Source organism: Gossypium raimondii, chromosome 9, assembly GCF_025698545.1.
Source record: "Gossypium raimondii isolate GPD5lz chromosome 9, ASM2569854v1, whole genome shotgun sequence".
Taxonomy (NCBI): domain Eukaryota; kingdom Viridiplantae; phylum Streptophyta; class Magnoliopsida; order Malvales; family Malvaceae; genus Gossypium; species Gossypium raimondii.
In genome coordinates, this window is record NC_068573.1 from 40,972,581 (window position 1) to 41,089,598 (window position 117,018).

The 117,018-nt window shown below is 33.0% G+C and overlaps 14 protein-coding genes, 1 long non-coding RNA gene and 1 pseudogene across 23 annotated transcripts; 7 read left to right on the forward strand and 9 right to left on the reverse strand.

Moving 5' to 3' along the window:
• The first annotated feature begins 1,271 nt into the window (after positions 1-1,271).
• On the forward strand, positions 1,272-3,685 carry LOC105797712 (protein CANDIDATE G-PROTEIN COUPLED RECEPTOR 2-like). The gene is made up of 6 exons (XM_052621266.1): positions 1,272-1,498; positions 1,727-1,786; positions 1,949-1,993; positions 2,664-2,810; positions 2,879-3,079; positions 3,188-3,685. The coding sequence occupies exons 3-6, from the start codon at positions 1,949-1,951 to the stop codon at positions 3,263-3,265; spliced, it is 471 nt and encodes a 156-aa protein (XP_052477226.1). The 5' UTR covers positions 1,272-1,498; positions 1,727-1,786; the 3' UTR covers positions 3,266-3,685.
• Positions 3,686-4,763: 1,078 nt separating this feature from the next.
• Positions 4,764-10,018, reverse strand: LOC128032487 (uncharacterized). Of its 3 annotated transcripts, XR_008188709.1 has the most exons (5): positions 9,773-10,018; positions 9,336-9,532; positions 9,145-9,207; positions 8,701-9,062; positions 4,764-5,124 (listed from the first exon to the last, which is right to left on the reverse strand). It is a non-coding gene; the product is annotated as an uncharacterized LOC128032487 (long non-coding RNA). The 3 variants fall into 3 exon arrangements; XR_008188708.1 differs by having other exon boundaries at positions 9,336-10,018; XR_008188710.1 differs by having other exon boundaries at positions 8,701-9,065; positions 9,336-10,018.
• Positions 10,019-13,389: 3,371 nt separating this feature from the next.
• LOC105799740 (serine/threonine protein phosphatase 2A 57 kDa regulatory subunit B' beta isoform) lies at positions 13,390-18,519 on the reverse strand. Its single transcript, XM_012630436.2, has 2 exons — positions 16,919-18,519; positions 13,390-14,033 (listed from the first exon to the last, which is right to left on the reverse strand). The coding sequence occupies exons 1-2, from the start codon at positions 18,074-18,076 to the stop codon at positions 13,713-13,715; spliced, it is 1,479 nt and encodes a 492-aa protein (XP_012485890.1). The 5' UTR covers positions 18,077-18,519; the 3' UTR covers positions 13,390-13,712.
• Positions 18,520-25,883: 7,364 nt separating this feature from the next.
• LOC105799741 (protein NUCLEAR FUSION DEFECTIVE 4) lies at positions 25,884-28,037 on the reverse strand. The gene has a single exon (XM_012630440.2). It carries the CDS (start codon positions 27,894-27,896, stop codon positions 26,073-26,075), a length of 1,824 nt encoding a protein of 607 aa, XP_012485894.1. The 5' UTR covers positions 27,897-28,037; the 3' UTR covers positions 25,884-26,072.
• A 6,526-nt stretch (positions 28,038-34,563) lies between these two features.
• On the reverse strand, positions 34,564-36,560 carry LOC105797957 (uncharacterized). The gene has a single exon (XM_012627821.2). It carries the CDS (start codon positions 36,501-36,503, stop codon positions 34,734-34,736), a length of 1,770 nt encoding a protein of 589 aa, XP_012483275.1. The 5' UTR covers positions 36,504-36,560; the 3' UTR covers positions 34,564-34,733.
• Positions 36,561-40,552: 3,992 nt separating this feature from the next.
• Positions 40,553-44,450, forward strand: LOC105797713 (uncharacterized). The gene is made up of 13 exons (XM_012627644.2): positions 40,553-40,798; positions 40,893-41,030; positions 41,149-41,230; positions 41,303-41,388; positions 42,590-42,705; positions 42,791-42,893; positions 42,973-43,089; positions 43,166-43,257; positions 43,353-43,419; positions 43,504-43,585; positions 43,690-43,781; positions 43,893-44,036; positions 44,117-44,450. Exons 1-13 carry the CDS (start codon positions 40,553-40,555, stop codon positions 44,261-44,263), a joined length of 1,512 nt encoding a protein of 503 aa, XP_012483098.1. The 3' UTR covers positions 44,264-44,450.
• Positions 44,451-44,783: 333 nt separating this feature from the next.
• LOC105799742 (ACT domain-containing protein ACR10-like) lies at positions 44,784-48,990 on the reverse strand (annotated as a pseudogene).
• Positions 48,991-49,831: 841 nt separating this feature from the next.
• On the forward strand, positions 49,832-50,524 carry LOC105797714 (uncharacterized). Its single transcript, XM_012627645.1, has 2 exons — positions 49,832-49,894; positions 49,988-50,524. The coding sequence occupies exons 1-2, from the start codon at positions 49,832-49,834 to the stop codon at positions 50,522-50,524; spliced, it is 600 nt and encodes a 199-aa protein (XP_012483099.1).
• Positions 50,525-50,972: 448 nt separating this feature from the next.
• LOC128032606 (uncharacterized) lies at positions 50,973-55,800 on the forward strand. The gene is made up of 2 exons (XM_052621268.1): positions 50,973-52,087; positions 55,527-55,800. The coding sequence occupies exon 1, from the start codon at positions 50,973-50,975 to the stop codon at positions 51,762-51,764; it is 792 nt and encodes a 263-aa protein (XP_052477228.1). The 3' UTR covers positions 51,765-52,087; positions 55,527-55,800.
• A 474-nt stretch (positions 55,801-56,274) lies between these two features.
• LOC105799743 (uncharacterized) lies at positions 56,275-58,570 on the reverse strand. Its single transcript, XM_012630441.2, has 4 exons — positions 58,448-58,570; positions 58,283-58,360; positions 58,085-58,186; positions 56,275-56,548 (listed from the first exon to the last, which is right to left on the reverse strand). Exons 1-4 carry the CDS (start codon positions 58,448-58,450, stop codon positions 56,471-56,473), a joined length of 261 nt encoding a protein of 86 aa, XP_012485895.1. The 5' UTR covers positions 58,451-58,570; the 3' UTR covers positions 56,275-56,470.
• Positions 58,571-59,702: 1,132 nt separating this feature from the next.
• Positions 59,703-61,668, reverse strand: LOC105799744 (dual specificity phosphatase Cdc25). Its single transcript, XM_012630442.2, has 3 exons — positions 61,461-61,668; positions 61,187-61,325; positions 59,703-60,133 (listed from the first exon to the last, which is right to left on the reverse strand). The coding sequence occupies exons 1-3, from the start codon at positions 61,541-61,543 to the stop codon at positions 59,963-59,965; spliced, it is 393 nt and encodes a 130-aa protein (XP_012485896.1). The 5' UTR covers positions 61,544-61,668; the 3' UTR covers positions 59,703-59,962.
• A 5,669-nt stretch (positions 61,669-67,337) lies between these two features.
• Positions 67,338-72,178, forward strand: LOC105799745 (uncharacterized). Of its 3 annotated transcripts, XM_052621485.1 has the most exons (14): positions 67,338-67,748; positions 68,073-68,148; positions 68,247-68,336; positions 68,425-68,469; positions 68,588-68,689; positions 69,273-69,363; positions 69,599-69,636; positions 70,147-70,257; positions 70,356-70,495; positions 70,579-70,618; positions 70,735-70,797; positions 70,872-71,062; positions 71,245-71,564; positions 71,889-72,178. In XM_052621485.1, the coding sequence occupies exons 1-14, from the start codon at positions 67,444-67,446 to the stop codon at positions 71,894-71,896; spliced, it is 1,620 nt and encodes a 539-aa protein (XP_052477445.1). In that variant the 5' UTR covers positions 67,338-67,443; the 3' UTR covers positions 71,897-72,178. The 3 variants fall into 3 exon arrangements, with proteins under 3 accessions (XP_052477445.1, XP_012485897.1, XP_052477446.1); XM_012630443.2 differs by having other exon boundaries at positions 67,339-67,748; positions 71,245-72,178; XM_052621486.1 differs by having other exon boundaries at positions 67,466-67,748; positions 68,264-68,336; positions 71,245-72,178.
• Positions 72,179-75,622: 3,444 nt separating this feature from the next.
• Positions 75,623-77,452, reverse strand: LOC105799746 (probable xyloglucan endotransglucosylase/hydrolase protein 32). Its single transcript, XM_012630444.2, is given in 5 exon segments — positions 75,623-76,122; positions 76,125-76,306; positions 76,624-76,841; positions 76,941-77,041; positions 77,128-77,452. Coding segments are annotated over 5 exon segments (882 nt in total). The 5' UTR covers positions 77,324-77,452; the 3' UTR covers positions 75,623-75,937.
• Positions 77,453-86,964: 9,512 nt separating this feature from the next.
• LOC105799747 (uncharacterized) lies at positions 86,965-90,277 on the forward strand. Of its 5 annotated transcripts, XM_052621072.1 has the most exons (6): positions 86,965-87,353; positions 87,930-87,982; positions 88,192-88,364; positions 89,109-89,196; positions 89,862-89,928; positions 90,006-90,277. In XM_052621072.1, exons 3-6 carry the CDS (start codon positions 88,256-88,258, stop codon positions 90,057-90,059), a joined length of 318 nt encoding a protein of 105 aa, XP_052477032.1. In that variant the 5' UTR covers positions 86,965-87,353; positions 87,930-87,982; positions 88,192-88,255; the 3' UTR covers positions 90,060-90,277. The 5 variants fall into 5 exon arrangements, with proteins under 5 accessions (XP_052477032.1, XP_012485901.1, XP_012485903.1 ...); XM_012630447.2 differs by lacking the exon at positions 87,930-87,982 and having other exon boundaries at positions 86,966-87,353; positions 88,156-88,364; XM_012630449.2 differs by lacking the exon at positions 87,930-87,982 and having other exon boundaries at positions 86,966-87,353; positions 88,179-88,364.
• A 138-nt stretch (positions 90,278-90,415) lies between these two features.
• On the forward strand, positions 90,416-91,667 carry LOC105797715 (thioredoxin-like 3-3). Its single transcript, XM_052621073.1, has 2 exons — positions 90,416-91,104; positions 91,199-91,667. Exon 2 carries the CDS (start codon positions 91,222-91,224, stop codon positions 91,483-91,485), a length of 264 nt encoding a protein of 87 aa, XP_052477033.1. The 5' UTR covers positions 90,416-91,104; positions 91,199-91,221; the 3' UTR covers positions 91,486-91,667.
• A 92-nt stretch (positions 91,668-91,759) lies between these two features.
• LOC105799748 (S-adenosylmethionine synthase 1) lies at positions 91,760-94,364 on the reverse strand. The gene is made up of 2 exons (XM_012630452.2): positions 94,165-94,364; positions 91,760-93,119 (listed from the first exon to the last, which is right to left on the reverse strand). The coding sequence occupies exon 2, from the start codon at positions 93,115-93,117 to the stop codon at positions 91,945-91,947; it is 1,173 nt and encodes a 390-aa protein (XP_012485906.1). The 5' UTR covers positions 93,118-93,119; positions 94,165-94,364; the 3' UTR covers positions 91,760-91,944.
• Between the last annotated feature and the right edge of the window lie 22,654 nt (positions 94,365-117,018).

The window sequence follows — 117,018 nt, forward strand, 5'->3', positions numbered from 1 at the left end:
AAATTTAGAAATCAAATTGTTAATATATAAAAATATTATAATAATTTGAACACAAAAAATAATGTGATCATATATATATGGATTAGATTTTAAGTTAGGTTTCTAAACTTGGAAGTATCAATATGGTGTCAAATATGTCATTCTCTTAATCTGTCTATTTGCTTGAGTATTAAATGTTAGTTCAAATTTGATGTGAAAATATTTAAAATGTGAATCAAATTGTAAATATGTGTATAACTATCGTATGAATGACTTGGATTTGATGTTTTAAAATTAAAAAAAATGGCCCTCCTAAATTTTATTGATATTGGTTGTTTTTCATCTCCAACATATTTATGTGATATATACACATATTTACAAGTTGTTCCACAAATTTTAAATATGCTCTATGTCAAATTCAAACTGGCATTCAACGTCTAACATAATAGCATGATTGAAATAATGATGATGCTTTAAGGATTCAATCCCAACAACCTCTATGTTATAGGCATGAAAACTTGGGATTAATCTCATTCCCCACTCGCAATTATTAAAAAATGTATATATATTTAAATATATCGTTTCTAGTATAAAAAATTATTAAGCTCAAACCTAATCCATCCCTAGAGAAAAACCATAAAATGTTATGAAATTTTGTTCGAACTCGCTCAACATTGCCTTATCACTCAACATTATATGGAGATGTTTTCATCATTTTAAATCATATAAAATCAAGAAAAACACATTTGATGAGATTCAAACTGAATACTCCATATTTTCAATATTTTTACTATTTGAATTGGCAAATCAATTTTTATAAATATATCATATAAAAATAACTTAAACTAAAGAATGCGATGGTGGTGTAAGCTGCTACCTCAGTCCAAATATTTGATGGGGTTAACCCATTACGGGAGATATGGGCTTTTTCTCCAAAGACTGAATTAGTTTTGGACAAACTATGTCCCTCCTAAGCCTTATAGCAGTCGTCTTGGACTGTTTTAGGCCCCGGCTTGATTTGGTCGAAAGAGGTGGAATTAGTTGTGAATTTCATCGCTACGATTCATGAAATTACGAGTTAGTCCTTCTGCTTTTAATTTATTAAAATTGAGTCCTTATATTTTACAAAATTTGACAAGTTAATTCAGTTGTTAGTAAACACGAATTGTTAATTTATTTTTCTGATTTGTTGCATATAAGTAGCTGAACTACTACTTTTTACTAATTCCATGCATATAAATTGTTGAACTAATGATTTAACAGTAACGGGGCATTTGATTGGGGGGAATAGGCATGCATTCCCCCTATTCTGCGGGCCCACCACCAAACGAGCGTTTGGTTGCCCGTAATGCTATTACGGCCCGATTCAGTTACGGGGATATTACCTCCATTGGCTGTAATAGCCATTCCCTGCCTCAAACTCTGATTAGGGATTCCTTCCCTATTCTTTTTTTCTATTCCATTCTCTACCCTCATCAAGCTTTCATTCCATCGATTCTCCCAGGTTTCCCTTCCAGAGGTAATTTACCTTTCCCTTCCATCGATTCCTGCTTATTCTTCTCGTTTTATGGAATTGGTTTAGATGAGGGTGTAATACGTCTGAAGCATCTTCTTCTTTTTTCCATTCTTCTACCCATTTCCTTCCAACCTTCTCCCTTTTTTTTCATGCCCAGGTCTCTCCCTCACTGGAAGTGCTATTGCTCTCACATTAATATTGGTTTCTTAGGGTTTTTGTTTGTTTTTGAAGGATAAATCAGTGAAGTTAATCTCATGTTGAAGATCTTCAAGAAGAAAACATCTCCCAAAGGTATTTTAGATTTGATTCCATCGTTGCTTTCTTGCTCTCTTTTTTCTTTTTCCTGCATTTTGCGGTCATTCTCTAATTGCTCACTTCCTCTGTTAGTTATGTTTCACTGTGTTTTTTCAATTATTTTTAAATTTTTTATTTCATTTTTTTTTGTAATTCCAGATGCTTTGCGGACGAGCAAGTGAGAAATGGTGGTTGCAACACGAGGTATGTGTTTATTTTTAAATTATATATCTACTTCACATAAAATCTTTGTTGCTGGAGCTTTTTCATTTCTCATAAATTATACGAATCTGACATCTGTGTTCTGAAACATATTTGATTTGAATGAGTGACTATGATTCTCGAAATGTAAGGAAAAATGCTTACCTGAAAGTTGAATTCTTAGATTCTAGATTGAAGTTTGTTCATTCTTCCGTTGGAGTTGAAGTTTTATGTGGAATCATAATATGCTTTGTACCCTTTTACTTCTACTTCTTGTTTTAACCCTTTTCTTGCATGTGATCTTTGCTGAAACAGTTGATTTAGAAAAGAAAAAAAAAGAAGTGCAAGGAATTTGGCCATTTGTGTTTTGGAATTAAGCTTAATTGACTCAGCTTGCGATTTTGAACAACCACTTCCTTTCGTGATATATACTATGTGCTGGAATTTTCTTACGTCTTCTTCTTCTCTTGTAGACTTCTCTGTCATTCGTGTAATTAAATGTTATTCATGGAGAACTTGCAACTCGTTTTTAGCACATTAGCTCTACTCTGATTTGTTCAGTTGCTATAGTAGTCTGCGAGTGATTATGCTCAGGCCATGTTGCTTTGGCTTTTAATTTTCCAATAGCATGTAATCTTTATTGCTTTTATTGCCTTTCCTGAAAGTGAATTAGAGATTTGGATTCGGTGTGCCCTTGTTCATTGACAACTCCAAACATCTACGTCAGATAAAATGGGGTCTGTGGGTTGTTCACAGGCTAGTGCTGATTGCTATTTATGGCTCCGTACTGTTTATGTATCATTCCAAGTGGAGAGAAAGGTAACCTGGTATGTTCATCTTGAATGCACTATAACTGTTTGCTTGTGCACTAACTGGAAATGGAGCTAGCTTTGGGTTTTGGTAAATACAAGCTTGTTGTCAATTTATAATCCAAATATTATTTATATTAGTATATTATGTTCCTTTTCAAACGTTTTTCTAAAGAGGTGTACAAAACACATTTACAAGTTGTACATCGCCACAATCGTTTGCTACCATGCCTTTTACCTTCCTTTTCTGTATATTACTTTTCTAGCAGATTTTTTTGAGGTAATAATTTATTTTCATATTCATAGTAAAAAATGCATCTGTTTAATTGATATTTAGCACAGATTTATAACATGTAAGCGTGGCCAAAATATCTTTTAATGAATGCAGGAGGAAGACGTGCATTTAGAGAATGTGTACTACTCAGAGATGAAAGATGATGGTTTCTTTGATGCTGACTGGGAGTAAGCATCGAATGAACTTTGAATTAGTAGCTTCTCTATACAGAAAGCTTTGTAAATATAAAGTGCAGTTCAGATTGTAAAATATCTGCTCAAACGGATGATGGATCTATGTCTCAATATACCGATATTGCTGTGGGAACAAATCTAATAATGTAGAATGTGCTTTACCTAGAGCTTCTTCCTAAAGATCAGTTAGTCCTTGATTTTTTTTTTCAGTATGTACTATGTGTTATCAAGTAGATTTGGAGTTTGAATATCTACATCTAAATTATTTTCATTTCCAAGCAGAGATCTTTTCTGTTCAATTTTCTTGTAACAAAATAAATAGTATCATTGTGTTTGTTATTGTAGAATTCCAAGAGTCTTGTACTGATAGAATTTGATGGAGTTTGAATGGCTCACAGGTTTGATGGAGTTTATTTTTAATTCTTGTTTTATTTTTAATTCTGCTCAATTATAATTAACACTACAAAATTATCTTAACAAATGAAACAAAAAAAAAGTAAAATGCTACAAACAAATCATTTTTTTTAAAAAAGGAAGATATTTAACATACTATATTAATAAATGGGTTTTTAATAATAATTATTAAGTCATCAATTAATCAAATCCACAAAAACACATTCTTTTCTTTTTGGGTGATTGATAAAGAAATGAATTTCAAGTTTTTATAGTATTATACATTATAAAGTAGATTATATATTATTTTTATAGTATTATATATTATGATTTTAGTAAATTCATATAAGAACAATTATATTAAGAATTTTATTAAATTATATATTTTATTAAATTATATTTAATAATTATTATTTTAGATTATATTTTATAGTATTATATATTATGATTTTATTAAATTCATATAAGAATATTTAATATTGAGAATTTTATTAAATTATATATTTTATTAAATTATATTTAATAATAATTATTTTAGATTATATTTTATAGTATTATATATTATGATTTTAGTAAATTCAGATAAGAATAATTATATTAAGAATTTTATTAAATTATATATTTTTATTAAATTATATTTAAAAATTATTATTTTAGATTCTATTTTATAGTATTATATATTATGATTTTAGTAAATTCAGATAAAAATAATTATATTAAGAATTTTATTAAATTAGACTTCTCTCTGCTCCCAAGAGTGCTTGGCTGAGAAACCCTAGAGATAACAGTAACTACTGTGGCTGGGGATGGAAGCAAGCGGTGGCGACGATAGAGAGGAAGGGGATGAGATCGGTCTTCTTGCTGAAGAATTAGTTCAACTATCAGTCAAAGGATCGTTGGTGGTACCAAGTTCCAAACCTACATTGATTTGTACGGTTTGGACGGGGAAATTATATAACCCAGATAGTTTTAGGGCTCATATGAAAAGTTTATGGAAGACAAGAAAAAAGTTTGAAATCAGACTGGTGGGACAAAACTTATTTCTAATAATTTTTGAGATTGTAGAAGATCTGGAGTTGATTTTGGAGGGGAGACCTTGGCTCTTTCGTAAAAATTTAATTTTATTTGACAGGTTACACCAAGCGGTGGAAAGTGATCAGATAAAGTTAACTTCATCCCCGTTTTGGATAAAAATTGAATCGTGTTTCCCAGAGTTCGACAAGAAAGATTTATTGCATGCCATTAGTTCTACGTTTGGTGGGGTCCTCAGATCTGAAATTAGTGAAGATTTCTGCCGACTCAGAGTTAATTTGGATGTTCAAAGACCACTTAGAAGAGGTATTTTTGTTTCTAATGTTTATGTTAGTAAAGTTTGGATACCCTTCAAGTATGAAAATTTGCCAATATTCTGTTTTGAATGCGGAAGAATGGGGCATGGGATGAGTAATTGCACCCAGCTATTACCTGCAAGGAAAAATAAAATCAGTGAAAATCCTCCTTATTCTGTGGCCTTAAAAGCAGAATCAAGATTAATTGGAAAAAAAAAGTGTGAAGTTTAATAGTTTGAAGAAACAGACTGGGGTTCAGAGTTCTTATATCGAAGAAGAGAGAATTTCACACAATAGTATTAAATGTGCTGAGAAAGGAAACAATGAAGAGGGGGCCCGCAGGAGAATTTGGAATTAAAAGAAGGGGAGGAAATGCCAGAACAGGAAGGTATTTTGCAGGTAGAGGAAGCTGAGAAGGTGAATTTAAAGGAAAGAGGGAAGATGCTAAAAGAATATGCAAGTGAGAAGGTGAGTAATTGTAATAGAGAGAAGAGCCAAAATCCAAATCAAGAGAAACAAGAAAAATGGATAAGCATTCAATATGGCACAACAACGACAAAAGCTAGAAATAATACGAGGAAGAGGAAGCCCACTGATGCAGATTTTATCAGCGATCATACAGGAAAAGGAGACAGAGAAGAAATTAAAAGGTTGAAACAGGATACTTCAGACTACTACAAAGGCCCTGTGGAAATGGTGACAGACACTAATGAGCAAATTGAAGTTCAAGATTTATTGATATCGGCGGCTGCCAATAGGCAAGCCGACCGAACTCAATGAAAACCATCAGCTGGAATGTTCGTGGATTGGGGAGTCCACGAGCTGGAAGAAGGCTGCGTTACTTCCTCAAGCAGCACAATCCCCAAATGGTCTTCTTAATGGAGACCAAAGTTGATAGACAGAGGATGGAAAAAATCAGACGGAGATGCTGTTTTATGAATGGTATTGATATAGAAGCACAAGGTTCGAAAGGAGGATTATGCTTAGCATGGAAAGGAGACACCAAAGTAAGTTTACGAAGTTTTTCTAGGAATCATATTGATGTTCTGGTTGAAGAGGAACAGGGTAACAAAAAGTGGAGATTTACAGGTTTCTATGGCTCTCCATATGTCCACAATAAGAGTGATTCGTGGGATTTACTGATAAAGCTGGGGCAAGATAAGAGCCATCCATGGTTGGTAAGTGGTGACTTCAATGAGATCATGTATTCTTTTGAGAAATGTGGGGGTGCCCCAAGGGAAGAGAACAGAATGAAGGCATTTCGAGAGGTCTTAGAGAATTGCCATTTAGAAGATTTGGGTTTTTCGGGAGTATGGTTTACATGGGAAATGGGAAATTTACCAGAGACAAATATTAGAGAAAGACTTGATAGGGGGTGGTAAATGATAAATGGAGGCTCCTATTCGGCGGTAGAGTTAACCATCTACCCCACACAATGTCGATCATTGTCCACTTCTAATTAACACAGATAACGAAAGTATTCATAATGGCAATTTAAAATTTAAATTTGAAGCGTGGTGGTTGATAGAGGAGACTTGTGAAAAAATAATTAAAGAATCTTGGGAGTCAAGAACAGGCCCAGTAGCTGAGAAACTTGGAAAGTTGCAAGCAGATTTATTAGACTGGGCGAGAAGGATTAAGAAAGGACGGGAGGGGCTAAAGAAAAAGTTAACAAAGCAGCTGGAAGTGTTAATGGGGAAAGAAAGGAATGACAACACAATGGCAGACATTATAGACACTAAGATCCACCTAAATATGGAAATTGATAAGGATGAAATATATTGGGAACAAAGAGCAAGGGCAAATTGGCTGAAAGTGGGTGATAAAAATACAGCTTTTTTTCACAGGTTTGCTACTTCTAGAAGACATATAAATTCAATATCCAAATTGGAGAAATCTGTGGGCGGAGAAGCAACTGAGGAGAGTGAGATTAATGATGAGGCCACCTCCTATTTTCAGGAACTTTTTACGACAAAAGGAAGGGCGGAATGTTCATATCTCCTATCGGGAATAAAGGAAAATATTTCATCTGATATCAATAGAGAGCTAATGTTAACCTTTGTTGAGAAGAATTGTATGCGGCATTAAAGGAAATGGGACCAACAAAAGCTCCAGGATATGATGGTTTTCCAGCCATTTTCTTTCAGAAATTCTGGCATATCGTAGGTAAGGAAATAACCAATCTTTGCTTGGAAATTTTAAATAACGGTGCAAGTTTTGGTAATTTAAATCACACCGACATTGTGCTGAGTCCAAAAATTCCAAATCCCACTAGCATAGTTAATTTCAGACCTATCAGTTTATGTTCAGTAATCTACAAAATGGTGGCAAAAACAATTGCAAATCGACTACAAGCAGTTATTGGAAGATGCATTGATGCTGCTCAAAGTGCGTTCGTCCCGGGAAGGCTAATAACAGATAATGTGATACTAGCTTATGAGATCTTACATACTTTTCGGCAAAAGCGCACAGGAAAAAAAGGATACATGGCAGTTAAACTTGACATGAGCAAAGCCTATGATAGGGTTGAGTTGGGATTCTTGAAGGAAGGGATGTTACGAATGGGCTTCACATCAGAGTGGGTTAAGCTGATTATGACTTGTGTTTCCACAACATCCTATGCAGTTAATACAAATGGTAGAAGTGGAAGAGTTTTTTCACCATCTCGAGGCTTACGTCAAGGAGATCCGCTGAGCCCCTTTCTTTTTCTGATTTGTAGTGAGGGGTTATCATCTTTAATTAGATTGGCTTCAGAAAAGGGACTGATAAAGAGTGCAAAAGCAAGCAGAAGAGGACCAGAAATTTCACATCTACTCTTTGCAGATGATTGTATGTTGTTTGGGGAAGCATTTGATAGAGGTGCCAGTATACTAAAGGAAATTTTGAAGGAATATGAAAAGTGTTCTGGACAGTGCGTTAATTTCAACAAGTCTACCATATTTTTCAGCACCAATACGTCAGAAGGAAAAATGAATGAAGTTTCGACAAAATTGGGGGTTAGGATCTCAACAAACTTAGAACGATATCTAGGGCTTCCAAACATGGTTGGTCGACGAAAGAAAGAATCCTTTCAGCATTTAAAAGAAAAGATTGCTACCAGGATTGATGGGTGGAGTACTAGAATGTTATCTCAAGGAGGTAAAGAAGTCTTCATTAAATCGGTGTTACAGGCCATTCCAACGTACGCTATGTCATGCTTCTTATTACCAAAGACTCTTTGTGGAGAATTTGAAAATATTTTTTCTAAATTTTGGTGGCAAAAAACGCATGGTAGGAGAGGTATTCATTGGTGTCAGTGGAAGTACTTATGCCGCCCTAAAGAAGAGGGTGGATTGGGCTTTAGAAATATGGCTCAATTTAATGTTTCACTTTTAGCTAAGCAATGATAGCGTATTATAAACAATCCAAATTCTTTATTAGCGCAAGTATTAAAAGCGAAATATTTTCCAAGTGCTGATTTTTTAAACTCACAGTTGGGGAACAATATATCGTATACATGGAAAAGTATTTGGGCTGCTAAGGGCATTCTAGCAGAGGGCTTATGTTGGAAGGTGGGTCGAGGTACAAAAATTTCAATCAGTCGTGATTATTGGATTCCAGTTTTACTGCGTGATAGATTACCAGTTTTAAGTTCAAATTTGAATGATAGTAAAGTTGCAGAGCTAATTGATTCAAGTAGCAGAACATGGAAACAAGAGTTGGTAGAGCATACCTTTCCGGAGGATGTAGCAGAGAAGATCCTCAGTATCCCACTAGCTGAAACACCGCACGAAGATTTCCAAGTTTGGAGCGTTGAAGTGACGGGTGAGTTCAGAACACGGAGCGCCTATAAACTATTACAAAGCATTGAAAATAACCCTGAAGCTTATGCTTTACAAAATGACTACAAGGACTTCTACAGAAAACTATGGCTACTTGATCTTCCTTCAAAAATTAAAATTACAGTTTGGAAGATATCTTAGAATTTTCTAGCTACGCGAGCTAATATGCTACTTAGAAGACTGAAGAACACGGCAGTATGTCCTCGTTGTAGTTTAGGAACTGAAACTATGGACCATCTTTTCCGGGAATGTCCTGCTACAATAACAGTATGGAGAGAGTTATCTTTTCATAGGTTTTTGCAAGACAATCAAATGGGGTTTCTACAGTGGCTAACCTGGGTTTTCTCACGAAGCTCGACTTCTCAGCAACGAATCTTTTGTGTTGCGGTATGGGCCATCTGGGGAGACAGGAACAATAGATTGCATAAAAAAGATGGTAAATCTGGAAAAGAAGTAGGGAGATTTGTTCATAGCTATATTTCAGATCTTGATGCAGTTGGTAAAAATAGGTTGCAATCTTCCATACCTGTAATAATATGGACAAAGCCAGTGGACAAGGTAGTCAAAATCAATTTCAATGCAGAGTACGACGGTAGACAAAGTAAAGCGACTATTGGGGTTGTGGCCCGCGATAAGGAGGGTTCAGTTCTTCTATCATGTACGGAGGTTCATCAAAGAGTTCCCTCAGCCTTTGGGGCGGAAGCAATAGCGTGTCGGAAAACCCTCCAGATCGGCGTTAACATGCAGTGGGAAAGAGTTATTATTGAAGGGGATTCTTTATCAATAATAAGAAAATGTAAAACAAAAAGCCCCGATAAATCATTGATTAGTGCGTATTTACATGATATTCATCAACTTCTGATTAAATTCAAGGAGTGTAGGTTTGAGCATATCCCAAGATTAGCAAACAACCTTGCGCATATATTAGCAAATGAAGCGCTGAAGAGTAGTAGAGGAGCCTACCTGGTCGGACGAGTCCCTGAAGCGGCAGAAATCCAAGCAGAAACTGAGAGGGCAAAAGAACCAGATTGAAGGAAGAAAGCGATAAATGAAGGGATGAGAGTATAGAGAAGGGCAGACATCAAAGTTATTTCAGCAGCCCTAGAGTAATCTCAAGCGTCTTGGAAAAGTAAATAAAATTGAAGAGATAAGACGTTTGTAGTCTTTTAAGACTGATTGGGCAGGTAAAATAGTAAACATTTATTAGAATCAGATTTTGTTTCCTTTTTCATTTCTTTAGGAGATTTGGTTTTTCAATTTTTGTCTTTTAGTTTCTTTTGTTGGGCTCAATTTTTTAATTGGGCTCGTTGGTTGTTTTTTCTAGGATATTATGTGTAACATTTATTTATTTTAAAATAAAGCCCAATCTGAAACTTATTTCAAAAAAAAAAGAATTTTATTAAATTATATATTTTATTAAATTATATTTAATAATTATTATTTTAGATTCTATTTTATAGTATTATATATTATGATTTTAGTAAATTCATATAAGAATATTTAATATTAAGAATTTTATTAAATTATATATTTTATTAAATTATATTTAATAATAATTATTTTAAATTATATTTTATACTATTATATATTATGATTTTAGTAAATTCATATAAGAATATTTAATATTAAAAGTTTTATTAAATTATATATTTTATTAAATTATATTTAATAATAATTATGTTAAAATATGATTAAATTATTTATTATTTATATTAATAATCTTATTAAAATTTAATAACAATAACAATAATCATCTACCAAAAAAATCTGCTAAGGGTATTCTAGTCATTTTAGTTTTTTTCTTTATGCTATTACAACATCATTCCATTCAACCAAACACAAGAATACTATTACAGTTCTATTCCAATCCATTCAACCAAACAATTGAATTACTATTACGCCTCTATTCCATTACAGCGAACCAAACGTGCTCTAAGATTTAATAGTGTTACCCAATGAAATTAACTTGTTAGTTTTAATAAAGTACAAATTAGACAAATAAATTTTTTTTTTGTGAAATAAAGGGATAAATTTACAATTGGACCTAAAAATGTACATGCTACAGTGGTAACTAGGCGAAATTCTAGGTATTATTTGGACAAAGACCCATCTCTCACTTGTTCTTCCTTGATAGGTAAGTTTGATTAATGGAAAACTTCTGACTTTATAATTTGAAATAACATCAATTTAGATTGGTACATGATTTGTGATAGCATTAAATAAACCTTGTCTATAACCAGGTCAGCATAAGATAGGAGGACATAGGAGCCCTCCTAATCCTAATCATGGAAAATGCCCCTTTATTCCAAAAGGCCCCCCCTTGGGTGGCTATCTTAGCCGCCTATCTTAGTGATAATGTATTAAACGGAGATTGACTGATGAGGCGGTTCTATGGATGAAGCCAACAATATTGGCCGACCAATAAATACTTGAACACATTCACCACATTAATTATATGTTGAAAATAGAGGGTGGCAGCATCTTAGTCACCATAGCCATAGGCCTCTCACACAAACCCCTTTAGGACGGTGGCCAACCTTCTACCTCCACTCACTTCATATTTGTTCAAACTGATCATGCAATGTCATACACATTACTCTCTGGGTATCTAAAACTATGGTTTTTCACCTTTCCAAGCAGCTTTACTTATTTATTGACTGGTTCCAAATATTTCATGTTAACCTCAATCGGCAAACCTGCCAGAAACATAAAGAGTAACAAATCAACAAGCCATAAGAAAAATGTGATCTTTTTTGTATAGCAGAGACAATGCCTTTGAGCAGATAAAGAGAAGTAAGAGTTTTCTGAGTTTCAGATTGAAGCTGAACCAGTAAAGCACACTTTTCGAGTTTATGTTGTCATCTTGAAAATGCATAATATCCAGAATATTACTTCGAATGGCATTAATGCTTAGACCAAACTTTGGAATTAGACTTTGTTAAACCCTTCTAATATATGAACTTGTAATGTTCAAAGTAAGAATTTAATGCAATGGGTTGCATTTAAAAATAGATATATCTAGAGAGAGTGGCAGCTGAATGAAGATAAAGGACGATCCAACCAAGGTTGCAAACAGGACACAAGTGTTCCGTGCAAAAGTTAAATGCAACAGGCAACGTTCTAGAAATGTCTTCCACCCTCAACTAGATGACTACTACTTATGAAGTAAATAAGCTAAACTTTGCAACTACTCCATAATTCACTATGATCCTACGTAAGCTACTTGTTAAGAATTGTGGTAATAATTTAGAAACTTGAGAAAAAAGCAACTAAAAACACATCATTTGCATTCATGAAGTCATACCATATTTTCTATTAAATTAATGAAACCAATTAAACTGAAAATTCAAGGGAAAAAAAAATCATATTTTCCCAAAAGAGTGAAATACCTTGAGACCAAGTAATCTAATAGGTGTAATCAGGGCTGGCGCAATGCGTTCGGGTCCTGCCGCTTCCACAATGGCCTCTATGGATTTTAGGATTTGTTTTTCCAGCTGAGGTTCTCCATGGACCTTTCTTCAACATGCCTGCCTCTGTTAACAAAACTTTGGGTTTTGGGTTATAATCATGAAGACAAGATCTAGCAAACCAAATGACTTCTTTGAAAATAGAGAAGCTACGGAAAATGTGAATAGCTTTTTCTCCACCTTTTTAAGCTGACGCTTTTCGAAGCTGTTTTTCTTTGGTGGATATGATTATATTTTTGTTTTTCCTTTTATTTTAGATCTCCCACTATTCCTTTCACTAGACCTGTTTTTTTTTTCTTTGTTTTTCCCTTCGGAAAGACTTATTATTTCTTTCTCAAATATAATAAGGAAAAAAAAATGACAATGGCATTTTGAATAGTTTTTGCAATACTGTTTCGTTTTTTACAAAATTGCAAATGCATGTAATTGCACGAAATACAAAATATAGTAAAAATAAAATACCTATACACAACTTGTCAACTTTAGATATACCGGTATTCTAGTTTTAGTAATTACAATGCCCAATACGAACAAAAAGAAAAACAATATCCAATATGAAACTAGTATATATCAATTAAGTGGGGGAAATATAAAAATAAAATAAAAAAAGATGGACAATCTATAAGAAGACATAACAGAGAGTGTGGAACACGTGAAATTTTCAGTTCCATAATTGGTTTCTTATTGGACGCCTTGATGACAGCTACCTCAACGTTATTATTTTCAGAAAATGAAGAAAACCTATATAACCTGAATATCTGATGCACAAAAAAAATCAAGTACGACATCTCAGCTTCTACCCAACCTGTCTCCCAAATGCTTAACTGTGTACAAATTATTGCACTCTTCATCTTCCAAGAAGCATCCATAACCACATACTTTTATGTCTGGATAAAGATATGATCCTCCAAACACTTTAAAAATATGTAAAAGGATCTTTAAAAATAAACATATCAAAATCAAACACACATCCATACATAACACATCTAAATCCGAGTAGCATAAGTTACAAACTTGCACACTTGCAACGGGAATGTCTGTCTGTCACATTTTAGCAACAGTAATGAATAAACCAACCAAAACAAAGCATGTTGAGATATCCAGCCACATGAGTTTCAATAATTTGATCCTAATTTTATCTCAAAGAATGAAATTTCATGTAATACTATGAATACAAACTAAAAGTCTGATACTTCTTTTGTAGGAAGAACAAAGAGTGACAAGGAAAAAAAATACAAGTCGTTCCTCACAGATGGTTCTTAATCTTCAGCATGAACTAACAAACTCCATGCATTTTAAATGTCTTCATTGATCAGATTGACAACAAAAATAAAATAGAAATGAAGTTAGGGGGCAAAAGAAAAAGAATACCACCAAAATGGAGAAGGGAACTGCAGCAGAGCCACTATCCCAAAACGAATTACTTCATTAATCAGTTACACTGTTACCATATTGTCTCCTCTCTCCGCTGCCAAATCTGCCAGTTTTTTCCATGTCATTTCTCTTTGCTCTTCCACCTCTTGAGCTCTGGCTTCTTTCTCAGCAAACTCTCTCTGACACTCATCAAACAAATCAGCATCCATTTCCATGAACATCTTCCGCACATTCATGGTCAACCCATGAACTGCCTGATTCCAATGACCATGGATATTCCTCTCCAATGCCTCAAATATGATTGGTAATATCACCTGCCGATTCATGGCAATTAAGTTCACAATGTGTTCATTATTCCACAAGAAGAGGGCTCTTTCTGCAACCTGCAATACAATAGGGTCTTAGCAAGAATCCTGGAGAAACTTCTATCTTACTACTAAGATCAAAAGCAAGTTATAAAGAAACCAAAAACAATTGTAAGAACCGTCTCCCTCCACCATTTCTAAACTGTAAGCAGTGCAGTAGAAAGCTTACTAATAAAGTAAACACCTAACGACTTAGCTCAACAAGACCAGTTTAGAACCATCCAAGGATACAGATAGAGTACATTGTATCTTATCCTCCTTTAAAAAAGCTGGTCCATCATGGGTGAAATTTAGCTCAACAAGCCCAGTTAAGAACCATCCAACCATATGGAACTTGAGGTAAAATGCCATCTAAAAGACTGAACACTATGTTTGGTAGGAAGGAAGACGGAGAGAGGGAAGGGAAATAGACGAGGAAAGAAAAAAATGGAGATGAAGGAAAGTTATCTTTTCTATCAATCTTCGGAATCAAGGACAGAAAATAAAAGGAAAGAAAGAGGCAAGGGGCAAAATTTCAAATAACATTGTTGATTTAAATGTGTATTTTCCTCCCACATTTGGAAGGATGGGATTTGGAGAGAAAGAAAGGTATATGTCTACCCATTTCCCTTCTCTTTCTTTACCCTCCTACAAAACAAAGAAAAGGATGGAAGAAGGTATTTTTTCCTTCCTTCCTTTTCCCCTCCAACCAAAACAATGCAAAGGAAAATTGAACAAGTAAAAAGATATGGGACAATAAATCAATAAAGGAGCACAAGACTGAAGATTTATAATAGACGGAGTCATGATGAAATGCAAAGCAATCTATGGAACTAAGCAATTACTATGCTATCTGGAAACCAACATATATACTTAAAATGAAAATTTGTTGAGAAGAAATTGAATTCCAATTTTAGTGAAATTATATCATTATGAGCAGCTATCCAAGAAATCTAAAGAATGCACCTAAAATGAAACAACAGAAAGAACTTCCTAAGCAACCACAAGTTGAAGTTTGGATCATTGGATATCCATTCATACGCTCTAAAATAGCAATACAAACAAAGAGGACAACTATAGAAAATCAATGGTGCAAGACATTACACAAAGCAGCAATTGATGCTTGCCTGAATCTCAGCCATACCCAGGACAGAATAGCTCACTCCAACAAGCACAGATAAACTACACCATGGGAGAAAGCTGAGACTAGTAGGTTAGTGAATAGGGCAATGAGCTACTATACATACCTTTTTGCGACTTTTCTGCTTGATGCAGAAAGATTGAAGGTGGCGTTTGGTATGACGGAAAGTAGCCACTTTCCTAGGAATTTAATAAGTTAGAAAGTGATTCCAAAGTTTGGTATGTCAAATTTTATTTACTTTCCTTGGAATCTAACTTTCCCTTGGGAGTTACTTTCCCATGAACATGGTAATGTGATTCCCATGATAAAAGGTGGGAAGTTACTTTCCCATATAGGTTGAAAGTTTTAAAAAATATCAAGAAAATTTAACCTTATTTTATATTAGTTTAGGACAACAGTCTATTAATAAATGTAAAAAATAAAAAAGCTAGTGCCTCCTTCCTCCTTTCTACTACTTGATTTTCTCTACTACTTTGACGTAATCTTCGTAAGTTTTTTTTTCCCTGATTTTATTTTTTATATGAATATTTAATCATCTACATATTATATCATTTACTTATTATATTTATATTCTATTGTTTGTTCTCTTTCTTTTCGGTATAGTAATTGAAAATTCAATTTTATTATAGTATTATGAATTTTTACGAGCAAAAGAAAAAAAATTAAAGTTTATGCTCAACTCTAAGACTGATTTCATCATAACCTTTTTCCATGATTTACCTTTGAATTATGGTTTGTTGTATGTGATTGAGAATTCTACTAGAATGATTTTCAAGAATGAGTAAATGATTGACAGCCCATTTAGAAGTAAAATAGATAAGTCAAACGATCAATCAAATTTCAAAGCAGTTATGTATTATATTCGAGTAAATTATGTTTTTTTTCCATATTCAAAGTAAATTAGGTAACATTGTGGTTGTGAAAAATAATATAAAATTATCAATTAAATTTTAATATTAAATATTTAATCCGAATATTTGTTAAGAATAAATTTTATGATAAAATTAAATACATGAATATTATATTTTATTTAATAAGGGTAAATCATAAAATTATCATTACATTCCTGGGAAAGTACTTAGTAAACCAAACCTAGTCATGTAACTTTCCTGGGATTTTAATCAATAGCTTCCCATGTATACCAAACATTGTAAAGTAACTTTCTTAGCAATCACATTCCATTAGAATGATAACATGGGAAAGCACCAAATGCTACCAAAGTGAAACAAACACAAATATAATGCTAAAAACAAGAAAACACTTGGCACAACTTCCCAAAAACAAATCAGAAATGAGAAAAGAGGTGTATCCCACAAATTGCAGCAGTTTCCTAAAGAGCCGAATGTTATTCTTCATGAATCAGTATCAGTTCAACACTCAGAATCACAAGAAATTATGAAGTACCATAAATTTATAAATGATAAACATCATAAGCTAACAACAACTGGCAGCATTGCATCAAAATTAATTATTATCATATGGTTTAATTTCACATCCTAGTAACAATTCAACATTGGTGATTTACTACTCAAGCAATTAAAATTAGCAGAGTCATAGTGACATATTCAAAAGACAAAAGCCCTTGAAAGTTATCTGAAAAGTAATCATATGATTTATTCTAAGTTCTTAACATCCTAGCAACAGTTCAACATTCCACAATTCACAATTCACAATTCACAATTAACAATACTATTGGTTCCCAGAGGTGATTGACTACTCATGCTACTGGAATTTGCATACTCTCAGTCAAATATTCAAAAGAAAGAAGGCCTTTAAAAGTTACCTGGAAATGTAAGCTATTGAGGCAACGTGCAATCTGTCTGAAAAGCGGAACCATACATCGTTGGAACTCTGCAGACTGTGTTGCTTCAAGTACTTCCTCAAGTTCCCCGAGGAAGAGAACTTCCTTCTGACAATTAGTCAAAGGCCAATACTTCAACAACCCTCTAATAACCGTATCAGCTAGCTTATAATCCTTCTCAACAAACTGTATAATACAATAAGACAACTGCTGATGATACATGGCAATAGGTTTCGGCTTATGCAAAGGAATCAACGCTCTCACAAGGAACAACTTGTGTTCCTCTTTCATAGGCAATGCGAACCCATTAATGATGCTCCCTAGAATCTCCAGAAGCTCCCCGGTCCCACTATGCCTCTCTGTTTCATATATAAACCTATAAAAGATATTATTTATCGCCTTCCTAATGAATGGTCGATGCACCATGAATTTACCATAAATCCTATGAAGAATCGTTTTCAAAAACTCCCTTTCCCTGGGATCCTCCGAATCAAACAAATCAAGCAACTTCAAAATGAAGGAATGATCAATATATTTCTTTGCAACTTTAGTATCGGTATCCGAGGACACAACATATCTCAAGAGAAGCTCGTATACTATCTGTAAATGTGGCCACGTGGGATCCAAATAGGGTTCCTCTTCTTCAGGATCCGAGGCACCTTGCCCAGTATTTTCGTGAGACGCCGGAGGTAGGGACCGAAAAATGTTGATTCCGACCATTTTAATCATCTCTTCCTGGCAAATCTCCGTGATTTTGCCAGACCCGGACTGAATATAATCGACGAGTTCCAGCAACGTTTGCCGCTTGATTTCTTTTTCTCGGGCCGATTTCAAGACATCGGTGAAATCAAATAGGAAGCAACAAATCTGTAATTTTCGCATGAATAGGTTTTGTCTCTCCGAAACGGGGGTGTCTCGTAATAACGGCAAGGGTTCGACGGCGCTCATCGGTGGTGGGACCACAGGGCTGCTGGAATTTGTGCTTGTTGGTGCCCCCTGCCCGGGCCGGGAAGCGTGGTTGACGACCAAATTAGGGTTTAGATCCAACCCGGTATTGCCGGAACGTGGTGGACGGGAACTAGCATCCGTTGAGTCCGATTTAGAATGCTTCCGGCTTCCTTTGATAATTTTCTTGAACATTCTGACCCCAAAAATTTTAAAAAAATTTAAAACCTAACAAGGATTAGGTTGACTACTCGAGCTAGGGATTAGGAACTCGACGGCTGTGATTTTGAGGTTTCAATGGATCGGAATGCATGGAATAATTGCCCCTACGAAACAAATTCAAAAAATATATATGGATATGGAATGAGGTACAAAATTTAGATTAGAGAAGGGGAACGGGGATTTCTAAAATGATTTTTTTGAAATTTTTTTCCGGAAATGATTGGATTCTTGTCACCATTAATTGATCAAAAATTCGGAATCAACCGTCAGAAAAAGCAGATAGCCGGAATGTTGGCAGCTGCTCTAACGGCGGTGGATTTCCGGCGATCAACCGGACGGACCAATCTAATGGGAAAAAGATAAAAATAGAAAGAGAGAGAGAGAGAGAGAGAGACGAGGAAACTTTTTGAATTAAAGGAATGATTGCAATAAACGCCTTTATAAACAGTATCTTTATATAAATTTAATTAAATTTGTAGATTATTTTCAAAAAAAAATGTAGTTTTTTTAAAAAAATTTGAACATTCTTTTGACGTCGTTTTTTATGTACGTGGAGGAATCCCCAAAATCTGGACCCCACGACGGACAATCTACGTGGAAAATTAAAATTTCTACTTTTTTACTACAAATAATAAAAATTCTTCTGTTTCTATTTTGGGTAATCCGAAATTTAAGCATCAGCAAGAATTTTGGATCCTATTAAATAATTTCTTTTCTTCTCTAATAAAAGTTATGAATAAAAAAGACAAATTAAAAAATAAAATGGTAATCTTTTGGTTAGTTTGGGAAATTAGGCGAAGTTGAGGTTATCCTTGTAATCACGAATCAAGCAATTATTGTGAATAATTTGAGATTATTGAAGAAAAAGAGAGAGGTTGATGGGGTCAACCCTGTCTCCTTGACCAGATTGAATTGGTTAAGTAAACTGGGTCATTTGACAACTTAGTCAAACTTTCAAAGTTGGACTAGTCTCACTTTGGTTACACTTCATTTAAATTTATATTCAAAGTGTTTATCCCCTTCATTGGCTTAATATGTGAATCCGTCTCTAAGTTTTATATATAAAGAATTTGGACAACATTCATAATAACAATTTTAATCTTCATTTTTAATTTTTTCAAATTAACCCCAATTATATATAAAAATATAAAAAACTCAAAATTATTTTTAACAAATTAGAAATTTCTATATAAAATTTCAGGTTATTGCAACAACAAATCTTTAGCACTAGTCATAAAATCATGAAAATGAATAAAAATAGATCAATTTCAATCTCTTAACATAATATTTTGTAAAGTTTAAATATGATTAAAACTAACATTCGTACAAAAACTCAACATTTTATTGCAATAAAGTTTAAAATTGTCCAATATTGAGATATAAGAACAAAAATATTATTCAATAGACTCCGATAATAAATTAAATAGAACAAAATAAAAAGTAATAATATTTTCAAGTTGAGTTCCATGACTTTTAGTATGGATATTACAAAGATTTATGAAATTTACTATGATATAATTTTCTTTTTCAAACTTACGCCCAAAATTCAATGCATTTAAATTATTTTTCAAAACTCAAATCGTAACAACAAATTATATAAAAATTATATTCTGAATCTTTTTTTCCTTTTCTTTTCTTACAATGAAAAATAATTTTACTTCATTTTCTCCAACATGATCTATTTTGAATCTTTTATCTATTTTATTTAAAATTTTAGTCTTTAATGTTCTTTTAGAATTTTTATATGGAATGTTCTACATTTTAAAAAGAATTCCAATCTTTAACTATTTTCAATAGAATTAAGGTTAGATTAATAGAAAGAATAAAAATTAAGGACTAAAATTATTATACCAGTTAAAAAGTGCCACCATCATAAACTTAACTCGTTGAGTGACAAAAATTTTAAAATATTAATGACCGTATTATAATATTTTTAATTAAATAACCAAAATAAAAATTTAACCATAATTATATAACTATGTAGCTATTTATGTAGTTTATAAAATAAAAAAAACTCTTCACAAACTTTCATTAGGCTGACATTGCTATGTTAAGAAATTTTCAAATATAGATAAATGCAAAATATCTAAAATATAAAAAATTATAAAATATTTTTAAATTAAGAAAATGTTTAACTTTTGAAATTTGAATGGTGAAAAAAATGTAAAAGATTTTTCTAAATTAATTGAAGTATAAGAAAATTCTATAAAGTTAAAAATCCAAAAACTTTAAAAGATTATTTATTATAAATCTCAAAAACTCTTAAATATAAACCATTTGAAATGATAGTATTTTTATTTTACTTGAATATTATTGCAATTTGATAAGTTAAAAATTTATAAAAGAAGAATAATGATATTAAAAATAAATAATATAAAAATATGAAATATGGATATCATTAAATTTATAATGATCTATTAATAGGGAAAATTTTAAAAAATACAAATTCTTAAAAAAACATTGTGCCTCCTAATCCTACCAATTGTCACTAAACCAGTGCTTCCTGTGGGCGGTGCCTCCATGCTGCAATTTCCTAAACTCTGTAGAAGAAACAAACAGTCATTTTCTTAAGGGAACTAAAAAAATGAAACCCTAAATTCTTAAGTTTCCCTTACCCTTCTTCTTTGTTATTCCTCAGACAGTGTGCGTGAGTCATTTTCTTCCCCCAGTTCCTCGGAGATCCTGTAACAAATCCTTTTTCTTCTCCGAACTCAACCTATCAAAACATCATCTCCGCCTCCTCTAACTTCTTCCCATTTGGTCCTTTAGAACAATGGGTTCAACCTCCGGCAAAGTTTCTTCCATCCAAAAGGTCGGGGAGTCACATCCTCTCCCCCATGCAGCCACCGAAAAATTTATGTCTTTCTATAGCCAACTACATGTATGAAATTGAATAAGACTACAAGAAATTTTTTAAAATATCACCTCTTCAAGTGAAATTGGAATAGGAAATTTGTGTTATTCAAAGTTTCTTTTAAAATTTATTAAAATTTTTATATCTTTGTTGATTGAGCATTTGCTTGATTGGTATGAGAATTGTTGCCAACGTAGGAGGACATGACTTCAAGTGTGTTAAAGCATATTATTCTTTTATTTATGAAAATTCTAGAATCTAAACAAATATAATAATGGTAAGGCTCATTGTACTCACAATAGGAGAACTCAAGTTCAAACATTGGAGACGACACCCTGAACATGAACAGTAAAACAAACATGAAAAATTTACAATTTTATAAAAAATAATTCTTAAATTAAAAGAATGCAAAGTTTCATAAAATTCTAAAAATAGAAAATTCCAAAAAGAAATTGAAAATCTAGAATTATAACAATTAAAAATTCCATAAACTTCTAAAATATTTTTTAAAACTTAATTTTTTAAAATTATGAACTTTAATGAAAAAGCTTCTGGTTTGCACTTGAAAAATAGTTTCATTCTAACTATTGTACATTATATTTGCTAACGCATTTTGGATTCCCTAATCTTACATGTGTGAAGTCTTGTTGAGTAAATAATTTTATTCAACAATCATTTGAATCTATTATTACACAAAGAAGTAATTGTAGCCTATCACTCAGTGAACTTTTTTTTTAATGAATAAGGAGTTGGATGGTATGGTATGTCAAACTCACCAAAAACTTCTTTAGATGTCAAATTGATAAATTTATTGTCGTACAAGGGCCCATATACATATTAAACCCTCTCAATGTACCAGCTTTGAGCAAAAATTCTAGTTTTAATTGTATCCCCACTCTCTGTACTCCTTAGACTTTAGTCCCTCTATTTTTAATGTCAAGAATTTGTTCTATTTACTTCTCTTATCTAAAAATGAAAATCAAATGGATGACTTTATTAATATTTAAAAAGTACAATTTATTTGATAGCAGACTTAACATATAATTGGTATCCGAGTTTGATACTTTTTTAATGTGGTACTGTGTTATTTTTGGTTCAATCTGGTACTTGTATATGAAAAATTATATATTTTGGTGCCCAAAGATAACTGTGTTAACTTTTTAGTATTTAATTCAGATTTAAGGTTAATTTGATGTAAGTTAATTGCTAATATTATTATGTTTGAATTTCTCATGATTTTGTTAATAGAATACATTTTGTGTTAATTGTGAATTTGTTTAATTTGTAAAATACAATCGATGGATGTGAATTAATTCAAGTTATAGGGTTAATTTAATGAAAGTTAATTGTTAATATTATTAGTGATTATGTATTTTCATTAAATCAACTCTAAAATCGAATTAAACATTAAAAGTTAATATCGTTACCTTTGGGTACCAAAATATATAACATTTGTCAAATCTGGTATCAAATTGGACCAAATAACACATGTATCACATTAGGAAAAAACGTATACCAAATTATGTATTAAGCCTTGCTAATAGATTTGAAAGACGGTAAGAAATTTTGATATTTAAAAATATTGAGAAAAAGAGAATAATTTGACCTTTAAATGGGTTTGAATCATTGCCAATTTATTAATTAAATATAAACCATTTTACAAAATATTTTTAGAGAAAACAATGAAATAAGTTTTCTAATTTTGCATATAATTTTATTTTTAATGTTTCCGTTTTTCAAAAATTTGGTGAAATAAAAGGAAGGTCTTAACTTTTTTTTATTTAGTTTTTAGTAATAAGTTTGGATTAAAAATGGTTTGGTTGTAGGGGGATGGGATAAGGTTTTGAAAAGTCTATTTTTTGTGTGCAAAGGGATAGATGAGGACCAAAAAGAAATCCTATTCCATCTTTAACACCACAATCGACCTTACCAAATTACTATCTTATTGGTTGCAGAAAAGCACATACAACTCCACTTCATCAAAGTTTGAATCTGGATGATAAAAAGATGGTAAAGCCTACTTGGTTGGGCTTGAATCTGGATGATAAAAAGATGGTAAAAGGGCAACATAAAAGCCCCAAGGGATTTAGCCCATTGAACCCATTTAGCTCAATGGATAACTCTTGAGTGGAAACGTGATTGATTTGATTGAACATAAAAAGAAAAGAGGTTGTGGCCGCCATTAACAAGTATTCAACAGTTATCTTACAAATGAATATGATAGAGGATGTCAAACCAAGAATACGATGTACCTAAAGTTTGGCATTCCGCAAAAGGATGCTAGCATATGATGTGCCAAATTGGTAGCTCTTTCTCTTCTTTTTCACTTTTGAGTAGGTTTGATAAATGCAATGATATCAATTTTTAGACAGATATGAATATATATGTATTATGAAATGTATAAAAGAAAAACACAATGAAATCAATAATTGAAGAATTTGTCATTTGATGAATGTCTCCCATCTGCTTTTATATTTCAAGTACAAAATGGTCACATACACATGGTAACAAGGATGAAGAACGGGATTTTGGGCCGACAAGTTAAGGTGGAGAAATGTGAAACGTGGAATGTGGAACACCTCTGAAGTCATTTCAAGTCACCCACATATGACAAATATGGAATACGTTCTCATGTCAAAGTCACCCACCGCATTTTCTTTTTGGGGTCTCTACTAATCTTACCGGAAATTTCACGATTCCAACAGTAAATGATTGTAGATGAACCCGATGTCTGCATCTCACATATGTCTTAGATATAAATATCAAATACGATAAGACTTAAAGAAAATAAAAAAAAAGTCAGATATATCTTTGTCGCATGCCTATGTAAGATTTGGCACTGCTTCTGTGAACCAATCGTATAGCAGAAAGTTAAGAGAGGTAGTGGCAATGGTGGTGGGTGGTGGGGTTAGGGTTTGAAGAGGGTGGTGGGATGGTGGGCGTGGGAGGTCCCAAACAAAATGGTGTCAGCTTCGGAAAGGTCTATTTGGAATACAATCCGTGATTATAACGACAGAGGAAGGCAGGTTTAGGACCTCTTTGGGGTTTGTGGTTAAATTTACCCTAATAATTGCAAAGTGCATCAGGTCAATTGTATCATTATTTGACATTTGTGATTGGTATCAAATACAGCTTAAGGAAGCATTGTAACAACCTACCACTCCATCAAGTACCAGGAAAACAAACCTGCACCTAATTCTGCTAACAGTCCTAGAGTTTTACATATTTCAAATTTTCAACCTCCTCCTTTCTCTTTTCTTAAAATAAAATAAAATCCACAAGGAAAATCCTTCCCTTTAAGAATAATCTGTCTTTCGTAAAATTAATTACAGTATTTTTCTTCTCCATTAATTTTTAAAACAATAAGTGAGTAATTTATTTATTCAAATAAATACAATATCTATGAATTATAACATAAATTACATATTGCCTTTTCTTAATTAATAAAAATTAATATAATTTTTAACATCTAAACAGATATTGACTCGAATTTTCAAACATGTTAACTTAAAATGGGTTTGATAAAATGTCGGTATATTTCATTGTACTGAAAGATTTTTATTTTTAATATAAATTTTTATTTGATATGATTTTTCAACAAATTTGTGCTATAAAAGAGATGTGTGAGAATACTTTCGGTGCATAATAGCATGACTATTAGCGATTAAGATATTTTACTGTTTTGTCCTAAATTTCTACAAATTTAACACTAAAATTGTTTTGTAAATCATAGCTTCTTTTGTTTTCTTATCTGAATTTTGATTAGAGGCTGGTACTATGGTGCAATCTGAGGAATTACTGTGGGTACTATGGATTGGAAAAAATTATTTGGTAGCAGTACAGATCAGGCTCTCCAATATTTCCCTCCTCAAATCTATGAAGGATTGTTGGAGGTGTTTGATGATGGAATTATGGTATAGAGTCACTCTTTGGTAGGGTAATTTCTGGGCAGACCTTCAAATTCCAACTTTATACAATAGCTTATCAAATTCCAACTAAATAACTTTGTAATTAATAGACAATAGTTGGAATTTAACCACAAATTATTTTAGCCTTAATTATGCATGTTTAACCGATCCCTTCACTAGCTTATTATAATTTTGAGTGGATTGCCTAATAAGAACCTGATATAAATGGACAAAAATGACGAATAAGAAGTGGATTGCATGAATTACTATCCGTAGTAAACGTACTTTCTTGAGGACGCGAAATATGACTTAGAAATAATTTAATTTCTTTAGATTATTACTTAATTGATGAATAAATTGAATAATTGAATCTAAAGTGAAAATTAAATTGTATATCATAGTTTAATTTTATTTGAATAATTAAATAATTAATTTGTATAAATTATTTAATTAAGATTGTCCACAATCAATTTTTCCCATCAAACAACAGTTTAAAAAAACATACTGCTTGTCACTAGAGTGAAACAGAGTAACCGTTGATGACTCCAAATATAAAATGTCATCTTCTTTGTCATGAATCATGATTCTTGAAAAGACCCGCAAACATCAAAATCTTGGATGCGTCATTTTGTCTTGTATTTGTTGTGTTTCACAGCTGCTCATCCGTTGCAACACTGATTCATGATCTCAAAATTAATAGGACATCTTGTTATTCTAAATGAATTTCAGGCTCTTTCAAAAATTAAAAATTAAAAAAAAAAAAATCTCAGGCTTTGTCTGCTGCTGGTTATTTAATCTTAGGCTTTAGTAAGTCTTATCGGTATTAATTTAGTTGGATTTTTTCTCTTTTAAGATTATGAGTTAGACTCAAACTGTATTATCTTATTTTAATTAAGATTTTTAGGTGATTATAGATGTATATAAAAAAAAGTGTTATTTTAGCAGAAGAGGTAGGTTAAATTAGCTAAAAGTATCATTAAGAATGTTTTTAAAAGAAATTAAATATAGTAAAACGAAATTTCAAATCTAAAAATCATATAATGTCCAAATTCACGTGGCCAAAGTCGAGTACTCCTTCATAAGTTCTTACAAGTTCAATATTAAAGCTTAGATCTTGCAAAAGGGTATGCTTCCCAAGGAAAGAGAGAGAGAGAACTGATAACACAGGCTGAATTAAGCAAAGATTAAAATGTTTAGAACTATTTAGTCAGTTGGGTGAGGTAGTTGAAGCAGCTGTAGTAGACATGGAGTGAGTTTGTTTTGAAGTTGAACTTGAGCCCATGTCTGTTTCGGCAACCTGAGCTTCTTCCCTGAATTTCTTGTAAATGTCACTCTTGTAAAAGCTTCTGGTCCTAATGACCAAAATACCAGAAACAAGGAATCCAAACAATGTGGTGGCTATAATTATAAGAAAAGCCTTTCTGTAACACTGCCCTCCATTGCAAGTCAAGTCCTCCCCGTGATTCCTCGTACGACCCAAAGCTTTCAATTGTTTCAAAGCCTCTTGGTCGTATAAATGTCCGGCTACTTTAACGTTCAGAATGTAAGAACCGACGGGACTAGCCACGGAACCGAAGTTGTACAACGTGGAGTAGTATTTAAGGCCGAAAATTTCGGAGATGATGGCGTACATTAATGGCCATTGTGCTCCGAAACAGAATCCGATAATGATTGAAGCAAAGTAAAGAGAGTTTGGGACTGCAAAAGCGATTAAAACATGTCCGACACAAGACAAGAGAATCACGAAAGTGAACAACAATGGCCTTGGTATCTTGTATTTCGTCAACAAGTATTCGGAAGCGAAACCGGCGACCGCTCGTCCCAGGTAGTTCCATATGCTTACGAGCGAAACGAAAGTGGTTATACTATGACTCGGGTAGCCTAATGAGTTGCCAATCTGACCCAAGTTGTCGATCGCCGTCAACGTTCCTCCGACACCGCATGTGGTGGCGATGAAGATAATCAACATGTCGATGCTGAAAAGTGCTTGCAATATGGTGTAGTCTTCACCCCTGTCTGGAGGCTTGAAAATGTTTTCCAAGCAACCGTCGTGTTTTTCCGCAGGTTTAGGATCTCCGCCTGCAGATATCACCGTTTGCGGTGGTGTTGCTAACTCAACGGCCGGCGCAGGTGGATTTTCCGTCACTACTTTCACCTGGAAAACATCATTCGAAGCTTGTTTCTTTGTTGTCCAAATCTTGAAGTCCTCTCTGATAACGACCGCAAGTGGGAAAAACAGCAATATAGAAACAATGGAAGCACTTCCGACATACTCGATCCTATTGAAACTTAACCTGTTTTGTACGATGATTAAAGCCATAAGGAAAACAGCAAGTCCAAGAGAAATGAATAAAATGTTATAAAAAACTCTAAGCTCGTTTGTTTGCCTTCGAACGATCTTTATGATTCGAATCGTCCGAAGAAACACAAACGAAACAGCCGCAGGGAGCCAAGCTATCAGCAAGATAAGAGCCTTTGAGTTGTCCCCATAAAAAGCATGGTATAACTGCGTCAATATTGCACCACTTAGACCTACATAAGATTTCAAAAGGCCTAAAACACTTCCCCTGCTTTCAGGGAAGTTCTTGACACAAGTGACCAGAGCCCCAGTATTGGCGAAGGCCTGGGAATTGGCACCTAAGCAGAAATAAACGCACATTTGCCACACATGGGGCTTAGCGGTGCGGCCGGTGACGGCGAGCCATATCATGAAATATCCGAAGAAATTCATGACGGCCCCGATCAAGAGAATCACCCACGGCGGCGTAACCTCATTGATGAGCCCCGATAGGATCCCAACGTTGCCACCCAAGTCCTTGGAAAAGCTTAAAAGATTGAGGGTTGTTTGATCATATCCCAAAGATGTTTTAATAACATTGGAGTATAGACCGAAGATATATGTTGCGCCAGATACCGACATGATAAGCAGTGAAGCAAACACCATGAACCACCGTCCCAAAATCAGTTTCAACCCGAATGTCTTTATATCTCGCCAACCACAACCGCCGCCGCTGAAATGATCGGCCACCATCTTTCTTTCCCCTACTCTTTGCTAACGTAGGTGATGTTAGAACACTGAACACAAGGTCCGGTTGGGTAGGTATTTGTAAAGGAAGTTAGGCAAGCTCATCACCTATTTATAGCTCATTTTATGAGTTTATAGAGGCCTTAAATAAAGAGACTTTCATACCACATTATAAATATACCAATATCACATGAAGACATGGTAGACTGAAATTATTTAAATCCGGAAAACGACAATGTACACGTTTATTTATGTCTTTTAAAGGATAGGATTTACTCCACTTTTAATTTCGATTTGATTGTGTCGGCCTGTTTTTTATATATAAAATTCAAATTAATTTAGAAAATATGATAAATAAAATTATATTATAATAAAATTTATATTGGATAATTATATCTAAAAGATCATTAATAAACCATTAATAGTATTATTAAAATATAAAAGGATATTTTACCCCAAAAAATATAAAAGGATAATATTAAAGATAAAGTACAAATTTCAAACATTAAAGGAAAAGAGTTACTAAAATAAAAATAAAATTACTACTAATAATTGATAGAAATCAAGGAGTTGATTGAGACAAGTATGATGAGATTTTATTTGTTTCTTTTTTTTCTTTGACAGAGTCAAATATTTGATTATAATTTGATGAGATTTATTTTTTAAGATTGAGTTAATCTATGATTATAGGGATTTATCAACTCTTTCCTCTAAAGCTTCATATGTTGTAGGTTATATATACCGTAACTCTTCTATTGTTGATAATATATAGAAATTCTTTTATAATTGTGTTGATTTAGGCTTAATTTAGTAATGCTTTTTAAAAATGCTTTTGAAAATTTTTTTTTGAGAAAAGCTAACATTTTAACTTCTCAAAAAGTGCTTTTAGGCTTGACAGAAGTATTTTTCTCTTAAAACTAACTTGTTTAAGAATATTTTTATCTTAAAATTACATTTTATCTTAAAAATATTTCTCGAAGTAATACTAAACATACCATTAAAATATTCACTTCACTCATTTTTTCTCTCTCTCGGTTTCCTTTCATTTTTTTTCTCAAATATTGTTGAGGGATACTTGGTGCAAGACATTTAGAACTGTTTAGGTAGATGTACTAATTTTCTCTATACATATTAGTATTGATTTATTTTTACACATCATATTAGATTTATCGTTATTTTAAAAAATATTTATTATATATATAAAAAAATTATTTACAAAAATTAAATAATAAAATTAAATAAATTAAAATTTACAAAATCTTCATCAATTATATATTTTTTTTGTAAAATAGGAGAAGGCTAAACAAAATAAAACTACAGTGCACACAGTCTATTCGTAGAAACTCCCAATTTATCAGCAATAAGTGTCATTTTGATGCCAAGAGGAGGATGTTGCAGCTCCTGTAGCGCGAATTCTTCTGCTGTAGTCAACCTTGTCAGCATGTCAACAACATAACTTGCTTCACGAAAGATGTGATTGATCTGAATCTCCCAATCTCTGGTTCGTAGTTCCTTAATTCGTCTGTCATTACAAAGAGTATCCAACACAGTTTCTGCAATTCACAGTCTAGAATAATTATTCCATAAATTAAACAGTCATACTATGCATAATATAATTTATCAGTCAACAAATTTAAATTTATAATTATATTTTAAAATTCATTTTTTGTATGAATTTATATTGACTAAATCGATTAATCTTAATTGGATTTTACATCGAAACATACCTTAAAGTTTGTTATTATGATTTACATTTATTACTATAACAGAGTATTCCAACTGGAAGGGACAGTACCAAAAAATGAAATTGACTATCTTGGGTTAGCGGTTTAGTGGCTTCCTCTTCCACCTTCCTGTTCTTTGTTTTGGTTAATAGGCAATGTTGTTTTTATAGTTTAAATATATCTCACATGTACTCCATTGATTTGTGGTTGGAGAACCGAGATTTCATGGCATATCTTAGCATAACGGATCGTTGTTTGATGTTGTTGTTGCCTTTTCTTAACAATTCTTTATTTTGTCTCTAAAAGTATCTTAGCATGAACGTTGAGATATTTAATTTATAAAATCAAATCTTTATTTCTAAGTTTATGATTATCAAGTTGGGATAGATTTCATATGCAATTACACATGAACTTTGAATTGTAGTTTATATCTCTATACATAAAAATTTTATTTTGATTTAATTATACACATTTAACTTTATATTGGATTGATATAATTTTTGTGTATTCAATATATCAATGTAAAATGATGTTACTAGTGATTTGCAAAAATTTCATCAATTTAAATTTTATATATAAAATTACACAAAATTAAAATTTATGTGTAATTTTAATATTTATGGCTATCAGTTAGTGTTTTTTTTTTTCCATTTTACAACATAAAGGAGGCCCTAGGCCAAAGCAACTAATTACACGTCCTTTTGGTGTTAATTTATTATTCTGAATGAATTATTTGATTTATAAATGGATAAATAGGTGTAAGGCATTGTTTTTATCAAATGATATATAATAAAAATAAAATAAAATTTTATTTTAATAAAAATATTGAAAAAAGTTAAACATGGTGGCATATTTAGTAAATTTTTTTCTTTAAACATTGATCACGTTATAAGTTCTTATGATATCTACTCTTTTTGATACAAGCTTTAGAACTACCCATAGCTATTCTCTAACCTTTAAATAAGAAGATAATACGCTTCAGCGCACTCAAATTCGTGTCCTCTTACACTGGCAATAATGTCGATATCAATCAAGCTAACCCTCAATCGGCATATTTAATAAAGTTGGAGGCAATTAGGCAAATCTAATTTTATTTTTTTGAGTTGAATTTGAAATCAAATTTAGCTGGTCGGCTGGATTGCCATCTCTTTCACGGGTATCACATAGATGAGATTGAGGGCAACGGAATTAAAATTTCAAGGTTAATTCCCGCTTGGAGTGGGGAAAAGAGAGAAAAATGTCTAATTTCCCCATCAATTCTGGTACTTTTTAAACTTTAAAAATTAAAATTTAATTAGTAACAATTCAAATTTAATTTTTAATCAAACCTTATATTCAAAATCAATAGAAGTGTATAGTTAAATTTTAATTTTTAAATCAGTCGTTAAGAGGTTGAATTCATAAATTAAAAGTTGAAATGTACTTAATTAAACTAGAGAAACTTATTGTTTTATTGTTAAATAATGTATTTAAAATTATTGACTCGTAAATTAATTTAAGATTGAAAATGATAAATTAATTAAAATAAAAAATATTTATATCAAGTATAAAAATGATTTTGTTGGTACATCTACTTCCAGATCAATTTAAATTCATATTCTATTTGTTTGCAAACTTTCTTTTAGGATTATTGTCCTAAAATTCCCACTAAAACTAGAAATCTGATATAATTTTTATAAAAATAAATTTAAGTCATGTTTAGTCACTAATTAATTTAGAATTTGTGGACTATTTATTAAAAACTAGGTTTTAAAATCTAAAATAATTAATTCTTATAAACTATAAATTCAAAATTAACAATTAACAAAGTATAAAATTATTAGTAACCATATTTTTAATATACATCATTTGTTTGCAATTTTCAAAAATAAAAAAAATAAAGTTATTTAGAGTTTCATTTAATATTCAAATTCAAGAAGAATTTTACCGAAATTGACTCAGAAATCTATTTAATATATTTAATCAAATTCTAAACTCTTATTGTAAATAGATTTAATTTTCATAATTAAAAATTAGAATATATTAATAATATAATTGCCATTAAAATGATTAAGTAAATAGTTAACTAATTAAATTTGTAAATTAAATTAATTAAAATATATAAATCCTGCGTGAGCAGTAATAATGATAACAAGATAAGTATATATAAAATATTATCACTGTATTGATATACAAAAAGAATTCATGTGGATAAATCCAAAATTGTATCCACTATGTTGTATTTAATTTTACACGCAACTTTTGGTTCCAAACTTTCAAAGTGGAATAAATACAAAATAATTAGAATTTAAGGATCAAAATGATCAATAATAAAGTTTCAAACCCACTCCACAGTTTCAATTTTGTTGGAGGTGAAGAGGGACAATCGGTGCTGAGACGAAAATTTTCTATTTCTATTCATAATAAAATAATATATATGTTTAAGCATTCCAACCCATCTCTTTCTTACGTTGTAATAATCTTGGCAAACTTTACTTCTTTTACCTTTCTCTCTTATATTTCATTCAATTTATTTTTAAATTTAAAATATTTAATTTTAATATATTTTTATTCCTTTATTATTTTATATAAAAATTTAAATTCATTTTTAATAAACATAAATTTCATTATTTATTAGATATAGATACAATTTAATCAAATATTTCCGATAATAATTTTCCATTCCGGACTCATTGCAATTATTGTGTTTGACTTCAAATACGTATATCATTGCTAATTTCGTCACTACCGTATTAAATAACAGAGTCATAACTAGTTTTAATATCAACAGAACTTATCAAAATAGAGTATCAACTATCAAGAGTTTAGGCTTGAATATAAATTTATGATTCATTTATTAATAAGAAGTGTTGAGAGCAACAAATTCTTTTAGGATAAATATTTGAAATGTCGTCCGCCAGATAATTAATCGAATCACCAACAAGAGTTGAAGGATATCTAAATTCGATTTTAACCCTAAATTTTTTCTTTTAATTCGGTTGAAAACCTTGAAAAACTCATGAAATGAAAACATTTGACCCGTAAAGAAATATGGGCATTTATTTTTGGAAGAGTTTAAACTTTAAATCCATGCCCTTATATAGGATTTGTGGATAGAGTTCAAAATTTAGAGCATAGTGGAGGATCAGGAATATCGTATTCAATACAGCTTCCTCTGGACCAGGGTTCTACATGATTCCTACTCAGGTTTTATGAAGGAAATTATGAGGTGATGGAGGGGCATTTAATCCCCCAACAGCAGGTAAGCATCGAAGCTACAGATGTTGAGTTGGTGAGATCATTGGCTGCGTCATTGCCCAAGGATTCAAGTAATCTCTCTTTGCTCATAAAACCATTACTTTTTTTTTTTTTCAGGATAACGACATGGTTAATGGTCCTATCCCATAATGTATCAAATATTACAAACACCCTTTTATTTGAAAGACCCCTATTCATCATCGGGTTACAAAATCCATTCAAAATTATATTTGTCTTATCAGAACATAGATAGGTTGCTGTTGCTCACCATTAATTTATTTGCCATCGTTCTGATTTTTTTCATGAACCGAACGGAAATGATAAGCTCAGTGGTAAAAGATTGGAAGAAATTGAAATATTTCATAAAGAGGTGGGATTAAAAAAATGCTTTAACGTTATTAAAGCATGTAAGTTTTTTAATTAACATACACAAATTTTGTCTAATTAACATAAAAAGTAGTTACAAAATTTGTCTAGAGAGTAATTCACTATTAATCTATTAATGCGATTCAAACTTGGCCCTTTTTCATTATTTTTTTGAAAGCTTAATTACACAATTAATAGACAAAGATACAAATTCTTCCAATTTCAAACATAAAAATGATAACGTGCCTTTTTTAATAAACATATAATGATTTACAAAATTATAATCAATGTAACTTTTATCTCTTTGAAGTTAGGTTGATTGAGTCTTCAATATAGAATAAAGTAGCAAAGATATTATAAGAGTAATATTTTTGGAAAATGAACCTCTTCAAATAAGAAAATTTGATTACATAGAAAGTCTTAAAAGGATCATTACTTGACTTATTTTATTTACGTTTTGACTTTAATAAAGAGTTTCAAGATATTTGATTACATAGAAAGTCTTAAAAGATCATTACTTGACTTAATTTTCTTTACATTTTGACTTTAATAAAGTGTTTCAAGGTATATAATCACAGCTAAATATGAAAAATTGCATTGTTTTCATGATGGAAAGTTTATTGTCTTTCAAAGATAAAATTAACAGTTGGATGATTAAAATAGAATAAAATGTATAATTGGATAGCCATTTATCCAGTATACTCATAAAAAGTAACTCTTAGCATGGATTTAACATTCCACATCATCATTTAATAAATAAAATTTAATAAAAGAGTTAATTTACACATTTCAAAATGTATAAAGATTAATTTATTATTTTTTTAATAAAAAAATCGAAATACAATCTGTAGTGCTAGTTTTACATTGGGGAATCTGGTTCCGATGTTTTTAATGATGTATGAATCTAAGCTAAAATGGGTACTCAACAACCCCCAAAGCTCCTTAGTCTTTTACTAATGGCAAAAGCACCAGTGTTCGAGGTGAATAACAGGTTTTTATTCGATGTAAAACCATGGGAAATTAAAAACCACCCTCCCTCGTTTCTCTAACACCAAGAATTGAGGTGCCAAACCCTAAAAGCAAGTGATTTCCGCCTCGCAAAATTCGGTACTAATAAATTAATCATTGCCTCGGACAAGTTTGAAACCAATTTCACATGTGATTTATTAACCGCCTTTGTCTGCCAATACTACTAAAATATACACATTTAAACCATAGCAAGTGATGGCAGTTAGTCCATGAAAGCATGTCATATTCCCATCTTCAGTAAAAAGAGCTAAAACTACTATAATGTTGCTCCTAGAGCTCCACATTTGGTCTTCTGCTGAGAGCTGCAATTTAGCACTACAATATCCATTTAGCCATTTGCATAAATAAAAAGCTATATCAAACTCAACTAATTCATTTGACATAAATACAAAAAGGGCAAACACCAAGGTTTACTATCGGAGGGGAAGTTTATTTTTGACTTAAACAGTTCCAAGTATATGCTTTACATAGAGTTCACTAGTGTTTATTATCCAGCAGAGACGGCTATTTTTGTTTCTGGGACGGCCGTAGTTGCCTTGTCTTCCATTTCTCTTAATGGAAGATCACCATTTCCTGTTGGAGCAACACCCTCTTTGAACTTCTTGTAGATATCACCTTTGTAAAATGTTCTTGTCCGACAAACCAGAATCAATGAAACTATACTCCCCAACAAGGTAGCGACACTGATGATTAGAAAAGCCAATCTATAACATGTTGCCCCATTGCAGGTCAGGTCTTGTCCTGGTTTTCTTTCAAGTCCCAAAGCTTCCATTTGCTTCAAAGCTTCCTTATCATATAAATGACCAGCCACTCTCACGTTGAAGATGTAGGATCCAACAGGGCTTGAAACTGAGCCAACATTGTACATTGTGGAGTAGTGTTTAAGACCGAACAGTTCGGATATAATTGCACACAGTAATGGCAATTGTGCACCAAGGCAGAACCCTGTCATTACTGAAGCAAAATAAAGGGAATTAGGGACTGCAAAGGCAATCAAAAGATGGCCAATACATGAAAATAGGATGACCAGAGTGAGCATTAGGGGACGAGGGAAGTTGTAGTTTGTCAAGGCAATTTCAGACAAATAACCTGCCAACACCCGTCCAAGGAAATTCCATATGCTCACTAGGGATATAAAGGTGGATATGCTATGTTTCGGATAACCCAATGATTTACCAAGTTGTCCCAGATTGTCAATAACTGTTAATGCCCCTCCAGTCCCACAAGCTGTTGCAATGAAGAGAATTAGCATGTCAATGCTAAAAATGGCTTGGAGAATTCCATAATCTTCGCCTCTTTCTGGTGGATTAAAGATCGTTTTAATACAAGCAAGCGGCCAGATCGTGGCTTCCGCTGGCCTTAGTGGAACTGCAGGAGGATTCTCAGTCACAACATTCACTTGGGAATGATTGTTTGAAGCTTGTTTTTTGCCGGTCCAAACGCTAAATTCTTCTTTTATTACAATAACAAGTGGCAGAAGTAATAAAACGACAACAACAAAAGCACTTGCCACATACTCAGTCCTGGTAAATCTGACCTTGTTCTGCAAAACAATCAAAACCATGATAAAGCCAGCAAGTCCAAGAGCAATGTAAAGGAAACTGTAAAAGATCTCAAGCTCTCTTGCCATCCGAACAACTTTCATAATCCGAATAGTTCGAAGAAAAATTAAGGGAACAATGGTTGGAAGCCAAGCAAGCAGCAAGATGAGAGCCTTGGTATCATCCATGTAAAATGCATGATAGTATTGAGTCATGATTGCGCCACTTAAACCGATAAACCCCTTCAAAATTCCTAAGACACTGCCTCTGTTTTCAGGGAAGTTCTTAACACACGTGACCAATGCACCAGTGTTCGGGAATGACTGTGAATTTGCAGCTATCCACATATACAAACACATCTGCCATGCATGGGGCTTGGCTATGCGGCCAGTGACCGATACCCATATCATAAAATAGCCAAAGAAATTCATTAGTGAACCCATGCAAAGAACCACCCATGGTGGCACCACTTCGTAGATGAGCCCCGACAAGATCCCAAGATTACCACCCAAGTCCTTGAAGAAACTGAGCAAATTCAGAGTTGTTTGGTCATACCCTAATGTTGATTTAATGTCATTAGAATATAGACCAAACATGTAACCTGAACCATTGACAGACATAATAATAAGTGTCGCGAAAACCATGAATAATCTACTGGAAAGTACATCAAACACAAAGTCCTTCATGCCACCACCAGTTTTCCCAGTTAATACCATTTTTTCCCTTCAGTATAAGCAGTCTCCACAACAGAGCTTTGGGAGCTGGATGTCACAGTCCGGTTTTGAAGACGTGAATGAAACAGCTTTGGCATAACTAGGAGATTAAAAAGGTCAAATGGAACCATTTCGGTCTTAGATTGTTTGTCCTGTACTGATTGGCGGAACATCCTTGAACTTTATGTTTCAAGAGAATCAAATTCTTGTTTCGTCTTGTGGGTCAACGCTATTGTTATGGTTTCACTCAAATTAACCCATAGAATATGAAATAGTGGATTAAATTAATAACGCAGTTGCTTAAATGTAATTAATTTAATAAAACGCCTTACACCTCTGCAAACTTAATTAGTAAACAGAATACAATAAGCAGGCCTTCAGCATATGCATTTCCATGCCGGCTTATATTTTTATGTTATTTCTGATATCACTCCACTTTCTCTTCAATAAATGTTTAAATAATTTTAATTAAACAATATGCAGTCGTAGAAGGTTTCCACTTTCATCATCAAAATTCCGTAATGTATTTTCTTATAGCCATGTGCGCCGTATGTTTTGTTTAGAATATCATAGTATATGATCTAAATATTCAATACAAAAATAGAATTATTAAAAATATGTATAATTAATATTCACAATATTTACTAAAATATAATTTTTTAAACACTTGTGCATAAATTTCCAACATGTCATTTTATTATTAAATAAAATAAAGATAGTAGATAAATAAATATTAATAATTTTATTTCAACATAATTAAATAATAATTCATTATAAATAAATGTTAAAATGCTAAACTCTAAATCCAAGACCTAAAGTCTAAGAATTATTAATATTTATTTATAATAGTTACAAAATGTTTAATTATATTTAAATAAAATTATTAGTATTTATTTTAGGTCTTTATATTTTGTGTTTAATTTATTGACAATGTGTCATACTATTATTCTTGATGATGCATCAAATATTATTCCTTCCAATAATTATATCTTTATTTCAAAAAGTAAAAAAAAAAACACTATCAATTCAAAAATTCAAAAATATCATATATTCAAATAATTAATAGATACAAAATTTAAATACAAATTTCAGCACATAATAATAATAAGCACAAATATAATAATTTAATTTATGTATATGATATATAAGTTTCATTCGTTAACTTATTAACCTACAAAAACCATTAATTATAAATAGAGACATTCGTGGATCGAGTCAAGTCGGTTTTAGATTGGTGTATGTATGTTGATATTAACATATTTTATATCTGTTCAAGCTTGACTTGGCCCTAAATACGAGTCACAAATTTTGTTCAATCTCACCGATATTTGTAAATGGTCAACTTGAACCGTCTTGAGGCTTTTTGAAAAATATATTATTTTTAATAGGCTTAAGGGTGTAAAAAGCCCTTGAACTTTTTCAAGAAAAACAATTAAGCCCCTATTTTTTTTTCACTCAATTAAGTATTTAAACTGTTAAAATACATTAAAACGCCTTTTGACCATTAACTTTAACCGTTGACTGTTAAAGTTAATGGCCCTTGATTTTTTTTCAGTTAAAGTCATCACGTGTTACAATACAGTGTGACATGTGGCGAAAAATGATAAAAATCAATAAAAATATAGAAAAATATTAAAAAATTAAAATTTTATAGATTTTTTAAAATTTATTAAAATAGAAAAAAATCATAAAAATTATAAAAAAAATAGTAAAGAATTTATAAAAATTGTAAAATTATAATTATAAAAAAATCACTTCCCTCACTGGCTCTCGGCTTAGACTAGGTGAACCAACCTCCACCAACACCGCCACTTCCTCCTCTGTGTCTTCTCCCTTATTGGTCCCACACATCGACAAAACTTAAGCTCAACTCAATCTAGATTATTTATTTCGCTTTATACTTGGTTTTTAGTTTTACTTTTAAATTTTAAATTGTTATTTTTCAAGGAAAGAGGGAAGGAAGAATGCAATTGATGAAGAAGAAGCATCATACCAAAAACTTCAGCAACAACACGGGAATGTCAAGTAAAAGAATGTATTCTATCATGGCCAGATTAGCCCGTTCAATGGAGGAGGCAAAAAATAGCTATTATTGTTTCTCCTTGAAAAAGTCCAATTCAACTCGAGTTGTAATAGTTTAAAACAATGAGCTAAATAAATAATATGATAGAAAAACTCATGAATTAAGAGTACTCATTTTAATTAGCGACAATCATCGCTTGCTGGTGTCTTTTTGGTGGTGAATCGGGCTTGACAACAGTACTTTGAGATAAACAAAGTGGACATGGGGTTTGGTGTTGCTACAAGATGAATGTGAGCTAGGGGTTATGGAACTTATACTCTAAGGTGCATTTTGAATTAAGCATGAGAGCCAAGTTAATGGTAAAGCTGGGAGTGAGGTAAGAAAAGGGTCATACTTGCCTATTTATGCTTGGTTTCTGAGCTGGTTGACAAGCATTCATTAGTCAAGCGTTTGCCAAGTTGGCTTGCTAGCCTTCCCAATGACTCATTTATTGGCCTTGCAACCTTGGTTGACTCTTTGGTCCAAAGCTGCACAAATTGGATGTTTAGAATTTCGTAGGCCTAGACTTTGTTTGGGCTATAACCCACTTCTTCTTCGTAATTTATAAGTTGGTCTAAGATTACAATAACTTTATTAATTACTTATACAGTCTATGATTTTAGGGGTTATTCATATTGATGTGTTTGGAATAAAATATATAACAACTAAATTATATATTACTTGAAAATAAAAAAGAAAAGAAAATTTTAAAACTTGACATACCACATTTGAAAAACCTTTATTTAAGTATTTTCATAAAAGTTTGGCATTATTTAATTATTTTTGAAAAATATTTAGCCTTCATTTGAATATTTTTATAGATTGACCCTTATAGAAATAACCCTAGTTAATTTATATATTTAGCTGAAAGAATAAATTGATAAATCCTTTTATCATTTATGATATTTCCTAGATGGATTCATGAATACAAACAGAAGCCAGACTTGGATTATTTTTTCCTTGAAAATATTGCTTTATAATAGGAAACTAAGAAATATCCTGTCCTGTGTATGAATAATCAAGGTTTGGATTATATGATTTTATGAATAATGAAAAAAATACTTTATTGAGGTTCCTGTTGTATTATTTTACAGCAAATGGACAAAATTCAATTTATTTAATTTCTTAAATAAAGGTATTAATTTGGAATTTAACGATTTCAAGATGTAGAGCTATGTCTAGGGGTGTAAATGAGATACTGGTACTTGCAAGCTACTCAAGTTTGACTCGAGAAAAATTCGAACTCGATTCGGTAATTATCAAGCCAAGCTCAAGTAGCTCGAGTTATCGAACGAAACGACTCACGAGCTTCATTGAAATTTTCATATTTTTATATTATTAAATTACATTATTTCCCTTAATATATAATATTAATCTTAGAGCTTAATTATTAAGCAGCGTTTGAGTACAAAAATTGGTAAACAAATTTAATCGAGCTCAAGTAGTTCGATTATATCTCGAGTTGAACTTGAGATTAAAAATAAATATTCAATCGAATTGAAATATCGAATTCCGAATTTTGAATCGAACTCGAGGTTAAGAGTATTTGAGTTTGGCTTTATCAAATTACACCACTGACCATGCCATGCCCTCTGTTTTGGGTGTGAACTTATTATATTAGTAAGAAAATAAATGTTTTTGTCTTAGATTTCTCTATCATAAATTACTATGAACTAAACCGAACTCTCATCCTAATTAAGTGTTAGCATGCATTACTTTTATCAATATCATAAATCTCTTTGTTGGATTAAAATTATGGTTGAGGACAAATTCTACATAGAGAATTTATTGTGCATATTGCAATGTAATTAATATTTGGATATATTGAACACTAACAATACCATGCTGTCCCTTTCTTGTTTAATTAAATAACTCACTCAGTCCTTGGTTTATCAGAAACGTCATCATTTATTTGGCGTTGGGTACATTATGGCCTACCATTAAACAACCTTATATGCACCAACTTTCAAGTTATTAGACAGTACTAAAAATGGAAGATCCTAAGAGAGTGGAAGAAGGGTTTGGCCAGACTCCATTAGGTCATGAAGACGATAGTAATGATAAGGAATTAGAGGGTGATAACAAATGTGACAATGGAGAATGCTTTGATAATATAGCAAAAGAGAATGGGAGTGTGGCTACGGGTGAACTGACAGGGGGGGAGGAAGCACCATTAGAGAAGACAAAGAGCAAGAGAGTTGCTACCTTGGATGCTTTTAGAGGGCTAACCATTGTTGTAAGTCATGAAATGATTTTGAGCTAAGTAATAATCGACACTTTAAGCCTTAAAAACTAGAAAATGACTCATTGTGTTCTCTTTGAGGTTGTAGATGATGATATTGGTAGATCATGCTGGCATAGCATATCCAGCACTTGATCATGCAGCATGGGAGGGATGCATGTTAGCTGACTTTGTAATGCCTTTTTTCCTCTTCATTGTTGGTGTTGCGATAGCCTTGGCTCTCAAGGTATACATGCATACAATATTTTTTCTCTTTAAAAACCATATATATGTGTGTGTATATATATATATTTCAAGCATGCAATAAGATTGTGATAAATATCATGATGATGTCGATATTGCAGAAAGTTCCCAAGATCAAGGATGCGGTTTATAAGATAACGTTGCGGACATTAAAGCTTCTATTTTGGGGAATTGTGTTACAAGGTTTGCCATATTATAAATTATGATTTTATATTAACAATATGAGCTATCACTGTCTCCATTGACACACTGCAGGAGGTTATTCTCATGCATTAGCTGATAATATCGATCTCGCTTATGGGGTTGACATGAAGCTTATTAGATGGTGTGGCATTCTCCAGGTCTTCTTTCTTATACCCCTATCATTTTTTTAACTAGTTACTCAATTATAGTTTTTTTTTTGGCCATCCAATTATGAAAAATTATAAAATAGACACTCAATTATTAGTAAAAAAAAATTTGATCACCCAACTATCTTGAATTTTTTGGTGTTTTCATTTTTAAGTTAGCCAATTGGTGACAAAAGAAAAAACTAAACTAAATAATTGGTTGATTATTTTATAACTTTTTATATTTAGGCGAACAAAAAGAAAAAGAAAACCATAATTAGTAACCTCTATTATAATTTTTTTTCATATTCCACACAGTGGAAACTCAACTGATAATATATTTGAAAGAGTTTTTATAAAATAAAGTTGTTTTATGAATCAAGCTCATATTTTATCATTCAAAAAAAAATGGTGTTGATTGAGTCTTAACTCGACTAGTATACATTATTGTTAATGTAGAAGGGCGTGAGTTCGAGATACATTGAAGCACATTATCATTTTATTTTATGGGTTGGGAGCAGACTATGACTAATTCTAATTATTGTGTAAAAAAACAAAAATTAGTATGACAGTTAAATATATTATTATAATGGTAGTAAAGTAAAATTTTACATATATAATTATTAAAATTAAATAAAAATAATATAGTTTTCTAAAAATTTTAAAAAATAATTATATGGGTGGACTTAAACGGGTTCAAGTTAATTATTTATAAATATGAGAGGATTTAAGCAAAACGTGAATCCATATTTTGAGTTAAACAGGAATTTTGACAATTATATATGATATACATAAATTTAACTTGACCTATAAACCTTCTAATCATAAGATTTAATTAAAATTAAAAAATATATAATTAAAATATATAAAATTAAAAAGAATGGCATTTTGATAAATTTATAAATTTTACCTAAACCAGACCAGATCCAACCTAATTCCAGAAAAATTAATGAAACCCAGCTTGACTCATCCCTAAGCCCAATTTCCAAAGAGAAAAAGTCAGAGGGTTCAAAAACCAACAGTTTCCATTCTTAATTATTCGAACTCTTCATTTTCCTAAACTTTCTGAGTTGGATAATATCTGAAACTCGTTCCAAGTGTATGCAACATATGTGTAAAAGCCATTGTCAGAAAAAAAAAAAAGCATGTGATAAAACAAGAAAAAATAGAATAGAAAGACGGCTAAAGCAATACTACATTTTACTGACTGCAGAGAATAGCGCTGGTCTACTTTGTTGTAGCTTTGATAGAAACTCTGACAACAAAAAGGAGACCTATTGTTTTATCTCCTGGACATTTATCCATTTTCACTGCTTATCGATGGCAATGGTAAACTCCATCTTCACCTTAACTCTTACTTTCATCATTTGCTAACATAAATGAGAGATTGTAATTTGATCTACTTCCCATCCAGGATTGGAGGGTTCATCGCCTTTTCCTTTTACATGATCACAAGCTATTCCTTATATATACCAGATTGGAGTTTCATTAATCATAAGGAAGGGAAGGCATATACAGTATGTTCTGATATAAGAAGATCGTTGCAATTATTTTATGTCCTTGAAGCTGCAAATTTCTGGAATTTGGTTATTGCAGGTGAAATGTGGGATGAGAGGCCACTTGGGGCCTGCTTGCAACGCTGTTGGGTATGTGGATAGGGAGATTTTGGGCATAAATCATCTGTATAAGAGCCCTGCCTGGCAACATCTTAAGGTTGGTTCAATCTGTTTAATTTTCCTTTACAAGTTCCCCACAAATCTATTTATGAATCCCATGAACAAATTGTTAGGCTTGTACCCTCAGTTCTCCACGTTCCGGTCCTTTTCGAGAGGATGCTCCAGGGTGGTGCCATGCAAATTTCGAACCTGAAGGCTTGTTAAGGTTTGAAACCTGTCGATCAACTCTTAAACAAACTAAATGAAAGAATGATTACTTTGGGCTGAACATGAGATTAATAATCCTTTCTCTTCTTATAGTTCAATCTCAGCTATTCTTTCGGGTACCATCGGCATCCATTACGGGCATGTTTTGATGCATTTCAAGGTTAGAAAGCACTCCATTAAAGTTGTTGAAGTATCATAAACTTCCTGAAGAAAACAGTTCAAAAAACCCAGAAACCTTTTGCAGGGTCACTCCCAAAGGCTCAAGCAATGGCTATCAATGGCAATTGGCTTACTTGTCCTAGCATTCCTCCTTCATTTTTCACATGGTTAGTGTCTTAGGCTGGTCATGATTTGGGGAGCTTAAAATACTTAATGTGTCAAACTGATGAATTAAGTAATTAACCAAGGTTGTTTCTCCTCTTTTTTTCAGCTATTCCTATCAATAAACAACTCTACACCATTAGCTATGTCTGCCTCACGGCTGGTGCTGCAGGAGTTGTATTTTCTGGATTCTACATTCTGGTATTACAAAAATGGATCCTGCCATTAATTCTTCACATTAGGATGCAAATTTATAGTTTAGGGTAGATTTTTGTTTCCTTTTTTGCTTATCGTTTTCGGAAAAACGAACAGATTGATGTTTGGGGATTGAGGACTCCATTCTTGTTCTTGGAATGGATAGGGATGAACTCCATGCTGATCTTTGTATTGGGTGCACAAGGTATACTTGCAGCATTCATCAACGGCTGGTACTATAACAACCCTGATAAAACACTTGTAAGTCCCATGCTTTTCCGCAAGTTTTCCCATATCAGTTTGGAAAATTTTCAGTTTCCTGAACGATGAAATATGCTCAGGTTACTTGGATAAAAACACATGTATTCATTGATGCATGGCACTCGTGGAACCTAGGCACTCTCTTGTACGTGATTTTTGCTGAGATCACATTCTATGGAGTTCTTGCTGGGATCTTGCACAAGTTGGGGATGTATTGGAAGCTGTAATAAAGCAATTTCGGTTCAATAAATTGCAGGTTCCACTACTTCAGACATTAAACAAATGTGCTTTTCTTTTTTGTATGTGATAACTCTGGGGAATTCTTGTATTGCTAATTGTTGATGAACACTGGAAAAGACATCGTTGAACCATGAAACTTTTTAATGTTGAGTCTGAGGAACCATTGGTTCGATACCTTGATGAAATAAAACAAATCGTGCAACAGGACAATATCTAAAATATGGAAGTGATGGAAATAGAGATTTTAAAGATTAAACACAGCTGTTTCTTATGTGACGTTATATTTTGTAGACAGTGACAGACACCAAAGAGACATCCATGATTTTTCAGAAAAGTTGCAAAACAAGAACAAACAAGTCCCTAAAAGAATATGTTGTTGAACGAAAAATCCTTGACCATAATCTTAACAATATATATGCTTGATTATAACTAGTTTTAGGCATCTCTTGATTTGGACATCAAGAGATAAAGAATAAGGGATATTAAATAGATAAAGTTCGAGGACTCTTTTGGAAGAAAACCATAGTTTCCATTAGATGATACTTTATTCAGCAGAGAGACCTTCAACAAGCAAATTCAAGAACAAAATTTCCAGTATCTTTGCTAGGAAGAACGTTCTGCTTGGAAGCAAGTTCTGGGATCTGTTGATTCGGATCATGTGTCAGTGGCAACCTTTCTCAAACTGTAAAAACATGTTTACACTTTCAAGCAACCGTATCACGCAGTTTTTTGTCCATCAATATCAGGTGAAGCTATTCAGTTTTGAAGACAAAAGAGGTACAAAGACTATCTCTGGCAACATCTTGGGGCAGAAATGACAATAAGCTGAAACTGGAAATCACTGTTCTGTTAGACATGTTTTGCATTTTTTTAATGTACAGGAAAAGTAAAATAGATTTAGAAATTTCAACGAGCTGCTTTCATATTTACCCAATAGGTCCTCCGAAGATGCTTTACATAATGAGATATACATGATATCTACCTCTATGACACAACTTCCAAACATATATACTGCCATAAGAGCGTACTCTTTATCTCTTGTTGTGAACTCATCCCTATAGCACAAGCTTAGCCTCATAACAAGCTGAAACTAGTAAGATGTGAAATTTTAATGACATATGACCCATAATATACCTGGACTGCGCAGTGTGACGGGGCAAAGTATACTATACAAGCTGGCCATGGCCATTGATGATGAAGAATGCTGTGATCATAGCTATTCCCAACCCATCAACAGCTTCCAAACTCCTTCCTCGACCTTTTGTCTTGGAATAGATAAGCTAGCTCCTTCATCTAGTAGAACTCTATAAACTTCCCACTCTCGATCTCCAATCATATGTCTCCCAACCTCCGCCTGAAATACAGGCATGCACAAAAGAGTTATACATGCAACTTGTAAAAGAAAAACAGAGGAACATTAATTGACTCCACATAAGTTAGTTCTTATTCTGATCAAGCACTATATACATTTAATATGTTTGGAAAAGCAGGTAGCCTATCAGTAAAAATGTAGTATATCCACCACCATATAAGAAACTGCAATGATGAGTAGGAGAGAAGCAAATAAGCATACTATTGCATTCTCACAATCCCCTTATCAGAGTAGGAATTGAACCCATCATCAAATTTCAAATTGGTGATGCAACTAGATGATGTCGACTCTAAATCCCTATGCTGCAAGCTAGTTATAAGTAACAAAAATATGCATTTATTGACATGGGCAAACAAAATGCAGGAAAGCATTGCCAAAACTGAGCTGAGGAGGTACCGAGAAGATGCAAGTGTTAAGCATCTTGAGAGCACAGGTAATGTCATAAAAAACAAGAGGCCGGCCCTTGCTTGATAACTCTACCGGATTTGCTACCAGAAGCTCTGTATCAGGACCCCGGCTCACTACAGCTACTCTGAGGAGTTGGAGCAGTTCCATCTTCAGATGCGAGGACAATGGACTTTGCTTGCTAGGATCAACTATCTTCTTCCCATCAGCTTGCATTATAAACAAATCAATCTCACACTTACTTCCTTGTCTTATATAGACGCGTCCATATGAAATCTAGTTACATTGTGAAATTGAGGCATTAAAATGGTGAAACTAGTGCCTACTTGCATGAGCAAAAGCATGCTTCTCTTTGTAACTGACAGTTAAACAAGTAAAAAGGAGCTTCCACAATTCAAAAGGAATAATGTCAATTGTGTTAAGCTATACACACCATGATCTTGAACATTAGTTTATAGGAGCATAGCAAGAGCAGTTTTATCAATTCATGGGGCACTTGGCAACACATATAACTAAAGCCACGTGAAAATGACGGAAGAATAAAACCCATTGAATATCAAAATGTTCAAACAAGTATAGATATATTCATACGAGCATAACACAAATATTGTAAATAATTCAAGCTTGAATGGTTTTAAAACCAACCCTTGCAGACATAAAAGATCAGACAACTGTCCATGATCATTGGCAGCCTATAACTTAAAAGTTCAGTAGAACATCAATTTATTATATAGTAATTATTTTACATACCTGAATGCTGTAATCCTTAAGAGTTCTCATGATGTCGTATAGAAGACCTTTATGGTCTTGGCAAACAATCTGAACAAGCGTGTGAGCAGGACTGAGCGAGTTGTCCATCACGACAGAAACATTGTTGGAAGTAAGTGATATACTTGGGAGTTCATTGGAGACCTCTAAGTGGAAAATATCTTCTGTTATTCCAGATGGGAGAAACGGCGATGCCTGAGAACATGCAGCAATTTCAGGTCCAACCTTTTCAATATTAAAGTTAATCACAATGCGCTGCATAATATCTTCCAACGCTTTATAAGTCTCCTCCTGCCTTATTTTCGTATGTAATAGCTCCCTAGATTAAAAAAAACATATAGATAATCTTACAGAAGGGCCTTACATTTCGAAAATTAAGAAAAACTAAAAATGGGTTGTCAAAACTCCAGGTGAAAATGCAATATGCCTCTGCTCATAAAGTTATAATTACTATAACCTATAATATCGTTCTAAAATCATTTCCAATTTGCAAGTATTGTCCTATCAGAGAATATATTCTCGTCCATTTCAGTTAAGATCTGAATCCCTTAACCCTCTCTACAAAATGGATGTTAAGAATATTCTTATAGACGTAGACATATCTCATATGTATGTAGTTTGAATCCAAGACAAGAAACGTCCTACTTAGATGTGCATGTGATTATGATTCCAGATACATTTATAGTCATTTCAAAGAAGCGTAACTCATGCTGGCTATCAAACATATTACATAAACTGAATGGACTTTACACTTCTATGACATGACACACAAAAGTAGTTTTCACATAGTAGTCTGATTCGGAGAGATCATATCAATTATCAAAGAAACAAAACCTGGTATCAGTAACAAAGAAGAGGTCAATCACTGTGCCATCTGGAATGGTTGATACTTTCACTTTCTTTATATTGAGTTCCAGATTACACAGAACTTATGTCACATCTGCCAGAAAAGAAGAAAAAACAATCTAAACTTCATTCACCGATTTTAGTTTCAATCACATTTGACTGCTTAAGTTCTTCAGAAAAATGACCCTTTTATGAAGAAACTATTTCTTCATACCCTTTATGATAGCTGAACTAACAGTGGAGAAATGGCGAACTTGGATTTCTATAACTCAATATTTAAGTTAATTTTCCATTAAAGCAGAACCCCAGAAAGAATCTAAGAAAAGGATAAATCTCTCAAGACAAAAAAGCCTTGGTAGGAATTGAAACTAGAGAAGATGTTGAGAAAAGAAGGCCTTTCCTATCATAACAACAAAGTTTAAGCAGAAAGACATCAGGAGGCTTAGGTGGCTGTAATTCAGAACGGTAATAAAAAATCTCAGAAGCTGAAGAACAACAAGGGCAAGCCTCAACTAGTCTTTTCTTCAATAATTCCCATCTTGTCGTGGGTTTACAAACCACCCAAAACACTATGTAGCACCATTTCCCATCCGTAGATACATCTTCACACCACAAAATATAAAATGAAATTTAATACTCATCCATTAAAACTCTAAAAAGGTAAATTTAATTTAATTTTTTTTTTGCTCCGAACAACCAAAAAACCAAAACTTTAAAAATCAAGGTTCCCTAATAAGTTAAACCAATACCTCAAGTTCTTCATAGCTTGTTTCCCGCTAAAAGGGGTGAAAAAAAGTAGATACTTTATAGGTAGCTATAAGTAAAGACATACAATCATTTGTAAAAGAGAAGGAAAGATTGCGATTACCTCCTCTAACAATGCTGAGACCAAAAAAGAGCAAGATGCGGCATAAATCACAGCCTAAACCAGTTTTATCAGGGCAGTTAACTGTAATAACACTTGGCTCTCCTTCTTTATCTGATTGACTTATCAAAACTACGTCGTCATGTAGAATACGCATATCTTCATTACTTTCTTCTTCTTCTTCTTCTTCTTCTTCTTCTTCTTCTTCAAAGCTTGAAAAGAACAGTGAAAGATTTTTGCTTTTCCATAAGAGAAAAAAAAAACTCTAGCAGTGTAGAAATGTTGTAGAGAGTGGAGACAGATAAAAGACAAAGCGATGAGTGGGAAGAGAGCGTGTTTGATGATGAAGGATTTCTTCTTGTAAGCCAACCAAAGTTGATTTTGGCTTCTGAATTTCCATTGATGGATTGGAGACCTCTCCAATAACACCCATTGAACAAGTGGAAGCACCTATATGAAATTTAAGTAAGTTTACATTTTTTCCTTAATATTTTAAGAATTCATTAAATTTATTAAAATATTTATATTTTTTAATCTAATATTTTTTATTACCTTTTTTAAAATATTATCTATTTGAATATATATATATATATATATTTCGATTAAGAGTTTATTTACAATGTTTAAAATTTTTAATTTGTGTTAAAATGTGAGAATCAAATTATTAAAATATTAAATGTGAAATGGAAGGAATTTGTGACCAAAGATTTGGTTGAAAACAATATGGAGATCATCCACTTGCTTATAATGCACCTCTTCTTTACAATAAATGGAAAATGAAAGGAAAACATGGACGTATATTCGAGACATATTTAAAATAATTAATTATGTTATATGAATTATGAGGCATGCCATTAATTTTATTACCATGTATCTTTTTCTTTTACAAAACAGGCACATTAACTGAGTGAGTTAGTATAATTTGTTAATGAAATTTTTAATTTAATTGAAAACAACTAAAAATTTCATTTTTTATAAAATAAGTTGTATTATTATAAAATGTTTAATATAAAATCAGGGTGACTTTCTAACACATCTTGTATTTGCTTTGCTTTTATTAGCTTTCTTTATTAATATGTATGTATTAGACCTATAATTACCACTTCTTTTACGACTTGATATAATTACCATAACACTCTCGAAAGAAAACTCTCTCCTGGGAACAAGAAGCGAAACTGCATTGGAGTGTTAGGAAAATTGGTGATTTAATGGGTGGTGATGAGTGTAATCAGGTTGAGAAGTCGAAAAAATCCTACAGGGACTACCTTCTAGGTGGTCCTGCAAGAGGAGGTTGACTCCATGGATATTGAAGCTCCTAGTGATGATGGTGAGGATTCTTTGGAGGAAACACTAGCGACTAAGGTGGCTCATATCTCGCTTACACAAGGTGAAAAACGAAGAATCAGGTAGAAAAGGGAAAAAGCGTTAATTGTGAAGGTCTTTGGGAATTATCAGTTTCTTAATCAAAAGCTGGTTCAGTTATGGAATCCTTTAGGGATTATGAAAATGATTGATCTTGGCTGTGACTTCTTCGTAATAAATTTCAACACAGAAGAGGATTATGATAATGTGTTCTGGGGAGGCCCCTGGCTTATTGGAGGAAAGTTTATTACTGTTAGAATATGGACTCCCAAGTTTAGAGCTTCTGAAGCTAAGCTTGACAAAGTTGCCATTTGGGTTCAATTGATTGAACTTCAGATCGAGTACTATGATAGTGGTATTCTCCATAAAATTGGTACAAGTATAGGTAAGTTGGTGAAAGTTGATAATTATATTCTGGTAATGGAGAGGGGTAAATTTGCACGCATCTGTGTGGAGATTAATTTAGATAAACCACTGGTGAAAGAAATATTTATGGAGGCAAGAAAGCAGAGATTATGCTATGAAGGCGTGGAGAAATTATGCTTCTCCTGTGGGAGAATTGGTCATGGGAGGGAATATTGTCCTGAAGCCCAAACAGCAACGACCAAGGAGGAGAGGAAAAAAAGATGAGAGTTTGAAATTAAGTCTGGCCGTCGGTACCTAAAGCACTCAAGCAAATGCTTCACCTGAACGGAAAAAGGTTGAAGAAGATGGCTTTGGATCTTGGCTGTTGGTCCAAAGTAAGAGACAAAATAGGGAAGTCAGCAGCCCTGACCAAGTACATAGAAAGTGGGAAGTTGCCCACTCGAGCAATAGTAAGAGCGTCGTCCTTAATTACGACAAGACTAAACAATCCGTAGTTTTACCAAATGCTGGAAAGAAAGTAGAGAAAGTCCAAAAGGAGGATACCCAGAATATGGGTACTGTAAAAGGTCAATTTCGTAATGGAAATAAAAGAAAAAGGTCGAATAGGAATAGGGGCTTTACTTTTAAGGAATGAAGGGAATCGTAATTAACAAAAACCCTAAAGGCAGGCCACCTACGGGAAAGTCAAATACGAGCCGACCTAGGCCATGTGATGGGAGTAAGGTCTCCAATGTTGATAAGACATCACAAAACTGTTTGTCAAATTGGAGGTGGCTCTCATAGATTGGACGCTGCATGGGAAGGTAACCCTATTTCGACCAAAGCTGATAGTTCTATTAGGAAAAAATTAACCCTTGAACCCACACTGGAAAATGGCTCGGAGGGGGGACCAAAGGAGGTGGCAACGGGCAAGTTTCTGGAGAAGAGCCTTCGGTTAGGGGATAAGGTCGAGACTTGCAAACGGGATGATGATAGAATGGATGGACGAGAACAATCCAATCCAGGACCGACTATCCTCCACCACGAGGGGAACGCTGTCGAGAGGGATAAGGAGGACTCCAAGTTGGGAACAAGCAAGGCCACAGCAATAAGCGTTCTCTCAAGAGCGATTTCTTCAACGGAGAAATTCAAACGGAAACACCAAACGAAAGAAGTCACAAGCAGTGGAAGAGAGGCGCTTAGTGCCGACCCTCATCTTGTCGCCACCTATTTGGCCATTTCCTCCATGGCCCTTCGATCCATAGGAACATATGAACCAGAGATCCTGGAGCAACGAAAGGGAGGAACAATGGATTATGGAGATTCCACAGTACCGTCTAGAGGAGGAACCTTTGGAGTTTCACCTTATGGACCAAAAATTCACTGCGTTCGAGTTGAGAGTGAACCTACTAATCCAGCAGTTCCGAATCTGAGTACGGCCTATAAGGTTCAAGGGCAGATCGAGCTTCATGAACAAAGTGGAGATGAATCCTTGGTTCAATCCCAACTTGATAAGGGGCTTTGAAAGGGACCCGACACATCCTTCTAACCAACCATTCGATAATCATATCACTATCATTAGCAGGAACTGTAGGGGTGCACGGCATGCGGACTTTGGTAAAACTGTTAGGGATTTGGCTAGTGTTTATAACCCTCATTTGATGGTTATCACTGAAACGAGGGCTAGGGGTATAGATGTACCTAGGATTTTAGCGAGCTTACCTTTTGACAGATGGATGGATACTCGCACAAATGGTTCAAAGGGGGCATTTGGATACTTTGGAGGTCCAAGACGATCGACGTGGAGGAACTTTGCTCTACAGAGCAGGAGATCCATGCGTTGGTTAAGTTACGTGACTCTAACTTTACTTGGATTTTGTCTGCAATTTATGCTAGTCCGATATTTAGTGAACCTAAACTTTTGTGAGAGAACTTAGCTTTAATTGCTAGTAAATATTAGCTTCCTTGAGCTATAATGGGGGACTTTAATGAGGTCCTATCTAGTAGTAATAAGAAAGGAGGATTGCCTGTAAATTCAAATAGGTGAAATGCCTTCTATAAGTGTCCCAACTCTTATAATGTGATGGACTTAGGCTTTTGGGGTCCACGCTTTAGATGGAAAAACGGTAGGGAACTTTCCTCATTAATCCAAGAAAGGATTGATTATATCTTTGCGAACCCTGAGTGGAAAGTGATCTACCCAAATGCCTTGATTTCTCATCTTCCTAGAGTTAGATCGGATCATTCACCATTCTTGTTAAGGTTGATTAATTGCTCGATGCCAAGTGGAAACAAACTGTTTAGGTTTTAGAAAATGTGGTTGAGACATCCTGAATTTCAAAGTACGATAAACCCTTTTTGGAGTTGCATTGAACAACCAATTAATTCTATGATTAAATCCTATGCCGATTACTTGAAGATTTGGAATCGGGCAACCTTTGGAAATGTGTTCATTAATAAGAAGAAGTTGATGGCTCGGCTTGTGGGCATTGAGAGAGCTCTTGAAAATAATTCTAATAATCATCTCCTAGAACTTCAACGAAAGCTAACTTGTGGATACCAAGAGATTTTGGCCCAAGAAAAGGATTTATGGGTTATGAAGTCCAGAGTGAATTGGATTATTGAAGGTGAACGAAACACCCGCTTTTTCCACCTCAGTACAATCAAAAGGAGAAGTTTTAATCGTATTTTGGCACTGAAAAATGATAGAGGAGATTGGATTTATGAGAAGAGTGGCATTACTTATATCATACAACAGTACTTTGAAGGGCTCTTCACCTTTGATCAAGAATGGGATTTGCGTAAGATCGAGACCTCGCCCTTAGACTAGCCGATACTCAACGTGGAGAATCAGAATGCCCTCTTTGACCCGATTAGCGAGATTGAGGTGGCAAGGGTTGTTTGGTCTTTTAAACCCTTGAAGGCCTCCGGACTTAATGGCCTTCATCCAATCTCTTTTCAAGTGTTAGCAGCAGGTTAAATAAAAAATATTTTCTATGGTCAAGGAAACCTTCGACTTGGGCAAGCTATTAGAAGGGACTAACAATACCCTCATTGTTCCATTAGCCTTTGTAACACCACTTACAAATTTATTACGAAACTGATGGTGCAAAAGCTAAGACCTATGTTTGGTAAGCTCATTTCCCCCTTACAAGGAAGCTTTGTCTTAGGTAGACAAATTACGGACAATGTCATTTTTGCTCAAGAAATTATACATTTCATGAGACATAGGAAAGAAAAATGTGGATACATGATCATTAAAATTGATATGGAGAAAACTTACCATAAATTGGAATGGGACTTTATTAGGAAAGTCCTTACCTATTTCCATTTTCCGGTAGAGTGGATTGGAGTGTGTATCCAAATCTTCTATGTCGGTAATTGTTAATGGTAAGAAACCTCCGGAGTTTAGCCCTACTCAAGATATAAAACAAGGAGACCCTTTTATCTCCTTATTTATTTATCATGCGTATGGAATTCATAAAGCTTGCATGGAGAAAAAATGGAGGCCTTTAAAGGCGTCTAGGGGAGGACCAGAAATATCGCATTTGTTCTTTGTCGATGATGTTTTACTTTTTGCTAAAGTTGATAAAGGCTCAGTCCAATTAATCAAACATATCTTGATGAATTTTTCAAAGGAATCGGGCAAAAAATCAGCTTGGAGAAATCAAGAAATTTTTCTCTCCAAATACAAACACTCGACTAACGGAAGAAGTTTGTAATGAGCTCCAAATCAGGGCTACGGTTGAACTGGGCCGTTATTTGGGTTTCCCTCTACTCAATTCTAGGGTGAAAATTTTTTATTATGAGTTTGTTGCGGACAAAGTCAGACAAAAGCTTTGTGGTTGGAAAGCTAATTTGTTGTTACCAGCGGGGAGTAAGGTTCCTTGCTCCCCTTAAGCATTTGCAGGGACCTTGATAGAATTAAGCGTAACTTCCAATGGGGCGGATAGAAGGAAATTACATAAGATTAAATGGGAAACTGTCACCAAATACAAGGACCAAGGGGGATTGGGTCTCAAGACTGCTGCTTGCAAGAACAAATCCTTTCTTATTAAACTTGGATGGAGAATGATTCATGGGAAGGATGAATTATGGGTTAAACTCTTGGTTGCAAAATACGTCCAAGGGAGACTGGAGACTACAAATGTTCAAAATGTGTCGAACATATGGAGCTCTCTTAGAAAGGTGAGTGGATTACTGCAAGAAGGCATTCGATGGGTGGTTCGCAAGGAGAGGTTGACAGGTTTTGCGAAGACAACTGGTCAGGCATAGGAGCTCCTAGGTCCCTAGTGCAAGGGAGAAGCTGATCTATCATTTAAACAAGTGAAGTTGGGTTGGGATGAACAGGGACTGGAAGCTCTATCACTAACTGTTTCGGAAAATATTATGGAGGCTTTTATAAGCACCCACATTTCCTCTTGGTCTAATGCTAATGATGGGATTTACTGGAATTATGAGGGTAAAGGTTTATTTACTCTATCGAGTGCTTAAGAGCTTGTAAGAAGTAAGTTTGTCCCTCCAGGGATTGGTTCTGCAAGAGCTGCAACTGGATGGAAAGAATATGGAAATTCAAAATACCACCTAAAGTTGGGTTCTTTCTCTGAAAGTGTTTACATGATGCGATTCCTACAGAGAGTTTCCTAGCTTGTAGACAAATCCTACTTGATAGTACTTGCTCGTTTTGCTTAAGGCATCAAGAAACTACCGAACATATCCTCATGAATTGTGAGAAGTCGAAATATTGGTGGTAGTCAATCAGACCTCCTTCGGTTTCTTCAGGATCTGTTAATCAAAGTCTGAATGACTGGATCATCAACAATATTACTTCAAAGAAATGGCACCCTATTCATAGTATACCTTGGAAGGTGTTGTTTGCTTTTACTATATGGCAAATTTGGTTGACCCGTAACAAGAAGATTTTCGCAGGAAAGGAATTGTATAACGACGTCACGAATAAAGCCATGGAGCATTTTGTTATCTCAGCCCCTATTAAGTCCTTTCCAATCCTTAGTGATGGCTCTGCACTTTCTAACTCAGGGAAGGCGGGAGCAGGAGTGTTGATTAGGGACAGTAAAGGAGATTGGATCGTGGGAAGCTATCGACACAGTCCCCTACACACCAGTGTGTGTGCGGAACTGTAGGCGCTTAGGGATGGGTTGCATCTTGTTAAAGATCTTAATGTCAGAAATATTCTTATTGAACTTGATGCAACTTCTGTCATTGCTTTCATCGAGAATGACACTATCACTAACCCCCTTTTATTTTCACTTGTTCACGAGTGCAGGACCATTATCTCCTAGTTTGAACGTTACAAAGTAAAACACGCATTTAGGAAGGCAATCGCTATGCAAACATGCTGGCCAGACTTGGAAGCTCTGTTATTGTTCCTTCTACTGAATGTATTTTGCTATGTTTGTATTCCTTTCGTCGACAGCTTCCGGACTATTTAACCCCCCTTCTGCGTAACTGGGTTGATGTTGTTTCGGGATACCAATTTGTGTTGAACTTTTGCATGCTATTATGATCAAAAAATAAAAATAAAAACCACACTTAAATAAGATTTAAACTTGATGCTATGGTATTTAAATACTCAGTTTTACTACTCTTATTTTAATTTTTCCATAAATACATAAAATTTTAATAAATATACATTTTTTAGGTAAATTTTTCACCTATGTCATCATGATGATTAATGATTTATACTGTAATATTAATATATTAGTAGTATTTTTTTTAAGATCAAAAGGAATATTATTTTCTATCATTATATTGTAATTATTTTTTTATCGTGCATAAAATAACTCGTTGGTGGAAGTACAAGGCTAAGATGCAGGATAAAAGAGCTTTTGGGCTAATGGACCAGGCAACAGATTGATGTTCTTCAATTGGGCTGTCCTTAGGAAGGGGGATTACAAGGAAATATTTTCTTTCTTTTCCACATTTTCTCACCGAGACTTCAATGCACACTTAACCTGGATAACTGATTCCATAACTTCCAAAGCTTAGCCTTAGATTATAAAAACATTTCCTACTGATCAGTCATCAACTTCCCATGCTTTACTATGTTTATGATATATGAAAAGACAGTAATTTTTTTCCTCTGGAAATCAACAAAATTCTTTTTTCTTTGTTCAGATAAAATCAACAAGCTGAAGAAGTTAATCTTCAAAAAGATCATACATTTATGCCTGGATTTTGTTCCATGGAACCCACTTACAAACTTCAGTATCAATCCTGCTTGTTATCTGTTACTCCCATTGGTTTTGAACTAGACTCTGGTACAGTAGGTTCAGTTTCTGGCCGAACCTGTCAAAATACCGGAATATCATTACGAAATTGAAGATTATATAAACGCATCTAAACACTTTAAAATGTACAACTTGGAGAGGCCAGAGCCAGGACAGCAGCAACAACCACCAGCCAAAAATCAAACATGATTGTTTTCAGCTTTTGAGCAATAACTTGTATAGTAATATAAAGCATTTTGAAGTTGGCAGTTGCTGGATCTTTTGCACACAACATAAGCTTGCAGAGAAGCCCTGCCTACTAAAAATGCTACAAATAAAGATATTCTATTCGAGAATGATACAAAACCAACTCATGTAACTAAGACCAGTCCATACTGGCATGTCTCTCTTGCATAAAACACAAATAACACGAAGAGAATTAGATGTTACATACTCCATTTCTTTTTTTATTAAAAAGGAAAAAGACATTTCTCCTGCAATTGGACCTGAAACACTTTCCCAACTTTAACTAGCTTATGAAATCTTACATTCCTGCTACCTACCTACCAGTAAATTTGGCCACTCATACTAAGTTATTATATAGTGATTCAAACAGTAATAAAAAATTGGAACGAAAGTAGACAAAGGAGAACAATAACTCAAGTAATAATAACCATTCAAAAAGGATATAGAGCTTGTTGAGTCAAAATTATATCAACAATCAATAAAACTCCCAATAACTCTACATGATCATAAAGAATCACCATCAGGGTCTCTCAAGTAGGGATATTTGGGGTTCGGGGAAAATAAGTTTTAGACCATTTTCAAAATTGATTAGTCCTCAACACTTTTTAATCTATTGATAAGTGCTTATATCAAATAAAGCAAAAGAGATAAATAACAAAATTGTTAGTTAACTTATCTCTTCCCTCCTTTCCACTAAAAACTAGAAATTCTTTCCACTCTCATCTCCTTTCCACACTAACCAAATAAGGGGAGAAATAAATTGTTCAAAGCATAAAACCTCCATATTCAACTCAATGAAACTATAATAGATTGATGAACAGACGACCACTTAGGCAGCTCCTGTTCAGATTAAAATAACACTGAAGGACATTGCTCAAGTCATGGCCAGATTTGGCACTGAACGTTCTACATCTTTTAGTTTCCTTGTTGGAAACCTTTGGAATCCTTTATGCTTCTTTCACACAACAGAAGAAAAAACAAAAGTGTTTATAGTTATACTAATGCACATCATTAACCTATATCTTTTAATTGTAACATACTTGGGGTGACATGTTGGATATGGGTATGCTTAATTTTTTTTTTCTAAGTTATTCCAATCATGCCCTTATATCTATGTCTGAAAATGTGTTGGGATCTAAATGAAGAGTCGGCTAACATAGCATGTTATAATATAATTGGAATCTTCCAATTGCACATAAGAAAAACCCCTTACTAACCCTAACTAACAGTATTTCAACAAGTAATTATAATATACCAGCATAGATATTAAACCAGAATTAACTTTAGAGCAGCTTAGGATTAATTATTCAATTTTTTTTTTTTTGAAAAAGCACAAATTAATTTAAGCTGGCAATTAGTAATAACTCACTTTGCTAGAGTTTTCCGTTTTCGCAGGCGGCCTATACGGACACGCCGCAGGTGCCCTCTCCGGTTTCCGGTATTCCCATCCAAGAAGCCAGTAAATTTTACCCTAAACCCCACAAAAAAAATAAGGAATTGATCGAAACAGAGGTTAATTAAAGTATATACTTAAAAAGAAGATAGTTTAAAGAATAAATAAATTTACCATGATGAAATAGAAGAGGAGAGGCAAAATATTGACGATCGGTACGAGGAAGAGTGGCAATAGGCAAGCTATACAAACCTGAAAATAATAGTAAAAGGATTTACAACTTTGGTCGAAGAATTATAGAAAATTAATTGAATTTGAAATGAAATTCTTAAAATTCACCATCTTTTAATTTTTCTCTTTTGGAAGATTTTGATTTTTTTTTCGTGCTTCTTGAAATTGAGATGTAGTTTTCTAGTTTCGACGTTTATTCTATAATTTGGTTATATATAGGATTTCCACTGGATTATAACGGGTTTTAGTAGGTAGTGAGATCCGGATAGAGTACCGGATCCAATATACAAACAAACCAAAACTAAAGGTTAAAATGTGTTATAGGTTCTTGTACTCTTCCCAAATTTAGAATTTAGTCTTTATATTTTTATTTCCATAAATTTAATCTTTCTTTCTATTTTTCAAATTTCAAAACTCAGGTCCAATTACTAATACCGTTAATTTTTTTATGTGACATTTAAAAAAACTCAATAGCAATGTAACTAAAAAATAATGTTGTAATGAACTTAAATTTAACAAAATAATATTAACAATGTTAATAATTGGATTTGAATTTTGAAATATGAAAAATAGAGGATTAAATTTTAAATATAAAAGCTTCAGGACTAAATTGTAATTTTAAAATAGTACAAAAACTTATGACATATTTTAACCAAAACTAAACTGATTTAACAATATATTTTAAAATATTTTGAAAGGATAAAGAAAATGTGGTTTTATAAAGTATGATTTAAATTCTTAAGTAAGGAATTTTAGTTCGTAAATTGTAAATTAAGGATGATTAAAATCTAAAATTGTTTAGCATATTACCCTTCTTACTTTATTTTATTTTATTTTATTTGGGTAGAAGGTAAGATTAGATACGTTAGATGAAAGATTTTATTGTTTAATTAACAAAATTTAAGATTATTTAAAATCATATTTTGCTAAATTATTTAATTATTATTTAAGCCTTTAATTAGATTAGTGTCACGAATCAATAAAAATTCACTTAATTAAAAAATAACTAAAATACTGTAGTGAGATTTAAGTCTAAAGTATCATGATTTCGTTTGGCTAGAAATGGGGAGGAATTTATAAATGGGCTATTTTACTCAAACAAATTTTAAAAGTCAAAAGCTATTTTACTTTGAAAAATTTTAGATTAAGGTTGTTCACTTGTTTGTGTGTAAAAGAAATTGATTTGACCAAACCATTTTTAAATAACTTCTATTCAAGATTCAACCCTTATAGAGCCTATCAAGGTGAATATGTAGCTCGGATCATTGATCATGTCTAATTATAGGGAAAGTATTTTTTCTTTTTCATAGTTCAATTTGTTCATGCAATCACCTTTTAACTTCAGTAAATCGAATTCGAATCATAGTATTAATAACTTTTGGTTTTTATTCATAGTAACTATATAATGCATATTGTCCCAAACAGAAAGGGACAGTAACCAGCCATGCACCAAGTGTTAAAAGTGAAAACAAGCTTGGTAGAAACCAAACCCAGTAATATAGTATATCTCCATTAAACATTATCAATCAGAAGAGAGAATAACCGAAAAAATGGTTGGCACCAAGTAGATGATATATGTTTTTGCTTCCTTATCAGCCCGAATTAATTCTAATGGATGGTTGGTTATGCACTCTCTCCCTTGCAAGGGATGTCAGTGCAGCGACAAACAGGTCGTCCGGAAGCTTCCCAGCCATTGAAACCGCGCTCCAAAACCAAAATGTTCTTGATCCCAGTATCTTCCTTCAACTCCTCTAGATGATACGCTAACCTCCGTGCACAAGTTGGGCCACGAACCTGCAAAAGCATCATCACCAGGATATTCAGCATTTGTACAGATCTTCTTCCATGGAAAGGAACCATTATTATGTGAGAACAAAATATTTGAATGCATCATGTGTGACTGGTTATGCATGTAAGCTTGCGAACTTATGCTGACATATGATGAATCACACTGATAGGATCAAAAGCATGGACCTAAGAATATATTATCTATTCAAAAGCAATTACAAATTGAAATCTATGAATGCTCAACTGTATGCAAGCAGGAGGAAGAGTACAAAAAGAACACTGTCAAAGAAACTGTGACGAAACTTATTACAAACAATGAAAAGAAACAGCTTAAGTTCGAGTATAGGCAATGCACCGAACCAAATATACTTCAGCCCCAAATAGGTATTTCGATTCTACCTTGATTCACACATCACTTTTATAGTCCATGCTGATGAACCTCCTGTTCACTCTACGTGGCTTCACTCAACACAAGACATACTTTCCAGAAGGAATAGTGGTTATCTCATTCCAGACTAAAACATCAATCTAAAAATGACACCATCATCCGGAGGGAGGTAAGCACCACAGTAAACAATCTTAAATGTGGACTTGTAACTTTTAAGAGAGACCTAAGTCCAAGCTTCGGAATCAGAACAGGTAATTTTCAGTTGCAATAAACAGACTACCTGAATACACCTATATGAATTTCCCAAACTACCAAGGCATGCTGAAATACTGTTTGCCAGAAAAGTATAGCATAGGCCATTCTGTCATCCTTGCAATCTTCCCAAAGCACATGTTTTTGCTAGAGAAAGCTGATTTGTTGGGTAGATCCAGATGTTGCAATGGCTCTGTCTTTTATTATCTCGTGATATCTATGTTAACTAAGCTAGCTTTCAAATCTTAATCCACAAATACTTGAAACATCAACCCTAATTAACAATGAAAAAAGCCAAATATTGACTCTCAAAGCCAAAACTATCAATCTTGATCCATCAGAAAACAAAATAGAAATCAATAAAATAAGAGAGGTCAAACGGTGAAAACGCAGCAGAAGATGAAGAAGAAAGTAAGTACCTGGCTTAGAGCACAATGAAAAACAAGAGTATCTTTGCCTTTGACATCTTGGATAAGATTGGAGATCTTATCAGTGAAAGTGCCACTGGCATAGTGCAAAGACCCAGCTATATGCCCATCATAACTCCTTTCATCATCCCTTAAATTAATAAATTCCCACAGCAAGAAACAAACCCAGATTGAGTATCTTCCCAAATAATCAACCGAAACAAAAAAATCTACATAAAAACGTGGAAATTAACCCAAATGAAAAAAGAGAGGTAAAGAACTGAACCTAACATCTATGATGGCGATATTCGGAAGGCGTTTAAGGGGAAGGAGTTGAGAGCCGGTAATGTAGGAGATGGTTTGAGCCATTCGCTTTGCCAGAATCTTTGCTCGGTTTCTTTGCTCTTTTTCTTGTCCGGACTGGCACAGAACCAAAGATTTGATTTTTCTTTTCTTTTCCTTTTTCTTTTTATTTCCTTTGAAGTGAAGAATCCGATCCTCTTCTTTAACTATGATTTGGTCGTTGGATTTACTAGGCTGTGTTTGGCTGACTTCTTTTTCATTAATTTATTTTATTTTATTTTTTATTTTCATATAATTAATATACAAAAATTTTGAAAAACATTTCATCCAATATTTTTTTACTGGTTATTTAGTTGAAAATAATACTTTATCCTTGTGTAAGAATTTTATATATTCAATTATAAATTATAAATATTAAAAGAAAAAAGTTAAATATGTTATTTACCAACAAAAAAGTTAAATATTTTTTCAGATAAACTATCAAATAGTCACTTTTGTTTACCTTAAGTTACATTTTAGTCACTTATATTTGAAATGTTACGTTTTAGTTACTTGCGTTAACGTGTTGTAACATTTTAGTCATTCAGCCATTAATTATCGTTATTGATGTAACGGTAAACTGATGTGATGCGTTAAATCATCATTTCAAACAAAAATTTTAGGTTAAATTATACATTTGGTCCCCATATTTTTTTGTTTTAAGCACTTTTTTTTTCTTTTTATGTTTTTAACTTTCTTTTTTTCTTTATTTTTCATTTTCTTTTGTTTTTCCCTCTGTTTCCCTTTATTCTTCATCTCTTTTAACGTAGTTTTTCTATATTTTCTATATGTTAAAATTTTTTTATGTTTATGAAAAAATAAAAGCTGAAAGCTGAAACCAAAATAAAACTTGCTTCACTTATTTTCATCCCACAATTATAAATCCTCATCGTCCATCATTGCTTTAACAAACCAATTTAGATCTCTCAATGACCTAGTCCATAAGCTCGCCTAACTCAAATACCTCACCAGTTATAACTTATGACAGTCCACCCTCAATAAAGTTTTCCGAGCTCGTTCCCTTAACCTCCTAACCAACTCCACGACCACTTTATCTAACTTACCTACAACATTCTCGACCTCTTGAAACTATGTTGTTTCACGGATTCTTTAAACGAGCTCTACACTTTCAATGACTAAAACAACCACCATATGAAACTTACCCTCAACTTTACCCAAAACAGTTTAATTTCATGCTCCATTTCTCTCTTTGGTTCATCCATACTCAACTTCCAATCAGGCTTGCTTGAGAATATCCAAGAAGGTTTATATCAATTTTACCGTATGCTTAATTTTATTCGTCAAAAATAAAAGTAAAGGAAATGAATAATCTACAATTTTGTAAAAGTTTGGAAATGGAAAATTTTGTTTTGAATATAAATAATTCAATTTATGGTTAGATTTGATTAAGGATGTGAATTTTTTTATTGATTAGTTAGATCCATTTTTAGTTTCAAAATTAGGTTATATTCAAATCGAGATTTGATTAAAAATGATTGATATTCGGTTTTCAGTGAAATTCAATTTAGGAATCATGTGAAAGGAACAATGACTTGATTTATTTGGTGAATAAATATTATGTTTTTTGTTGTAACACCCTTAACCCACCTCCGTCGCTGGAATAGGGTTTCAGAGCATTACCGATTAAACAGACATAATTTCAAGCATATCATATCATATAATATTAAAGTCTAAACAAATCAAACTCATACATATTGTCCCTTATTCGAGCCCTCAAGGCCCAAAATACGTGTTAGAAACAAGTCGGGACTAATTCGGAAACTCAGAGAATTTTTCAAAAAATATTAAGAATTTTCAAAGCTGCAGGGTTCACACGGCCGTGTGACTCACACGGTCAAGAGACACACCCGTGTCTCAGGCCGTGTGGGTATTTGAAATAGGGACACACGGTCGTGTCCCAACCCGTGTCTATACCCATGTAACTCTCTGACTTAGGTCACACGGTCAAGCCACATCCCCGTGTGCCAGACCGTGTGCCCTTTTGAAATGGTCTCGCATGCCCGTGTGCTAGCTGTGTGTCTCACATGGTCCAGTCACATGTCCGTGTGTCTGGCCACGTAGACTTAAAATGTACCTTAAATAGCAAGTTTACCATTCCCTGCAAGCTTGGACAATAAACAACTCAAAAATCATTAATTTAACCAATTCAAAACACGACAAAACACATCCAAAACATGTCAAAACAATCATCCTAGGTGCCTAACCTATGTACCCTCATTGGTACCACAATTATATCAACAAATCATATGATCAAAGTATCATTCAAGTCCAAATTATAAACATACCTAATTTAATCCATTTTACCTAACTTATGAACACTTAAACACCAAATTAACATGCCATAATAAAACTTCAAAAACAACACATGTATATATATACATCAAACCAATATTAAACTTATAACCTCATTTACATTCAATCCACAAAATAACTATTAATTAGACACCCGAGGTACATGCCGACACAAAATGATAAACATCACCATGTTTGAGTTCGGGACTGTTGTTGGATACTGAATCGGCGATTAAAATTAAGTACCTAACCTGCGCACGGAAAACAAAACCATACGCTGAGTAAAAACTCAGCGGTATTTCTATAATCTGAATATTTAAAGATAAGAAATTACAAATATACGATTGCAATATAAACACATATTAATATTTAATTATTACAACAATCATATCATATTTCATTTGTTTCACAAATATCTCAATTCACATACTTGCTATATAAATAGCTTTTCACAATTTATTTCACACTTCATTATACAATTGCATTATCCATTCCATATTCATTTCATGAGTATATAACTCATATATTCCATATATTCGCAACATATTTCACATTTTATTTTCAATTCACTATTTTACTTCCATTTCTCATACCATGCCCTTTCAATATCAATCATAAAATTTACTATTCATTTACCCCTATTAACACGACTCGGACTCAGACGGATACGCGGATCCAACCAAAACACACCAGTTTGGCACCCAATGCCTCATTGGATAATTCGAAGTGATAATTTGACACCCAGTGTCTCATCGAATTAATCCAAAGTAGTAAATTGACACCTAATGTCTCATCGACTCGAAGTCGAAGAAATTTCTAAACTCTTCCAATCCTATGGCATGCCATTTATATCCGACTCAGCCCGATACAATTAATAGAATTTAATTTCACATTTTAAAACAATCAATATCCAATATCAAATTTTCATATAATCACATATACATATAAATTCAATTCAATATCAAAATGCCAAATACTCACCTCAATCACTTACCATAAATATTTAATTAAAATATAACAATTAATAACTAAGTTCGTATTATAGAAATACAAACTGAAAATTCCGAGTTAGTCCTCGTCGACTTTATATTTTCCTTTTTAGTTGAGGATTCTGGTACGACGTAGCTACAGAATTAAAATAATTAAAATTCATCAATACAACGTAATTCAATTTCATATTGAATATTTTAATTTTTACTCAATATTTACCTAAATTTCAATTTAGTCCCTAAACCAAGACTAACTTAATTTCTTCATAATTAATCTTATATTTTCATACAAATTTTACTTTAAACTAAATTTAACTCCCTATTTTCACATAAATTCCAAATTTTTTTTCATAATTTAGTCCCAATTACACAAAATTTACTATCTGTTCTACAATTTAATCCTTTTTCATTTCTAGCTTAAAATCTATCAATTTAATCCCTAATACTAAAATTATTCAATATAGACAACACTTAAAACTCAATAATTTCTAAAATTTTGACTTGGGTCAGGTAATATTTAACATCGAGATTCCAAAAATATAAGAATTACAAGAAAAATAAACTAAATTGACTAACTAATTGAACTTTAAACTTCGAAACCCGTAACCTAGCCTTGTCTTTCTCCTTTCTCCTTTCTTTCTTTCCCTTTTTCTTATTCTTTCCTCTTTCTTTTTTCTCCTTTCTTTCTTTCCCTTTTTCTTTTTCTTTCCTCTTTCTTTTCTGTTTCGTTTTTGCTTTGTCTCTTTTTCTATTTCTTTTTCTTTATCTTTATCTTATTTATTCATTATTTATTTATTTGTTTTATTATAATATAATATAATATATATACTTAATTATTAAAGTAAATATATTATAATATATATTTTCCTTTTAGTTGAGGATTCGATACAACGTAGCTACGGAATTAAAATAATTAAAATTCATCAATACAAAATAATTCAATTTCATATTGAATATTTTAATTTTACTCAATATTTTCCTAAATTTCAATTTAGTCCCTAAACCGAGACTAACTTTATTTCTTCACAATTAATCTTATATTTTCATACAAATTCTACTTTAAACTAAATTTAACTTCCTATTTTCACATAAATTCCTAAATTTTTTATTTTTCATAATTTAGTCCCTATCACACAAAATTTATTATCTGTTCTACAATTTAATCCTTTTTCATTTCTAGCTTAAAATCTATCAATTTAATCCCTAATACTAAAATTATTCAATATAGACAACACTTAAAAACTCAATAATTTCTAAAATTTTGACTTGGATCAAGTAATATTTAACACGAGATTCCAAAAACATAAGAATTACAAGAAAAATAAACTAAATTGACTAACTAATTGAATTTGAAACTTTGAAACCCCTAACCTAGCCTTGTCTTTCTCCTTTCTCCTTTCTTTCTTTCCCTTTTCTTTTCTTTCCTTTTCTTTTCTTGTTTCTTTTTGCTTTGTCTCTTTTCTATTTCTATTTCTTTATCTTTTTCTTATTTATTTATTTATACCTTCTTTATTTATTTGTTTTATTATAATATAATATAATATATATTTTATAATAATTTTATCCTTATGCTGCCTCATTTAATGCCAATGGCATAATTCCTTCTTTAGTCCCTTTAATTTTTCTTTAATCTATAATTCAACTTTTACCCGATATGCAATTTAATCCTTTTACCTAATTACTCTTAATTCATGTAAATTTACCTAACTAAAACCTAATTAACCTCACAACTAACTTCGTGAATATTTTTAATAAATATTTACGAATCCAATTTACAAAACGGAGTTTCAAAATACACTTTTGACAACCGTGACTATCGGGTCATTTCATTTGTAGTGAAGAATATGAGAATAGATAAAAATAAAGAGGAAGAATAAAAGGAAAATAGAAAAAATAAAAAATAAATTGTTAAAAAATAAAATTATAAGGACTAGTTTTAACAAACGGAAAATAAAAAATACATTAGAAGAAATGGAGAAGGGAGGAGAAAGAGTGAGAAGGAGAAGATAACGAAAAAAAGAAGTTCAAAGAACATAAAAGTAAAATATTAAATTGCTCAAAACGAAAAAATATATAAGAACAAATGTATAATTTAACTTAAAATTTTCATTTAAAATGATGATTTAACGTGCCACGTCAGCTTATTGTTACATCATTAACGACAATTAACACCAAGTGACTAAAATGTTTGTCACTGTTAAAGTGTTGTAACATTTTAGTTACTGAGTGTTAATTATCGTTAATGGTGTACAGTAAGCTGACGTAGCACGTTAAATCATCATTTTAAATAAAAATTTTAGGTTAAATTATAAAATTGGTTCCTATATATTTTTTCCATTAAATAAAACCGAAAATTTTAGTCAGCTTACTGTTAAAGTTTTGTAACATTTCAAATATAAGTGATTAAAATGTAACATTAGACAAACAAAAGTGACTATTTTGATAGTTTATCCAATATTTTTCCATTAAATAAAACCGAAAATTGCACTCACCGACTGACTCAATATAATTCTTTTTTTTTTCCTTCTAACATCTCCCTCCAAAAAAAAAAACCTCTCCAATAAACGGGAAAAAGGTGGAAAAACCAATCTTTGTTTAGTCCTTCAACAGAATCCTAAATCTCAAATGCCAAACCCTAGTGACTACATCGCACTTGGTTCACAATCTGAAGAAGAAACTGAACCAGAATTAGAAGAAGATTCCGAAGAAACCGAAGAAGAACAACAAGAAGAAGGGTTTATTCCGGTGATGGAGTCTCCCAGGGTTTTGGCCGAAAAAGAAAGCAAAAATGGAGAAGCTACGGTGTGTTCCAATGCGGGAGAGAGTGGGGAAAATTCTCAAGGGAACGAATGGAATCGTGGGGACATCGATGGGTTGTTTTGCCCTATCTGTATGGAAGCTTGGACTACAACCGGTGACCATCACGTCTGGTCCGTGCATTTTACAATTCGTCTTGGAATTCTAGGGATTTTAATTGAAATTAGTTTCGGTTTTCCTTTGTTCGCGCCAAATTATGAGTTCCTTGGTTTATTATTAATATTTTATATAATTAAAGATAAAAAAAATTTAACTTTTTTGGATAGGAAATGATAACTGAACATGTAGTAAGCATTTAGCTTATGTATAATTGAAGATTTTATTGTTGTATGTGTTCTACTTTCTACTAATGTTAATGATGGGTTATTTATTTATTTTTAATGTGAAATTTTGGCTCACTAGATATGCTTATCAATCGTCCAACTGCTTGGCTGTAGTTGTCTTCCTTGTGGGCATATATTTGGTTTTTCGTGCATCCGAAAATGGCTACAACAACAAGGAACTACAAAAAAGGTTCATTTCATCATCAAACCATGTTATAGTTTCCAATTCTCTATTGCTGGTCGTATATGTATCTGACATTCTTGTTTATGTCATCTTGCTTTCTTAAGTGTCCTCAATGTAACAGGAAATGTACATTAAAAGATGTAAGAAAATTGTTTGCTTCACGGGTTGTTGCTATTGATGGAGAATCACAAAAGGTCATACTAAAATTCCAGAGAATTGATAAAGTATATGAAGAAATATTGAAGAAGTGTAATGTTAACGATGTATCCTTATTTTATGCAGAGAATTCAATCTCTTGAAGCTAAGTGCATCTCTCTTGACAAGAAGGTAAGACTTCTTAGTGGAAAAAGAAGAAAGAAAAATGCCTTCAACTTGGTATTTTTTTGTAATAATCAGCTCTGTGAAACTTTCTGATATTCTGAAAAATGAAAAAAAAAAATTGTAGAATGCTGCTCTAATTAAAAAAGAAGCTGAATGGAAAAAGAAAGAAGCTGAATGGAAAAAGAGAGAAGCTTTGTTGCAACGAGAACTTCACCAGCTTAAAGAGGTATGCTGATCGTAAATGTTTTTGTTTTTTGTTGTTTCTTTATATGGTTTCTTAAAACTACCATGTCCTATTGAATTTGTTTATTAAGTACTTTTTCACTGTGTACAATGAATGCTAGTTGTCCCTGTTAAATATTTGATGAGCGTCTTAGTTGTTGCAGTTTTATTACTTAATTTGTTGCTTGTTGAGTTTTCCACTTCTCCGGTACTTTCTTTTGTGCCCAGTTTTATGCAGTAGTGTTAGGTGCTTAAGTTTGAGCTTGCCTCATTTGTCTTGAAAGCAATGCAATCTCACATTTGCAGGATCTAGTGCAGTCAGTTATATGCATGTTTGTTATGGCGACCAATGTTGTGTGTGGTTCAGAGTTTGAGGAAATATTATTTGGTGTAGTATAGATTTTGAGATCTCTAACCTTATTAAGTAATTGATTTTCAGTTCTTGTTCTCCAATTAGAGATAAAAGTTTGGAAGGCCTGAACTATATTTGGGTGCTTGATACGTATAAATTACACTTTCTGCAGGTTGTCCTGTTTCTTAAAATAATAATAACAGTTTTTTGTTATTTTAACTTTTTGACTTTGCAGAAAACAATTTATTTGGAGCACTTGTTAGATGTGAAGCCTAGGACATTGGGACATCCACCTTCAATGGGAGGCTATTGTGTTCCATCTCTTGGTAGTTCTTTTTCTGCCATTCCTTTGAGGAAGAGATGTATTCTCATAGGGTTAATGATCTTTATCTTCTAGTCCTTAACAATGAGATTATTAAATCATCTTCAGTAGAAACTTCTATGCATGAAGTACGAGGATTGGTGCTTTTTCCATTTTCTTAAATCCTGCATCTTTGGTTTTTTCTTTTCATTATTTCTGGTACATTGTTCACTTACTCATCATGTTGTGCCAAAACCTAGGCTCAGAGTTCAATGGGCAAGGACCTTTCATATTGCAGGTATTACTCTTTCCCTTTTTTGCATTCCTGTTTCTCTTGACAACTCACTTAAATGTGTGTGGCATTAGCTTATGTATGAAATGCCAATTGAAGTTCTCTTGAAGTTACAAACAGTTTATTTTCATGGTTATGTGTGAACTTCATTGCATTTAGCATTACTTGGATGTTGCCCTTTCTGAATTTTCTGTGCTGTCCTCAAAAGTTCTCAAAATAAATTTATTTGATTTAACTTGTTTCTATCTATAATTTGCAATGTCTATTTCACACTCACTTTTTTAAGGACTTAAATATTAGAAACATTTATCTGAATAAGATGGTGTTGGAAATAAAAATATAAAGTCTGCTTTGTCTCTTAAAATGTTTCATTGTAATCTTGTTTGTTGTGTGATTATAACATGGACTCTTTTTCATGATATTTAACATCTTACTTTGTGCACAGTTGACTGTAACTTCCCGAAGCAATTTCTTTCTTCTCTTGTTAAATATACCTTCATTGTTTTGATCTTGCAGAAGGAGCTTGGGGTGGATGGTGCACGGCTATTTGATATAGATGCTTCAAGCAAAATTATATTAATGACACGGAGATTGCAAGGGTTGGGCGGAATGCATGTCCTTACCAAAGTAAAGTTTCTGAGCTTCAACATGAAATGTGACTATTATCATGACCTGCGGTTTCCGCAAAGAATACTCTTATAGAATTTCTAAACATGGGTTTGCAGATGAGCTTGGTAGCTCCATATACGAGACAAGACATTTCATTGCCGACTGGCTCTAAAGCTGTAAGGGATCTGCACATTTGCCCCTCTGATGGTAGCTTGTCACTTTTTGCTTCCTTAGGAAAGAAATTATCAGTTCTCAGGTAGCACCATTCTCAGATTGAATATTCATCTGACTTGTTCCTAGTATTTCTCTTGATTGATTTGATCTTTCATGTTGTTGCAGCACAAAGATTAACAATTTTATCCTTGCCTATGATCTACCGGTAAAATTTCCTGTCAGCTATAACTTCATTTACTTATTAGGTTGAGAATTCTTCTGATTCTTTTATATCCTTCCCACTAATGGAGATTCTTTGTAGTACTGACATTCGACTTTCAGGCTCCTGCTTGGTCATGTTCGTGGGATCTCAACGGTTCCCATCAAATATATGCTGGACTTCAGGTTTCAACAATGAGCTTGGTTTCTTCTCCAGATAAATCTGGGTCATTGAACTAATATTTAAAAGTTCTACGCAGAATGGTTCGCTTGTGGTGTTTGACATGCGCCAAACTGCGAGGCCTTTGGAATTTGTTAATGGGCTGACAAGCAACCCAGTTCATACCATATATTCTTTACATAATTCAACCCTTCCTTCAGGTGTTACAGCCGTTTTGTCAGCATCATCCGCTGGCATTTGTCAGTGGAACTTTGGTGGATCTGAGGAAAGGTAAGTTTTTATCATTTAATAAGAAACGTAGCTTATGCTTCTTGTGTGAATTATCAGAACCTTACCAAAGTGTTAGTTCCTTGTGGTTAACAATGTTTAGGGCCCAAGCATAGATGACTTCTGTTAGTTGATTACTCTAATTTATAGGCTGTCTAAGAAACTTTTGGTCAACTCTTTTGAAGGCAACCTGTTGTTTTGGAGACTGGCAATCAAGGAGCGTGTATATCTCTTGCTTATTGTCCTAGCAGTGATGACATAATTGCTTCATTTCGCCCAAGAATTGACAATTCTAATGAAATGGCATATTCTCAACACTTACTGACTCCTGCTATTGGGCAAGGGGTTCAGGGTTCCCATGTTCATTTGAAGAGATTCGGAAGCAATTGCTATCAGAAGTTGGCTGTTACATGCGCCAATGTCAATGATGTTCGGTTACCAAGATCTGCAGTTATGAACATAGAGAGTCATGGGTGTTTGTTTGCATCAGGGGATGAACTTACAGGTGAACTGGTCTTGCAAGAGTTGCCATCTTTTACTGTTATTCAGCATCTTAAATTGCGAAAGCAGCCTATTTATGATATAAAGTATGTGCATGATGTGGATGGAGGTTTGCTAGGTTGTTTATGTGATGATATATTGCAACTTTACGGTAATCATGCTCTAAAATAGATTTGGATGGCAACTAGGAATCTGTCGGAAAGAATTCCATTTCTAAGGATGAAGATCGTGAAATATATATATATATCTACCTAAGGCCATCTGATGGTTAAGAGTTATTGCAATGATTTTTGTTGATATTATACACCTGCCTTGAACATGATTGCAGGTTTCTGATTGTTCCCAGAGGCGATCGTCCCACATAGTAATAGGGTTTTAATCTCAGTTTTTTAGTAGCTTTTCTACTTTATTATTAATAATTCTTTTCCCCATTTAGCAAGGGGGGGGGGGGCATTCTTTTTGTCAGCTCCACTTGCTGCTTATATTGTATCATAGTTACTGGTTTGCGAACTACTTAGATGATTTAGTTAATTGTATCCCACCTAAGAGTTGCATAATCTTGTTATATATGTACACGTGTGTGTCTTTGAATATTGACAATGGAAAGGGTTGGTGTCATCTATAGATGTTATATCCTTGGGAGTAGAATCAGAAAACTTAATACGGAGTGGATGGGGTAATTTTGAAATTCCGGTATATGATCCTCCTGAGTCTGATGCAAAATGATACACTACTTTTGAACGGGAGGCCATCATCATTGATCCTTACAAGCTAGAGCTTGAAAAGAAAAAGAAAAAAAGGAACCATAATGAAATAAAATTATTACGAAACGGCAGAAGAAGAAAGGCCCAGACCAAAAGTAGATTTGGACTTTTGCTTGATTGCATATTTTTGGATTTTGAAAAAGAAACATTGTAGCCATTTTCATTCCCAACAGTAGTATGTTGTAAAGCTCCTCCCCAACGACCCCATTCTTTTTCATTCTTCCATTTAGCAATTGTTTGAATTATTGTTTGCCCAAAGCATCTCTAATTTCATTCACTATGTCGGCAGCTGCTATTATTCAAGTGTTAGTGTCACGCCTTTTTAAGATTCTTTGCTAGGTTGCTAGTCACCTTTCTTGATTAGAAAGTGAGTTGAAAACTTTATTGAACCAAATGCTCAAAACCCACCATTACAACCCTTGAAACAAAGGTTTACTAGATTTGAAATTCGACTATCCTTTAACTGCAAGTTTCAGAAAGAAGAAACAAAGAATGATAACAAGGCAAGCAATGAGACAAGTGCTTTTGGGAGTTGCAGTTAAGCAGGAACAAACTCTGGAGCGCACACTACTTTCCCAATCCAATGAAATGGATAAGTAGAGAAAACAAATACTCAGGTTAAAGAACTAAAAGCTTGGGGTTGGGTATCACTTGTCACTCTTAACTTTTTATCATGTGCACCTGCATTATTACTACTAGTATGTTTTCTGCTGGGAATTTTTTTTTTTTCCTTTAATCAACTTCTTGGATACCACATGGCTCATTGAGTGGTTCTTTGGGTGGGCGCCTTATGAATGATCCTCATCCATTTTCCCTCAATTATATAAATGATCACCTACTTATTATTAGCGTGTTGATGTTTTAGTCATTTAGGATTAAAATATCTATTTTAATCACTAATTCTACCAAAATTTAATATTTTATCACTCACACTTTTTTTCATTGATATAATAATAAATTTAGTCCTTTAATGTTTATAGGTTCTATCAATTTGATCCTAATTCTAAATAGTTCAACAAATTTAACCCTCAACTTTACACATTATATCAATTTAGCCTTGATTATTAAAAATTCAAAATTAAAAAAAGCTGTAAAATATAAAAAAATTACAAGCTCATTTTATATGAAAATACATTTAAAATTATAAAAATATATTTTTCTCATTTTATAACATGACCTTTATTTATTAAAATAATAATTTTATAAATAAAATAATTTAAGGGAAAAAGTCATGAAAAAGGCTAAAGTAGATTCAGTTATTCTTTTTTTTTTCAACATTAATGACCACAAATTACAGCCTAAAGTCAAAAAGTGTAAGAATTTATGTTTTTAGGGTGTTGCCTAGAACAAGTTTGTTGTATTTGAGGTTGTGTTTGAAGGTGGGCATGATTGGGGGTGTATATGTGAGGTTGAGGTCTTGGAGACCCAATAGATGGAAGGTCATGACAGTAGCTCCACAATTGATTCTTAGTTTGATGGCATGATGACAGAGGATGTGAAAATCGAGGAATTCGGTGTAAGGGTTATTGGTGTCAGTGTTTATAGAGAAGGTAGTGCCTAACACTTGACAAGTTGGCAAAAACTAAGGAACAAGACCAAATTTATAATAAATAAATTTTTAATTATAAAATAAAACTAAAAAAAGAAAAGGAAAAGTTCAAATCCAATTTAAGTTTTGTTTGGGAGTTTTAAAATAAATTATTTTATTTATAAAATTATTATTTTAATAAATAAATTTCATGTAAGAAAAGAGAAAAATGTATTAATTTATTTATAATTTATAATTTTGTATGAGTTTTACAACTTTGTATGTATTTTATAAAATCTTATGCATTTTTATCGAAAATGACCATTAAAATCATTTTTAAAATTTTTTAATTTTAGGTTTTAAGAAGTAAGACTAAATTGACATAATGTGTAAAGTTGAGAGTTACATTTGTTGCTTTTTTAGAATTAGGACCAAATCGATAGAATTTGTAAACATTAGAGGGTTAAATTTGTTATTATGTCAATAAAATGACTACATTAGCACTCCTTTAGTGATTTAACGAAAAACTGACCAAAATATTAATTTTCAATTATATTAGTGACTAAAATAGAAACACACTAATAGTTGGATGACTATGTATATAGTTTACCCAAGTTCTTTTAACCCACTTCCGTTGCTAAACGTTATCAAACATTTCAGTTCAATTTCTAACATTATCAAATATTCTGGTTTAATTCTTTGGATGTTAAAAAATTGATTCACATATCTAACCAATCATCATCCCAAAAACTTAAAAACCATTTAAAACTATTTTTAAAAAAATACAAAATATAAAAGTTATATAAATTTAAAATTTTAAATATATGTTAGAATTTTTTAAAAATTTGTAAAGAAATAATATAAACTATAAAAAATTGAAATTGTAAAAACCGTAAAATTTATTGACATTTTTAAAAATAGTAAAAGTTATTGTATATTGGAATAAAGTATACCTTCTCTAAGATTTTATATAAATTTGTATTTAATTAAAAGTACAACCAACTTTATAAAATTATATTTTAAAAATATTTTAATAAAAATAATCATTTTATATCAAAATTTTAATATTTACATGTTTCTAGCAACATAATAATTTGACTCGATTCCTATTTAATGTCTAGAGTAAGCTTCATTCATTTATTATTGTACACTTGCTCTCTTTGTTTTGTACCAAAGTTCTAATCAAACACTAGACAATAGAGGTGGATGTAGGGAGAATGGTGACAAATTTAGATATTTAATTTGTAATTATGGCAATAAATATTAAGGATTAAAAAATTGAAATCAAATATTTTAAGGCAATATGTTAATATTTAGATATTCACTACAAATTTAAAATATGGGTCAAGAGACAAATCAGGACACTAAAATTATTATTATTTATTATTTAAATAACTTGAAAAAAATTATCAATTATAAAATAATTATCGTAGGTGATATCATTTCAAAAGACAACAATCTCAAGTTGAAATTTTAGTAAATATGATTTATAAAATTTTAAAAATATGAAAATTTTGAAGTTTTAGTAAATTTATATATTTTTGTTTTTAAAATAATGGCATGGTGGCATTGTATGATTGGGTTGAACATTACAACCATTAGATTTTAATGTTCAAAGACTGTAAAGTGTAAACGTATAATATCGCTAGGGATTGAAGTGAGAAAAGAAAATTAGAGCTAAAGCCAGAAAAACAATGTACTTTAGAAATTGATGTCTACATTAAGTCAATTTTTTATATTAAAGGAATGAAAATGACAAAAAAAAAAAAATAGATAACTTGGGCTTTTATTAAGAAATGATTAATGAAACAACACACTGAAACTCCCATGACCCCATTCTCCCATTTCGTTGATTCTTCCCCCTCCCTTTGTATTATTTTTCCAATCTGATATACACCAAGAGAGCAACCACAAAACAAAAAATACAGTAAATTTTCGTCTTTTCCTCTTCCGGAGACTTCCATCGGTATTGGTGGAAAGTGGGATCCATCTCAAAGACACCCAGAAAACAAGTGGACAGATTGTAATTTTTTTTCACATGGAGAAGTAAAAATAAATTATCGATTGAACCGTTATTAAGTTCATTCACTTGCTCCAACACTCTGGGGTCAAGGCATGGTTCCTTTTGGGGTCCTTGCAATAGTTATACACCATATGGTATCTTTGAACCCATCTCATTGCTCTACGTTGCTGCCTTGTTAGCCCGCCGGACCGGAAAGGCGAGGCAGAGACTGGGCGGCACCAAGGTGGCGCATAGGCAGTGCAACCCCTGCTTTGAAGTTGGTGTACTTTGCAACAAATGGTTGGTATCTGTAATCAGCTTTGTATTTCCCATCTTCAGTAGCCCATGATGAGGCATCCCATATTGAACCATACACCCACATTGGCCTTAGAGGAAATGTTGCAGCACTCTTCCTTGGATACCTCCTTATAGGCACATCATCTACTAAGAATCTGATATAAATTATCAGATAAATCAATAAATGGAATAAATTCGAATGGTCATTTTGAGAAAAGGAAATCACCAAAATGTTCACTTTTCAAGTTCTAAATTATTAAATCTGAAAAAGGTAACAATACTTTACAACAAATGGGGACAATCCACATCCTCCCCACCATCAATTCTCAGGGTACTTATTATAGTTATCCTATTATTAGACATTATAATATGGCTGTCAATCCTTATTTTTAATATTAATTCAGGGAGTTTATAAGGTCTACTTTCCATAACCAATATTATCAGCATTGATTGATTTTCTGTATATACTTACATGATCTCCCTAGGGCTCCAAAGAATGGCATAGTGGTGAAAGTCTTTAGTTGGATCAAACCAAAGATGGAACTTCATTTCCCTTCCAATGATTTTGCCATCCCCACTCCCTCTGATATACACATTGGTCTGTAAAGTGTAAGGCTTCCCAAATGTAGTTCCAAGGAACTCTATATCCACTTCATCATGGAATCCTGGATGAGCTTCATTGTTTGATAGCTGCCATTTTTAATGATCATTTCTTTGATTTCCAATTTAGAAAACAGTGCATTAAGAAAGAATTGAAGTTAGAAATTATGGTTTCGTTCAATTTCTCACATAGAAAGCTGTTATGACTCCTGCAGTGTACCCAGGTTGGACTTTAATAGAGGCTCCAAAGTAACCAGAACGAAATGGCTTCACTGACTTGAATCCACTTCCTGAAAACCAAATTCAAAGCAATCACATAAGGAACAAAAATAAAGATGAGATTGATTAATATAAGGTAATATAACAAAGTAAAGACCTGAAGTTCTATCAAGCCAGATTGTTAATGCATGTTGATCTAGACTTTGATGACCAGGACCCCAAAGATTTCTAAACCCACTGTAAAAGTTCATAGGCCTAAATTTAGAGCTAGGCCAGTAACCAGGAGAAGGTGGCCACCCAGCATTGGCTGAAGGAAACAAGAGAATGAGAAGAAAGGAGAGGAAGACAGCCATAGTGAAGTGAAGTGAAGTGGAGAGGGAAAGCCAAGATGAAAACAACAAGTTGCTGGGGAAAAGTGGAATGATTGGGAGTGTATAAACGCTGGGGGGGGGGTGTTGATTTGTGACTTGTGAGAGAGAGAAAGCAACGGGACAAGGTGTAAATGAAGGAAGAGTATGGCATCGGCAGTACAGCTTGATTAATTATTAACCCTCCCCCACCAAAAAAAAAACAAACAAAAAAGAAGCAAGAAGATAGCGGGTCCCCATTGGGACAGGCAGGAAGGTAATGAAAGGGTTAACTTAACAGTAAAATTTCTCATACGCAGTATGGATAAAAGTAATTTAATCTTATATGGACAAGCACCGAAACCAACATAAGAATTCCTGATTGGGATAAAATAAAGGTGTAGTTGAAGAAATTAAAGTCCCTTCGTAACAATTACAAAGTACATACAAACTAATTTCCATCCCATTCTTTGTTTGCTTGGCTTTACATGGGTGGAAAAAAGCTAAGAAAAGAAGATGAGATGCAGAACGGGGTAGCTGAGGGTATCTCTTAAATGCGCTTTTATTCCCCTGTTTCCAACAGGATCTCACTTGTACTATTAGTCCCTCTCATTTTTTTTTTCTCATTGAAAGCTACATGTACCTCTGTCTCCTCATTGTTATATAAACTCAAATGGCTTGTGTGTGTGTGTGTTTTAACCATTCCTTAGCTGAAGAAGGTTTTCAGTGTGGGTCACCTTCTGATTTGGAGTAAAATATGTGAGCCAAAATGTGTGAGTGAATGGTGCTTTTGTTTAAGCATCTGAAAACTGATTAAATGTAAGTGGGTCATCAGCTATCTTATCTGGGGCCCTGTGTTAGATTTTGATTAAACATATTACTGATTGATCATTCAGATGCTATTATTTCTGAAAATTTCTGGTTGGTTTCTTCAAATAAGCATATACTTAATATCAGTAAGTTTATTACAATGAAATAGATAGATAAAATCAGATCCATCCTTTCTTCTAGACATGTCTTTTTCCTGCAATTCCTCATGTTATTATATGTTTATGCCATTGAAAAATACAGCAACTGACTATACTGATATATAATGGCGCTGTTTTCTGATACTCCTATAATGTCTTTTTTTTTCCTTATCATTTTTTGTGTTATTCAATATTTGATGAAGAAAGACCGAAAGAATCTTCAACTTTTTCTTTTTCCATTTTTATGACAATTAGTAACTAAATTGGATGGGTAAAATCGGGATCTCAAGTACATTGTTGTATCCTAGAGGTGATCATGGGTCGGGTTGGGTTTGGGCTGGGCCCAAACAAAATTTTAGGCTGATTTTCTAGGTCCGGACCTGACCCGACCTAAAATACGGGCCTAAAAATTTGTCCAAGTCTGGCCTAAAAGAAAATTGTTAAGTCCGAGCCCGGCCTGGCCCATATTAAATATATATAAAATATATATATTTGATTAAAAATAAAAATATATATTTAATATATAATTCGGGCCGGCCCAAAAAAGTTTTACCCGAGGCTTGACCCGTTTTCTAATCGGGCCTAATTTTTTTGCCCAAACTCATATTTCGGGCCTATATTTTTACCCGAACCCTCTTATTTTTCGGACGGGCCATCGGACCGAGTCGAGTAGCCCAACCCATGATCACCTCTATTGTACCCATACACCATAAACATGCACACTTGTCATTTTGTATGTAGGTAAATACAGGGAAATGCAACATAGTATAGCTATCTACTTGGTACAAGATGTTAAGAAAGTAAAAAATTTTGGAGTTTGGGTTGAGTTTAGGTTAATGAGGTGTTTTTTCCTGGATTTTATTAAAGATATAACTAGGCTAGTGAAAAAATGGTTTAATGACAAATTTGGCCATTAACGTTTGCATATTTTGTCAAAATGGCTCTAATTGTATTTTTGAGTCTTTTTTGGCCATCAACCTTTGTTCTTTTTTTCAATCTACTTTTCCTAATAGATTTAATGAAAGTACCATTAAAAAAAATTAACGGGGGTAATCTGGAATATCATATGTGGAATATTTTTAATGAGATGTAGTTTATTACTTAGATAACCTAATAATATAATTACATGTGGAAAATAATAAAATAAACAATACATTAAATTTAAAATAACTCTTAATTTAAATAAAATAAACGTAATTATCTAAAAAATAACTCAAGAGAAAAACTTATCAGTAGACAAACATATGAAAAATTGAAACCTTTTGAAAGAAAAGCAAATTTGAAACATTGAATTTATTCATTAAATCTGTTAGAAAAAGCAAATTGGGAAAAAAAAACCAAAGGTTGATGGCCAAAAAAGGTTCAAAAATAAAATTAAAATCATTTTGACAAAACATGCCAACGTTAGTGACCGAATTTATCATTAAGCCTAAAAAAATTTTTGAATTTTGGTTTCTTTGAATAATTCAAGTAGTTTTGTTTAAGATTTTCGAAATTAGGTCATTTTAGATCAATTTCTTTTATTAAATAAAAGGAGAACCCTTGACTGTTTGTAATTTGAAAAAAAAACAAATTACCTCAGTAATTTTAAATTGTATCTAGATTATTTTTATGGATTTTACTTACAGGATAATATGTAAGTTTTATTAACAGACATTATTATAACCACACATTTATATTTATTTATTTATTCGCAAATCCGTGCAATACATGATCTAATTTAATGTTATAAATAAATAAATAAATATTATATATAATTTATTTTTGAGTAAATTGCACAAATAATCATTCTACTATAAAAAAATAATTTTATTTTACGCATCTAGAATAAAAGGTTTGCAATTTAAGCACTCACGTTATATAGTTCAGCCATTTTGATCACTCTCGTTGAAATTACAAATGGCAAGCCGTCGTGACAGTTAAAAATTAATATAATAACAAATTTAACCCCCAACTTCTAATATTATATCGATTTAATTATAATTTTAAAAAATAATCCTCAAATTTTACAAATAATCACAATTTTATCCTAATTTAAAATCACCGCCCATCCCTCCCCCTCCCCTTTTTCCTCTTTTCATGAAAAAACTCAAGGCTGAGAGCCATCCTCTGAAATTTACAAAAGTAATTTAATAAGGCATTATAACATTAGGCTTACATGCTATGTTCTATATCCAATAACCCTACCTTTTCATATCCATCAATTAAGGACAATATCTAGTAATAAGCCAATTTATTTCGTTTGTCCAAAAAAAATCATACTTGTAAAATGTCCAATTCGATTTCTTTGCATAGATTATCTATGACTATATACAACCAGGTGATACCACCCTTTGTCTCGACAAAATGAGTTCCCACTAAAATCAAAGTGCATTTTATCATAAAATAATGCATAAATATACAATAAAATTCATTTGTATGCCAAAATCCTTTCTAGGTTTTCGCCCATCTGAATAATTCTAGTACTAATTGAGTAACTTACTTTAAACTAATCAAAATCTTAGATTGGTGTCAAGCTTGTATGAAACAAAGTTACAATCCTCTAATCATTCTATAGGTATTGTGGAATGATGTTAATGTTGTTTTAGTATTAGATTTGGTCCCAAATGGTAATCTTATCACGTAAAGCGTAAAAAAAAAAAATTTTAAAGTGCAGGCAATAAGAGGGTTATAGGATGGTGAAAAAAAAGTGAGGGTACGAGGAATTGAAAGAAGAAAAGAAAATGGTAGAATTTTTAAAAAATGAAGAATATGGTAGTATACGAAAGAAGCAAATACTTGAAATTGCAGCTAAATAATTTTCGTCTCCAAAAGAAGCAGAGGTAGAGAGGGAGAGAGAGGGACACGGGGGTTGGGGGGTTTTAAAATTAGGATCCAATTGAAAGTGTTTATAAATTTTGAGGGTTAATTTTTTAAAATTATGATTAAATTGATATAATATGTAAAAATTGAGGGTTAAATTTATTATTATATCGATTTTTTAATTGTTAGCTTTGCGGCTTGTGATTTTTTTAATTTGTTATTGTACCGATCTTTTTCAAATTTATATTTTAATTAAAAATATACTGTTTTCAATTTTTATTAATCTTTCTAATTAATAACTCTTTTATTTATAAAATCAAATAATTATTGTCAAATATTATTATTTTAGTAAGTACAATTTTATATGTGTAATATTTATTTTTCAATCCATATCATGAGTGTAATAAATTTTAGTATTATATATTTTTGTATGTGTGTTTGAAATATTTCACATATAAACATAATGATATTTGAAATAATTAATTGAAATATTTCACATATAAAAATATTTAAAATATCATGTCCACAATGTAGATGAAAAAACAATGATATTTGAAATATTTTACATATAAAAATAAAATAATATTTAAAATAATTATTTGATTTTATAATATTAGAAATCATCATACCCACAATATAGGTGGAAAAATAAATATTTGACATATAAATATTATATATAAATAAAAATATATCAAAAATTAATTGATGTTTTTAAAATAAAATATATTTAACATAATGATAAATATCAATTTTATCCAAAAATATTTTTATTATATAATTTGCAATAATTATTTAATTTTATAAGTAAAAGAGTTATTAATTAAAAGATGAATTACAAATAAAAACTTGAAAACAATATATTTATTAATTAAAAATAAAAAATACAAATATGCTTAGAAGAGGAATTGAACACGAGACTCAAGAATAAAATCACTATTATTTAACCATCTAATAAAAACTAATATATTATAAATAGTAATTAAAAATAAAAGCAAAACTTGAAACAATATGAAATAAAAATACAAATGTGAGTAGAAGAGGAATCAAACTTAAAACTGAAAGACAAACCACTAATATTTAACAATATAACCAAAGGAGCTAATGTGTCAAAAGAGTCAGAAAGCGCATTTTGTACAAGGTGTATTTTTACTTTCTCTCTCCAAAATCGACTTATTTCCATAAATATCCTAGAAAGTGGCTCATTTCCCTAATTTTTTTTAGCAATTTTAGCCATAATGTTGTTCATATTAAATAAATTAAAGTAATTGTAAGATTTGAAGGCACGAGTACTCACTAAGCTATATTATAGCTTAACGCATTGTTGTTTATGTGTAGGTGAAATATTAGACTGAAGCCTTTGAAAGAATATCGTCATCAATACATCTCATCACATCACATCATATCATCAAGGCTTTCGAGAAATAATATGAAATTTAACTCATGGTATAGAGTATGACATGTACATAAGCCTAATTCGAGTATTTATGTCTAGTAATGTGATTGAAAGTTCTTAGAGAAGTTTAAATGTTTTGATGGCTTAGTGGAAACGTTAAATTATGCAATGAACATATGATGAAATATGATATTTTAACGTGTTAGATGGTTTAAAATGATTGAGATATGTTTGGTCTTGAAATTTGCATTAAATGAAAGTGTTTTGGGTATGTTTAGGGGTCCTTTGCATTGATGTGTCGATACTTGTTGAATTTGTATTGGTACAAGTACTTCAAAGAGCAAAAATGAATAGTTCCAAGGAAGATGTATCAATATTTGGGATAATGAGTATCAATACAAGTGTCCTATTTTACTTTGCTTTTGCTCAATTTGACCTGAAAGGGTCCAAACGACCTCCGATTGCATCCAAACCATAGGATATGCCTAAAAATGACCCGAGATACCTCAAAAGAGTTTAAAATGAAAACAACAATAATGTGTATCAATGAAATGTGAATTAAATTGACTTGGAACCCAAATATAACATCGCTTGCTCGAGTTATCGAATTAACTCAGGTAAATAATATTACAAAAAATTTATGAATATATTTTAGAAAAATTTACTATTGAAGCCTGCAAATTAAAAATGCAAATTGTATAAACGAATGTCCATATATTTAATTATTTGTAAGTTGTTTAAATGTGGTTTTAAATATAATTGGACATAACAGAAGGAAAATGTAATTGTTATTATAAATATATTAATATTTTGAAATTAATTGTTATATAACAATTATATCATTACTCTCAATGCAAATATATTTAAATATGCATTCAATATAATCGTTACATATTAAATTACAATTTATATTATTGGGTCTCTAGATTTCTTTAATAATGGTGATAAAAATAAATTTATTACATTTTTTATAGCATTACAGGATTAAATAAAAAGGCAAGTAAGCATCTAATTATTAGTGTTTTTTGTCATTCAAGTATGAAAAATTATAAAATAGTCACTTAAATATTTAATCTTGTCTTTTTTGGTCATCAACGGACTAATAGTGATTGCTTTGGAATTGACATAATAGTAACTTTAACCTTTAACATTTATAAAAATATGTCAATTTAATCTTGGTTTAAAAAAATTAACTCTCAACATTTACATATTATGTAATTTTCTTTTTGTAGTTTTGCTTTTCTTTGTGACATTGAAGGTTAATTTAAAATAATAAGAGAACATGAAAATTATTATTTTGGATTTTTGAATTTTTATTTTATATATTTTCAATCAAAATTAGCTAGTGAATTTTATTTTTTAGCATTTTAGATGAAAGGGTAAAAGAATAACGAAAACTATAAAAAATATTTAAGATGCAAAATAATAATTTGTGGGCAAAAGATATAGATATGTTTGTCGTCAAATTTCTAGCTTAAAATAGTGGACAAATTTTATCCTCGATTTCACTGCAAGTATAACATCAGTTATACCTGTCTAAGCTTTTATATTTGCGGTCACCTCTTGAATGCGGGGCTTAAATGTTGCATAGGGTTCTCAAAATTCTAATTGCTTGACGAAATTTTTGACAAAATCACACGAATCATATCAATTAGTCTCACTATTTTCACAAAATCGGATTTGTTTATTCTAATGGATAGTCGAAGGAAGAAAGCAGGGATTCGGACAGTGCGGCATCTAGAGGCCTGGCGGGGTTTTAAAATGGAAAATTCTTTATTTGAATTTTTTAGAAATTTTAAAATTTTATATTAATAAATATAAAATAACATTTTAACCTCCTAAAAATAATAAAAATTTGATTTAATTTTTCAAAAATTATAAAATATAAATTATTAAAATTTAAAATTTAATTTCCGCCTCCTGTTGAAGTGTTTTTTTTTTTCCTTTTCAGGAGCCAATGACACTTTCGGATTCCATTGGCTTTCATTAGGACTATTTTATTATTTGTATATTTACTTATTTAGTTTATTTGTTTAAGACTTTTGAAGTAACATTCTTTTCTTCGAATCCACACTCAAAAACCTAAATTTTACTTAGATTTAACTATGGACAAAAATATTATATTGGAACACTTGATTTGATTACATCATATAGAGATTTAATCATGATATTTTAGAGGAATGACTCCATAATTAAATAATGTTGTAATTAATAAATGGAGAGTTAGAACTTAATTACAAACTATTTGAGCCCTAATTATACATGTCAAACTGGTCCCTCTCAAAACGGATTGCATGTAGAACCGATACTTTGAAATGAATGAAAATGATGATTAAAAGAAATAGGTTAATGCATCACTATCCACAATAAATGTATTTTCTCGCTAATTAATTTATTCAAATTATTATTTAATTGATTGAAATTTGAATTAGAAATTAAATTAATTAATCATCGCAATTTTATTGAATGAAACAACTAAATATATTTCCTCATAAATTCTAATACGATAAAGTTGACATGACTTTAACGAAATTAGAATTAAGTTAAGAAAATAATTTAATTGGAAAAATTAATTAAATTAATATTTTAGAAAATATAAAAAGCGGTTATTATGTTGATTAAAAATTTAGATAACACATATAATTATACTTAATACTAGAGAAAGGCCCAATAAGCCCATTTTGCAACATGATGGGTGACAACCCTAGATCCCAAGCAAGGGTGAGAGAATTGTTGTATTTTTTTATTAAAATATTATTGTTTAATTATCGATTATTCAAGTAAAATTTCTCTACCTTCTTCTTATTTTCATTAGCATTTGACACTATTTTCTAAATTAAAATTTTCAATAACTATAACATGCGGTTGTGCTCTTAGTCCTACTAAAGGAACAAAATGTCTACCACAATGCTCTTGTTAATAAGGAAAATGAAAAGGAAAGGATTAATTTAATTGTCGGATGATTGCAAATGGTCCAAGGGAATGATGACTGCCGGGAGTTATGCAAGGAGATAAACAGATGGGCAAGAGCAATAATTACAGTTTAAGAGTGTAAAAAGTCTTTTTTTTTTTACTCATTTGAGCACTTAAATTTTCAAGATGCATCAAAAATACCCTCAAACTTCTTTAAAAAAGTAATTAAGTCATTGTTTTTTTCTTTTCACTCAATTGAGTACTTTCAAAATGCATAAAAAATACCCTCAAAATTTTTCAAAAAAGCAATTAAGCCCTTGCTCTTATTAAAAATTAGAAAAAATTATAAAAATAATAATTTTAGAAAAATTATTCAATTTTAATAAAAATATAAAAAATTAAAATTTATAAAAATCGTAAAAATATAAAAATTGTAAAATTTTATGAAAAATCATAAAAAATTAACGAACCTTAGTTTTTTCAATTAAAGTTATCATAAAAATCAATAAAAGTTATAAAATGCTTCTTTTGGTACGATAATTTTATAATTTTTTATAAAATTTATATTTATTTACATTTTGTATAATATTCTTACGAACTTATAAAATTTTATATATTTTATATATTTTATATTTCTATATATTTTATAATTTTTTCGATTTTTATAAAATTTTACATATTTTTTATATTTTACTATTTTGTATTTTTTCTAATTTTAATAAATTTTTAACGTTTGAAATTTTTATTAAAATTCAATAATATTTATAGCTTTTATTTATTTTAATTTTTATAATTTTTTCTAATTTTTAATAAAAGTAGGGGCTTAATTGTTTTTTTTAAATTTGAGGATCTTTTTATCGTTTGAAAGTTTAAATACCCAATTAAGTGTAAAAAAAATAGAGGATTAATTGCTTTTTGTATGAGTAAAAACCATTACTTTACTTCAACATTACAGTATTACTTAAGTTGACATACGTATTTAAATGAAATAAATTGTAAATATTCGATAATATTATTTAATTTAAAAATTAAGGCATTTGAAAATATGGGTAAAAAAATTATTCCACATTTTTCAAATTTGAAATTGAATAAATTGTTTATCCTAAAAAATCAAGTAATTTAATTTAGTCAATTTTGAAAGTGAGCAATTAAAGACAATTAATCACGACATTAATATATTCCATAAATTGTACATAACTTTTATCGATATAATAATAAATTTAACACTCGATGTTTACATATTTTGTGAATTTAGTTTTAATTCTAAAAAGAATAACAAATTTATTCGAACATTTACACAAACATTTTAACCTAAATTTATTAAATTAGAATCAAATTAACAAAATGTGTAAACTTGAACAACTAAATTTATTATTATATACTAATAAAAATGATGTAAAATTAATTAAAAACAAAATTTTAAAAAATAAATTATTCAATATTAAAATGAAGAGATACAGGAGAGGTTATTTTAGGGACAACCGTGTGAACTTAATTGGAAATTTTTAAGAAGCAACACATCCGTAAACTAGTTTAAAAAAAAGAACAAAACTGTAAACGTGTTGAGTGGTCCATTTTCCACTTACCAACCCCATTGATTATCGGTTTATGAGATTTCATGCAATGTCCCTCCTTCACCCAGTCACATAATGCCAACTTCATTTTGATCAAAGAAATGAAAAAAGGAAAACGTAATGTTCATTACCTTGGATTTGATCCCATGTGAGCACCAGATCCCAGATCTGTCCTTTTAGTAATGAATCCTATAGATGTTGTTGTTAGGATCTAATTTTAGCTTTTCTTTGTCCCCCTTTGTTTCATTACTAAAAATTCTCGAATCTCCAGAGGAAATATCTTTCTTTTCCTTTATTAAGAACAAGAAAGAGAAAGAAAAAAGCCAAAACCATCAGTGTCTTCTTTATTGCTCAACATAGTTTTAAGTTAAAAAACTACTTTCAAGGTAAAGTCTTCTTCTTTTTCTTCATTAAGAATTTTTTAGCGATCTGGGGTTTCGTTTTTTGGCTTAGATTTTGTGTTTTGTTTATCTTTATATCAATTTCTATCCACGTTTAAAATTCTGGGTATTTGTGGGTTTTGCTTCTCATCAACTTCCTCTTTGCATAGTGGTAAATTTCTTTTATGTTTGATTGTTCATGTAACTATTATATTTGGGTGGAAAACTATAATTTGAACCATTGGTTCAGTGTGTTTTAGGATCTGATTAGGTTCGTCCGGGTCCAGAAGATTCTAAGGAAGTTAATGGTATTTATTGCCTAATTTGGTAATCGGTGTACATTAAGGTGCATTTGGAATTTATATAGGGTGCATGAAAAGCCCTTTTTGTCTTTCTCCATCTCTATGTCTCTTTGCTCTAGTCCTTCTTCACTGAGGTGATTCCCTAAAATGTTCCTTACCATTTAAGGTGGTTAGGGTAGAAAGTTTAGAGTAGTTAGGTTTTCCGTGACCCTGGTGATCATCAATTAGAAATTGTTTAATCAAGTGAGGTACTCGAATAGTTCCTTCTCTTTTCTTGCAGCTTTTGCAGAGTGGGAATAGATGGGAAGTTGTTGCCAAAAATGAAATGTAATGGTAAGAGATTCCCAACCTGGGGTTGGAAAAGAAAATATGATGTAATTGGTATCACCATAAATATTGGTCACCAGTTAAAGATTAAAGATTGTTACTGACTGTTGTCATCTTCATGAGTAGCTCTTTTTCCTTCCAATATAATTACTGATCCAATTGGTTTTTCTCATATGAAGCACATAGATTGTTTCTTATACAGAGGTTCTTTACAGTTCTTGCCCTCAATGTGATCAATGATGGTGGTTTAGAAGGCAATGGTTGCTCAACCTAAAGCAAATGGAAACCAATGGTACTAATCACCATTCCCATGAAAATCGCCCTTCAACGGGTTCAAATAATGCTAACAGAGGTCAATCCACTGAGGAGGAGGTTTTTGTTAACCAGGGTATGCTTCTATTTAAGCCTTTAAGGTTATCAATTTTCTCCTAGGAAGCCTCTTATTCTGTTGAAACAAGCCTTCCATGCAACTCTTTAATAGTAGAACTGCTTTTTTGTTATCTTACTGGAATTAGAAGAAAGTAGTTTAGAACTGAGCATACTCAAGCTTCATGCCTTAATGTAATTTCCTGCATTATTTTGTAAGAAGCCATTTTAAATCTTATATATTGCTATTATGCAGCTAGGATGTCTGCTCACATGCAATGAATCCGTTTTAGTGTTCTTGGTTTATTGTAGTCAGGGTAACTGGGGAATCAAATGTTTTCCAGAAGCTAGTTCTAGATATTGGGCTTGGAAATCCATGTTTTTTAAATGAGTAAATGTAGCTTAAAACCTTTTCCGGGTTTGCTTGTCTTTATCTGAATATGGACTTCAGTAGCAGAAACTTTATCAACACGAGATTGGTGTGAACTGGCTATGGTGTTGCGAACTATCTGGACTTACTGTTGTTGGGGTGTATGAGGTTTCTCAATAAAGGGGTTATAAACGAATATGATTTGTGGTCATTGCTTATGGGGACTTTCATTCCGCAAAATTATTGCTTTTATTGAAGTCCAATATGAGCTTACTGGAATTAATATTTTAGTGTTATTTTTTTACAACCTTAATGTGAGTGTTTTGTTACTTATTTGTTGAAACCAATTCAAACCAAAGTTCTATTGGAAGTAACGTGTGGAATCTTACTGTGCAGCTCAAATGACTTGGCATGAGGTTAGAAGACAGTGGGCCGGGGATCAGTCTCAAAAATCAAGAAGAATTGCCAGGGAACCAATAATGAGGTATATGCCTGGAGTTTCTTCCTACTCAAGATATTGAGTATCATTAGTGATTTTTTGTTCAACTAAACTCTCAAAACCTCGCTTTTATATTCGTGAAACAGCAAGGAATTCAACTTTTAATTCTTAGCTACGATCTCATGCTGCTTTAACTCGGCTCTTGGGCATTTGCTTTCTTTTCTGCTTTGTTGGAATCTCTACTTGAAAGTAGTCGGTACTACTAGTAATATTAAATTATGAACAGTTTGCTAATCACTCTTTATCAGAATATTAGCTGTCAAACTCTCGTGTTGTAGGATGGGCTCGTGAATTCTTGTAACCAAGCAATGGATATCTTTTCGATGCTACTTTAAGCCACCTGTTGGACATGCCCCTTCCCTTTTGTTATGATTCAAATTTGGTGCATGAAGTTTGTCGCTACGCTCAAATATGTGTTAACTAGTTAATCTACTTGCAGATGTATTTTGGAAAAAAATAAGATAAAACAGTATGAACCCAAACCTTTTCTGTTTCTCCCCTTATAGTGCAGCTGCGTGCTATATTCTTTGGTTCTGGGTTTGCCTTGCATATATTCAGTCTTTTTCAGTATGTCACGGCTACTTACTATAATATCGGTGTCTAGATATTCAGTTCCTCTCATTATTTAACATTGGAATCACCTTTTGCAGCTGGACCACAACTTATGAAGATTTGCTTTGTTCGACCGAACGATTTCAACAGCCTATTCCATTAGCTGTAAGTGTGTCAGAACATCTTTCAACTTTCGGCTTCTGGCTGACATTGATATGCCCATTTGCATGGTGAAAATGCAGGAGATGGTGGATTTTTTAGTTGATACCTGGCATGAGGAAGGCCTCTATGACTAGAAACTTGGGAGAAATCATTTTGGTTTGCAGATTGACCAAAATAGGCTGTACCCATTTTCACTTTCAAATTGATCGAATGATAGATTATGTTAGTCGCTGGTTCTTGATGGTGTTGGAGTTGAACAACACATTGTGGGGTTTTAGCTCATGTATTTGACTACTCTTCTCGATTATAATCTCCTCGTTTGATAAAATTTTAGCTGATGGATTGTGAGCAAGGCTATCGGCTTTTTCTTGATCCCTCACTCAACCTAACCTTGCTTAACTATTTATATTGAGTTAATTGCACTAAACATCCCTAAAGTTATGACCCTCATTTTAAATTAGTCTTCAAATTTTAAAATATTCTAATTACATCCTCCAATTATCGATATTATATAAATTATGTCACCCAAGATTTTATGTGTTATTTAATGGTTAAATTAATAATTTCATTAGTTTAAGGATGTAATTAGAATATTTGTATATGTATATGTTTTTTCTTTATGAAAAGAAACACTGAGTAAGAAGAAGATTTTTACAGGTAAATATTTATTTGATAGTGGCGGTAGATTTTTAAATTCCGTAAGTGTGGTTAAAAATCATATTTTCATAATAAATATTTAAAAGTAGGATAAATTATGTTAACGGTGTATGTACAAGAGCTAAGAACTTTTAGAAAATTGTCATGTACTTTTAGATATATATTTTTAACCTTCAAAAGGGGGGTTTTTTTTCCATCTTTAACAAAGTCATTCAGTCGAATTTCTTCGTTTTAGTTCTCTCTTTTTATATACCATGTACGCCATTTATTTATAAAACTAAATCACTTTATTAATTAATTAAAAAATCATTAGAAAATTTAAAACACGGGGTAAGCGGGGTTTAAGGGTAGAATAAGAAATGGACTAGGGAAGAAAAACACTGTAAATTAATGGCCGAAATGGGAGACGGTAATAAGAAAGGGTTGGATCTGCCATCCGATAAGCATGCCAACTTGAAGACTGCTTCAAGTGATGAAGATCTCAACCACATTCTTCTTCATATCAAGTCTTCTAAATCTCCTGTAAACGCTTCTCTTTTCAACTTTTACTCCTGGTTTACATTAAAGTTAAAATTTTTAACTCTACATACTGAACAAAACTCTCTTTTATTTGCAGACAGTTATAAATTACGGAGCCTCATGGTATGCACACAATCTGTTTGGTGTAAAGTTTCTGTGACAAAAGAATCTGTTTGTAGCCAGATTCTTCCTGCGTTTTGCAAATTGAGCAACCAGTTCCCCAAGCTCTCTTTCGTATACGCAGATATTGATGAATGCCCAGAAACCAGGAAGCACATTCGTTACACTTCGACATTTCATTTTTATCGAGATGGAGAAAGGGTGGACGAGATGTTTGGTGCTGGAGAAGAGCGGCTTCATGATCGCTTGTGGTTACATTCCTGAAGCAATATTTTCTGGAAACCAATGCTCTCCTCCAGTCCAAGTCCCATTTATTTGGACGGATAGGATGTGATTTTGTTCAATTATTTCTATTTGTATCATACATTTACATATTGGAAACTCATGTGCATGTTCAAATTTAGATATCTATGATTATAATAAATATATAATAAATAGATTGTTTATGCTGTGATCGTATTATTTTTCATTATCATGATAAAAATTGATGAATCAAGTATACATGATGTAGATGTGTATACACCTCAGATGAAAGTACTTCTATAATAAAAGAAAATATTTTGGATTGAATAAGTAGACAGGAAAATCTTAAAAGAATATATCCATGAGAAACAATAGATGGTTGGGGAAATAAATTACGCCCTGAAAAGTAAAGAATGTAAAATGAAACAAATTGACAGATACGTACCACATGACATTATGGCTATGGTAGTAACTAGTAACTTAGGCCTTGGGCTTAAGAGGCTTAACAATCTCCCAAGTGAAATCAGGATCATCACGGCCGAAATGACCATAAGCAGCAGTCTTTTGGTACCTAAACTTTCCTCCTCTCTTCAGGTCAAGATTGATAGAGATCATTCCCGGCCTGAAGTCGAAAGCTTCCTTGATTAATGCCAAAATATCCTTGTCCGGGATTTTGCCTGTCTTGTAAGTGTCTACGAAAACTGACAAGGGTTCCGGCACACCGATTGCATAGGAGACTTGCACGATACATCGACGTGCAAGGCCTGAGGCCACCACGCTCTTTGCTGCTTGCCTAACTATGTATGCACCACTGCGATCCACCTTAGTGGGATCCTTCCCTGAGAAAGCACCACCACCATGAGCACCCCAGCCACCATAGGTATCAATGATAATCTTTCGGCCAGTGAGTCCTGCATCTCCATGAGGTCCACCAATAACAAACCTACCGGATGGGTTGAGGTGGAAAATGGTTTTGTCATCGAGATACTTTGCTGGAATGACAGGCTTAATGACATGCTCTCTCAAGTCAGCTGCAATCTTCTCATTGGTGACGGTCTCATCATGTTGGGTTGAAATAAGAACAGTGTGAACACGTATGGGGACCATGGCTCCACCATCATTGCGATATTCAACAGTCACTTGGGTCTTACCATCAGGCCTTAACCATTGACATGTCTTGTTCTTTCTCACTTCGGTGAGCCTGGCACCAAGTTTAGTCGCAAGCACATGGGTTAGAGGCATTAACTCAGGGGTTTCGTCTGTGGCATAGCCAAACATGTGACCTTGGTCACCAGCCCCAATTTCCTCAGGTTTCTTGGAGAGGTGACCATGAACTCCTTGTGCAATATCAGGGCTCTGCTGCTCAATGTTAACTAGAACTTTGCAGTTGTCAGCATCAAGGCCGACATCAGCTGAGGTGAACCCTATACCTCTGCAAGTATCCCGAACAATTTTCTCATAGTTAATTTTGGCCTTCGTGGTGATCTCCCCGAAGACCATAACCATGTTAGTCTTGGTGCAAGTCTCACAGGCCACTTTGCTTTCTGGGTCTTGTTCCAGGCAGGCATCAAGGATAGCATCCGAAACCTGGTCACAGATCTTGTCGGGGTGACCTTCATTGACAGACTCGGAAGTAAATAAGAAGGTATCCATATCTGCACTTCACATCACAATGCATTAGATTGACTTCACTAAAATGAAAAATTAAGTTGACAAACAACAAAAGTGATGCAACACAGCCATAGTAATAAAATCTACAAGAAACAAAAGAAAATTGTAAATATCGTCGTCATATTGAATTCAACTTCAAATTTTCACCTTAAGAGAAACTAATGCCGTATTTCATTGGGGCTTTTGCTTCCTTAAAAGTTCCTAAAAAGGAAAATTCATTTTCAGGCTATTTATTTTCACCAAAATGCACGTGCCCGAACAACATACACGTGTTTATACATAAGATATTGGTCATATGTGTATTAAATATAAGTACGGAAGTATGATAAAAGCCATGTTGAGCATATATCCCTATCTTATCCTCACGTAGTTCCCAAGGGATGCCATGTCAGGTCAGAGGTTGAATTTCTTTACCCAAACCCATTTTTGGCAATGCGAGCAAAATAAACTATTCGTTTAATATTAAAACATAATTGACCTTAAATATATATTTCTTTAATTATGAAGTAACAATCAAGTAAAATAGGATCGACTTAACTCGAGGAGAATGGGTAGCTAAATCCTGGCTACATTCACTAACCAATTAATTAAAAGTTAATGTAGTCGGCAAATATTTTGCTTGGTATAAGAATTATACAAACTCTACATTAATTAATAGAAGATGAGTTTGCCACATGGATTCAAATCCTAGCCAGTACACACAAGTTCATAGCTCGCAGGCAATTCACAGAACTTAAATCATGTAATCTTCTTCTTCACAACCAAACTTTTGCAGTTTATTTCAAAAAGACAGTTTGCTTTTGCATTGAACCTACACTTTCCGAGAAAGCGAAAACCACGAAATCATATCACAGAAATTGGAAATGAAACAATTTATCGACCTAAAAACATATTACCATTCGCATTCCAAATCTACAATGTTTATCTAGAACAACAAAATGTAGAACAAATTCAAATAAAAAATCTGCGAGAATTTAGAAAAATAAATAAATAGAAGAGAAAGAAAAAGAGGGGATAGGAAGAGACTACCTTGATTGAGATCTGAAAGAAGAGAAAATGAGATTGAAATGATAGGAGGAAGTGAAATATAGGGAAAAAATGGGATTTTATTTATAGACCCGAATAACGAGTCGTTTGATTAGCTCTCGATTCCCCGCTCTTTTCGGTGCTTGGCTCTTTTTCTTTTCTGTATAATTTATCATCCATCACTGATTTTTGGAGACGGCATCCACCGTTGATATTTAAGGCTACAGAGATGCAATGGTAATGCGTAGGGTGTAGTGTTCGAATAAAATTCGTATTAATTGGGGCAAAATACAAGTAAAAACCCCTTTTGTTTTCAAAATTTACCAAAATAGGCCTGGTAAATAATTATTTACCCGAATGGGCTATTTTCTTCGAAAATGCGTCCACGTCAGCGTGATGTCAAAGTATGTGATAGGAAAACGCGTCTTCAAGGGTGCGCTTTGTCCACGTGGACAGAAAGCACGCTGACGTGGACGCGTTTTGTTGCCACGTCAGTGCATCCCAGGAGACGCGTTTTTCCCTCGCGTGAACAGTGCCAACCCCCAATGGTAAAAAAAAACTATAAAAATCCCCCACCCCTTTATTTTTTTCACAAATTAATCATTTCTCAATTTCCTCTCAATTTCCTCTTAAATTTCTCTTAAATCCCTATTTTTAATTATTTTTTAAAAAAATAATTTTTTTAATTTTTTTAATCATACAAATTTGTACAAATTTAGCAATAGCCGGAGAATTGATTCGTTTTGATAACAAGCACATATATGTCGAACAAATGAAAATGGTAAGTGTTAAATTTATTTTTTAAATATTATTTAAGATTTTTTATTTATGCATTTTTAATAATTATTATTTTATTATTTGTTATAAAAGTCTGTAGATCGGATATTGGAATGCTATATCTGGAATATGCATGGTCCTCTATCACTGTTGGTAGAGAATTACCTGCGGGAAGTGGGTTTTTGGCATGTGGCGACGGTAGGCCGATGATGCAAGTTGGACCTTAAAATTATCAGTACGTTGAGAGGTGGAGACCTGAGACGCACACATTCCATCTTCCATGTGGAGAGTGCACTATCACTTTGGAAGATGTCAATCTGCAATTGGGATTGCGGTGGGCGGTACTCGATCCATCGGGTGCATTCAATCTGGCGATTGGGGAGCGGTGTGCTACGAGCTTTTGGGCGCTATTCTGGAGAAAATTAACGGAGGTCGGATCGAGATGGGCTTGTTTCGAGACACATTACCGGATCCGGATGATGATTCAACTGAAGTAGAAAGAATCTGATATGCTCGGGCATACATTCTTCAGATAATTGGAGGTTATCTGATGCCGGACTTGTCACGGAACCTCGTACATCTAAGATGACTGTTGAAACTCGTTGATTTTAGAGCAGTTGGTGAATTGAGTTGGGGGTTTCCCGTGTTGGCAACATTATATCAGGAGATGTGCGGGGCGACGCGACCGAGTAAAGTGAAAATCGAAGGTTGCCAGTCACTACTGCAGTCATGGGCACGGTTTCGCTTTCTATTTTTACGTCCTCGAGTGGACCACCCATATACATTCCCACTCATAACGAGGTAAATTTTATATTAGATTTTACAATTATTACGTAGATTTTTAAAAATAATAGTATGCTAAAAAGTTTATTCAATTAGGTGGAACCATCCGACAAGTTATACTCGATTACCTACCTCTCTTGAAGATATACGGCTTCTATTGGACCAACGGTCGGAAGCACAAGTAAGTATTAAATAAAATCGATATTACCATAATGAGATAGTCGATTGGTATTTAGTATTTAGTACATAACTAATATTTCCATCATGGTCATATAGTTTGAATGGACACCAAACGAGGATTCGGTAATTCGGGCAGTAATTCCGGATGAGTACTTCCAAAATCGAAACGGTTGGCATATAAAAGTCCCATTAGTCAACTTTGCGATTGTGGAGATGCACCAGTCGGACAGAGTATTACGGTAATTTGGATTCCGACAACCGATTCCCGTGGCACCTGAGGTGTTGGATGATCATCACAAAATTGACCTACGGCAATTGCATACGGATTGGCCGAGATTCTGGTCACACTACATCAAAATGTGGGAAGATCGGTATGACTATATACCTACTCGGGAACTGATCATCGTTCCAGAATTAGCGTGCGTGCCGAAATACATGCCATGGTTTAGGATCAATGGGAAGTCGTATTTACTCTCGCCAGGGGAGAGGCAGCGGCAATTGCATGTCCAAAGGGAACGACGTGGCCCTTTAAATCCAAGAAGAAGGGACGACGACGCAGGCCAATCAACGAGGACCAGAAATTCACCTGGCCCATCATTAGCTCCCATAACTTCATCGGGCCCAGCAACAGCACCGACACAGTCACCCGACCCAGTAGTTCAAGCGACGATACCCACGGCACAACCTTTTCAAATGATGCTAGGTGCTTATTCTAGCCCTTTTATGTATCCTAACCCTTATATGTTTCCTTTTTCTAGTCTCATGGTAGGTTAGAGTCAATAGCCCGGTTCATCTCCATTTTCGACTACACCGATTGGACCGCCAATGTATAGGCCATCGTCGCAGGAGGAATCACAAGAGGGGCTGTCGGGGAGCTCTTCTTTTTACCAAATGCCATCACCGTATGTGTTTCAAACACCTTCGCCGCTGGTGATGCAAACACCTCCACATTCACTATTCTATCAATGTGGCTCATTGTCCCAACACTGACAGCCAGATCCCCTACTGGATGAACCAGAATCCCCGCCGGAGCAACCACAACCCCCGTCGAAAGCTGGACAAAGAAGGAATCCGGTAGCAGAATCACGACGCCGCCACACGTAGCAATGAATCGGGCACGGAGATTGATTTTTATTTTAAAATATTTGTACAAAATAGTTTATATTAATGTAATAAAAAACGAAATAGTTTAATTTGAATATTTTGATATTATTTGATATAATAAAATACAAAATAGTTTATTTTGAATATTTTGATATTATTTGATGTAATAAAATACAAAATAGTTAATATTCTTAATAATAAAAATTATTTTAAATAATTCAATATGTTGAACACTTGGCATATTATTTCATTTCACAAAATAGGCAAATATTCTTAATAATACAAAGTTGTTTACAATGACGTTCAACTATTGCGATTTGGACATGATCGGCTTGTATGGCCTGGATTCCTACACCATCCGCACAACTTGCTTGATTGGCTATTTCTCGGATATCTATATTGTTACGTATTCTAGTCGAGCAAGGTCGATCCTTCAGTTTGCGACGTAATTCTCTATCCATAACAGTTTAAAAGGAGCAAGCGATATGGGCGGCCACTTACGTTTATCTGGGACTGGTGGGAAAACGTGTCTCCAGACGTTGTACATGTTTTCTAATTTGTACACTTCGTCGACATAGCTCATTGGATCCAGATGGAGATTCTGACAAGCTGCAATTACATGAGCGCATGGATAACAAAGTGCATCAAATATCCCACAGTCGCAAGTCCTATTTCGCAAGTGTACACGATATTACCCGCCAATAACACCTTGGTGCGGTCTGTCAAACTCTGCCACGCGAAACCATAAGTTGCCTCGATCGTGACACACTGTGTGCATGGTGTTCGTCCGCGCCTTGGCCTTGTTAATTTCTTGCACTACCTTACTGCACCATACATGGCCTCCCTGCATTTGGCCTGCATAACTCGCTGCTCGCTTTGGAAATAGCGCCGCCAAACGAAAATATGTCTCTCGCACAATCGATGTTATCGGTAGATGGCGCGTTCCTTTTAGAACATAATTTATGCATTCAGTCAGGTTTGAGGTCATATGACCATATCGTAGGCCGCCGTCGTATGCTTGTGCCCATTGTTTGAAACGTATGTTACAAAGGTAGTCCGCGCCTTCGCTATTAATTGAACGCAAAATTGGCAACATTTCGTGAAAATGATCTTTATTTATTTCATACCCTGCCAATATAAGTTCATAGCGAATATTACATACCACTTTTTCATTTACAATAAATTAAAAATGACAAATAAAATAATATTAATAGAGACTAAATACCCATGTTGGTCACTTGTCGTCGTTCGCTCTTATATGGATATTGCCTGTAGTAGTTGGAAGCAACGCGCCTTAAGCAATATCAATGGTGTGTACGCTGCCATAAGCTTCCCTGTCGATCAAATGCAGCTAGTATACTTGTACCCCGATCTGAAATAACACAGATATCAGGTTGGGGGCACACATGCCTCCTTAACCTAGATAGAAAGAAATCCCAGTCATCAGATGACTCCTCCGGTGTTATTGCAAACGCAATTGGAAGAATTCTTCCACCGCCATCCTGTGCCACTGCAAGCAATAATCGATGAGTATACTTACCAAACATAAAGGTACCGTCAATTTGTACCAATGGCTTGCAGTATGGAAATGCGTCTCGGCATTACTTAAAGGTCTAAAACAGGCGCTTGAACACTTGGCATCTACGTAGCAATCGGTCATTGTAGTACGTATTTTTCGTTTCAAGGTCTGTGATGCAACCTGGGACGTATCTCTCTAGCAGTTGACACCACTGCCATATTTCATTATATGAAGCGTCCCACCCACTATGCATCTTCTCCAACGCCTTCTGCTTAGCTATCCAAGCCTTGCGGTAAGAGGGCGTGTACCCCATTTGGCTACGAATATTGGCAATTAAGACCGGCACTGAATTCTTGGGATCTGCCTTCACCGTGGGTAGTATCAAGCTAGCTAACATAGCTGAATCCATCTTGGGATGATCTTGTGAAACACCTATAAATGGAGTAAATTAAATAATGCAACATTACATAATAACAATATTATTCAGAAACCGTCAATACTGTACCTGCAGCACATATATGTGGACCTTTGTACTTTTTTATCTCCCACAACGTTGTCCTTTTCCTCAACGAGGCGTAGATTTTTCATGAACATGTACCGTTTTGCACGGCACACTTTGCCTCAAACTTATCAGATTTGGATTTAATCACGTGGTAGTTAACGCCGTTGGTGATGCTATGTTGTTTCAAAGCACCAATAAAACTATCATTGTTGGAAAACTGATTACCAACTTCAAATTCACCCGAATCCAGCCCCGAACTTGTACGATCACGCAACCGATGTGGTAGCTCTGGAAACTCCAACGCATCATCTGCAGACAGATCGACATTATGCATGTGGGCTGGAGGTGAGTATGCTCTAAATCGTGGATTTTTTTCTTCATCTGAGCTCCTTTCAGCATCTTCAGGTTCTGTTGGAATAGGCTCCGGTTCAGAAAATAAGCCAACTTCTGCACCATCGGGCCCGGGCTCTCGAGGTGGATCTACATCGGAGTCATCTTCTAACCCCAGCATCATCTGCAACGTACGAGGTCCCCTTACCGGTGGACGTCGTAGGGAGTACATCATCCATTCTTCTAGGCATTTCATAACATCCCCAATTGGGTGTAGATTGCCAACCACTAGAACTTGATGCCGTTCTCCAGTACGTATTTTCAATATCATACATCGAGCCACCGACGTACATGTCCCATTCACCGACAGAGTGTCTTGCAGGGGATGTGCATTCCACACCGCTACCAAACATGGGTTGTTCCATGTTTTGTAACCCGCTAACCGAGTGTCGGCCAGGGGTCATGTATACCTCTCGAACACCAGTCGCAAGTACATCATTTGGCGATGTAAATTATACATATAACTCAATATAATGTGCTCCACTAGCAAGATGGGTCTGCACCATTGCCTCCAAGCTACGAGCACCTTTTATGTCGAATGAGTCATATGTCACCGGATCAACAGAAGAACAAAATCGATACGTAATAGACAAAACTTTCATTGGCGTCGTTTCAAAAATTTTACGCCTAATTCTTTTACGAAGTTCTGTCAAATCTATGTTCTGGTTAAAAACTAGTCGCACTGTATTCTCCGATAAAAAAATAACACTGTTCTCAGTGTGGTAGACCTCACCATCATAGTAAATAGCAGCACTAATACGTTCACTCATCTTTAATTTCTAACCTTCTTAGCCTCTCTAAATTGTTTTTGCTGTAACTTATGCAATCTGAGAACATTTTTTGCCTCATTTATAGCCTTATCCCACACATGCTACTGTAGCAAAAGTGCGTCCACGTGGGAGCTATTTAAAAAATTCTTCTGATAAAGCATCCTATTTGAAGCGTTTTTTATACTATTTGATCAGAAACGTTAACTCGAAATTATTTTTTCAGGACCTACTGTAGCAAAAGCGCGTCCATGTGGGAGCGATTTCAAAAATTCTTCTGATAAAGCATCCTGGTTGAAGCGTTTTTTATACTATTTGCTCAGAAACGTCAACTCGAAATTATTTTTTCAGGACCTACTGTAGTAAAAGCACGTCCACGTGGGAGCGATTTCAGAAATTCTTTTTATAAAGCATCCTGCTTGAAGTGTTTTTTATACTATTTGCTCAAAAACGTAAACTCAAAATTATTTTTTCAGGACCTACTGTATCAAAAATGGGTCCACGTGGGAGCGATTTCCTTAATAAATTTTTAATTAAATTACTCACGTAACCCTAAACCCTAATTTAATTGATTTTTTATTAAAAACCATAAACACGAAACCTAATCCTATTTTGAAAAAATTATAATTAATTTAATTAATAAACCCTAAATCCTAATCCCTTATTTGTTTAATTTTTTCTCCAAAATCCTAAAAACCCTAACCTTAACCCTAAAAACCCAAAACCTAACGTGGGAGAAACAGGCAAAAAGTGTCCCTAGGGGAGCGCTTATGTGGCAGCAAAACGTGCCATTGAGGGAGCGATTTATGTCCACGTAGGCAAAGTGCGCCCTCAGGGACGCGTTTTTCTGCCACGTCCCCAGACATCGCGTTGACATGGACGCGCTTTCAGAGAAAAGGGCCATTCCGGTAAATAATAAAATACTGGCCCATTTCAGTAAATTTAAAAAAAGGGGCTTTTAATGGTGTTTTTCCCTATTAATTGAGTTGATGATTTTATTTTATTTTTTAATTTGATTAAAACATTTTTGAATAATTTTTTTAAGTTGAAATAAAAAGTTAAAAATAATAGCAAAAAAACAATATAATTAATATGATAATTTAGTTATCTAATGATTCTCCAACTTATCATTTTGAATTTTTTAAAAGGATAAATATTTTAATATATTTAAGATTTTTATATATACTTATAAAATATAACATTTTAAAATTTTGTAAATTATTTTCGGAGACTCAAGAGGTATTTACACCAATTTGTTATTCAAACTATTTAATGGTAAAATTTAACTTGATTCGAAAAATCAAATCATTATCCTAGTTTATTCAAAAAACTGAATAATTCAAATAGCTCAATTCGATTAATTCGAATATAAATTTTTTTCCAATCAAATTGAATCGAGTTTTGCTCGTTTTCTAAGATGGATAAACTTCCGGGCTTAGCATTTTTATGGGGTTTGTGAGAAATGGGTCCGACCTGCACCCACATTTAACGGTTCCATACTTGTCTGGCTCAGATCCACTTTTCTGTTTTTGTTACGACGTCAAAGTTATGGGTTGGGCTTCGCCTATTTCTTTGATTTGTTTTACTACAATTTAAGTCCCATTCTCAATCTCAAGTACTTTCTAAAAAAGGAAATTGTTTCTCAATCAAGTCACAAAGTAAACCATATATATTTTGTTAATAAACATATTAGTTGAAAGGAGTTGAGGATTTATATTATAACAATTTCATATTGATTTGTAAGCAGGTGTAAAGATTTAAATTATGGTGTATCGTATCATATTTATCGTGATTGTAAATGTAACAAATATTATCATAATCAATTATAATAAATATCAAATAGAAAGCATATTCCTTTTTATGAACTATCTACAAGTACATAAAGATGAACTGGCCTTCAACTGCTAGAAAAAGTTGAGTTTCAGTTAAGTCGCACAAGGAAATGTGCAAGGTAATGCCAAATGAAATCACAGATTTAATCATTGTCAAACTATATTAAAATATGAATCCTGATGAAATTGGAAACCCTCTTATTCATTGTAGGGTGACGGTGGTGTGGGGTGGGGCTAGGTCAGTTATTTTGGTAGATATTCAGGCCATTTCCATGACCTAAAATGTCTTGTATTATTTGTTGGTAGTTTGAAACCTACAAATTGTAGCTCAACTTCGAGACTATATATGCTTTTCACATTTGCAACCAAAATTGAATCAAACCCACAGCATGCAACCATATCTAATTATTCATACAACCCATTTTTTGTTGTTCCAAAACAAAATAAAAAAACTCATTTCATGTAAATGATCATTTTCTTCTAGAAAACTCATTCCCTGGGAAAAGATATTGACATTTGCAATTTCCTTTTTAATATTGTTGGAAAGGGAGATCAACATATTGTTGATCATAGAGCATAGAAATTGGTGCTTAAAAAGTCACTGGAATGAATTTATTAGGGGAAAAGAAAAACTCAATTTGAAGAGACAGAAGTCAAGACTTCCTACACACACACAAGGTAATGAAAAGATGGCACCAACCGCATTTTCAATAACTTCTAATATGAAAACCTTCATATATTATATATTTATATTAAACATTTAATTCAATCGACCACACTTTTATAAAATAGAAAATATTATTTTATCTTTTCTAATTCTAATAAAACTTGAACTTATGTCATATGATTTTTAATTTTTAACCTAATTATTTCAGTCAAAGCATCATTTGGTCTTATAATAGTTTTCACCCACCTTGTGAGTCAGGAACTAATTCATTTGAGAAATTACTCAAATATATTTTATACAAAAAATAAATAAATATTAATACAAGAGCGCTTCCGTCTTTTCATTTTTTGATAAAATAATATTATATAAGATTTACACTTGAGGCACATAAGTTTTAAATTTTAACTTAATTATTTCAGTCAAGCTTTAGTAAATTTTTTTATAAATATAATTTTAAATGAGGATATCATAATTTAATATTATATAAATAAATTTGCTTTTAATACCCAAAATTAAAAAGTTATAATGGTTCAAATTAACTAGAATAAAATATAGCCACATAGTTGATTTATTTATTTATATTTATCGCAATATGATTATAAAATTTAAAATTATATATAGATTCAACATTATGGTCGGCCCACGAGTTTAGCAATTTATTAAGGTGGAGAAGAAAAATTATGGGAATCAATCAAGGTCAGATTTTGTTTTAAGTGAGTAATATTTAAAGGAAATGGGGCATATATTAGAGTTATAAATCTAGGTGATAAAGTCTTTCCCCAATCAACATCAAAGTACAATAAATGACAATTACATGTAATGCATTGTATGAAGACTAAAATAAATGAGGTTACCTATTAATTTACATTATTACCGCCTGGTTTTAAGTGTCATAATCCAAAAAAAAAAAAAACTTTTAGAGTTATTTGCATCATACATCTCTAAATTATAATCTTCATTTTAAATTGATCACCAAATTTTAAAGTGTTCTAATTACATCTTTAAATTAATTACATTTTTAAATTATCGATGTTATATCAATAAGGTCCATTTTTCATGTAGTTAATTTAAAATGATTTTTTAAAGAAATAGAATGTTGGTGCATAATTTTTAAAAGTAAAAGCTAAAAATAAAATAAAACTAAAAAAGGACTGAATGATAAAGCTTGAAAACTTCAAAATTAAGATTTTGAAACATCTAATTTACAATATTTGTTTAAAATTCTCATTTTAAGTTATGTCGAGAAGATCTTATATGTCATTTTATAATTGAATTAAGATTTTAGTAAAGAAAAGATCTAATTGATATAACATCGATAGTTTAGGAACGTAATTAGAATGATCTAAAATTCAAAAATCAATTTAAAATAAAGGTCATAGTACAATTTAGTCAAACTTTTAATTTCTAATTCCTTGTATCAAAGCAGTGCATAACATGAAACTCTTTTTAACTTTTTAAGTATGGAATATGGATCAAACCTTAATAAACTTAAAATTTTGATCTATTATTTAAAATAATAATATTTTTAAGTTTAATATATCAAATGTCAAAATTTAATGTACCAATTAAGTATTAACTTTAGCTTCTATTACTCAAATAGGTACTTAAGGTTATTGGTGTTAAATTCTTAAATTTAAACCAATGGAAATAAACATGTGTCTCATTTACTTAACTTCAACCTTTCTTTTAAATGTATCATTTAAAAGAATTAAATATATATTATTTTTAAATCATAAAATTCAAAAATAATATTTAAAATCTCAAAATTTTATAATATATTTAAAATAAAATAGATAATATATTTAAAAATAAAAAAATAATTTTTTAAAAATATAAAATTTCACATGTTATACTTTTTGCAATTTTACAATATCTTTTTTATAATATACATTTTTCTTTAAATTTTAATTTTAAAAGACCTTATTTATATAACATTTATAGTTTGAAAATGTAGTTAGAATGTTTTGAAATTTAATAACCAAATTAAAATGAGGATAATAATGTTAAAGAAAACAACAAAGATAAAACCGACTTGAAAATAACTTCTGTATATCTCTTTTGCAAACTGATAACCAGTATATATAATACAAACTGAGAGAGTTAGTTAACAACCGTTACTAACAGAAACTAACAGCTAACTATAACTAACTGTTATTCCTAATATACCCCATACTTATCTACTTTCCCTTTCTCGACACACCTGACAGACTAACTCACAGCAACAACTTGAAGCTTATTGCGAAATTTGTTAAACATCCCTGCTGATAATGGTTTAGTTAGTATATCAGCCACCTGTTCTGAAGCAAGAACATGACCTACTTGAAGCGTCCCATTTGCCACTTTCTCTCTGACAAAGAACACATCTAACTCTACATGCTTGAACTTAGAGTGCATGACAAGATTTCCTGCAACTGCCACTGCAGCTGAGCTATCACACCAAATTAACCCCTTCCTTGAAACTGAAACATTCAACTCATTTAGTAAGGATTGAAGCCACATCATTTCGGCAGCAAGATGCGCAATGCTCCTGTACTCGGCCTCTGCAGTTGATCTGGACACTACTTGCTGTTTCTTTGAGCTCCAAGAAACCGGATTTCCTCCAAAATATACGCAATATCCAGAGGTAGACCTGCGATCATCATTATCCGACCCCCAGCTAGCGTCTGAAAAACCTTCAAGCATAAAATTTGAAGCTCGAGTAAACTTCAAGCCATAGTGCAACGTTCCTTGTAAATACCTTAAGATCCTCTTGACAGCCTTGTAGTGCACATCCAAAGGCTTGTGCATGAACTGACATACCTTGTTTACAGAATAGGCTATGTCAGGCCTGGTGATCACCACGTATTGTAACGCTCCAACGATGCTTCGGTATTGATGCTCATCTTCAACAGGACTACCAGTAGTGGATGATAAGTGACAGGTAGAAAACATTGGCGTTGGTAAACCATTCGCTCTATCCATGGAAGTTTTTCTAAGTAAGTCTCGAATATACTTTGTTTGTGATAGAACCATTCCTTCAGAGGTGTACTGAACCTCTATACCAAGAAAATAACTCAGCTTCCCCAGATCTTTGAGGGAGAACTTGTCGTTCAATTGAGTAACAAAACGATCAACAGCCTTAGGATCATTCCCAGTGATTATAATATCGTCTACATAAACCAAAACATAAAGTAGTTGAGCACCTGCCCGAAGAATGAAAAGTGAACTGTCTGCTTTGGAGATGTCAAACTTTAAGTCTAGCAAATAGTCTCTTAACTTGTGAAACCAGGCTCGAGGGGCTTGTTTGAGACCATACAAAGCCTTGTTAAGTTTGCACACGAGAGGCTCCCCATGTACTCCACATTTTTCAAAACCTGGTGGCTGTAGCATATAGATGTCTTCACTTAAGTCACCGTTCAAAAACGCATTATTAACGTCAACTTGCCTAAGTGGCCAATTTAGAGACACAGCAAGTGCAAGAACAACTTTGATTGTGGTTGGCTTCACAACAGGGCTGAAAGTTTCTCGAAAATTTATGCCAGCTTCCTGCAGAAAACCTTTAACAACCAACCTTCCCTTGTATCGAGCTATTGAACCATCTGTATTCCTTTTGAGTCTAAAAATCCACTTGCATCCAACAGCTCTCCTATCCGCAGGTAATGACACTAGATCCCAAGTATGATTAGCAAGAAGGGCATTATATTCTTCCTGCGCTGCCTTTGTCCAAGCAGTGCTTTGAAACGCCTCAACAATGGTTGTAGGCTCATGTTCATCTAGAATGGAAGAAAATACCTTAGGTCTAAAAACACCACTTTTTGATCGTGTCTGCATGGGATGAGTATTGGCACGTGTAGGCCCCAACTGAACTGCTGCACTATTCTCAGTTTGTCTAATAGGGACTATTTCCTCGCCTACTGCTGGAGAATCACTAGCATTACTGCTTGCAGGTAACGCATCACTCCCAGTTTGGTCAGTATTACCAACAACCTCATCTACTTCTGGAACATCACTCGGAGAGGAGAGAACATTTTGTGACAGACCAGGTTCATCCTGTGAGACTCTGTCTGATCGAGAAGTCAGTTGTCCAGAATACTCCTGAGGTCGTACCAAGGGAAGAACAGACCGTTGATGACTAGCTTGTGTAGAACCAACTGGAGATTGCTTGGCAAATCCATCATGAAAAGGAAACTTTATTTCATCAAACCTGACATGTCTAGAAAGAAATATTCGACCGTTCTCATTCAAGCACCTGTATCCTTTGGTGTTGGCAAGGCTGCCAAGAAAAACACATAGACGAGACCGAAAATTAAACTTCTGGTGTTGAAAAGGCCTTAGATCCGGGAAACAGGAACAACCAAATACTTTTAACACACCGTAGTTAGGCTTCCTTTTGTATAGCTTTTCATAAGGACTCAAGTAATTCAGCACAGGAGTGGGCAGTCTATTTGTCAAATAAATTGCATGTGAAAAAGCATAGAACCAGTATTTTAAGGGCATACTAGATTGTGCTAAAAGAGATAGGCCCATGTCTACTATCTGTCGGTGTTTTCTTTCAGCAAGACCATTCTGCTCCGAGGTGTACGGACAGGTAACTCTATGCAGCACACCTAGTCGCGACAACTCTTTGCTCAGCACACGATACTCACCCCCACCATCTGTTTGAAGCATTTTAATAGAGCAACCAAATTGAGTTTTAACCATTTGATGAAAAGCCAGAAAACAACTAGCCACTTCAGACTTAGTTTTGAGAAAATAAAGCCAGGTATGACGGCTGTACATATCAACAAATGAAACATAGTAGGAATATCCATTTGAAGGTAAACGAGCTAGTCCCCAAACATCCGATACCACAAGTTCAAAAGGAGAAGAGTACACTATAGATGAAGTAGGAAAGGGAAGCTTGTGAGCTTTACCCAACTGACAAGACGAACATGCTGACTTCAACATATTATTTTTGACAGAAATTTTACAATCCTTCAATACATGAGAAAGAATGTTGTTGCAAGGGTGGCCAAGCCTATTGTGCCACAAGAAAGAAGATTCCATCTGCGCATTGTTGAGTGAGCTAGATCCCAAGGAAGAACTATGTTCTGAGGTAACAGGTCTAAAAGTAGAATTAGAGAATTGAAACCTGTACAACCCTTCATGAAGTCGGCCCTCTAACAGAATCATCCCTGTCTGAATGTCCTTCACAAAACACAACACGGGGTGAAACTCAAAATAAACACCATTATCTCTAGCAAATTGACCCACAGACATTAAATTTTTGCACACTTCTGGAACATGTAAGACATTCTGAAGACGCAAGAGTCTAGAACCAGTAACAAGCGAAGAAGAACCTATGTTAACAATAGAAACTGATTCACCATTGCCCATAGTAACACAATTGGTACCTGAGTAAGGAGAGGAGATTGCAAGATTGGACATATCAGGAGTAACGTGGTTTGTCGCACCAGAATCCGGATACCATACTAACTCTAACTGTGAGAGCGTAGGAGCTCGGGATGTCACCTGATTAGTGGATGGTTGAGAAACCAAGCCACAACAATGAGTCAAGGACGAACCAGTAGAAATCGTGGAAGTACCCCCTGAACTATGTAACTGATGACAGTTGACTTGCATCGAGTTAGACGACCCATCAGGACCAGAGAAATCCTTATCAAACCTGTGATAACATGTTTGAACTATGTGGCCTACCTTGCCACATAACTGACACTGAGGTCTAGTGCGCGACCAACCTCTACCAGTGCCACGAAACCGGCCACGAGACCACGCACGACCTTGCCCCCTGTAACCCTGCTTCGGTTCCTGAGAGTAATTAGAAGACTGAGCAGATGTTTTTGAGTCAGACTCAGTACCTTGCTGTCGAGAGGCCAAATTAGCTTGACAAGGTATCTCTGTGATCATCTCCTGTTGCCTTGCCTCGCAATCCAGCAACATTTCAGTAACCAACTCAAGAGACATCGGAGTTGTAGAAGCCACCACCCTGATAGATTCAAACTCAAGCGAAAGACCAGCCAAGAGAACACTTACTTGTTCTTGTTCAGAAACAAGACTACCAGTAGCAGTTAGGCTGTCACTGAATTGCTTTACCTTAGCCACATAATCTTTAATAGAAAGATTTGCTTTCTTGAGTGAATAGAGAGCATGACGCATGCTAGAGATTTTACTGGCTGATTTTGCACTAAACCGTCTTTCAATCGCAGACCATCTATCAAAACTCATTTTGGCAGTTGTAAGATGAATTAGAACTTCATCTATCACTGTGGACAACAACCAAGAAGCTAAGAATTTATCTTGCTTCTTATGAGCAAGAAATGCTGGATTTTCAAGCTGTCTGTCTTCAGAATCAGTAATAAAGGATGAAGGTGGAGTAACAGTACCTAATACGAAACCTTCAAGATCATAACCTTCAAGAATCAGTAAAAGCTGATGTTTCCATGACAGAAAATTGTGAGCCGCAAGCTTGATGGTGTCATGTTTTGAGAAATAGTGAATAGCTGGCACACTTTCAGAAACCACGTCAGTAGCCATTGAGATGGGCAAAAAGAGAAAAAAAAAAACTTAAACCAAGAACACCTTGGCTCTAGATACCATGTTAAAGAAAACAACAAAGATAAAACTGACTTGAAAATAACTTCTGTATATCTCTTTTGCAAACTGATAACCAGTATATATAATACAAACTGAGAGAGTTAGTTAACAACCGTTACTAACAGAAACTAACAGCTAACTATAACTAACTGTTATTCCTAATAAATAATTTGTAGATATTTGACGCAATTAACTCTTATATATATATATATATATATATTCTATAATTAAACATGAATTTAGACCGAGTCCATAAAATTTGTATTCAAAATTTGATTTTTGTATTTATTTTTGGTTGAAATTGAAAGAAGAAGTGTTGATTACCCTCCCTAGTTGATACATACAAACAGTTGGTCAATTATGGTAGCTTACAAGAGCAGCTTGAGTGTTGAGTTTTAGATGTAAAATTGCCTTTCCCCTTGAAAATAAACCCCAAGCTATAATTGTAGTCGTGGAAGTTCCTACCCATTCATCTATGTCGCCAATTGAATTTCAATTCCTCTTTTTTAATAGTTAAATCCTCAGCTTAACTAATAACTTCAGTCTTTAATAAATTTAATTGGATATTCAATACCCAGATTTACCTTAAACTTCAAACAATTATTAAGGATTAATGGGCAATATTCAATTTACTGGGTTCAATTCAATATACAAATTTAGTTATATCTGCAACACTGTAGCAATAAATGTGGTGCAAATTTTGGTGATGCATATATATATTTAATGTGTTATTAATTAAATAAAATAATGATTACTTATTATATAATAAATAATAATTTTATTCACAAGAAATGTAGCTTTGAGAACTAACATGATCGACACCATGAATTTTATTTCAAATCAAGATTTTAATATATTTAATAATTAAAAACCAAATAATATAATTTATCTCATAAAATAAGGGTAATATAATTAACTTTTCTATAACAATTTCATTTGTTTGTCAAAATTTTACCCTTATAACACATGCTGTCAAAGAGAGATAATTGTTGTAAACATACCATAAAATTATATCATAAATTCTCATTAAATAAAAATAAGAATTATGTTAAAAAAAAGAAAATGTTGTTTTAGAAAAAACATAAAATAATTAAAATTATCAAAGTAAATTCAGCCGAATCAATCGTTGAAAAAGAAATCTAAATAGAATTTAATGACAATGAGAAAAAGATATCTGAACGCAACAAATAAATTATTAATTTTGAGCTGTTATCATAAAGTTAGGACAATAACGTCAGTCACACAGTTCATGAAAATCAAATCAAGGGTTTAGTATTAATTAAATCGGTTTACAAGTGACCAAATTCTATAAAATTTTGATGATTGTTTGAAAATTGTGAAGTTTGGCTCAAGGGATTGAAAATATGGAATGGATGGGCAAAACTGAAACACACAATTTCAATAAAATTAAATTGGAGAAGTTCTGAATTAGTAGTCTAAACATTTAAAATTATGAAGTCACTAGGGTACTAATCGAGCAATTTTGCCAAAAATGAAATAAAAAAAAAAGATTGACATGTGTCTAATCATTGTTGTTGTAGACTTGTATATGAATCAGTGAAAGTTTATATTAAAATCCTTGAAGGATTAATATAGAAATTCTCAAGAAAATGTTCAATACTGATTGTATAAATATTTAGATGACTTGATTTGAACATATATATTAGTACAAAATGATTCAAGATACCTATTTGTATTTTTTATATAAAGATCGTGATCAAAATTTGCTATGATTATTATTGAAATTCTTGAAAAGATCAAAATATATTTCCTCAAATTTTTCTTTACTCATAGCTTTCAAACAAATAGTGATATAAATGCTTAGCAAATCCATTTAAGTGATCATTTGAAAAGTTAGTATTCAATATAAGAATATTTAGAATTTGAGATATTATGTGAATTTGTGATGAGGAGAGTAAATTCGCATTGTATGTTTTTCCTTAACCGATGTTTGGTCCCATTGAATTTTCTTGATAAGATTTTTAATAAAGCAACATGTTATGTTTATTATAAATATGTGTATACTTTTCCTTTTACTAGGAATTTTTTTTGCATAGATTTTTATCTTAGTAAAGATTTAATGAGTCACAATAGACATTTAATGAGAGTGTTATGAATATTTTATTATTAAATGGATGTCCATTATGATCAAAATAAGTTTGATATACTTACGACTCTAATAATCATTAGAAGTAGAGTTTTATATTGTATAAACTTTTATGTCTATAAATATAAATTTTGGAAAAATTTTGTAGACATCCTTAACAATCAATAAAATACATATTTCTCTAGTTATATCCTTTTTTATTTTTTTATTTTATAACAATTTAGAAAATTTTAAAATTTTAATAAGAAATATTGAGGATAAAAAAGAGTTGCATAAATGTCTCCAAATCCATTTTTGCTTCTTTCTTGGCTATTAAAGTAAACTATTTGTGGCCATAAATTTAACTTTAGACTGGTCCAAGATTAGGAGCCCCAACTTGTTGGTCAAATTTTTATTTGACCCAATTGAATATTTTCTTTTTTCAATTATCGCGGTGATAAGGAATGCAAGTTTTATTACGAGTGAATTAAGTCTCTTATAATACTAAAGTTACATAAAATATTTATTGGTGTAAGGGAGGTTGTTGACATTGCTAGAGATGCAAAAATCGATACAACTATTATGGATGATATAAAAATTTGTTAAAATTTGTTAAGTGTTACATATTAGAGATGCAAATATTATGGATGATACAGAAATCGTTACATAAAAATTTGTTAAAATATTTATTAGTTAAATGTTCTAATGAGAGAACTCAACAAAATCTAATCTTGAATTATAAAAAGAATCTAATTTTGTATTAATTTAGATGTATGATGACATTATGTATATTACGTGGATGCATATGAGAGTTATTTGAATACTTAATTTGCCAACATCCTATTAGCGCTGTTAGCAAGACTTTAATATTGTGTGATATGAGTATTTGTGGTTTTCTCCCCTACTCTCAAACACCATTGTTAGAATTAAGTGACCCAGATCCTTATTTAAATAAAATACAGTGGTAAAATAAAATAAAAGTAAAATTCCTATAGAACTATACTTCTTTTCTTTTTTTTTAGAATAAGGTTTTTTAAACCTTATTAAACTCCATCTATTTGATGTTGATTACAATAAGGTGTTTCAATCTTACTACACTCCTATTAGAATATGGTTTTACAAGCCTATAAATAGACATAGTTTCCTCATCTTGTAATTATTCGAATTCGAAGTAGTGAATTTTCTTCTCCTCTGCCTATGATTTTTTCTCGAAAGGGTTTCCACGTAAAAATCTGTGTGTTCTTTATTTTTATTTGTGATATATTGTTATTACCGACATTCTATTTTTACAAATTGGTATCTGAACTTTCGGGTTATTCATCTTAATCACGGTAATGACGTTTTTGAAGAATAAAATTTCGCTGTTGGATCGCAACACCAGATTCGCGTTGTGGCAGATAAAGATGCAGACAGTTCTTGCACAGATGGACTTAGAGGCAACCTTGCTAGGGGTAGAAAAGATGCCTTCGACATTGCCGGAGGAAGAGAAGAAGCGCAAGGATTGAAAGACGTTAACACAGTTACATCTGCATTTGTCTAACAAAATTTTGTAGGATGTGATGAAGGAGAAGACCGCCACTGGATTATGGAAGAGGTTGGAACAAATATATATGTCAAAAACTCTAACTAGCAAGCTGCATATGAAGCAGCGTCTCTATGCTCATCGTTTGGAGGAAGGTGCATCTGTGCACGAACACTTAACAGTGTTTAAAGAAATTCTTTCAAACTTGGAGGCCATGGAGGTTCAGTATGATAAGGAAGATCTAGTGTTGATTCTACTTTGTTCGTTGCCCCTGTCTTATTAAACCTTTAGTGATACGATTTTATATAGCCGCGAGTCTCTCACAGTTGATGAACTTTATGATTCTTTAACCTCGTATGATAAGATGAAGCATCTTGTGGTTAAAACTGACTTTCAGGGAGAGAGTCTCATTATTCGTGGGAGACAAGATCGAAATGCTGATGATGATAGTGGAAGGACATAGGAACGAAATCCTCACAGTAAATCTAAGGGTAGATCGAAGTCTTCAAATAGAGGTAAAACTTTTAACTTCTGCAAGAAGAAAGGGCACATTAAATCTGAGTGCTATAAGCTATATAACAAGATCAAAATGGAGGTTGCGAATCAAAATGGAAAACAACCAGAAAATTCTTGTAAAGCTGATGTTGTAGAAGACTACAGCGATGGTGAACTTCTAGTCGCTTCTGTCAATAGTTCTAAAGTGAGCGAGGAGTGGATCCTTGATTCAGACTACACCTTCCACATGAGTCTCTATCAGGATTGGTTTACAACTTACGAAACAGTGTCTGAAGGTGTTGTTTTGATGGGAAATAATACTTCAGGTAGAATTACAGATATTGGAACAATTAAAATTAAAATGTTTGATGGAGTTGTCAGAACACTTAGTGACGTAAGACATGTTCCAGAATTGAAGAGAAATTTAATTTCGTTGAGTACTCTTGATTCAAAAGGGTACGAATACATAGCTGAAAGTGGGGTTTTGAAGATTTTCAAAGGTTCCCTCGTTGTAATGAAAGGGCAAAGAAAGACTGCCAAGTTGTATGTTCTACATGATTCTACTATTACAGGTGATGCAGCTGTCACTTCCTTTTCCTTGTCAGATGACGATATTACTAAACTTTGGCATATGCTCTTAGGGTATATGAGTGAGAATGGCATGACATAATTGAGCAAAAGAGGATTTCTTGATGGGTAAGGAATTTGCAAACTGAAGTTCTGTGAGCATTACATTTTTGAGAAGCAAAAGAGAGTTCGATTCACTAGAGGAATCCATAACACGAAGGAAACGTTGGAGTATATTCATTCTGATCTGTGGGGGCCATCCAGAGTGCCTTCGAGAGGTGGAGCTAATTATATGCTAACTTTTATTAATGATTTTTCTAAAAAAGTTTGGGCATTCTTCTTGAAGTAGAAAAAGTAGAAAAGCGATGTGTTTTTTACATTTAAGTCTTGGAAAACTATGATGGAAAAGCAGACGGGAAAACAAATAAAATACCTCCGCACAGACAATGGCTTAAAGTTCTGTTCTGATGAGTTTAATAAACTGTGCAAGTCATAAGGGATCGTAAGACACTTGACATTTCGTCATACTCTACAGCAAAACGGCGTTGTAGAACAAATGAACAGAACGATCATGGAGAAGGTTTGATATATGTTGTCAAATGCCAACTTACCAAAGTCATTTTGGGCTGAAGTAGCCTCTACTGCATGTTTTTTGATCAATCGATCTCCATCCGTTGCCATTGAGAAAAGACTCCACCAAAGGTATGGTTTGGTAATCCTGCTGACTATTCTGATTTAAAGATCTTTGGGTGTCCTGCGTATGCTTATGTTGATAATGGAAAATTAGAACTGAGATCCATTGACTATGTTTTTCTTGGTTTAAAAAGCTGGTGTAAAAAGGGTATAAGTTATGGTGTCCTGAAAATAAAAAAGTTGTGATTAGCAGAGATGTTGTTTTTGACAAAACTGCTATACGACCTAACTTATCTCTTAAAGACTTTTCCAATAAAAAAATCAAAAGCAGGTGGAGCACCAGATTAATTCAGAATCTAGAACAAAGTCGATTCCTCAAGCCAGTACAAAAATTCAAAATAGAGTTGTTTCTTCACCATAATACTCTATCGCCAAAAACAGAACTAGAAGTGAAATTAAACCTTTAAAGAAGTATGTCAAGGCTGATCTAGTTGCTTATGCTTTAAATGTGGCTGAAGATATAGATGTAAACCAAGAGTCATCTAATTATTCTGATGCGGTTAGCTATGAAGACTCAGAAAAGTGGATATTTGCTATGCAAGAGGAGATGGAATCACTCCACAAAAACAAAACATGGGATTTTGTGAAACTTCCTAAAGATAAAAAGGTTGTTCGTTGTAAATGAGTGTTTAAAAAGAAAGAAGGGACTCTAGGAGTTGAAGAACCTATATATAAAGCAAGGCTTGTTGCAAAGGGTTACAGTCAAATTCCATGAATGGACTTTATAGATGTGTTCTCCCCAGTTGTGAAGCATGGTTCGATTCGAGCTTTGTTTGGTATTGTGGCCATGCATGATTTGGAGCTTGTGCAGTTAGATGTAAAAACTGTATTTTTACATGAAGAACTTGAGAAAGATATTTACATGCAACAAACAGAGGGTTTTACAGTCTCAGAAAAAAGATGACTATGTTTCTTTGCTGAAAAAGTCCCTTTACAGTTTGAAATAGTCACCAAGACTGGTACAAGAGGTTTGATTCCTTTATGATTTCTCATAGTTTCAAAAGAAGTAGGTTTGACAGTTGTGTTTACTTTAAGAAAAATAATGATGGTTCTTTTGTGTATCTACTCCTTTATGTTGATGACATGTTGATAGCAGCGAAAGATAAATGAGAGATAAGAAAGGTCAAAACCCAACTAAGTGAAGAATTTGAGATGAAAGATTTGGGACCAGCAAAGAAGATACTTGGTATGAAGATTCTCAGAGATAGAAAAGTAAATAAATTGTACCTAAGTCAAAGGGGTACATTGAGAAAGTTCTTTGCAGCTTCAATATGCAGAGTGCTAAGCCTGTTAGTACTTCTTTAGCAGCCCATTTCAAACTTTCATCGCCTTTATCTCCACAATCAGATGATGAGATTGAGTACATGTCACTTGTTTCATACTCTAGTGCAGTGGAATCTCTCATGTATGCTATGGTTTGTTCACGTCCAGATTTATCATATACAGTCAGTGCAGTTAGCAAATACATGACGAATCCCGGTAAAGAATATTGGAAAGCAGTTCGGTAGATTTTAATATACTTACGAGGTACTACTGATGTTTGCTTACAGTTTGGAAGAACTAGAGATGGAGTCATTGGGTATATTGATGCTGATTTTGCTAAAGACCTTGATAGAAAAAGATCTCTTACAGGTTATGTCTTTACAATCGGAGGTTGTGCAATCAGTTGGAAAACCACTTTGCAAACTACGGTCGCTTTGTCTACCACTGAAGCTGAGTACATGGCGATTACTGAGGCTTGTAAAGAAGCTATTTGGTTGAAGGGGCTTTTTAGTGAACTCAATGAAGACCTTCAAATCAATACAGTATTTTGTGACAGTCAGAGTGCTATCTTCCTTACAAAAGATTAAATGTTTCATGAGAGAACAAAACAAATTGATGTTCGGTATCATTTTGTTCGTGATATTATTGCTTGTGGTGATATTGTTGTGAGCAACATTAGTACTCATGAAAATCCTACAGATATGATGACTAAGTCACTTCCTATAACCAGTTTGAGCATTGCTTAGACTTGATTGGTGTTCATTGTTGAAGTTAAACCCTTAAGGGGTTTTATGGAAGAAGTGGAAAACTTGTTCGTTGAGAGTTCATGATGAAGAACTTGTTCATTGAAATTCGTGTCAAGGTGGAGATTGTTAGAATTAAGTGACCCGAATCCTTATTTAAATAAAATACAGTAGTAAAATAAAATAAAAGTAAAATTCCTATAGAACTACATTTGTTTTCTTTTATTTTAGAATAAGGTTTTTTAAACCTTATTAAACTCTATCTATTTGATATTGATTAGAATAAGGTGTTTCAATCTTACTAAACTCCTATTAGAATATGGTTTTACAAGCCTATAAATAGGCATAGTTTACTCATCTTGCAATTATTCGAATTCGACATAGTGAATTTTCT

Bases quoted from the DNA above. Each gene is read 5' to 3' on its own strand.
- LOC105797712 (XM_052621266.1), top strand. From the start codon at position 1,949: ATGCTTTGCGGACGAGCAAGTGAGAAATGGTGGTTGCAACACGAG. The intron at 1,994-2,663 runs GTATGTGTTTAT...AAAGTGAATTAG, and splicing joins AATGGTGGTTGCAACACGAG to AGATTTGGATTCGGTGTGCC. The intron at 2,811-2,878 runs TAACCTGGTATG...AAATGGAGCTAG, and splicing joins ATTCCAAGTGGAGAGAAAGG to CTTTGGGTTTTGGTAAATAC.
- LOC105799740 (XM_012630436.2), bottom strand. From the start codon at position 18,076: ATGTTCAAGAAAATTATCAAAGGAAGCCGGAAGCATTCTAAATCGGAC. The intron at 14,034-16,918 runs GTAACTTTTAAA...ATTGTATTGCAG, and splicing joins TCAATAGCTTACATTTCCAG to GTTGCAGAAAGAGCCCTCTT.
- LOC105799741 (XM_012630440.2), bottom strand. From the start codon at position 27,896: ATGGTGGCCGATCATTTCAGCGGCGGCGGTTGTGGTTGGCGAGATATA.
- LOC105797957 (XM_012627821.2), bottom strand. From the start codon at position 36,503: ATGGTATTAACTGGGAAAACTGGTGGTGGCATGAAGGACTTTGTGTTT.
- LOC105797713 (XM_012627644.2), top strand. From the start codon at position 40,553: ATGGAAGATCCTAAGAGAGTGGAAGAAGGGTTTGGCCAGACTCCATTA. The intron at 41,031-41,148 runs GTATACATGCAT...TCGATATTGCAG, and splicing joins CGATAGCCTTGGCTCTCAAG to AAAGTTCCCAAGATCAAGGA. The intron at 44,037-44,116 runs GTAAGTCCCATG...AAATATGCTCAG, and splicing joins ACAACCCTGATAAAACACTT to GTTACTTGGATAAAAACACA.
- LOC105797714 (XM_012627645.1), top strand. From the start codon at position 49,832: ATGGATATTGAAGCTCCTAGTGATGATGGTGAGGATTCTTTGGAGGAA. The intron at 49,895-49,987 runs GTGGCTCATATC...GGGAATTATCAG, and splicing joins AGGAAACACTAGCGACTAAG to TTTCTTAATCAAAAGCTGGT.
- LOC128032606 (XM_052621268.1), top strand. From the start codon at position 50,973: ATGGGAGTAAGGTCTCCAATGTTGATAAGACATCACAAAACTGTTTGT.
- LOC105799743 (XM_012630441.2), bottom strand. The intron at 58,187-58,282 runs GTAAATTTATTT...TGTGGGGTTTAG, and splicing joins TCCTCTTCTATTTCATCATG to GGTAAAATTTACTGGCTTCT. The intron at 56,549-58,084 runs GTGAGTTATTAC...GTATTTTGACAG, and splicing joins AAACGGAAAACTCTAGCAAA to GTTCGGCCAGAAACTGAACC.
- LOC105799744 (XM_012630442.2), bottom strand. From the start codon at position 61,543: ATGGCTCAAACCATCTCCTACATTACCGGCTCTCAACTCCTTCCCCTT. The intron at 61,326-61,460 runs GTTCAGTTCTTT...TATTAATTTAAG, and splicing joins ATCGCCATCATAGATGTTAG to GGATGATGAAAGGAGTTATG. The intron at 60,134-61,186 runs GTACTTACTTTC...ATGCTTTTGCAG, and splicing joins TTCATTGTGCTCTAAGCCAG to GTTCGTGGCCCAACTTGTGC.
- LOC105799745 (XM_012630443.2), top strand. From the start codon at position 67,444: ATGCCAAACCCTAGTGACTACATCGCACTTGGTTCACAATCTGAAGAA. The intron at 69,637-70,146 runs GTATTACTCTTT...TTGATCTTGCAG, and splicing joins AAGGACCTTTCATATTGCAG to AAGGAGCTTGGGGTGGATGG. The intron at 70,798-70,871 runs GTTTCAACAATG...AGTTCTACGCAG, and splicing joins AAATATATGCTGGACTTCAG to AATGGTTCGCTTGTGGTGTT.
- LOC105799747 (XM_052621072.1), top strand. From the start codon at position 88,256: ATGGAAACCAATGGTACTAATCACCATTCCCATGAAAATCGCCCTTCA. The intron at 88,365-89,108 runs GTATGCTTCTAT...CTTACTGTGCAG, and splicing joins GGAGGTTTTTGTTAACCAGG to CTCAAATGACTTGGCATGAG. The intron at 89,929-90,005 runs GTAAGTGTGTCA...GTGAAAATGCAG, and splicing joins AACAGCCTATTCCATTAGCT to GAGATGGTGGATTTTTTAGT.
- LOC105797715 (XM_052621073.1), top strand. From the start codon at position 91,222: ATGGTATGCACACAATCTGTTTGGTGTAAAGTTTCTGTGACAAAAGAA.
- LOC105799748 (XM_012630452.2), bottom strand. From the start codon at position 93,117: ATGGATACCTTCTTATTTACTTCCGAGTCTGTCAATGAAGGTCACCCC.